Source organism: Pogoniulus pusillus, chromosome 38, assembly GCF_015220805.1.
Source record: "Pogoniulus pusillus isolate bPogPus1 chromosome 38, bPogPus1.pri, whole genome shotgun sequence".
NCBI classification, from domain to species: domain Eukaryota; kingdom Metazoa; phylum Chordata; class Aves; order Piciformes; family Lybiidae; genus Pogoniulus; species Pogoniulus pusillus.
In genome coordinates this window covers 8,975,207-9,106,404 of record NC_087301.1, presented here as the reverse complement: position 1 = coordinate 9,106,404, position 131,198 = coordinate 8,975,207, and the positions used below count along the sequence as shown (strand labels likewise).

Here is a 131,198-nt window from a genome sequence, read left to right as displayed (position 1 = left end):
GTGTCCTGGAAGGCGAACAGGCCTATTAGCTGTCCTGCCTTGCCCCACCCTTCTGCTGATGGGGGAAGCAAGGGCGGGAGGAAAACAAAGGCTTGGGGCGTTAAGTCCCCTCCCAAAGTGCTCAGCAGGGACCCGGAGGTGCTCAGGTACTTTGGTGTCTTGCCCAGAGGAGGGTGAGCAGGTCCCGGGGGTTGCCAGTTCGGCAGATGCCATCTGATTGGTGAATCTCTGTGGCCAGAGGAGCTTTGCAAGTAATAAAACTGAGCTAAGGTGCAAGCAGCTGTGCTGCCTCAGTGCCTCTGCCTCCTGCAGCTGCCTCTGCCTCAGTGCCTCTGCCTCCTGCAGCTGCCTCTGCCTCAGTGCCTCTGCCTCCTGCAGCTGCCTCTGCCTCCTGCAGCTGCCTCTGCCTCAGTGCCTCTGCCTCCTGCAGCTGCCTCTGCCTCAGTGCCTCTGCCCCTGCCTCCTGCAGCTGCCTCTGCCTCAGTGCCTCTGCCTGTGCCTCCTGCAGCTGCCTCTGCCTCAGTGCCTCTGCCCCTGCCTCCTGCAGCTGCCTCTGCCTCAGTGCCTCTGCCCCTGCCTCCTGGAGCTGCCTCTGCCTCAGTGCCTCTGCCCCTGCCTCCTGCAGCTGCCTCTGCCTCAGTGCCTCTGCCCCTGCCTCCTGGAGCTGCCTCTGCCTCAGTGCTTGCTGCTTCTGCCTCCTGGAGCTGCCTCTGCTTCAGTGTGTGCTGCTTCTGCCCTGCTGCTTCTGCCTCACTGCTCTGCCCCAGTGTGAGCTGCTTCTCTCTTGCTGCCTCTGCCCCACGGAGCTGCCTCTGCCTTATTACTCTTGGGCAACCTGTTCTGCTCTGCCTCAAGCTTCAGACCAGCTTAGCCCTGATGTTTTGGGCTTGAACTACCTGGAAACTTAAGTGCCTCAAGTTTCCCAGTAGAAGGCATTTAAGTGCCTCACATTAAGGCAAGAAGTGCCACTGCCATGGTGCTCCCTGCACATCTGCAGGAGATCCTGCCTGCACCTCTGCAAACCTCTGTGCCAAGAGGAACCAGGAGCAGGCCAGAGATCATCTGCCTCTTTCCCAGCACCCTGGTGTGAGAAAGGACATGATTCAAGAGAGATGCTGAGATACTGGAACGTGTCCAGAGAAGGGCAGCAAGGCTGGGGAGGGGCCTGGAGCACAGCCCTGTGAGGAGAGGCTGAGGGAGCTGGGGGGGTGCAGCCTGCAGCAGAGGAGGCTCAGGGCAGAGCTGATTGCTGCCTGCAGCTGCCTGCAGGGAGGCTGTAGCCAGGTGGGGTTGGGCTCTGCTGCCAGGCAGCCAGGGGCAGAAGAAGGGGACAGAGGCTGAAGCTGTGCCAGGGCAGGTCTAGGCTGGATGTTGTTAGGAAGTTGTTGTCAGAGAGAGTGATTGGCACTGGAATGGGCTGCCCAGGTAGGTGGTGGAGTGGCTGTGGCTGGAGGTGTTGCAGCCAAGCCTGGCTGGGGCACTTAGTGCCATGGTCTGGTTGGTTGGGCAGGGCTGGGGGCTAGGTTGGGCTGGAGGAGCTTGGAGCTCTCTGCCAACCTGCCTGGTTCTGTGGTTCTCTGCTTCTGTGGCTGGTGCTGAGGCAGGTGGGTGTGCAGGGGCAGAGGGCAGGATGTGCTGCACCCAGTGGGCTCCCGATGCTGGTCACGGCACTGTGAACAACCAAGGCAGCATCTGCAGCACCTGGGGTCGCTCAGGGGGCAGGAGAGGAAGACCTCTGCCTTCATCCCGGCCACCACCAAAGAGGGGGCAGGAGGACCCCAGAGGTCACACCAGCAGGCACACAAACGCTGAGCCTCTCCCAGCAAGTGTTTTGTGTGGGTGCCAGAGCTGTGCCAACTCACTTGGGGAGCTCAGTGCTCAGGAGGCACTCGGTGAGGGCAGGGTGAGGAGCAGCAGCTCAGGGAGCGGCAGCTGCTGGGCACCGACCCCCTCGCTGGTGGGCACCGACCCCCTCGTTGGTGGGCACAGGCCCCCTCACTGGTGGGCACAGACCCCCTCATTGGTGGGCACAGACCCCCTCGCTGGTGGGCACAGGCTCCCTCACTGGTGGGCACAGTTTCCCTCGTTGCCTGTGAGCCCACAAAATAAACCTCCACTTTTCTTTTTGCATGCTGCTGGGGGCAGCTCCTTGGTAGCTAAATTGGCTCATTAATAGCACTGGGAAGATCTGGAAGCTTCTCAAGGGCAGAGCAGGTCCAACACTGCTGCAAGGGAGCCAGGGACTACCCTGACATCCCTGCTCCACTGCAGTGGGCAGCACAGGCTTGCCCCAGGGCTCCAGCCCTGGCAAAGCCACTGTGTGGCTGAACTTCTGCCATGTCCTGATTCTCCTACATGAGTGAATTGTCCAGAAGCATCCTTGGGAAGATCTTCCCCACCCAATTAGAGCCCAAATGTAACTCATTTACACAGAGCTGTGGGCAGGGCCTGAGAGACAAAATAACTACTACATGTGTTGTAGCTCCTGCCTCCTTAAGTGTCCCAGATAGATCTGCCTGCTGCAGGCATCCCTCTGTGCTCCCAGCATCCCTGCCTGCTGCAGGCATCCCTCTGTGCTCCCAGCATCCCTGCCTGCTGCAGGCATCCCTCTGTGTGCTTCCAGCATCCCTGCCTGCTGCAGGCATCCCTCTGTGCTCCCAACATCTCTGTGTGCTGCAAGCACCCCTGCCTGCTGCTGCAAACAACTTCACAGGCTGCAACCACCCCTGTGTGTTGTGAGCGTCCCTGCCTGCTGCAAATGATCCCTGTGCACTGCATACCCTGCTGTGTGCTGCTGCAAACACCAGCATGTGCTGCACACTTCCATCCCTGCCTGAGAGAAACCTCCCTGTACACTGCAGCATCTCCCTGGGCGGCCACCTCTGTGCTCTGCAAAGACTGCTGCCTGCTGCAAATCTCCCCAGGGGCTGCAAACATCCCTGCATGCTGCTGCAAGCAACCTGGCCTGCTGCAAGCATCCCTAGGCATTGCCAGCACCCCAGAATGCTGCACCCTTTCGTGTGTGCTGCAACATCCTTGTGGGCTGCAAACATTGCTCAAGGCTGCACATTTCCCTGTGTGCTGCAAACACTCCTGCATGCTGCAGATGTCCCCATGGGCTGCAAGCACACCCATGTGCCACAAACACCCCCATGCCCTGCAGCCATCCCTGCGTGCTGCAGACATCCCCGTGGGCCACAAGCATCCCTGCCTGCTGTTGTGAACATCTCTGGGTGCTGCAAGGTTCCCTGCATGGGCTGCAGCACCCCCGTGGGACACGAAGATCTGCATGCACTGCAGAACATCCCCGAGTGTCATCAGCATCCCTGCATGCTGCAAACATCCTGGCATACACAGCAACATCCTCATGGGCTGCAAACGTCTCTCCAGGCTGCAGATGTCCCTGTCTGCTGCAACCATTTCTGCATGCTGCAAGCATTGCCATGTGTTGCAAGCATCCCTGTGGGCTGCAAACATCCCTGCATGCTGCAAACTTCCCTGCGGGCTGCAGCATCACTGCAACATCCTCAAGCACTGCAAATATCTCTGTGTGCTGCAAAGATCCCTGCATGCTGCAGAAATCCTCCTGAGGTGCAGCATTCCTGCATGCACCACAAATATCCCTGTGCACTGCAACATCCTCAAGCACTGCAAACATCCCTGCATGCTGCAAACCTTCCTGCACGCTGCAAACCACCACATGGGCTGCAGCATCCCTGTGGGACACAAATACTTCCATGCAATGCAAACGTCCCTGCATGCTGTGACCACTCCTGCATGCTGTGACCACCCCTGCATGCTGTGACCACCCCTGCATGCTGTGACCACTCCTGCATGCTGTGACCACCCCTGCATGCTGTGACCACTCCTGCATGCTGTGACCACCCCTGCATGCTGTGACCACTCCTGCATGCTGTGACCACCCCTGCATGCTGTGACCACCCCTGCATGCTGCACACGTTCCTGTCCACCACAACTATCCCCTTGCACAGCAGCACCTTCCTGGGCTGCAAATCTCCTTCAGGGCTGCAGAGCTCCCTGCGTGCTGCAATCATCCTCCTGGGCTGCAGCATCCCTGCATGCACCCCAGCCACGCCCATGCACAGCAGCACCTTCCTGGGCTGCAAATCTCAGTGGGGGCTGCAGAGCTCCCTGCGTGCTGCACTCCTCCCTGCATGCCTTGAGCTGGAGGCCCCACGCTCTGCTCTGAGCCACCTCCCAGAGCCACTGCCAGCAGCAGAGGTGGCCATGGGCTGGATCCACCCCCCAGCCTCCACCCAAGAGGGGCAGCCTTGCTCCTTGCCCCATGATGCCCTCCAAGGGGTATCCCAAACCCTTCCCCAGCCCAGCGATTCTGGACTGCCCCTTGGAGGGTCACCAGCAGGAGCTGGTGGCAGGAAAGATCCCAGCTGGTAGGTGCAGAGGGGAAGAAGCAGATGGGATCAGGGGGCAAGTCCCAGGCTAAGGCAGCAGAGCCCCGTGCAGCCCTGGCAGCTGAGTGACACCCAGGGGGAAGGGCTGCAGAACCTCCTGGTGCCGTGGTGTAAATATCCCTGAGGGCAGGAATGTGCCAGCAGGGAGGAGACCTTCCCCTGGGCGTCCCTCGCAGGAGCTGGAATCCTCCAAAGGCTTCTCTCCTGCACTGATTTCTTCCATCTTGGGTGCAGGCCCCCAGCAACATCACTGCTGCAGCTCACAGGATCCCTGAGCCCAAGCCTGGTGGGGCTGGAAGGGAGCTCTGGGGATGCCCCAGCCCAAGCCCTACTCCAGCAGGGCACCCCCAGCAGCTTGCCCAGCAGCACAGTGCCAGGGGGGTTGGAAGCTCTCCACACAAGGACACTCCACAGCCTCTCTGGGCAGCCTGCTCCAGGCTCCAGCACCCTCACCACAAACAACTTTCTCCTCCTCTCCACAGGCAGCCTCCTGCCTGCCACTCTCTGCCCCTTGCCCCTTGGCCTGCCCCTGCCCACCACTGCCAAGAGCCTGGCCCCAGGCTCCTGCCCCCCACAGCTCCTTCAGCTCTTGCTGCTGAGCACTCAGCAGATGCCCTCTGGGGCTGCTCTCCTGCAGCCTCTCAGCCCCAGGGCTCTCAGCCTTTGCTCCTCACACAGCTGCTCCAGGCCCCTCACAGAGGCATTTTTAGGGCACTTTGGGTCCATTTAGGGCACTTGGGGGTCATTTTTAGGGCACTTTGGGTCCATTTAGGGCACTTGGTGGTCATTTTTAGGGCACTTTGGGTCCATTTAGGGCACTTGGGGGTCATTTTTAGGACACTTTGGGTCCATTTAGGGCACTTTGGTGTCATTTTTAGGGCACTATGGGTCCATGTAGGGCATTTGGGGGTCATTTTTAGGGCACTTTGGGTCCATTTAGGGCACTTGGTGGTCATTTTTAGGGCACTTTGGGTCCATTTAGGGCACTTGGGGGTCATTTTTAGGGCACTTTGGGTCCATGTAGGGCATTTGGGGGTCATGTTTAGGGCACTTTGGGTCCATGTAGGGCATTTGGGGTCATTTTTAGGGCACTTTGGGTCCATTTGGGGGTTTTGGGGTGACCTTGGTGGCAGTTTTGGGGTATTCTGGGTTTATGTAGGGTGGGTTTGGGGTATGCTGGGGTGTGCTTGGAGCACTCTGGTGGTCTCTCAGGCTGTTCTGGGCTCCTTCAGGCTGTCTGGGATGGTTTCAGGTGCTTTGCTGGTGGCTTTAGGGCAGGGTTGGGGGTTTGGAGGTGTTTTGGGGGGGCTGTGGCACCATGGTGGGTTTTAGGGTGTCTGGGGCTGGTTTGGGGGGTTGGGGGTTAGTTAGGGCAGCTGGAGGGCTCCTGCTGGGGTATTTCAGGTTCACTGGGGCTGATCTGGGGGCTGAAGGTGTTTTGGTGCTGGCTTTGGGCTCTTGTGGGGTTGTTTAGAGGGGTTTGGGGTTTTTAGGGTGGGGGTTGTTTGTGTGGCAGTTTGGTGGAGTTCTTAGGGAGTTTGGGGCTCATTTGAGGTGGTTTGGGTTTAGTCAGGGTACTTGGGGGGCTATGCTAGGGCGTTTTGGGGCCATTTGGGGCATTTTGGGGTCATTTAGAGCATTTTGGGGTCATTTAGAGCATTTTGGGTTCATTTGGGACATTTTGGATTCATTTAGAGCATTTTGGGGTCTCTTAGAGCATTCTGGGTCCATTTAGGGCATTTTGGGTTCATTTAGGACATTTTGGGTTCATTTGGGGCATTTTGGGTTCATTTAGAGCATTTTGGGGTGATTAAGAGCATTTTGGGTCCGTTTAGGACATTTTGGGTTCATTTAGAGCATTTGGGGTTCGTTTAGAGCATTTTGGGTTCATTTAGGGCATTTTGGGTTCATTTGGGGAATTTTGGGTTCATTTGGGGAATTTTGGGGTCATTTAGAGCAATTTGGGATCCTTTAGAGCATTTTGGGTTCATTTGGGGCATTTTGGGGTCCTTTAGGACACTCTGGAATTGTGTTAAAGGTATTTTAGGGTTCTTAGGGCATTTTGGGATGCTTTGGGGCTGTTTTGGGTTCCTTTAGGGTGTGTTTAAGGCTTTTTAGTGCATTTTGGGACTGTTTAGGACATTTGGGTTATTTTTTAGTGTATTTTGGTTTTTTTCAGGGGCTGCTTCAAGCAGTTTTAGGGGGCCTGGGGGTGACCTTCAGGGCGTGGGGGGGGTTGGTGCCTGCCAGCAGCTTTGGGCTTTCAAGGGTGGTTTGGATGCTGTGGGTGTTGTGTTGGGGCTCCTGGGGGGGCTTAGGTCACTTGGAGTTTTGTAGTGCTTTGGGGGAGCTCTTGGGGCACTGAGGCTCCTGCGGGGGGCTTTGGGGGTCCTGCTGGGGGCTTTGGGGGGCTTTGGGGCTTGGGGGGCTTTGGGGGTCCTGCTGGGGGCTTTGGGGGGCTTTGGGGCATGGGGGACTTTGGGGGTCCTGCTGGGGGCTTTGGGGGGCTTTGGGGCATGGGGGACTTTGGGGGTCCTGCTGGGGGCTTTGGGGGGCTTTGGGGCTTGGGGAACTTTGGGGGTCCTGCTGGGGGCTTTGGGGGGCTTTGGGGCATGGGGGAGTTTGGGGGTCCTGCTGGGGGCTTTGGGGGGCTTTGGGGCTTGGGGAACTTTGGGGGTCCTGCTGGGGGCTTTGGGGGGCTTTGGGGCTTGGGGGACTTTGGGGGTCCTGCTGGGGGCTTTGGGGAGGCTTCAGGGCTCCTGCTGGGGGCTTTGGGGCTCCTGCTGGGGGCTTTGGGGGGGCTTTGGGGCTTGGGAGGCTTTGGGGCTTCTGCTGGGGGCTTTGGGGGGGCTTTGGGGCTTGGGAGGCTTTGGGGCTCCTGCTGGGGGCTTTGAGGGGGCTTTGGGGCTTGGGAGGCTTTGGGGCTCCTGCTGGGGGCTTTGGGGCTTGGGGGGACTTTGGGGCTTCTGCTGGGGGCTTTGGGGCTTTTGGGGGGGCTTTGGGGTGTTTGCTAGGGGCTTGGGGGGGGTTGGGGCCTTTGGGGGGGCTTTGGGGCTTTGCTGGGGGCTTTGGGGCTGGTGTTAGCATCCCCTGGGGTTGGGCTGCTCTGGGGCCACTCCTCTGCAGTTCAGGTTTTTTTTAAGGCATTTTGGAGTTTTCTTTAAGGCTTTTGGGGACTTTTCTGCTCTCTTAGGATGGTTTGGGGTTGGTTTTTTTTTTTTAGGCCACTTGGAGCTCTTTTGGGGCACTTTTGGTCGGGGACCAATTCTGGAGGGTGTTTGGGTTTCTTTGGGAGGCTGCTTGAGGGGCTGGGGGGGCTGAGGGCTTTGGGGGGCTCATTGGAGAGACCTTTGCAGTGCTTTGGGCTTATCTGAGGCCATGGGGGGGGGAGGTTAAGGTATCCCCTAGGGACTTTTTTAGGGTGCTGAAGTTATTTCATGGCCCCATGGAGCTTTGGTGCCTCCTGTAGGGTATCTGAGGGTGGGGTTGGGCTTCTGTGAAGGTCATTTGGGTGCTTTTGGGGCTGCTTTGGGTGATTTTGGGGTTTTTCATAGGCTGCTCTGGGCTTGGTAAGGGCATTTGGGGTTTTTTTTAATGGCTTTTTGGGGGGGTTTGAGGACATTTGGATTTATAAATTATTTTGGGGGGGGTTAAATTAATGTTGGGGGTTTTGGGGGGCATTTGGCTTCTCTTAGGAGGCTTTGGATTTGTTTTTAGTTCATTTGGAGGCGTTTTTGGGAGGTGTTTTGCTTTCTTTCAGGGCATTTGGAGTTTCTTGAGGGCATTTTTGGGGCTTCAAACTATTTGCAGGGTTTTTTTCAGGGCACTTTGGTTCCCAAATGACTTTTTGGGGCCTTTTAAAGGCTATTTTGGGTTTTTTTTTGGGGGGGAATTTTGCTTCTTTGATGATACTTTAGGAGGCTTTAGGCTGCTTTAGAGTTTTTTTGGGTCATTGGAGGGGTTTTTTGGATGATATTTTGGTTTCTTTCAGGGCATTTGGAGTTTCTTTAGGGCATTTTTGGGTTTTTAAGCTATTTTCAGGGCACTTTGGTTCCCAAATGACTTTTTGGGGCCTTTTAAAGGCTATTTTGGGGTTTTTTTTGGGGGGGAATTTTCCTCTTTTATGACACTTTGGGAAGCTTTAGATATTTTTTTTTGTTCATTTGGGGTTTTTTTTTTTAAGGTATTTTGGTTTCTTTCAGGGCATTTGGAGTTTCTTTAGGGCATTTTTGGGGTTTTAAACTATTTTCAGGGTTTTTTCAGGGCACTTTGGTTTCTAAATGACTTTTGGGAGTCTTTTAAAGGCTATTTTGAGGTCTTGGGGAGCATTTTTGCTTCTTTGATGATGCTTTAGACTGCTTTAGAGTTTTTTAGGTCACTTTGGGGTTTTTTGAAGGTATTTTGGTTTCTTTCAGGGCATTTCAAGCTCCTTTAGGGCATTTTGGGGCTCTTAGGGCATTTTGAGTTGCCTTTTTTAGGGCACTTTGGGGTTTTTTGAAGGTATTTTGGTTTCTTTCAGGGCATTTCAAGCTCCTTTAGGGCATTTTGGGGCTCTTAGGGCATTTTGAGTTGCTTTTTTTAGGGCACTTTGGGGTTTTTTGAAGGTATTTTGGTTTCTTTCAGGGCATTTCAAGCTCCTTTAGGACATTTTGGGGCTCTTAGGGCATTTTGAGGGCTCTTTTTAGGGCACTTTGGGGTTTTTTGAAGGTATTTTGGTTTCTTCCAGGGCATTCTGAGTTCCTCTAGGACGTTTTGAGGCTCTTAGGGCATTTTGAGGGCTCTTTTAAGGGCACTTTGGGGTTTCTCAGGGTCCTCTCACACCGAGCAGAGCTCTGCTTTCTCCCCACCCTGCCCAAGAATGTCTCTGCTGATATTAAACCCGACCCGGAGGCATTTGGCAGGAGCTGACTTCCTCGCCAAAAAATGACCTCAGCCTCCTGCTCTGGAGCTGCTCTGGGTTGGGTGTTGGGTTTGGGGTTTTTTTTTAAACCTTTTTAAAGCATTTTTCTGCCTCTCTGCCTGCTGGGAGAGGGGCAGCAATGAGGCCTCTCTCCCCTGGCCCCAGCATCACTCCTGGGCTGCATCCGTGGGGCTGAGTCGCTGCTCTGGGGAGGGCATTTGCAGGGCTGCAGCTAAAAAGTCCACTTCTTAACCTGAAAAATTCATTTTAACCTGGAAAAAAAAATCCGTTTTTAAGCCTGCAAATAACCTTTTTAGCCAGAAAATGTTCCTTTTAACCTGAAAAATTCCCCCTTTCACCTGAGAATTTCCTTTTTAACCTGCAAATTCCCTTTTTATCCTGAAAAAAATTCCCTCTCAACCTAAAAAAAAATCTTTTTAACCTGCAAATTCCCTTTTTAACCTGAAAAATTCCCTTTTTAGCTTACAAATTCCCTTTTTAACCTGAAAAAATCCCTTTTTAGCTTATAAATTCCCTTTTTAACCTCTGGATTCTCTTTTTAAGCTGCAGCTTCCCCTGTTGCCCTGAAGAATTCCCTTTTTAACCTGCAAACTCCTCTTTTCAACCTGAAAATTCCAGAGCTGCTCCCTCTGAACCCCATCTCTGTGGCTGACAAGAGGACCCCAGAGCCAAACCTGCTGCCCAAACCTACCTAGCACCATGCTCTGGGCACTCAAGGACCACAGAACTCCCAGCCCTGATGAAGTAGAAGGGGAGAAGGTCAGAGCAGAGCAGGACTGCTGCCCTGGGGCTGCTCTGGAGGGGACCTTGCAGGAGTTTCTGTGGGAGCCTCCTCTGCAGTTTTGCTTTTGTGAAGGTGGTGACCTTCCCATGCCTGCCCCCATGGCTTTGCCGGAGCTAAAGCAGCTCCCGAGGTAAAAACCCAACCCCTGCAGCAGCTCCCTGCTGGAAGTGAGGAGGAGAAAGGAGGGAGATGGGGATTTGGGAAGGGAAATGCTGGATTTGGAATTGCTCCAGCTTAGATGGGTATTTGCTGTCCCGGGGCCACCAGGTTGATAGGTGCAGCTCAGAAATGAGAGCTGCTACTGCCAGGAACAATCCCATTGGGTTGCTAGACCCCAAAAGGTGGATGTCAGCAAGGGGAGTCCCAAATGCCCTCAGTTTTGCCCATTCTAAGTGGGGCAGCACTGTCCTGGAGTGGCAGCTGCGTCCCACGCCTGCATCCTGCAGCCTCTCTCTTCACCTTGCATCCCACAGCTGTACCCTTCACCCCACAGCTCTATCCTGCAGCCCACATCTGCCTCCTGCCCCCCAAACTCTGCACCCTGCACCATTCACCCCAGTTTTTGCATCCAAATTCTTGCATCCCACACCTGCATCCCGAATCCTGCATCAGCAGTCTGGGTCCTGCATCCACATCCTGCACCTGCACCCTCAAACCCTGCACCCTGCATCTGTGTCCCCCCTCTTGCCCCATTGCCAGGACCCTGAGGGCACTGCCAAAGTGGCCTGGCCGGGCCCTTGCCGGGCCACACTGGGCTGAGACCCCTGTAGGTGCAGCCCCCTCACCCCCCCGAGCACAGCACAAAAGCTTCATTGCAATTCAAAGGAGCTGCGAGGCTGTCCCGGGCCTGTCCCAACTCCCCCCCCCGCCAGCTCCCTCCGGCTCCCGTCCGGGCGCTGCCGGAGCAGGTGGGAGCGGCAGAGAGCAGCTCCCAGCCGCTGCCGGCACGGAGCGGGAGGTTCCCCAGCCACTGGAGCTGCCTCCCCCTCCCTGGCACATCTGGCAGGCAGATGCGGCCACGCAGCCAGGCTCTGCCTCCCAGATGGGGAAGGAGCTGGAGATCCCGAGATGAGATCCCGAAGCCATCCTTTTTCCCTGGAAAGCTGCGTTTCCTGGCTGCCTGCACGCACTTCCCAGCCCTGGGGGCCGGCCCCTGCCTCCTCCTGCCTCTCCAGCCCAGAGCTGCGCCCCAAGCCCTGCTGCTGCAGCCCACATGCTGCATTTCCCACCCCACACCCCACGCCCCGCATGTGTTTATATCCTGAATCTTTCTTCTGCATCCCAAATTCTACTTCTGCCTTCCTCATCCTGCAGCTGCAGCTCACCACCTGCAGCCCAGACCCCGTTCCTGCATCACACACCCCGTACCTGGCACCCTTAAACCCCATTTCCCACTGCCTGTCCTGTATCCCATCTCTGCATCCCAAATCCTGCTTCTGCCCTTTCGCCCCTTGCCCTGTGTCCTACATCTTGCACCCAAGAGCCTTCTTCTGCAGCCTCTTTCCTCTGCCCTGCATCTGTGTCCAGGAACCTTCATCTGCATCCTGAACTTTCCATCTCACATCCTGTGTCTGCATCCTAAATCCTGCACCCTGTGTCCTAAAGCACCTGCAGCACAAATCCTGCCTCTGCAGCCCCTCTCCTGTGCCCAGCCTTGGGCATCCTGCATCTGCACCCTAAGTCCTGTGATCCCCATCTGCATCCTGCATCTGCATCCACATCCCGAGTCCTATGCCTCACCTCTGCATCCTGAGGTCCTGCATCCTCCATCTCATGTCTGCATCCTAAGTCCTACATCCCACACCTACATCCCACACCTTTCATCCCATCTGCATCCTGCCTCCCCATCCTAAATCATCCATTCTACTTCTGCATCCTGAATCCTCCATCCCACATCATCATCTTAAATCCTCCCTTCTGCATCTACATCCTAGATTGTGTGTCCCACATTTGCATCCTGCAGCTAGAGCCCAAATCCTGTATCCCACCTACCTCCTGAATCCTGCATCTCCATCCACAATCTTCCCACCTCTGCATCCAGAATCCTCCATCCTGCACCTGCAGCCCAAATCTCCCATCTGCATTCTCCCTCCCACAGGCTCCATCTCTATCCTGAACTCTCCATCCCAATTCTGCATCCTAAGTCCTGCATGCCACATCTCCATCCTTAATCATCCCAAATCTGCACCCTAAATCAGATATCCCATCTGCATCCTCCACCCTACCTACTACATCCTGAATCCTCTCATCTATACCCCAAATCCTAGGTCCCACATCTACATCCTCCATCCTGCACCTACATCCCAAATCCGACATCCCATCTGCACCCTCCATCCTGCATCTTCCTCCTAAATCCTGTCCTATATCTTCCTCCTAAACCCTGCATCCTCATCCCAAATCCTTCATCCCACCTCCGAATTCTCCATCCTCTACGAGGTTGTCTACATCCTGACTCCTACAGTCCACACCTGCATCCTGAAGCCTCCATCCTGCACCTACATCCCAACCGCATCCTGCATCTCCATCCTAACTCCTACACCCCTCCTCTGCATCCTAAATCCTCCGTCCTGCGTCTCCATCCCACTCTCCCATCCCACCTCTGCATCCTCCACCCCACACACTCCATCTCCATCTCGCCTCCTCAGCCCACAATCCTCTCCCCGCCCCGAGCAGCTCCCTCCGGAGGCGCGGCCGGAGCTGGCCGCGGGCTCGGGCAGGCTCCGCTGCCTCTCCGAGCGGCTCTTGGCCCCGGCGCGGCCCCTCCAGGGCTGCTGTCAGCCACCTGGCTCCTTCCCGCCGGCAGCTCCTGCCAAACCTTTGATCCCCCCAAACCAGTGCATAATCCTCCCATTGCTGTGGAGCGTTCCCATGGGATAACGCAGGCTGCTGCCGCGTGGCCTCTCCCGACACATCCCAGGGAAAACCCTCCCGGTGACCCCCCCCGCCCCGACACCCCAGCAGGGAACTGGGGAGCAAACCTTCTTCTCCCAGCATTTGCTCCCTGGGGTCGCTGCTGCCTTCCCCTGGGCAGCACTCACTCGTGCCGGGAGCTGTGCCCAGCCTCAGGCCCCGGATCGATTCCCAAGGGATTCCCAAAGCTTTTCCAGCTTCGGTTTTGTTTTGGGTTTTTTTTTTTTCCTTCCTTTTTTTCCCCCTCTTAGAAATATAAATTCCTGGGGGGAGTGAAGCAGAAAATGCTGTTTTCAGCCTCATTATCCCACCCACACCCCCCCAGCTGCAGTCCCTGATCTCGGGGACAATTCCAAGCCCTTAATCCCACTTGAAAAGCAAAACAAGGTCGGAGGCGGCGCCTCCCCGCGTCCCCCTGCCCGCTGCCAGGGTCCTGCTCCCCAGCGCCGGGACGAAAATGCAATTAAAACATCGACTCTAATTGCTGCGCAGGGAAGGGGGCGGGGGGGGGCCCAAACCCCAGGGAAAACGCCTTATAAACCAGGGGGAAAAGCAGGAGCCCAGGACGCTTCCGACGCTTCCCACCCCGGGAAGCAAACCCTGCTGCAGGTGTGGGAGGCAGCTGTGGTCTCGCAGGGTTTGCGCCCCTGGGCGAGGTTTGATTTTGGGGGGGGGAGGGAGGATGCTCTTTTTTTGGGGGGGAAGGGGTTAATCCTCAGCTTTCCTCTCTCGCTCCAGCGCTAACAGCCTCTGGCAGCTCCCTGCTCGTTAGTCCTTCCGAAAAGTAATTAGAGAGGCTGGAAAATGAGGGCAGCTGCCCTCAGACAGGGCAGGAAAAGGGGGGGGTCAGGGCGGCCCCTGCGCCTTGGGGAGGTGGAAGGGGGGGGCTGGGTTGGGGCTGCGCAGCTCCCAGCGCGGGGCCAGGGCTGGCCAAGCAGTGCTGTGCCCTCAGCGGGTTTCAGTGAAGGATTCCCTCCCCCTCGCCCCCCCCGGTTAAACCCACGGCCGCGCTGCACCCCCTGCTCCCTGGGTGCACCCCCGGGGCCAGCCCAGCAGCCTCCCGTGGCCGTGGCAGGACAGGACCCACCACAAGCTCCTTCTCCAGCGATTCTTCGACCCCAGGGCTTTATTGAACCTTTAAAATGCAAAACGCGGAGGAAGAGAAGAAAGAGGAGGAAGAGGAGGCAGGAAGGGGCAGGCGGGCGCGGGGGGCTCAGGTGGGGGGCAGCCAGACTTTCTGGGTGCTGACAACGTCGCTGAGCTTGGCCTTGATCTTCAGGAAATGCCTCTTGAACTCCAGGCCATCGCCCTGCGTGGGGAGGCGCCAGAGGGGAGCTTGGCATCAGCTGGCACCCGCCCAGCACCCACCTCTGCTTTGTGCCCACCTCACATGGTCCTCCACCACAAGCACTCATCTTGCATGGCCCTGAACCATGTAGTGCCCACTCTGCATGGTCCTGTATCACCTTCACCCCACCTTGCATGGTCTTGTACCACCTGTACCCATCCTGCATGGTCCTGCATGAGCTCAAACCTGCCTGGCATGGTCCTGCACATCTTTGCACCCACCCTGCCTGGTCTTGCATGGTCGTGCACCCACTTCCCATGGTCCTGCACCACCTCCCACTCACTTTGAAGTGCCTTCCATGAACTTTCATCCAACCTTGCACCTCACAACCACCTGCGTGGTCCTGCACCACCTCACACCCACCCCACATGGTCCTGCACCACCTCACATCCACCCCACATGGTCCTGCACCACCTCACACCCACCTGCGTGGTCCTGCACCACCTCACACCCACCCCACATGGTCCTGCACCACCTCACACCCACCCCACATGGTCCTGCACCACCTCACAACCACCTGCGTGGTCCTGCACCACCTCACACCCACCTGCGTGGTCCTGCACCACCTCACATCCACCCCACATGGTCCTGCACCACCTCACACCCACCTGCGTGGTCCTGCACCACCTCACATCCACCCCACATGGTCCTGCACCACCTCACACCCACCTGCGTGGTCCTGCACCACCTCACACCCACCCCACATGGTCCTGCACCACCTCACACCCACCTGCGTGGTCCTGCACCATCTCACATCCACCCCAGGTGGTCCTGCACCATCTCACATCCACCCCACGCGGTCCTGCACCACCTTGTACCCGACCTCCTTTGACCCTGGGTTACCCTGCACCCACCTCACGTGGCCACAAGAGCCTTCATGTCCCTTCGCACCCTCCCTGCACCCACCCCATGCCAACCCTGCTGCCTGCTCACCTTGGAGAGGCGAAAATCCACCAGAATCTTGCTCTCCATCTCCACCAGGTTCACCTTGAAGATGAGTTTGTTGCTCCTCTTGTCCGTGGTGGAGATCGTGACCTGCACAACGACAGCACATGGGGAGCTCCCTCGAGGTCTGGGCAGGTGCCACAGGGTGCCAGCCGTGGGTGCTCAGCCCCAGCCCTACCTGGTTGGTGCAGCTCTTCTTCCAGCCGTACCCCAGCTTCTCACAGACCTCCTGCAGGGCGCGGTAGGAGCCGTCGGCGTCCAGCTTGGTGAAGAACCGAGTCATGCGCTTGACCAGCCGCTGCCAGGGGCTCTGCGGGTCCGAAACACAGCGGCCAAGGTCACGGAGCCGCCCGGAGGCAGCCACAGGTCGGCAGCTGCCGGCTGGGAGGAGGCAGAACCTTGTAGAGCTGCGCCCCCAGGTGGCAGCGCTGCGAACTGCAGCCCCCGGGACCCGGCACCGCCAGCAGCACAGCCACGAGTGGGGAGCGCTGGAGGACATCCAGCCCAAGCCCTGCTCCAGCAGGGCACCCCCAGCAGCCTGCCCAGCAGCACAGTGCCAGGGGGGTTGGAAGCTCTCCACACAAGGACACTCCACAGCCTCTCTGGGCAGCCTGCTCCAGGCTCCAGCACCCTCACCACAAACAACTTTCTCCTCCTCTCCACAGGCAGCCTCCTGCCTGCCACTCTCTGCCCCTTGCCCCTTGGCCTGCCACTGCCCACCACTGCCAAGAGCCTGGCCCCAGGCTCCTGCCCCCCACAGCTCCTTCAGCTCTTGCTGCTGAGCACTCAGCAGATGCCCTCTGGGGCTGCTCTCCTGCAGCCTCTCAGCCCCAGGGCTCTCAGCCTTTGCTCCTCACACAGCTGCTCCAGGCCCCTCAGCAGCTTCCCAGCCCCCACTGCCCTCTCTGCACCACTGCCCTGCCTCTGCCCCTGGGCACCACACAGCTGGGCCCAGCACTGCACACGTGGCCTCAGCAGGGCACAGCACAGGGCAGCACAACCTCCCTTGCCCTGCTGCCCACACTCTGCTCCATGCCCCCCACCACACCTTTGGCCTCCTTGGCCCCCAGCCCACACTGCTGCCTCCTGCCCACTTGTGCCCCCCAGCACTGCCAGCTCCTGCTCCTTGCAGCTGCTTCCCAGCAGCTCCCCCTCAGCTGTGCTGCTGCAGGAGGTTGTTCCTGCCCAGGGCCAGGACCTGCCCTTGCCCTGCTTGGCCTCCCTCAGGTTGCTCTGCCCCAGCTCTGCAGCCTGCCCAGGGCTCCCTGGGTGCCAGCACAGCCTGAGGGCTCTCAGCCACTGCTGCCACTTCTGTGCCAGCAGCAAAGTGCCTGAGGCTCCTCTCTGTGCTTTCATCCAGCTCAGGGATGAAGATGCTGAACCAGACTGGACCCAGCCCTGAGCCCTGAGATGAAAACCACTGCAGAGCTGCCCCTGGTCCCACTGACCTGAGAGGATCCTGGGGTGCCCAGGAGCTGGCTGTTGACCAACATGTGCTCGGGGCATGCGGGCTGGGAGAAGCTGATGCCCTGCACCAGTTGGTCGATGCTGGTGGCTGCATTGTCCCACAGTGTCCCTCCGGTGCCAGGCTCCGGCTGTGACGTGGAATAGCTCATCCTGTCCTCACTGCAGGGCAAGGGAGGTGGGAATGAGGGATGCTGTGTAGAGCAGGGAGTGCCAGGGTGGCATGGAAATGAGGCTGGATGAGATAGCAATGACTCTGGGTGACATGGGAGTGGAGGGGGATGGTTGGGAAGTGAGTGGCCCTGGGCTTGGGCAGGGCGCCGTGGGCACGGGCAGGGCAAGCACAGGCTGGGGCATGGCTGCCACCAAAGCCCTGGGTGAGAGCACAGGGGAAAGAGCCTGCACGGAGCTGCAGAGAAAGACCTGCAGCATGCAGAGCTGCAGCCTGCAGAGAAAGGGCTACAGCCTACAAAGAGCTGAGCCTGCAGAGCTGCAGCTGCAGTGTGCAGAGGCAGACTTGCTGCACGCAAAGTGCTGCAGGCTGCAGTGTGCAAAGCCTGGTGGCATGCAAAGCCCTGCAGCCTTCACAGCCCAGCAGCCAAGCCTTGCCCTGCAGCAGGTGAAGCCCTGCAGTGTGCAAAGAGCAGGAGGTGTAAAGCCCAGCAGCATGTGAAGAGCTGCAGCATGCAACACACTGCAACATGTGAAATCTGCTGGTACAGAAAACCCTGCAGGGTGCCAAAGCTGGTGGCAGTGCCACGTCCTGCAAGGTGCAGAGCCCTGCACTGCAGACAGTCCTGTGGCATGCAGAGCCCTGCAAAACCCTGCAACATGCCAAGGACTGCAAGGGCAAAGCCCTGCAGGGTGCAAAGAGCTGCAAAGTACAGGAGCCCTGCAACACAAAGTCAAGTGGCACCTAAAGGCTTGCAACATACAGAGCCCTGCAGCATGCACAGAACTGCACTGCTCAAAGCTCTGCAGTGTGCAGACCCCCCCAGTGTGCAAACCCCTGCAGCATGCAAACGGCTGCAAAGCACAAACTCCATGCAGTGTGCAGAGCCCAGCAGCAGGGATAGTCCTGCACTGCACAAACCCTGCAGCATGCAAAGCTCTGCTAGGTGAAAAGTCTTGCACTGTGTCAAGCTCTGCAGGGTGCAAGGCAGGAGCTGCAGGGTGCAAGGCAGGAGCTGCAGGGTGCAAGGCAGGAGCTGCAGGGGTGCAAGGCAGGAGCTGCAGGGTGCAAGGCAGGAGCTGCAGGGTGCAAGGCAGGAGCTGCAGGGGTGCAAGGCAGGAGCTGCAGGGGTGCAAGGCAGGAGCTGCAGGGTGCAAGGCAGGAGCTGCAGGGGTGCAAGGCAGGAGCTGCAGGGTGCAAGGCAGGAGCTGCAGGGGTGCAAGGCAGGAGCTGCAGGGTGCAAGGCAGGAGCTGCAGGGTGCAAGGCAGGAGCTGCAGGGGTGCAAGGCAGGAGCTGCAGGGTGCAAGGCAGGAGCTGCAGGGGTGCAAGGCAGGAGCTGCAGCGTGCAAGGCAGGAGCTGCAGGGTGCAAGGCAGGAGCTGCAGCGTGCAAGGCAGGAGCTGCAGGGTGCAAGGCCTTGCAGCCCTGCAGAGGCCCCCAAGGTGCAAAGCCTTGTGGCATGCAAAGCTCAGCTCCGTGTAAGGTCCCGCAGTGTGCAGAGCTGCAGTGAAGCTCCTGCTGGCACCAGCCCCACAAGCCTCAGCAGCAGGAGCAGCCCCGAGGGCCCCACGCCCCCGAAGCTGGCACCTGCGGGGCAGGGCAGGAGGCACAGCCCTGGCTCACCCCAGAGTGCTCTTCACCGGCGAGAAGTCCGTCTCGGAGCGGATGTGCTTGGAGAGGCCACCTGGGGAGTCGCCGAGGCCCCCCGAGGACACTCGAGCTCGCTTGGCACCTGCCGGGGCACAAAGACAACCAATAGCCCCCCGGAGTGGGGGGGAGGGCGTCCCCCGGCAGCCCCTTACCCTTCTTGAGGGGTCTGCTGTACCACCGATCCTTCTTGATGTCCGGGATGGTGATCCTGGCCGCGGGGCTCTCCGTCAGGATCTTGTGCAGCAAGGCTGGGGGGGGCGGAGGGGAGAGGAACTTCGAAGGTCACAGGAGCAGAGAAAGCTCTCAGGGCTGGAAGGGCTCCTAGAGAGCATCCAGTGCCAGCCCCGTGCCATGGGCAGGGACAGCTCCACCTGCTCAGGGCCTCAGCCTAGACCTAAACACCTGCAGCTCATCCACTGAGCCCCCTGCAGCCCCCAGGGACACCCCCAGCCAGGGCAGGCTGCTCACAACCCCACACACCCTGCCCTGCAGTGCTGCCAGCCAGGGGGCAGCTCCCAGCTCTCTGGGCAGCCTGGCACAGGCTCTCCACACCCTCAGTGCCAAACACTTCTCCCTTCTCTCCACTCTCAAGCTCCCTCTTGCACTTCCAACCCCTCCCCCCTTGGCCTGGCCCAACAGCTCCTGCTCCACACTCTGTGCCCAGCTTGCTTCAAGCCCTGCAAGGCCACCAGAAGGGCTCCCTGGAGCCTTCCCTGCTGCAGGCTGCCCAAGGCCACCTCTGCCAGCCTGGGCTGCCAGCAGAGCCCTGCCAGCCCTGCTGTGGCCTCCTCTGGCCCTGCTGCAGCAGGTCCCTGTCTGTGCTGTGCTGAGGGCTCCAGAGCTGCCCCAGCACTGCAGGGGGGTCTCAGCAGGCACAGCAGAGGGGCAGAATCCCCTCCCTGCCCCTGCTGCCCACCCTGCTGGGGACCAGCCCAGGGCAGGCTGGGGCTGGGCTGGCAGCGCTCGGTGCTGGCTCCTGTCCAGCTCTGCACCCCCAGCACCCCCAAGTCCTTCTCCCCAGGGCTGCCCTCAGCAGTAGCTGTGGCTCTGGGCACTGCTGGGCACTGCTGGGCACTGCTGGGCACTGGGTGCTCACCCAGAGGGGCAGAGTCGATCTTCTTCCAGGGGTTCAGGTAGGTTTTCTTCTCCTTCCAGTCGCTGTACTCCTGGCAGCTGTCGCTGGGCTGGTCCCATGGCAGCTCTGCCAGGGGCAGGGGAACAGCCCTGGGTCAGTGCCCAGTGGGGGACGCAGCAGGGGTGGCACAGCAGGGTTGGCATCCCATGCACCTCCCTCCTGCAACTCAGACGCATGCATCACATACATCCCCCAGCACCCAGCACGGCTCCTCCCCACCTCGAACAGCTCCCTCCAGTAGCCCCCCTATGGATTCCATCCCTGCCCCCTCCATGCAGCCCACACACACCCTGTGTACCCCCCACCCCCCTCTGAGCTCCACGGGGGACTCCCTTCTCCATCCCCCACGCTCCCAACGCCCTCCACTGACATCCTTGAGAATCCCACACATCCCTCCCCTCAGGAATTCCACACATCCCCCTCCTGCACCTCACAGGAGCCCCTTCCCCACCCAGCACCTCACAGGAGCCCCTTCCCCACCCCACCCACCCCTCCATGCATCCCATGCTCCCTGCACTGGGCTCCACGTGCACTCCTTGTACATTCTCCCTCCCCTGCACCCCAAGCACCCTCCCCACTCCCTCTCTGCATTTCTTATACCCTTGGAGCATGCCACAGGTCTCACCCCTCACACCTCCCACGCATGCCCCCCCCGGCTCCTGCGTGCCCCCTCCCCACCTCATACATCACTCCAGCACCTCAAAAGGGCTCTTCTCCCCCTCATGCATCCTTCTGCACACTCCACACCTCCTCCTATGCATTCCATACACACATCCCTATGGATACCCTCTCCACATCCCATGAACTCTCTCTCTGTGCTCCAGGTGAGCTTCTCTATCCTCTAAACCCCAAACACCTCTCACACCCCTGTCAGCATTCCACATCTGTCCTCGAGTATCCATACCAAGCTCCCGCATCCCATACCTCCCTCACCCTGCATCCCACCCCTCCCACCCCTCCCACTCCTTATCATTCCCTACATTCACTCTCTGATCCCCCCCACACCCCTCTAGGCTCCAGAGGAGCCTCCTCACTGACCCCACATCCCTGCCAGCTCATCACTGACATCCTTGAGCACCCTATGCATCCCCACACCCCTCCTATGGGCTCCCTGTGCACTCCCTTCTACGTTCCCTAAGTACATCCCTATGGATCCCAGGTGCACCCCCTGTACATCCCTGCAGATCCCATATCCCATGCCTTAACTCCCCTCACAGCCCCCAGGCCCCCCTGAGCTGCCAGAAGCTCCTTCCCTGTGCCGCAGCCCTGGCACCCTGTGCCCACACACCTCCTGCCAGCATGGCTGTCAGCGCCACACCACAGCCCTGGCACCCTGTGCCCACACACCCCCTGCCAGCATGGCTGTCAGCACCATACCACAGCCCTGGCACCCTGTGCCCACACACCTCCTGCCAGCATGGCTGTCAGCACCACACTGCAGCCCTGGCACCCTGTGCCCACACACCTCCTGCCAGCATGGCTGTCAGCACCATACCACAGCCCTGGCACCCTGTGCCCACACACCTCCTGCCAGCATGGCTGTCAGCACCACACCGCAGCCCTGGCACCCTGTGCCCACACACCTCCTGCCAGCATGGCTGTCAGCACCACACTGCAGCCCTGGCACCCTGTGCCCACACACCTCCTGCCAGCATGGCTGTCAGCACCACGCCGCAGGCCCAGACGTCCACCGGCTCTGCCCTGAACTCGGCGCTGCGCAGCAGCTCCGGTGCCACGTAGGGCAGGGTGCCACACATCCTGGTCAGCCGCCGCTCGCGCCCGCCGTGCCGGAACACCGTGGCCAGCCCGAAGTCGGAGATCTTCAGTGTGTCTGTGCCACACACAGTCGCATGCCGCGGGCACAGGGCACCCCGGGCACAGGGCACCCCGGGGCACTGCACAGGGCAGCCCGGGCACAGGGCACCCCGGGGCACTGCACAGGACAGCCCGGGCACACAGCAGCCCGAGGCACTGCACAGGGCAGCCCAGGCACAGGGCACCCCGGGGCGCTGCACAGGGCAGCCCGGGCACACAGCAGCCCGAGGCACTGCACAGGGCAGCCCGAGCACAGGGCACCCCGGGGCGCTGCACAGGGCAGCCTGGGCACACAGCAGCCCAATCAAACAACACCCCAGGTAGATGACAACACCCCCCAGTGTGACACCCTCCCAGTTAGACCACACCCCCCAGTTAGACTCCCCCCCCGTTAGCCATGCCAATTAGCATTCCAGTTAAATAGCCCCAGTTAAACTCCACCCAGCCAGGCCACACCCAGCCAGGCCACACCCCGCCAGGCCACACCCCGCCAGACCCGTAACTACAAGCCCCAGTGCAGCAGCCCCGAAGGCCAGCAGCAGGCCGAGGGCTGTGCCGGTGCCCGCAGCTGCTCCTCACCTCGCCCATCCAGCAGCAGGTTCTCTGGCTTCAGGTCGCGGTGAGTGATGCCAATGCTGTGCAGGTAGACCTGGGGGGGAGAGCAGGGCAGGAGCTGCGCTGGGGGCGGATCACGGCACCGGGGAGGAGCAGGGTGCGGAGGGCAGGGAGCCCAACCCCTGATTCTGCCGGGACCGCGGCGCAGCCATGGCCCTCAGCACCACAGCTCTGAGGCTCTGAAACCCCTCCGGGGATGGGCATTCATCCATGGGCAGCCTGTGCCAGGCTTAGAGAACCCTTCCAGGGAAAAGATTTCTTCTCATGTCCAACCTAAACCTCCCCTGGGGCAGCCTGAGGCCATTTCCTCTCCTCCTGTCCCTTATTCCCCAGCTGGCTGCAGGCTCCTGGCAGAGAGCTGCAGAGAGCAATGAGGTCTCCTCTCAGCCTCCTCTGCTCCACGCTCAGCACCCCCAGCTCCCTCAGCTGCCCCTCCCCAGCCCTCTTCTCCAGACCCTTCCCCACCTTTGCTGCCCTTCTCTGGCCCTGCTCCAGCTCCTCAGTGTCCTCCTGGCACTCAGGGCCCACAGCTGAACCCAGCACTCAAGGGGTGGCCTCAGCAGTGCCCAGCCCAGGGGCACAATCCCTGCCCTGCTCCTGCTGCCCACACCACTGCTGAGCCAGGCCAGGCTGCTGCTGCCCTTCTTGCCCACCTGGGCACCCCCTGGCTCCCCTTCAGCTGCTGCCACCCAGCACCCCCAGGGCCTTTCCTGCTGGGCACTTTCCAGCCACTCTGCCCCAGCCTGGAGCCCTCCTGGGGCTGCTGTGCCCCAAGGGCAGGACCCAGCCCTGGGTCTTGTTGGATCTCATCCCATTGCCCTTGGCCCATCCCTGCAGCCTGGCCTGGTTCCTCTGCAGAGCCTCCAAGAGACCAACAGTGCCACCCAGGTTAGTGCCATCTACAAAGTGATTGAGAGAGCCTTGATACCCTCACCCAGATCACTGATGAAGACATGAGGGAGACCTGACCCCACCCTGAGCCCTGGGCACACTGCTGTGACCAGCCCCTCCCTGGCAGCCCTGCTCACCACGCCGGCGATCAGCTGCTGGAAGAAGCGCTGCGCCTCCGGCTCCGGCATGCCCACGTCTGGCTCTGCGCCCAGGGAACAAGAAGAGGAAGAGCAGCTCTGAGCCGTCTGTGGTCAGGGCGTGGTGGCAGTGCCCGCGGGCAGCGAGGTCGCACCGATGCGGTCGAAGAGCTCTCCCCCGCTGCAGTACTCGAGGAACAGGTACTGGGTGGCACCTTCCCGCCGGTGCCCGTAGAACTTGACCACATTCTCGTGGTTGAGCATCTTGTTGATGCAGATCTCCTTGCGGATGTTCTCTGGGCACTCCGCTGCCCGCTTCATGTCCACGATTTTGACGGCCACAGCCTCCTCGGTGCGGCGGTTGACTGCCAGCTGCACCCTGCGGTGGGCACGGGGGGTCAGCGGGCACATGGCAGGTGTGAAACTCTGCCAGGGGATAGGGGTGGCAGGCAGGCAGCGCATGGTGGGTGTGCGATGCGCAAGCAGCGGGCACACAGTGAGCAGGTGACAGTCAAAGTGCACACACAAGGGGCATGGCACACACGAGCAGTGGGCAAACAAGGGGTAAGCTGAGGGCACATAACAGCCAAGCACTAGGCAAACAGGGGCATGTGATAGCCAAGCTGTGGGCACGCAAGGGGCGTAGCACAGACAAGCAGCAGGCATGCAAGGGGCACAGAACAAGCAAGCAGAGGGCAAACAGTGGGCAGGTGATAGTCAAGCAGTAGGCACAGAAGGGGCATAGCACAGACAAGCAGTGGGTACAGAAGGGGCAAACAGCAGCCAAGCACTGGGCAAACAAAGGGCAAGCAGTGGGCAGACCAGAGGCATAGCACAGACAAGCAGTGGGTACAGAAGGGGCAAACAGCAGCCAAGCACTGGGCAAACAAAGGGCAAGCAGTGGGCAGACCAGGGGCATAGCACAGACAAGCAGTGTGGCAAACAGGGGGCATGTGACAGTCAAGCAGCAGGCATACATGGGGCATGGCACACACAAGCAGTAGGAAAAAAAGGGGCAAGCAGAAGCCACACAACAGCCAAGCAGTGGGCAAACAGCTCATGTTTAGTCAAGCAGTAGGCACACAAGGGGCATGGCACAGACAAGTAGCAGGCACATAAGGAGCACAGAATGACCAAGCAGTGGGCAAACAAGGGGCACGGACGGCACACAGAAGCCAAGCAGTAGGCAATCAGGGGCACACAACAACAAAGTAGTGGGCAAATAGGGGGCAAGCAGTAGGCATGTGATAGTCAAGCAGTGGGCACATGAAGGGCATGGTACAGCTAAGCAGTGGGCATATGCAAGGCAGGCAGAGACCAATCAGCAGGCAAGGAGTGTGCACAGAGCTAAGCAGCAGGTGAGCAGGGGGCATGCAGTGGGCATGAGGCACACAACAGACAAACAGCGGGCACACAAGGCAGCCAGTGGATCTATGATAGCCAAGTACGGGTGAACAATGGGCACATCAGGGGCACAAAATGGCTAAGCAGCAGGCAAGAAGTGGGCATAAATAGGGCATGCAGTGGCACACACACACAGGGCATACAACCACCAGGCAGTGGGTGATCAGTAGCTACTGATTGCAACCACGCAGCAGGCATGGAGTGGGCACACAATGGCCAAGCAGTAGGCGCTCAGAGGCCATGGAGTGGTCAAGCAGTGAGCACACAGTAGCCATGCAGTGGGCAGACAACGGGCATACACAGGACGTGCCAAGGAGCAGGCAAGCAGTGGGTACATAAAGGACATACAGTGGGCAAGCAATGGGCATACACAGGGTTTGCAGTGGCCAAACAGCAGGCAAGGACTTGGCCTGTGATGAACAAGCAGTGGGCAGACAGAGGGCACACGAGGGACACGCAAGGGCCAAGCAATAGGCAAGCAGCGGGCAAGCAGCAGGCACAGCAGGGGCACGCAATGAGCAAGCCGTACACACGCAAGGGGCATGGAACAGGCGAGCAGCAGCCTGGCAGCTGGCACACAAGAGATGCACACGGGGCACGCAGTGAGCACACAAATGGTATGCAATAGGTAGAGAGCAGCCAAGCAGCGGGCAGGGAGCGGGCACACAGCAGGCACACAAGCGGCAGGAAACAGTGGGGGGTGGGGCAGAGCCGAGCAGGGACCCTCCGATTCCGCTCCCCCCACCAGCCCCACACTCACTCCCCGTAGGCTCCTTCGCCCAGGGTCTGCACCAGGTCCCAGTCCTCCACGAAGGGCACTGCCATCCCCGGCGGCGCTGCCGGCCCCGGCGGCCGCCCCGCTCCCGCCACGCTGCTTTTTCCCGCCGGCGCCACCAGGGCCCGCCCCGGCCACACCCCCGCCCTGCGCGCGCAACGCTCCCGCCTCCTGCCCCGCCCCTCCCCGCTGACGTCATGCGTGACGCGGGGGGGGGCATCCCCGCAGCCCCCCGCAGCGCCTGGGCCCCTCCCCGCTCCCCTGGGGTCCCTCCCCGCTCCCCTGGGGTCCCGCCCCAAGGGCCTGGCTGCCCTCCACGGCCCCCCCCCCCTTGGGCGACCCTTCCTGCCGCCCCCCAGGCTCCCGGCTCCCCTCCCCCAAAAGTCCTTCCCGACCCTTCCGCGTCCCCCCGACGATGGATGCCCCCTCCTGGCACCTTGGATGCCCTCCCAGCTCCTGGGTCGCCCCCGCCCCAGACTCCTCGGTGCCCTCCTCCAACATCTGGGTCCCCCCCAGACTCGAGTCCCCATCCCTGACCTCCCGAGGCCCTCCCCCACATTCCTGTGTCCCGTCAGACTCCTGGGACCCCCCAGACCCCGAGGTCCTCCTAACATGAGCCTTTGCTCACCTCTCCACCCCCCACCCCCCACGCCACGGTCTCACCCCAACAACTCCCAGCACCATGTCCTGCACTCCTGCGTCTCCCTTCCACGCTGAGGGTCTCCCCCGGGTCCACCCTGGACTTCCTGGTGTCCCCCTAGCGCCTGGGGGTCCCCTCCCCAAGCTCCTGGGGTTCTCTGTGGGTGTCTCCTCGGTGGAAGTCCTCCCCCCACCAACTCTTGGGTGTGATCTGTCCCTCCTCCCCCCAGACCTTCTGGCTCCCCTCTGTGTGCCCCTTCCTACAGTGCTGGGGTGCCCCCCCAAGCTCCTGCCCCTCCCCAGTCCTAGGTCTAACTCCAAACTCTTTGGGCTGTGCTCCCCAACCTCCTGCGTGCTCCCAGAGGGGTCCATCCCCCTCCCCACACCCCTTGGCTGGCCCCAGGGGTGTCTGCTCCCCCAGACTCCAGGGTGTCCCCTTATGGGTGTTCCTCTCCCCAGCCTCCTGGATCCCCCTGCTCCAAAGCCCTGAGGGGGATCCTCCAAGTGTCCCCCTCCCCAAAATCCTGGAGGCTCTTCCTCCAAGCCCCTAGGTGTCCTCCTCATGGGTGCCCCCCTCCCCAGACCCCTGGCTGCCTCCTCCCCAAAGCCCTGGGTGTACCTATGGGCCTCCCCCTGCCCAGACCCGAGTGTCCCCTCCCCACTCTCCTAGGTCCTCTCCCACCTCCCGCACACCCCCAGACTCCTGCTTGCCCTCTGCCCTGCCAAGCATGACCAAGCCATGCTTGGGGTCCCCCCAAAAGCAGCAAAATGCCACAGCCTTGGGCAAGGCCCCCCCAGAGGGGCTCTTTTTCTGTAATTGCCATTGTTGTCACCCCCCTCGATCACAACCTCCCCCCCCTTGATTGTGATTTGGCGACGCTGTGCGAGTATAAAAATCACTCCCTGGTGGGCAGGGCCGGGCAGGGTCTGTCCCCTGCTGCCTGCACTTAGAAACGGTACAAAACAAACAAAATCCCAACATTCTCCCCCCAAAAAAGCCCCCCAGGCCCTCCCCCATTTCTGCTTCACAGGCAAAGGCAGGTCAGTGCGAGCGGCGCCGCCTCTACGTCCTCGACAGGCCGCGGTTGTCCAGGTCCTTCACCTGCGGGGAGCGCAGAGCAGGCAGTCAGGGGGCGCTGGAGGCTCGCCCCCCCGGCAGGAGGGTCGCGGGGGGCTCTGGGCCCTACCTTGTATATCCGCACCAGCCAGTGCTCTGTGGTGTAGGCCTCCTCCAGCACGTCCAGCTCGAAGTCCTTGTTGCCGATCTCGGCGTTCCGCACCCGGTCGTACCCCGGCGGCCGCTCTAGGCGGGGGCAGAGCACAGAAGGGAGTGGAGACAGAATCAGAGTGAAGCAGGCTGGAAAAGACCTCCGAGAGCGAGCCCAACCTAGCACCTAACACCTTCCGATCAACGAAACCCTGGCACCAAGTGCCTCCTGCAGCCTCCAGGGAAGGGGACTGCACCACCTCCCCAGGCAATCCATTCCAATGCCAATGCCTCTTGCTGTGAATAACTTCCTCCTAACATCCAGCCTGACCCTGCCCTGGCACAGCTTGAGGCTGTGTCTCCTTGTTCTGTCCATAGCTGCCTGGCAGCAGAGCCCAACCCCACCTGGCTACAGCCTCCCTGCAGGCAGCTGCAGACAGCAATGAGCTCTGCCCTGAGCCTCCTCTGCTGCAGGCTGCACCCCCCCAGCTCCCTCAGCCTCTCCTCACAGGGCTGTGCTCCAGGCCCCTCCCCAGCCTTGCTGCCCTTCTCTCAACACCTTCCAGCACCTCAGTATCTTTCTTAGACTGAGGGACCCAGAGCTGGACACAGCACTGCAGGGGTGGCCTGAGCAGTGCTGAGCACAGGGAAACAAAGGAGGAGACCTCAGACCAGCATCGCTGCAGCCCAGAGAAGGGCTCTGGGACTCACTGGCCTCGGTGTAGACCTGGCCGAAGCGGTAGTAGCACATCTTGTACATGAGGCAGTTGAGGAGCACGGGGGAGCCCTCGCGGTCCACGCGGAACTCCCCCGTGGGGGTGTAGTAGTCGTGCTCCTTGATGTGGCGTCCTGTGTCCGTGCTGCCCCCGATGCGAACCATCCACAGGAACTTGTTGATGTCTGCGAGGGGGAGAGCAAAGAGCTGTGGCCGGGAGGAGAGGAGCTGGGGGCGGGAGCAGGAGCGAGGAGAGGAGCTGGGGGGAAGGGGGGCGGGAGTGAGGAGAGGAGCTGGGGGAAGGGGGGCGGGAGTGAGGAATCAAGCTGGGGGGGGAGCCGGGAGTGAGGAGAGGAGCTGGGGGGGGTACCAGGAGCGAGGATTGGAGCTGGGGCGGGGAGTGGGGGCCAGGAGCAAAGAGAGGAGCTGGGGCCGGGAGCCAGAAGATGAGCTGGGGGTGGGCTGGGAGGGAGGAGAGGAAAGGAGCTGGGGGGGGGGAGGGGGGAAGTGAGGAGAGGAGCTGGGAGCAGGGGGCCAGGAGCGAGGTGCTGAGCCGGGGGCCAAAACAGACTGAGACCAGTTGTGGGGCCAAGAACAAGAAGGCAAAGAGCAAGAGGATGATACGGGGGCCAAGAGCAAGGGGTTAGGTTGGGTTGAGCTGAGGGCCAAAGAGCAAGAGGTTGACCTGGGGGGCATGGAGCAAGGAGCTGAGCTGGGGGATGAAGAACAGGGACTGAACCGAGTGGTCAAGGGCAATAGGTTGAGTTCAGTTGGAGGCCGGCAGCAAAAAGCTGAGTTGTGTTGGAAGGCAAAGAGCAAGAGGCTGAGTTGAGCACCAAGAGCAAGGATTTGATTTCAGGCAGCAAGAGAAAGAGGTTGGGCAAGGAATTGAGTTAGGGTCCCAACAATGAGGAATTGAGCTAAGACTCAAGCACAAGGAGTTGAGGGTTCAAGACTGAGGAGCTGAGCTGGGGAGGACCAGAAAAGGTCTGTGCAGCTTCCAGAGGTGCTCCGGCACCATGTCCACTTCACCACCTTAGCTGAAGGTGGATTTGCTCCTCCAAGAGCTGTTCTGGAGGTGCCAGCACCACCACCCCACCACGGACAGCTGTACCCACCTTGGAGCAAGCTCTTACCATCAGAGGAGTACCCAGTGAGGCCTCCAAAGATCACCAGCACATAGCTGACATCCAGCTCCCTCATGATCTCATAGGCTTTCTCCTCTGTTGATGCCATGGCCTGGAGAAGACAGCATCAGGCAGACCACTCGGTGCCCCGGCAGGGCCGGGCAGGGCGGTGGGCGAGGGAGGGACCTACCTGCCCGACGCGGGAGATGTGGGTGTTGTTCCAGGTGTTGTTGTCCACCAGGATGGTCCGGTTGGCCATGGCCGTTATCTGGTACCCATAGTCCCACCAGGACATCACCTTGGCATCCTGCACCCAGACACCAGACACTCCATCAGCCCCCCAGTGGGCAGTGCCGGGTGCCCCCCGCCCTGCCGACCCCGGGCACCTCGGGCGTGTTGTGCCGCAGCCAGTAGTAAGCTTCCCTGAAGTCATCAAAGATGATCCTGCTGCCGTCACCCCCGCGGGCAGACAGGACGATGGAGGGGGACGAGTAGGCCTCGCTGGTCACCCAGGTGGAATGGAAGGTGTAGGTGATCAGGAAGAAAGCCATGACCAGGATCATGCCACTGGCAACCTGGGGGAACAAACGAAGGTCAGCGCCGGAGGGCAGAGATGGCAGCCTGCAGCCCCCTCCCCAGCGGGGCAGGATGCCCCCTCCTTGCCCAGCTGCCCACCACCCACTTCGTTCTTGATGGGGTAGGTGGAGTCCTGCTGCTTCTTGCTCTTCTTGTCGGGCCGGCTGATGTCCAGGTTCTTCATGTAGGTGGAGAGCACCTGCGAGACGCCGATGCCCGACAGGATGCACATCACCGGGGCCAGCACCAGCATCAGCCGCACCTGCGGGCGGCAGCCAGCTCAGCGCAGACCCGCGCAGGACCCCAGGCAAGGGGCAAGCAGGTCCCAGCCCCAGCTTGGCTCCTCACATCCAACCTCCAGATAACCCCACGCCTGCGGGCCTTTGGTGGGTGCAGCCTGGGACCTGCCAGCATCCACAGAGTGCCAGGCTGGAACAGCCCCCAAGGGTCATCTGGTCCAACCCTTCTAGGCGATGGTGGAGCTGCGGTGAGCTGGCTCAGCACCCTGAGCCCAGGGGAGGGCAATCCACTGCTGCTCTCAGGAGATGACTCCAACTCCTCACTGCTCTCACAGGGAAAAGCTTCTGGATGCCCACTGGAATCTCCCCTGAGGAAGTTCTTGAAGAACACAAAGCTGGGCCAAGGGGCAGGAAGGATCTTGTGATTTAACACCCCTGGGCAATGCCAAGGGTCAGTTGATGCCTCCACACCAGACAGCAACACCCATTTAGGGCTTGGGGTGGTGCAGCAAGAGTGGAAAGGAGCTGAGCAGCAGCTGGTGGAGGATGGGTTATGGAGAGCTTGTTTGGAGCTATGGGAGACCAGGGAGGGACCCAGTGGAGGCCAGAAGGGAGTGAGGGACACCAAAGCCAAGGAGTTCTGCAGTGCCACACTGCCCCAGCCCATTGAGGAGCCAGCTGGAAGTCAGGGAGAGAAGCCTCATGGATGGTTCAACCACCTCAGTGCTGAAGAACAATCAGGAAGGAGTTCAGGAGGAGAACCTGCTGGTGGCCCTCACCATGACAGCAGAGAAGTACATGCTGGTGACCCCGTACATGATGATGAAGATGCGAGCGTCCGACAGGTTGCTGAAGCAGTAGTAGAGACCCACTGAGGAGAGCAGAGAGGAGCAGGTCAGGGGCACCTCAGCAGCCTTCTCCTCCAGCTCAAGCCAGCTGCTGGAGGCAGGTGCAGCTCTGGTGTGGGATTGGGGGGGGCTGGTGACCTCGGGTCTGAGCTCACCTGGGAACATGAAAACGAGAAGCTGGAGGTCAAAGTAGTAGGAGGACCAGGTGGTGGGCTGGTGCTCGGAGACGGAGGCGATGATGGGGATGTTGTTCTTGGCGTAGGAAGGATCCAGCAGGGAGTAGAAGCGTCCTGTCCACGGGGAGATCTTCCCTGGGAAGCAGCAGGGAAAGCACCCACGTCAGGGGCCACCAGAGAGCACCCAGAGGGGTCAGAGGGTCTCACATCTCCTGGCTGCCACCCAGCAACTCGTGGCTTCTGCAGCCCCAGCTCAGCAGCCCAGCAGGTGACCTTCCCTCAGGTTTGTAGACCTTTAAGATCAGGGACTCCAACCATGACCCCAGCAGTGCCAGGGCAGCACCAAACCAGGTCCCTCAGCACCACCTCTCCAGGGCTTTGAAACCTCTCCAGGGAGGGGGACTCCACCACTGCCTTAGGCAGCCTGAGCCAGGCCTGGACAACCCTTTGGGAGCAGAAATTGTTCCTCATGGCCAACCTGAACCTCCCCTGGGCAACTTGAGGCTACTTCCTCTTCTCCCAAGGAACAAGTAGCAGGACAAGGGCCCAACCCCTACCTGGCTCCAGCCTCCTTGCAGGGAGGTTCTCTCTCAACCTCCACTCCTCCAGGCTGAACACCTCCAGCTCCCTCAGCTGCTCTTCCCCAGCCCTCTTCTCGAGCTTTGCTACCCTTCTCTGGATGTGCTCCAGGCTCCTCAATGTTCTTCTGGCAGTGAGTGGCCCAAAACTGAACCCAGGAATTGAGGTGCAGCCACAAGGAGCTTGCTGCTCCCAGGAGGGAACAGATTCCAGTCCCCTCACCCCAAGCCCATCCCTTAGAGCTGCTGGATCAGTACTTTCTCGTTCACAGCACAGGCAAGACCCTGGCTGGACAATAAGGAGCTCCTTGAAGCAACACAAGGCAAAGTGAAAAATGCTCCTCCTCACCACCACCCTGGCCTACCTGTGAGCATCAGCACAGCCCCAATGCTGAGGAGGAGGAAGCCCACCAGGGAGATGACACTCCTGAAGAGGACCTCGAACTGCTGGGGGTTCAGCTTGCTCCGGAGGTAGTCAACGAAGGCATGGATCTGACACAGGCCAAAGACTCCCAGGGCAGCCATGTGCTCTGAGGAGAGGACAGGCTGCAAGCAGGGGAGAGCAAAGATGGAGGAGAGCAAGAGCTGCCTTGGGCCTGAGAGTGGTGAAGGTGATCAGCAGCTTTCAAACTCATCCAGCACCTCCAAAAGCCAGAACTGGCAAGAAACCAGAGCTACACCAAGAGCCACCACCCACTTACAATGGCAGCGGTGAAGGCAAGAAGAGAAGCCAGGTGCCAACTGGCTGCTGTGCTGCTATGCCCACACAGCAACCCCCCCAAGGCTGCAAATCCTTCTGGTGCCCACCTGGAAGCCAACGAAGGAGATCTGCATGGAGAGGATGGTGCCCAGGCAGTAGACAGTGCAGTAGGCTACGTAGATGCGGTGTGAGAAGCGTCCTGTGAGCATCAGCACCAGGACGTGCAGGGGGATGAGGTTGATCAGAAAGACATAACCCCCCCAGGAGGAGACCTGCCAGGAGAGAAGAGACAAGACCCATGAGTGCCAGGGCTGCACAGGGCACATGTAGCAGCTTTGGTTCTCCTGAGACCATGGGTAGGTGGGAGGAGATCCCTGGGGATCCTCCAGCCCAAGCGCCTCCAGCAGGGCACCCCCAGCAGCCTGCCCAGCAGCACAGTGCCAGGGGGGTTGGAAGCTCTCCACACAAGGACACTCCACAGCCTCTCTGGGCAGCCTGCTCCAGGCTCCAGCACCCTCACCACAAACAACTTTCTCCTCCTCTCCACAGGCAGCCTCCTGCCTGCCACTCTCTGCCCCTTGCCCCTTGGCCTGCCACTGCCCACCACTGCCAAGAGCCTGGCCCCAGGCTCCTGCCCCCCACAGCTCCTTCAGCTCTTGCTGCTGAGCACTCAGCAGATGCCCTCTGGGGCTGCTCTCCTGCAGCCTCTCAGCCCCAGGGCTCTCAGCCTTTGCTCCTCACACAGCTGCTCCAGGCCCCTCAGCAGCTTCCCAGCCCCCACTGCACTCTCTGCACCACTGCCCTGCCTCTGCCCCTGGGCACCACACAGCTGGGCCCAGCACTGCACACGTGGCCTCAGCAGGGCACAGCACAGGGCAGCACAACCTCCCTTGCCCTGCTGCCCACACTCTGCTCCATGCCCCCCACCACACCTTTGCCCTCCTTGGCCCCCAGCCCACACTGCTGCCTCCTGCCCACTTGTGCCCCCCAGCACTGCCAGCTCCTGCTCCTTGCAGCTGCTTCCCAGCAGCTCCCCCTCAGCTGTGCTGCTGCAGGAGGTTGTTCCTGCCCAGGGCCAGGACCTGCCCTTGCCCTGCTTGGCCTCCCTCAGGTTGCTCTGCCCCAGCTCTGCATCCTGCCCAGGGCTCACTGGGTGCCAGCAGAACACAAGGCCCCACTAAAGCAGACCCCTGCTCCCTGTCCACACCAAGCCCTTTGTGAGGTTCCACTCCCCAGGAGAGCAGGGCAGGGGAAGGTCTCAGCAGAGCTGTGCTGCTCACAGCCCAGCAGCAGCACTCACCATGTAGAAGTAGGCAAGGGCACACATGGCAGCCCAGTAGATGGAGCCAGTTTTGACAGCTTTGATCCACATGTAGTAGGTCAGGAGCATGCAGAATATGGCAATGCCTGGGTGGGAGGAGACAGAGAGCTCAAAGCCAGGCCCCAGGCCTCAGCTAAGATCACCTCTGTGCTGCACAAGAGCTGCCTCCAGCACGCCTGCAGGAAGGCTGCTGTGGCTGCACCAGAGGCTGGACCAAAGATTGAAGCCACTGTGGGATGGAAACCCCTCAGTGTTGTCCTGCTTAGCTGACAGCTCAGGTGGCTCCCTGCAGCCACACCTCTGCTGTGCACAACTTTCACAGCTCCCCAGGGGCTGCTGTGACCCAGGGGCAGGTCTTGGCCCTTGGCTTTGTTGCACTTCACCCAATGAGCCTTGGCCCTCACCTGCCCAGACCCCACTGCAGAGCTTCCCTACCCTCCAGCAGATGGGCACAGCCACCCAGCTTGGTGCCATCTGCAGACTCACTCAGGAAGCCTCAATGCCAGATCCTGGATAAAGACATTCAAGAGCACAGGGCCCAGCACTGAGCCCTGGGGACACCACTGGTGCCTGCCCCAGCTGGGTTTAGCCATTGCCCAGCACTCTGGGCCCAGCCAGCAGCCACCTCTTTATCCAGTGCAGAGGGCACTGAGCCAAGCCCTGTGCCAGGGGCTTCTGAAGGAGAATGCTGGAGGGCAGCCTCCTGCCCTTGCCAGTCCCAGGGTGGAGATAAAAGTGTGGGGGAGAGCTGCAGCAGCTCTGATACCAATCAGAGTCTGTGGAGGTGGCAAAGCCCTCTGTGATTTGGAAACAAGGACACTGAGGGCTGGGAACCTTCCTGCTCCCAGCCACAGAGCTGAGAGCAACCTCCAAGCAGTTGGGTTTGCAAGCAGAAGGCTCCTCTGGGTGAGGGTGGGTCCTCTGTAGCCCCTGCAGTGCCTCTGCCATCATTTCCCAGCACCCAACAGTCTTAAAATCATACTCATGGCATGGCTGAGGTTGGAAGGAACCTTAGAGCTCATCTGCTCCAACCCCCTGCCACGGGCAGGGACATCTGCTCAAGGTCTCATCCAGCCTGGCCTTGAACACCCCTGGGCAGAAGGCATCCACAGCCTCCCTGGGCAGCCTGTGCCAGGCTCTCAGCACCCTCATTCTGAGGAACTTCTTCCTCAGCTCCAGTCCAACTCTGCTCTGCCTCAGCTCCAAAGCATTCCCCCTTGGCCTGGCTCAGACACCCTCAGAAAAGTCTCTCTACAGCCTTCCTACAACTACTGAAGGCAGCTCTGAGGTCCCCTGGAGCCTCCTCTTCTCCAGGCTGTTTTGGGTAGGACCTTCCAAGGCCACAGAGTGAGCAGGGACATCTGCACCTACAGCAGGTTGCCCAACCTGGCCTGGAACACAGCATCTGCCACCTCTGTGGGCAACTTGTGCCAAGGCTTCCACCCCCCCGGTGTGAAGAGCAACCTGCCCCTGCCCAGCGGCCGGCAGAGGCTGCCCTGCCCCAGGCTCACCTTCGTTGTCGTAGGAGCCAGCGACGGAGCGTGAGATGTAGCCTGGCACCACGGCGATCATGGCAGCGGCCAGCAGCCCTGCCCCCGCGTCCTGCAGCACACAACAGGGTGGGCATGTGGGCAGCCCGCAGGGGAGGGAGCCCAGCCCTGCCCTGCCCCCGCGCCGCGGGCCTTGCCTTCAGCTCCTTGGTGAGGTGGTAGGTGACGATGGTGGTGAAGGAGGAGAAGAGCGGCGCCAGGAAGACGCAGACGTTGCGGATGTCGATGGTGACGTGGAAGAAGTGCAGCACATGGTAGATGGCTGCAGAGGTGATCATCAGCCCTGCAGAGCACACACACCTCTCACTGGGGGGCTCCTGGTCTGCTCCCAGCCTTCAGCCTGCCCTCCACACTCACAGAACAGGCTGGGTTGGAAGGGAGCTCCAAGCTCATCCAGTTCCAACCTCCAGCCATGGGCAGGGACACCTCCCACCCGCACAGGTCGCTCAAGGCCTCATCCAGCCTGGCCTTGGACTCCTCCAGTAAGGAGGCATCCACAGCCTCCCTGGGCAATCTGCTCCAGTGCCTCACCACCCATTAGCAGCCACAAGCCTTACTGGGAAGGAGCTGCAGCCCAGGACACTTCAAGGACATCTCCTCTCTCCCAGCTGGCACTCACAGCTCTGCTCTGCTCCCAGGTCCACCCCTCTCCTGGCTGTCCCTTCCACGAGGGACATTCTGGCTCAGCAGGAGCCCTCCGGCCTACCTGGATAGATGGTGCCACCGATGATCCTGCCCAGGGGGTACCAGGCTCGGTCATCAAACCAGTTGTGGAACTTGTAGAAGCCCTCCTCGGCCAGGAAGCGAGTGGTGCGGTAGTTGAAGTACCTGCGACAGCAACCAGCAGTAAGCATCTCCCCAGCTCACAGCAATCCCCTCCACAGCCCTTGGGGAACCAAAGCAGCTCCCGTGGAGTGCTGCAGAGGCTCATTTCTCCTCCTGGGGAGCTCAAAAGCAGGACTGCAAAGGTGAAGCTGTCCCTTGAGCCTGGAACGTGGGCACAAGCAGGACTAGGAGCACTCTCTCCTGTACCACATGTCCCAGCAAAGGGCAACTGCCAGGGGATTGCTCAGATCCAGGCTGCAGGACCAGTCCTGGGAGCTGGGAATTGGATTTGGGGTCTGGAAGAAGAAGAACTGCCTGCAACCCCCCCCGGTGCTGAGCAGGGGCAGCAGCCCGAGGCACTTACGGATCGAACTCGTGGATGACGCTTTCGAACCTCAGGACGGAGAAGAGCCTGGTGGAGAACGCTGGAGCAGGGGGAAAGGCAGAGTGAGCACAGCACCTGCACAGCTGGAGCTCAGCTGAGCTCTGCCAGCTGCTCTGAGGCACTGAAAACTGCTGCTGGTTTCTACTGCTCACTGGGAAGGTAAGAGAAGGGAGGTTTCAAAGGGAAGGGCAGAGAAGGGTTGAGAGCCTCCACCTAACCCAGCCAGGAGCTTCCCAAGGGAAAAGGGGAAAGAGCAGAGTGGCTCCCTCCTGAGGTGCCCCTCTGGGGGCACGAGCAGCTGTGCCCAGGGCTGCCCCAGCAGGATGTGGACTTACAGAGCACAGCTGCCATGGAGAGGATGAGGAGCTTGAGCAGTGTGTCCTGCTTCTCGTAGGAGAGGCGCAGAAAGCCCAGCTTGGTCATCTTCACAGCCGAGGGCAGCCTGAGCCCCTGGGAACCCCTGCAGGCCAACGGGGAGGATGCTCAGGGAGAGAGCCAGCTCCCAGCACCCCCACATCAGAGCCTAGGTGCCCCCTTCCTCTACAGCCCCACCCCCTGCCTCCCTTCCCTCCCACCCTCACCTGAGCAGTTGCCTCAGGTCTCAGCTGAGGTTTTTCTTTCACAGAGACCACAACGTCTGCAGGGCTGTAGGTGCCTCTGTTCCTCTGCAAGCCAAAACTCAAACAGCAGCTTCCAGCAAAACCTCCTAAGTGATGCAGAAAAACAGACCCCATGCCAATCCCAAGGACTGGCACTGCTCTCTCACACAGCAGGTGTGGATGGCTCCCTGCTCCCTAACTGCTGGAAATGCTTCTGCTGAGGCTGGTTTGCTAACGGGGGCCAGCAGCAAGTCAGCTCTGCTTGCACCTTGGCTCCTTAACTGCACCTCCCTGCATGCAGAGGCAGCCAAATCCCCGTGCTGGGCACCACGGAATGGGATAAAGTCTTCCTACTCCTGCAAACGCCCTGATTGCTGCACTGCTCCCCACAGGCCCAGACCCACAAGAGGTGGCTGAACCCTCAGCTCACACCTCTGAGCTGCAGCACGGGGGAGGGCAGAGCTGGCCAGGCTGATTTAGAGAGAACCTCCAGGCCAGGCCCGGAGAGAGCCTTTCTGTGACCCAAGCGAGTCTGATTCGCTGTGCGGCACCAGGCGGCGCAGCAACGACCCTGGGCTGCAACTCGCTCCTGGCTCCCCTGGGGACAGAACTGCCACCAGCATCCCCACTTGGGCAGCTCTGGCAGGCACCTCCTGGGGTGCTGGGGACACCCAATGACGCCACAGCTCCCCCCCAGTTCACAGGTGCTGGGGGTGAGGAAGAGCTGTGCTCGGGCTGTGGTCCATGGCCTCACTCTCACCACCAGCCCATCTGAGCTGCTCTGTGCCCCCCACAGGCCCTCCCTGTGCTGCCTCCCACTCCCACTGCTCCAGACTCTCATCCCTGCCCCTTAGCTCTGGGCACTCCCAAGCCCATGGCACCCCACAGGTCCACATCCCCCAGGCTCCACCAGCCCCTGAAAGCAGCAGTGCCTCACTCACAAGCCCTGGCAGCCCAGTGCAGCGGGCAGCCCAGCTCCAGGATCCTGCAGACCTGGGCACCCTACAGCTCCCTCACCCCTCCAGTGTGTGCACCCAGTAACCCACAGCTCCCTCACCCCTCCAGTGTGTGCACCCAGTAACCCACAGCTCCCTCACCCCGCCAGTGTGGGCACCCAGTAACCCACAGCTCCCTCACCCCTCCAGGGTGGGCACCCAGTAACCCACAGCTCCCTCACCCCTCCAGGGTGGGCACCCAGTAACCCACAGCTCCCTCACCCCTCCAGTGTGGGCACCCAGTAACCCACAGCTCCCTCACCCCTCCAGGGTGGGCACCCAATAACCCACAGCTCCCTCACCCCTCCAGGGTGGGCACCCAATAACCCACAGCTCCCTCACCCCTCCAGGGTGGGCACCCAATGACCCACAGCTCCCTCACCCCACAGGCCCGGGCACTCCATAACGCCAACAGGCAGCCACCCCCCTGGCCTTGGCACCTCCCAACCCCCCAGCTCCGGGCGCTCGGCAGCTCCCCGGACCCCCGCTCCGCAGGGCCACTCCGCAGTCGAACAGTCCCCTCCGGCCCTCGCAGGACGGCGGAGCCCAAAGCTCTCACCCCACAGGTCCCCACCCGCAGGCCTGGGCACCCATCACCCCCTCACCCCACAGGCCTGAGGGCGCCACAGGAACCCCCTTCTCAGACCGCGGCCCCGCTCGGCACCGACAGCGCCCACCCAGCCCAGTGCCCCCCGCGGGTCGCGGCCCTCACCCGGGCGCCGCTCCGGGCCCCGCCGCCGCGGCCATCCGCCCCGCCCGCCGCCGTGCTCCCACCCACCCGATCCCCATTGGCTCCCGCGGACGCCACTCCAGGTGCGGCGCCGCTCATTGGCTGCTGCGCCGAGAGCTCAGCCGATCGCTGGGCGGGACGCAGTGCGCACGGCGCCTCCTCATTGGCGGAGAGCGGGAGAGGCGGGGCCGGCCGCGAGCGAGCCATGACGTGTCCGGCCGGGCTTGGGGGCGCTCGGGTCACGTGAGCGGATGCGGAAGCAGGACCGGCCCCGCCACGTGGGTGGCGCCACGTGAGCACCGCCCCGGGCCGGCAGCGGCCTGGGCAGGATTGGGGCACCCCCGAGCCCCCCGCCCAGCGGGACACTGGCGGTGTTTTGTCGTCATAAAAGCACCGAGTGGCCCCCAGCGGCCCGGCTCACAGACAGGCGCAGGACAGCTGCGAACCGTGATCTCTCCGTTTAATGCTTCCGTGTGAAAATACTCGAGAAAAGTTGATAAACCGGCCCAAAAATCCAAGGGGCGTCCGTGTGGGGACGTCACCGGGGGCGTCACCGGTTACGCCATCGGCCCTAGGGTACATGCACGGAGGGAGGGGTAGGGGGGAGATGGCACGGGGCAGGCGTCATAGAAAAGAGTCCGCTAGAAAAGGGGCAGCCGGCTCTTGGGGATGGGCAGAGGGGTGACAAAAACACCGGGTTTCCCCCCAAAATCTCCACCGCGGGAGGGTGGAAAGAGACAGAAATGACGTCGACGCCCGGGCGGGTGTCGCCTCTCCCCGTGGCTGCGTAGGCACTCAGTGCCCCGGAGCAGCCGCCGTGTGCTTGGCAGGGGAGGGCTGGGGGGAGAGAAGGCGCTCGGCCGGAGGGGAGGAGGCGGAGGAAGAGCCGCCGAGGGCAGACTGCAGGTAAACGGTCTTGTGGAAGAGACGGTTGCTGAGGAAAACCACCAGGGAGAAGAGCCGGAGCTGGAAGTGGCTGGAAGGAAAGAGAGGGATCAGCTCCCGCTGCCGGGAAACACCCTTGTAGGGTAACAGGGTGGGGGGATGAGTATTAGGGGAAGAAGTGAGGGGCTGGGTGGATACTCACTAGGTCTTGCTGGGGGTCCTCGCTTCGTTGGCGCTGATGATGAAGAGAGGGAAAAGGATGGAAAAGAGACAACCGCTGGAGGGGGAATATAACAGAACAGCTGAAAAGAGCTGAAAATGCCATAAAACACCATAAAATGTAATGCAGGAACGTTAAGAAACATGAAAGTGCAGAAAAAAAACCCAGGAAATAAGATAACAGAACATGAGAACATAAAAGAAAAGAACAAAATAACAAAGAAGATTAAAATAATTCAGTTGCAAGATAAAGCAACAGAAAACCTCATAAAATAACAAATTACAAAGGTAGAATAGCATAAAATAAACTGAATTCACAATGAAACAAAAATCTGTGCAACCAGTAACACCAAGCAACTTAAAGCCCCAAAGGAAATTCAGATGAATTCAAAGAGTCACCATAAATCAAGAAATTAAAGGCACCAAAACTGTAAAATGCATTACAAAGTAAAAGAACAAAGCATGAAATTTATAAGGTACTAACATTAATTAAGAAAAATAGCAAAATAAACAAGCAGAAGTTAACCAAAGCCCAGCAGAAATTCACCAAATAACATAAAACCCCATAAAATAAATTGAAGCAATTACAGCAACACAAACCCCCATAAAACAAAATTAACCTCATAAAGTATCATTAACAAAAGCCCATAAAATAGCCTAACTATTTAAATCAGCATCAATAACCTATTTAAAACTAATTGAAATGATTAAATTCATTTCAAACAGCCAAATGTAACCAACTTACAACTGAAAAAAAAACAGACTGAAAATAAACCAAAGGAAAGTAACAAAATAGTCCTCTCAGATTGAGAGAAATTAAAATGACAAAACAACAACCTGAAGAATGTAAAAGAAATGAAAATAACAGAAGTCACACCATGAAAATCTCATTGAAATAACAGGAAACAAAACAGCACCATAAAAATAACAGTGGGATGACAGAAGATAACAAAATAGTAGAGCAAAAGAAGGGCACAGAGAGAGGCAAGGAGGGGCTCTGCCCAAGAGGGACAAAGGGAGAGCCAAGGAGGGGCACAAAATGCCACCAACCCAAACGAACCCAGAGAGAGCCAAGGAGGGGCACAAAACACCATTAATAAATAAACTAACCCAAACTATCCAAGAGAGAGCCAAAGAGAGAGCCAAGGAGAGGCATAAAGAGAGCCAAGGAGGGGCACAAAACACCATTAATAAATAAACCAACCCAAACTAACCCAAAGAGAGCCAAGGAGGGGCGCAGAGAGAGCCAAGGAGGGGCGCAGAGAGAGCCAAGGAGGGGCGCAGAGAGAGCCAAGGAGGGGCATGAAACACCATTGATAAATAAACCAAGCCAAACTAACCCAGAGAGAGCCAAGGAGGGGCACAGAGAGAGCCAAGGAGGGGCATGAAACACCATTGATAAATAAACCAAGCCAAACTAATCCAGAGAGAGCCAAGGAGGGGCACAGAGAGAACCAAAGACAGCCAAGGAGGGGCATGAAACACCATTGATAAATAAACCAAGCCAAACTAACCCAGAGAGAGCCAAGGAGGGGCACAGAGAGAGCCAAAGACAGCCAAGGAGGGGCACAGAGAGCGCCAAGGAGAGAGCCAAGGAGGGGCACAAAACACCATTAATGAATAAACCAAGCCAAACTAACCCAGAGAGAGCCAAGGAAGGGCTCTGCTGGGAAGGGGCACACAATACCATAAATAAACAAACCAACCCAAACCCAACGAAAATGAGCTCAGCTGAGCCCAACTGCAGCCCAGGGAAGGGCACTGAGCCCACCCTGGGTGCCGGCAGGATCAGGCCGAGCTCAGGCTCGCCGTGGCCTCACCTGATGATGTAGGAGGACTGCATGGCGGTGAGGAAGGCCAGCGGCAGGCCGAAGCCGAAGTAGTAGGGCCAGTTCCTCTCGATGTTGGAGAGCCGCTGGTGCATCTCGATTCCTGGGGGGGAAATCCGTTGGGAAGGAGCGCAGGGAGCGCAGCAGCCTGTCCCCAGTCCCTGCGCGGCGCCCCCGGCTCACCTTTGTTGAACCAGCGGTACTCAAAGCAGTAGAGGGAGTAGAGCAGCGACATGTGCAGCAGGCTGACCAGCTGCCCCACCAGGTCGATGGGGAAGAGGCTGACTATCATTCCCTGCGGAGACCAAGCAGGGAGAGGCGCTGGGATCGAGAAGGCGGCACCGCGGCCCGGGGCCGGCAGGGGTGGGAGCTCACCTGGATGAGGAAGAGCGCCTGCAGCAGCAGGTTGAAGAGCATGTCCGCGATGATCTTGCTGACGCTGGGGAAGGGATGAGGCTTCCTGCCCGACACCTCGAACGCCAGGTCCGCAATGTCCTGGGGCGAGATGGGAAGGGCTTGAGGGAAAGGGAACTCCCTCCAGAGAGGGAAATGGGCTCGAGGAAAATGCTAAAGAGACTCTTGAGGGAAAGGAAATGAGGAGAAATGAGGGCTTGAGTGGGCTGAAAATCTAAAGAGGAACAGGAGCTTGAGAAAAAAGAATTCCAAAGAGGAAAAGAGAAGTGGGGCTTGAGAGGGCAGAAAATCCGAGGAGAAAGAGCTCCAGAGAAAGGAAATTCCAAAGAAAAAAAGAAACTAAGGAGAAATAAGAGCTAGAGGGAGCTGAAATTCCAAAGAGCAAGAAGGAGTTCCAAAGAGGAAAAGGGGTTTGAGGAAATGACAAAGAAGGAAAAGGAAATCTGAGAGAAACAGAAGTTTGGTGAAATGAAGTGCCAAAGAGGAAAAGGGGCTTGAGGGAAATGAAATTCCAAAGACAGCAAAATCTCACAGAGAAAATGGGCCCTGAAGGAAATGAAATCCCAGAGAAACAGGGAATTGAGGGAAAGGAAATTCCAAAGAGGAAGGGGAAGAGAAAAATCCCCTTCCTACCTGAAACCAGATGGCGTTGACAACCTTGCTGAGCACAAAGAGGGGAAGGACCCAGAGGGCACTGAAGATGGAGGTGAGGATGAACTCCAGCCAGGACCAGACATCACCATGCAGGGAAGGGTCACCTAGGATGGTGGACAGGGAGAAATGCATCAGGAAGTGGTGGAGGAACCTCCTCATTTCACTTCCCAATGTGGCTTCTCCACACCATGGGGAGTTCTGATGAGGAGACACCTCAAACACCAACCTTTGGTCTTCCAAAGAACATTCCCACCCCAAGGGCTCTGCAGCACCCTGGGAGATGCCAGCAGGAGGTACTCACCGATGATCTGTGCCGTGACCGACTGGAGGACTGGGATAAACACTCGGTAGAACAGGAAGAGACTAAGCTGAGGGGAAAACAACAACGAGGGGCTGGGGAGATTTGGGTGCTTGGCTTCGGGTCTCCTGGAACCACCCAGCAGAAGGCAGTTCCAGGGTTAAACTTCCTGAGGTTCCTTCACAAACACTGAGGCAGGAATCTCTAAAGCCCAAACCTACACTCAAGCACTTCCTGCTGTGCTGCAATATCCAGAGGGGTTTGGATTCTCTCTAGAGCTTGAACCCTTCCCTGTGAGACCCAGAAACTCAGCACGGGCCTTGGACAGGTGACAGAATCCCAGCATGGTGGGGTGGGAAGGGACTTCTGGGGATCATCCAGCCCAAGCCCCTCCAGCAGGGCACCCCCAGCAGCTTGCCCAGCAGCATAGTGCCAGGGGGGTTGGAAGCTCTCCACACAAGGACACTCCACAGCCTCTCTGGGCAGCCTGCTCCAGGCCTCCAGCACCCTCACAACAAACAACTTTCTCCTCCTCTCCACAGGCAGCCTCCTGCCTGCCACTCTCTGCCCCTTGCCCTGCCACTGGGCACCACTGGCAAGAGGCTGGCCCCAGGCTCCTGCCCCCCACAGCTCCTTCAGCTCTTGCTGAGCACTCAGCAGATGCCCTCTGGGGCTGCTCTCCTGCAGCCTCTCAGCCCCAGGGCTCTCAGCCTTTGCTCCTCAGCAGCTGGGAAGCTGCTCCAGGCCCCTCAGCAGCTTCCCAGCCCCCACTGCACTCTCTGCACCACTTCCCTGGCTCTGCAACTGGGGAGCACACAGCTGGACCTAGGACTTCATATGTGGCCTCACCAGAGCAGAGTGGAGTAGAAGAACCTCCATTGACCTGCTGCTGCCCACACTCTTCTTCATATTCCCCAGGACACCACTGGAGCCTTCATGGCCACTAGGAAGCAGTGCTGGCTCATGATGAACTCATGACACCAGCACTGCCAGTTCCTCCTTGGAACTGCTTCCCAGCAGGGCCCCCTCAGCTCAGCTGCCCTCCCCAGGGGCAGGACCTGCACTTGCCCTGCTTGAACTTCATGAGGTTCCCTCACAAGAAGCCATCACAAAAGCAGTGAGTCTGCTCCCATACTGGGTTCCAGTAGAGCCCAGGGACTGGGAATTCAGTGCTTGCCACCCAGTCCTGCTGGCAGGAGTTGGCTTTCCTGGGTTGAGGGCAGAAGCAGAGCAGGCACTCACCCAGAAGACGCCTCCATTCCAGGCACAGCACTGAAAGATCCGGCTCACGATCCGCGGTTCGCTGCCGCAGGAGAGGGGGAGACACACGTTAGGGTCCTGGACAAACAGCCCCTAATGAGTGCCAACTGCCTCTGTTCCACACTTTGGGAATGTTGCAGCTCACCAGTGACCAAGCACAGAAATGCCAGAAGCAACACCTCCCAGGCTGGCAGTAGGTTCCAGTCAGTGCAAGCCTCCAGCTGGTTCTACACCAGGGAGACTCTGAACCTTTAACTGCTCATAGTTGCATGGAAACAGAGGAAAAGCAAATTTTCATCCCAACTTTTAGGTATTTATTGGAGGTCTTGGGCTGTATCCTCCTCAAACTCCCACCCCAATAAATTCAGGAGGTTTTCAGTACTTTTTGATCTTGGAAGAAGCTCTATCAGCTCAGGGGAGCTTTGGCTTTTCTCTTTTGGTAGCCTATCATGGACATGCAGCAGTGTGGGACTTTCCCAGTTTTCTGCTCCCAAAGGGAGATCCAAGGAAAAACACCAAAATACAAACATTTGGTCCCCCCCAAAGACAAACTGTTCCTCAAAGGAAGCTGCAGGCACCTCTGGGGAGGGGCAAGACACTCACTTCTCTTGCTTCTTCTCCTCCATGTGAAACCTCCGCTGGGCCAGTGCACTGTTCGCTCTCCTCCGCCTCTGCTCTTCCCTCTTCTGCTGGATCCGGGCGTCCAGCTTGGAGATGGTGCAGATGCCCCAGATGGAGTCCTTGATTCCCTGTGCAAACCAGGAGAAGCCATCATGTAGGGAGAGGAGGATGTGGTCAGCCCAGGCCACCAATACCCTCCCCTAGCAAGTCAGTGATGCCAGAACCCAGCTCGGAGCAGCTGCACTGCCTATTTCCCACGGCCCACTGCCCTAGATGAGCAGAGACCTTCCTGCACCTTGAGGAACATGGGGACATGCTGGCTGTAGAAGTGTGACTCCTAATCTCCATTATTTATATCCCTGGCAAGAACCAGAGAGCCTCTCTCAGCCTTCTTCCTGCCTGGCAGGAAGCCCTTGCTCCGTGCCCTGCCAGCGGCGTCACGGCCAACAACGTGGAATTCTACGAAGTATCTCAGCTGTGGCCCAGAAACGTCCTGACACCAACCACAGCCTTGGACGGAGGTGCCTGGAAGCCTCTTCCTTACTCCTCAGTTTAAAAGCCTCTAGTAAAAGTACTCCACAAACAGCTGTTTGCAGCTCTAGATGATATCCAACCACGACTGTCACAATTTCACTTCAAAATGGTGACCAGGGGACACCAAGCCAAGTGTCCAGGTGTGAGCCAGGATGGTGTCACCACCCTGGTGACCACATGGTGCTCCAGTGTGTGCAGCTCTAGACCAAACAGGAGCAATTATCACAGGGCCACAAGATGGTTTGGGTTGAGAGGGGCTTTAAAGATCAATTCCAAACCCCTGCCAAGGGCAGGGACACCTCCCTAGCAACCAGCCCAGGTTGCTCAAAGCCTCGTCCAACCTGGCCTTGAACACCTCCAGGGAAGTTGTGGATCACAGGATCACATTCTGTGATCCACAACCTCCCTGGACAACCTGTGCCTGTCTCTCCCCACCCTCACTCTAAACAATTTCTTCCTCATCTCCAGTCTCAATTTCCCCTCTCCCAGCTCAGAGTCATTGTCTCTCATCCTGTCACTCCCAGGCCTTGTCCAAAGTCCCTCCCCAGCTCTCCTGTAAGCCCCTTCAGGGACTGGAAGATTGCTCTAAGGTCTCCTTGCAGCATTCCCTTCTCCAGGCTGAGCAGCCCCAACTCTCCCAGCCTGTCCTCATGGAGAAATTTTGATGCCAAAGGGGTGCCTGAAATGGCAGAGCAATGCTGAGCCCTCTGTGACAGACACAACAATCAGCTCGGGGAGGGGTGAAACTGTCCCACAAAACACTCAGGGAGCAACACACCCCACACAGCCACATCAGATGTGACCAAGAACTGACCTACAACTACCTCGGCTTCACAAAACACCCTCGGGGCCCCTTGTCCTGCTTTATCTCCAGGACCCAAGCAGGAAGCTAAGGAGGAGCTAGGCCACGAGGACTCACCCTGACGAGGTCGTGAAGGAAGGTTTTCACGCTGTCTGCCATCTTGACTCCAGCATCACCTCTGCTTCCCAAACTATCAACTACAGGGAGAGGGGAAAAGCCGACCCCAAACCTCTCTCATCCTGGAGAGATGGGAAATGGATGGAGCCTGTGGAAAGAGAAAACACCAGGAGCAGAGCAGGCATTACAGCACCGCTCGGTTAGGAGCACAACCTCAATCGACACCCTGGAGATTCTCAGCAGACTTCCTGACCAACCTTTGCTTCCCACCAGGAAACAAGCAACCAGAGAAAAGCTCCATCCTGCTAACTCCTTTGCTTTTAAAGTGCCACAGAAGCAGACCAAATAAGAAATCAGCAGCTAATAAAGCTCAGGGAAGCTTTTTCCAGCAGCATTCCAACTGCTCCGAGGCTGGAGCTACCTGCTCTGGAGCTGGCTGCTGTCACAAGCCCTGACATGTCAGCATTGCTGCTGCTCTGCACCCACTGCACAGGGCACAAACAACTGAGAAGAACGGTTTAAAAACAACACACCCCAGGAATAAAAAGGGGGTTTAGTTTGGGTATTCCGAGAGAAAAGCTGTTGGGGCACGAACTGTGCTCCTGCAGAGGACTGACTGCCAGGTCGGCTGAAACACAAGGGAGCAGAAGTAGCCTCCAGCTTCATTAATATCGGCTTTAATCACCCTAAAATCCAGCCTTGGGAGGCAGAGCCTCGGCAGAAACAAAAGGCAGAAAGGAGCCTTCTCTTTGTTCCAGGCAGCTGCTTCTCACTACCCTTCAGGCTGGGAAACATCCCTGTGAAACACAGCACGACCTGGCTGCCATATGGTGCTGGCTTCTGCTGAGCCCTGCCTGGTTCCTGTCACCCCCAGGCATCCCCTCCCCAGGGCTGGGGGTCACTGGGCGAGGCAGGGATCGTCACAGCACCCCAGGATCCCTCTGCACCCAGAATCACCTCATGGTTGCCCCACATACAACCCCAGACCCTGAATTACCTCAAGGTTTACCCACAGATCCCACCACCGGACCCAAATTTACCTCAGGGTTGCCTCACAGATCCTTCCAGATGTAAAATTACCTCAGTTGTTGCTCTGTAGATACTCCCGGTTCCAAATCTGCCACAGAGTTGCTACTCGGTAGCCCAAAACTACCTCAAGGTTGCCCCCAGAGACCCCTCCAAGACCCAAATTTACCTCAGGGCTGCCACACGGAGTCCCCTGTGGCTCAGAATCACCTCAGCGCCGCTCCATAGACTCCTCCAAATCACCTCAGGCTTGCGACACGGATATGCCCAGCACCAGATTTACCTCAGGTACCCCCACAGACACTCCGGGAACCAAATCCGCCCCAGGGCTGCCCCCACAGCTCGCTCCGCACCCGAAACTCCCTCAGGGCTTCCTCCCGTACCCCAAATTACCTGAGAGCTGCCGCCCCGAGCACAGCGAGCCCGAGCCTGCCTGTGGGCTGTGGCACGGACACTGCCGGCCCAGATTCACCTCAGAGCTGCCCACGGCCCAGGGCTCCAGCACTGCCCGCACAGCTGCCGGCAGCGACCCCGGCGATCTCGCCAGGCAGAGGGGCGCACAGTTCCCTTGGGCCGATCCCACCCCGCCCCACGGCTCTGCCTGCCCTCCACCCCCGCTCGGTCGCTCACTCACCGGCGGCTGCGGGCCGGGGCGAGGGGCGCAGGCGGCGCAGGGGCCCAGCTCCCGCCGGCCCGGCCGCCACACGGCGCATGCGCAGCCCCGCCCCCGCCCCAGCGCGGCACCGCCCCCTGCCGGCCGCTGCGCATGCGCAGAGCTTCAGCCTGCCGGCGGCGGAGCCTGGCACCGCCAGAGGGCGCCAACAGCGGGACAGAGCGGCAACGGGGGCTGGGGGAGCCTGCGGACACTGCGGGGGCTGGGGACACTGCGGGGCATGGGGGCTGGGGGGAGCCTGGGGACACTGCGGGGGCTGGGGGAGCCTGGGGACACTGCGGGGGATGGGGACACTGCGGGGCATGGGGGCTGGGGGGAGCCTGGGGACACTGCGGGGGATGGGGGCTGGGGGAGCCTGGGGACACTGCGGGGCATGGGGGCTGGGGGGAGCCTGGGGACACTGCGGGGGCTGGGGGAGCCTGGGGACACTGCGGGGGCTGGGGGGAGCCTGGGACAGAGGGGACGGGGGACACTGGGGGTGATGGGGGCTATGGGGAGCCTGGGACAGAGGGGACTGGGGACACTGGGGGTGATGGGGACTATGGGGAGCCTTGAATAGAGGGGACTGGGGACACTGGGGGTGATGGGGGCCAGTGGGGAGCCTGGGATAGAGGGGACTGGGGACACTGGGGGTGATGGGGGGCAATGGGGAGCCTGGGGACACTGGGGGTGATGGGGGCTGGGGGGGAGCCTGGGACAGAGGGGACTGGGGACACTGGGGGTGATGGGGACTATGGGGAGCCTGGATTAGAGGGGACTGGGGACACTGGGGGTGATGGGGATACTGGGGTGTCAGCAGGGGGTAATGGAGGCACCGGGGACATAATGGGACACCAGGACTGGGGGCAATGAGTGGAACAGCAGCTAGTGGGGACATGACATACAGCAACGGGAGATAGTGGGGGGCAACAGGGGGCACTGGGGTGGTAATGGGGACCCGTAATGGGTTGGAAGTGACCTGAAGAGCTCATCCAGTCCAAGCCCTGCCAGGACAGCACCAGCCAATGCAGCTTAGGGCACACAGAACACATCCAGACAGGCCTGGAAAGGCTCCAGAGGAGACTCCACAGCCTCTCTGGGCAGCCTGTGCCAGGCTCTGGGAGCCTTCCAGGCAAGAAGTTGCCCTTGTGCTGAGCTGGAGCCTCCTGTGCTGCAGCTTCCATCCACTGCTGCTTGTCCTGTGCCAGGGAGCAGTGAGCAGAGCCTGTCCCCCCCTGCTGACCCCCAGCCCTCAGGGAGTCACAGACATTGATTCAATCCCCTCTCAGGCTTCTCTTCTCCAGACTAAGCAGCCCCAGGGCCCTCAGCCTCTCCTCCCCAGGCACTGCTCCAGTCCCCTCAGCATCCTCAGAGCCTCCCTTGGACCCTCTCCAGCAGTTCCTGTCCCTCTGCTGCTGGGGACCCCAGACTGAAGGCAGTGCTTGAGGTCTCAGCAGGCAGAGCAGAGGGGCAGGAGAACCTCCCTGGCTCTGCTGGGCACACTCTGCTTAACGGGGAGCAGAGGAGGCTCCCAGGGGACCTTCTTGTGGCCTGCCAGGATCTGAAGGGGGCTCCAAAAAAGCTGGGGAGGGACTTTTGAGGCTGTGAGAGAGTGGCAGGAGTGGGGGGGATGGAGTAAAGCTGGAGGTGGGGAGAGTGAGGCTGGAGGTGAGGAGGAAGTTGTTGAGCAGGAGAGTGGTGAGAGGCTGGAATGGGTTGCCCAGGGAGGTGGTTGAGGCCCCACGGCTGGAGGTGTTTGAGGCCAGGCTGGCTGAGGCTGTGTGCAGCCTGCTCTAGGGTAGGGTGTCCCTGGGCATGGCAGGGGTTGGCACTGCCTGCTCCTTGTGCTCCCTTCCAGCCCTGACTGGTTCTGTGACTTTATGACATGGAAGGGACACTGGAACTGGGCATCCTGAGGGGATACTGGAACTGGGCGAGCAGGGGGGAACTGGGAGGGTCCTCATCTCCCCCATACAGCCCCCAGCACACGGCAGTTGTCCACTTTATTCCTGCAGGGCAGCAACAGCAGCCTGGGACGGGCGCAGGAAGGGGACAGCAGGGGTGGGAAGGTGGCAGAAGAGGCTCTGGAGGGGTCTGGGAGCGGGCGGGAAGGGGTCTCGAGGCCGTCGGGGAGAAGGCAGAACGAGGTCCTGCTGCCACCTCCAGCTCCTCCGGCAGGGTCCCAGCCGCAGGGCAGGTCACCACGAGGCCGGCCCCGGTCACACCGCGGCCCCGGTCACACCTAGGCTAGCCCCGGTCACACCTAGGCTAGCTCCGGTCACACCTAGGCCAGCTCCGGTCACACCTAGGCTAGCCCCGGTCACACCTAGGCTAGCTCCGGTCACACCTAGGCCAGCTCCGGTCACACCGCAGCCCCGGTCACACCGCAGCCCCGGTCACACCTAGGCTAGCTCCGGTCACACCTAGGCTAGCCCCGGTCACACCTAGGCTAGCTCCGGTCACACCGCAGCCCCGGTCACACCGCAGCTCCGGTCACACCTAGGCTAGCTCCGGTCACACCTAGGCTAGCCCCGGTCACACCTAGGCTAGCTCCGGTCACACCTAGGCTAGCTCCGGTCACACCGCAGCCCCGGTCACACCTAGGCCAGCTCCGGTCACACCTAGGCTAGCTCCGGTCACACCTAGGCTAGCTCCGGTCACACCGCAGCCCCGGTCACACCTAGGCCAGCCCCGGTCACACCTAGGCCAGCTCCGGTCACACCGCAGCCCCGGTCACACCGCAGCCCCGGTCACACCTAGGCCAGCTCCGGTCACACCTAGGCTAGCTCCGGTCACACCTAGGCCAGCTCCGGTCACACCTAGGCTAGCTCCGGTCACACCGCAGCCCCGGTCACACCTAGGCTAGCTCCGGTCACACCTAGGCTAGCCCCGGTCACACTGCAGCTCCGGTCACACCTAGGCTAGCTCCGGTCACACCTAGGCCAGCTCCGGTCACACCTAGGCTAGCTCCGGTCACACCTAGGCCAGCTCCGGTCACACTGCAGCCCCGGTCACAGCTAGGCTAGCTCCGGTCACACCTAGGCTAGCCCCGGTCACACCGCAGCCCCAGTCACACCTAGGCCAGCCCCGGTCACACCTAGGCTAGCTCCGGTCACACCTAGGCTAGCTCCGGTCACACCTAGGCCAGCTCCGGTCACACCGCAGCTCCGGTCACACCGCAGCCCCAGTCACACCTAGGCCAGCTCCGGTCACACCTAGGCTAGCCCCGGTCACACCTAGGCTAGCTCCGGTCACACCGCAGCCCCGGTCACACCTAGGCTAGCTCCGGTCACACCTAGGCCAGCTCCGGTCACACCTAGGCCAGCCCCGGTCACACCTAGGCTAGCTCCGGTCACACCGCAGCCCCGGTCACACCTAGGCCAGCTCCGGTCACACCTAGGCCAGCTCCGGTCACACCTAGGCCAGCTCCGGTCACACCGCAGCCCCGGTCACACCTAGGCTAGCTCCGGTCACACCTAGGCCAGCCCCGGTCACACCTAGGCTAGCCCCGGTCACACCGCAGCTCCGGTCACACCGCAGCCCCGGTCACACCTAGGCTAGCTCCGGTCACACCGCAGCCCCGGTCACACCTAGGCCAGCTCCGGTCACACCTAGGCCAGCTCCGGTCACACCGCAGCCCCGGTCACACCCAGGCTAGCCCCGGTCACACCTAGGCTAGCTCCGGTCACACCTAGGCTAGCCCCGGTCACACCTAGGCTAGCTCCGGTCACACCTAGGCCAGCTCCGGTCACACCTAGGCTAGCCCCGGTCACACCTAGGCCAGCTCCGGTCACACCTAGGCTAGCCCCGGTCACACCGCAGCCCCGGTCACACCTAGGCCAGCCCTGGTCACACCTAGGCTAGCTCCGGTCACACCGCAGCTCCGGTCACACCTAGGCTAGCCCCGGTCACACCGCAGCTCCGGTCACACCTAGGCTAGCCCCGGTCACACCGCAGCTCCGGTCACACCTAGGCTAGCTCCGGTCACACCTAGGCTAGCTCCGGTCACACCGCAGCCCCGGTCACACCTAGGCTAGCTCTGGTCACACCTAGGCCAGCTCCGGTCACACCTAGGCCAGCTCCGGTCACACCGCAGCCCCGGTCACACCCAGGCTAGCCCCGGTCACACCTAGGCCAGCTCCGGTCACACCTAGGCTAGCCCCGGTCACACCTAGGCTAGCTCCGGTCACACCTAGGCCAGCTCCGGTCACACCTAGGCTAGCTCCGGTCACACCTAGGCCAGCTCCGGTCACACCTAGGCTAGCCCCGGTCACACCGCAGCCCCGGTCACACCCAGGCTAGCCCCGGTCACACCTAGGCTAGCTCCGGTCACACCTAGGCTAGCCCCGGTCACACCTAGGCTAGCTCCGGTCACACCTAGGCCAGCTCCGGTCACACCTAAGCTAGCTCCGGTCACACCTAGGCCAGCCCCGGTCACACCTAGGCCAGCCCTGGTCACACCTAGGCTAGCTCCGGTCACACCGCAGCTCCGGTCACACCTAGGCTAGCTCCGGTCACACCGCAGCTCCGGTCACACCTAGGCTAGCCCCGGTCACACCGCAGCTCCGGTCACACCTAGGCTAGCTCCGGTCACACCGCAGCTCCGGTCACACCTAGGCTAGCCCCGGTCACACCGCAGCTCCGGTCACACCCAGGCCAGCTCCGGTCACACCTAGGCTAGCTCCGGTCACACCGCAGCTCCGGTCACACCTAGGCTAGCTCCGGTCACACCGCAGCTCCGGTCACACCCAGGCCAGCTCCGGTCACACCTAGGCTAGCCCCGGTCACACCTAGGCCAGCTCCGGTCACTCCACAGCCTCGTTCACCCTGCACCCTCGGTCACACTCAGGCCAGCCCCGCTCACCCGCTCCCCCCGGTCCCCTGCGGCCGCCCCGGTGCCCGCACCCCGCTCACACCACGCCGCCCTCCTCCAGCGGGGTGCCGTCCAGCAGCCGCTGCCAGCCGAGGCGCCGCAGGTCCAGGCTGCGGTAGCGGCCCCGCAGCAGCAGCTCGGCCAGCGCCCGGCCGGCGGCGGGGGCGTGCTGCAGGCCGTGCCCGCTGAAGCCTGCCGCCACGAAGAGGTTCTCCAGGCGCGGGTGCGGGCCCAGCACCGCGTTCCGGTCGAAGCAGTTGTAGTCGTAGTAGCCGGCCCAGGCGGCGCGGGGCCGCAGCGCGGCGAAGGGCGGGACGCGGCGGGCGAGCAGCGGCCACAGCCGCGCCGGGAAGAACTCGTGGTCCACCGACAGGTCCCCCGCGTCCGGCTCCTCGTCCTGCCCGCGGCCAGCGGCGGGGAGGCACCGCGGCGACGGCACAGCGGGGGGAGACGGCAGGTCAGGGGGTTACAGGGTACAGAGGGGGGGTCGAGTAAGGCATTGGGGGGGCAAGGGATGCATTAGGGGGGTGAGATGATAGAAGGGGGGGGCAAGTAAGGCATTTGGGGGGGTCAAGGGATAAATTAGGGGAGTTAAATGATAGAGGGGGGGGCAAGTAAGGCATTGGGGGGGGCAAGGGATACATTAGGGGAGTTAAATGATAGAGGGGGGGGCAAGTAAGGCATTTGGGGGGGTCAAGGGATACATTAGGGGAGTCAAATGATAGAAGGGGGGGGCAAGTAAGGCATTTGGGGGGGCAAGGGATACATTAGGGAGGTTAAATGATAGAAGGGGGGGTCAAGTAAGGCATTTGGGGGGGTCAAGGGATACATTAGGGGGGTGAGATGATGCATTAGGGGAGTTAAATGATAGAGGGGGGGGTTAGATGATACATTGGGGGGGTCAAGGGATACATTAGGGGGGTTAGATGATACATTGGGAGAGTCAAATGAGACATTAGGGGGTTAAATGATACACGGGGGGGTAAAGTGATAAATCAGGAGGGGTGAGATGATACATGGGGGGGTTAAGCAAGACATTTAGGGGGGTCAAGTGATACATTAGGGGGGTCAGATGATACATTGGGGGGTCAGGTGATAAATTAGGGGGGTCAGATGATACATTGAGGGGGTCAAATGAGACTTTGGGGGGTTAAATGAGACATTAGGGGGGTCAAGTGAGACATTAGGGGGTTAAATGATACATGGGGGGGGTCAAGTGATAAATTAGGGGGGTTAGATGATACACTGGGGGTCAAGTGAGACATTAGGGGGTTAAAGGATACAGTGGGAGAGTCAAGTGAGACATTTGGGGGGGCAAAGGATAAATTAGGGGGGTGAGATGATACATGGGAGGGTTAAGCGAGACATTTGGGGGGGTCAAGTGATACATTAGGGGGGTTAGATGATACATTGGGAGAGTCGAATGAGACATTAGGGGGTTAAATGATACACAGGGGGGGTAAAGTGATAAATTAGGGGGGTTAGATGATACATGGGGAGGTCAAATGAGATTTAGGGGGGGGTCAAGTGATACATTAGGGGGGTTAGATGATACATTGGGGGGGTCAGGTGATAAATTAGGGGGGTTAGATGATACATTGGGGGGGTCAAATGAGACTTTGGTGAGTTAAATGAGACTTTGTGGGTCAAGTGATAAATTAGGGGGGTTAGATGATACATTGGGGGGGTCAAATGAGACTTTGGGGGGATCAAGTGATAAATTGGGGGGGTCAGATGATACATTTTGGGGGGTCAAGTGAGACTTTGGGGGGTCAAGTGATAAATTAGGGGGGTTAAATGATAAATTGAGGAGTCAAATGATAAATTAGGGGTTGAAATGATAATCTGGGGGTTAAAACAACACATTGGGGGGGTCAAATGATAATAAATTGGGTTAAATGTTAAAATGAGGGTGTTCAACAATACATTGCAGGGGGTCAAGTGATCAATTGGGGGATTAGATGACAAATTGGGGGGATCAAATGATAAATTAGAGAGCTAAATGATAAATTAAGGAGTAATAATAAAGGGGTAAATAAGGACTAATAATAAGGGGTAAATAATTAAGAAGTGCAATAAATTAAGAGAGTAATAATAAAGGGATAAATAAGGACTAATAATAAGGGGTAAATAATTAAGGGGTGTAATAATAAAGGGGTAAATAAGGACTAATAATAAGGGGTAAATAATTAAGGAGTCTAATAAATTAAGGAGTAATAATAAAGGGGTAAATAAGGACTAATAATAAAGGGGTAAATAATTAAGGAGTCTAATAAATTAAGGAGTAATAATAAAGGGGTAAATAAGGACTAATAATAAAGGGGTAAATAATTAAGGAGTGTAATAAATTAAGGAGTAATAATAAGGGGTAAATAAGGACTAATAATAAAGGGGTAAATAATTAAGGAGTGTAATAAATTAAGGAGTAATAATAAAGGGGTAAATAAGGACTAATAATAAAGGGGTAAATAATTAAGGAGTCTAATAAATTAAGGAGTAATAATAAAGGGGTAAATAAGGACTAATAATAAAGGGGTAAATAATTAAGGAGTGTAATAAATTAAGGAGTAATAATAAGGGGTAAATAATTAAGGGGCATAATAAATTAAGGAGAAATAATAAAGGGATAAATAAGGACTAATAATAAGGGGTAAATAATTAAGGGGTGTAATGAATTCAGGAGCTCAGTAATAAACTGGAAAGGTTTAATACTGAAAGGGATAAGCGATCAATTAGGAGGGAGATAATCAATTGAGGGGGGTAAATGATTAAGCCCCGGGGCTCACCTCGGGGGGGCTCATGCCACCAAGGTAGTTGCCAGCGATGCCATCGCGGCGGAAGTAGGCACCGGAGGTGTCGACGACAAAGGGGCAGGAGAGGCCAGGACCATCCGGGCAGTGGAAGGAGAACACGTACCTGGGGGGCCCGGGGGGGTCAGGGAGCACACCCCCCGGCTGTGCTACCTGGAGGGGCATAGGGGTGGGGGGCTGTGCCCACCGAAGAATGGCACTGAAGGGGTGGGTGTCAGCTTGGAGATGGGCGGGTGCTGGGATGTGGCCCCCCCCAGCATGACACCCCAAAAGCCAGCACCAAGAGATTCACCCCCCTTGAAGATGAGTGGTGGGTGCTGGGATGTGACCCCCCCACAGCATGACACCCCAAAAGCCAGCACCAAGAGATTCACCCCCCTTGAAGATGAGTGGTGGGTGCTGGGATGTGACCCCCCCCCAGCATGACACCCCAAAAGCCAGCACCAAGAGATTCACCCCCCTTTAAAATGAGTGATGGGTGCTGGGATGTGACCCCCCCACAGCATGACACCCCAAAAGCCAGCACCAAGAGATTCACCCCCCTTGAAGATGAGTGGTGGGTGCTGGGATGTGACCCACTCCCCCATGGCCCCCTCAAAATAAAGCACCCAGGGGTTTGCCCTGACGTTGGTGCTGGATGGGGGTGGGTGCTGGGGGCCCCCCACAGAGCACTGAGGGGTCTGTCCTTTGAAGGTGGAGGGATGGGAGGGATGTGACCCCCCCCACACTGTGACACGCAAAAGGCAGAGGAGGTTCACCCCCCCCCGCCGCTGTCTGGGATAGGATCAGAGTTGGTTGTGCTGGAAAAGCCTCAGAGACCCCCGAGACCAACCCCACCCAACCCCACCTTGGGCACAGGACCACAGCCCAGGGCCATGGCCACACAGCGCTGGAACACCGCCGGGGGTGGGCACTCCACCACCTCCCTGGGCAGCCTGTGCCAGTCCCTGACCACTCCGGCAGCAGCGAAACTGTTCCTTATCGCCAGCCTAGCCCTGCCCTGGCACAGCTCCAGGCTGTTTCCTCTCCTGTCCCTTGCTCCCTGGCAGCAGAGCCCAGCCCCAGCTGGCTGCAGGCTCCTGGCAGGGAGCTGCAGAGAGCAATGAGGTCTCCTCTCAGCCTCCTCTGCTCCACGCTCAGCACCCCCAGCTCCCTCAGCTGCCCCTCCCCAGCCCTCTTCTCCAGACCCTTCCCCACCTTTGCTGCCCTTCTCTGGCCCTGCTCCAGCTCCTCAGTGTCCTCCTGGCACTCAGGGCCCACAGCTGAACCCAGCACTCAAGGGGTGGCCTCAGCAGTGCCCAGCCCAGGGGCACAATCCCTGCCCTGCTCCTGCTGCCCACACCACTGCTGAGCCAGGCCAGGCTGCTGCTGCCCTTCCTGCCCACCTGGGCACCTCCTGGCTCACTTCCACCCACTGTCAGCCAAGGTCAACTCCAAAGTCATCCTGCCTGACCCCCTGCAGCCTGCAGGGACATCTCCACTTGGGCAGGCTGCCCAGGGCCACCTCCACTCTGAGCCTGAATACTCAGGGCTGGGGCACATCCCTGGGCAGCCTGAGTGTCTCACCACCCTCATTGTCCAACCTAACTCTGCCCTGCTCCAGTTTCAAACCACTGCCCTCGTCCTGTCCCCACAGGCCCTGCCGAAGTCCTTGCCCAGCTCTCCTGGAGCCCCTGCAGGGCTGGCAGCAGCTCTGAGCTCTGCCTGCAGCCTTCTCCTCTCCAGGCTGCACAGCCTCAGCTCCCCCAGCCTGTGCCCACAGCAGAGCTGCTCCAGCCTCTCATCACCTCTGTGGCCTCCTCTGGAGCCTCTGCAGCAGGTCCCTGTCCCTCTGGTGCTGAGGTGCCCATGGCTGGCCCCAGCCCTGCAGCTGAGCTCTGCCCAGAGCAGAGCAGAGCAGAGGGGCAGGAGCTCCTCTCTGCAGCTCTGCCCACGCTGCTGTGGGTGCAGCCCAGGCTGCCCTTGGCCTTCTCTGCTGCCACTGCCCACTGCTGGCTCCTGCCCAGCCTCTCCCCCCCAGCACCCCCAAGCCCTTCCCTGCAGGGCTGCTCTCACAAACTGTCCTTTCCCCCTGAGCACACCCACAGCTCTCTGCCCAGCCAGGACCCTGCCCTGCCAGCTCAGCACTGGGCACACAGGGCCTGTCCCTGTGCCTTTTGGACTTCCCTCAGGCAAGGTCCAACCTCCTGCACTGCTTTGCCCTCCAAGCTTGCCTGCCAAGGCACTTTGCTCACCATGCTCCCAGGCTGGCCAAGGGCTGCCCTCGTGAGCAGGTGGCAGCTCTGCTGACCCCTCCCCAGTTGGGACTCTTCCCTCCTGCTGGGTGGAGGCTGTTGGGGGCTCCCCCTCAAATCAAGCACCAAGGGGTTCACCCCTCCGGCCCTGAGGATGACTGATGGGAGCTAGGATGTGACTAACCACACACTATGGCACCCCAAAAATCAGCACTGGCAGGTCTCCCCAACTTGGTGGGGGGGTGGTGGATGCCAGGATGTGACCCCCCCAGACTGTGACCCCCCAAAACCCAGCCCTGAGAGGTTCCCCCACCTTGATGGGGGGATGGTGGCTACTGGATGCACCCCTCCAACCCTGACAGCCCAAACCCCAGCACCAAAGGGTTCACCCCCACCCAGGAAGACGTATGGTGGGTGCTGGGATGTGCCCCCCACGGTGTGACCCCCCAAAGGCCCCTGCTGACCTCTTCCTGGGCTGGATGGGGAGGGGAGGCTGCCGCAGCGCCTCTGGCACCCCAGACTGCTCCAGCAGCTTCCCGGCCCAGGCGCCCGCAGCGTTGATCACGATGGCACAAGACACTGGCTGGTACTCCAGGCTGTCTGGCATGTGGATCTGGGGACACACACACAGGGGACACCGGGGGGGTCAGGGACACTCGTGGGGACCCCCCAGGGGTGGGGTGGGGCCAGGCAGGCACTCACATGGACGTAGTTGATGCGTGCGAACTGTGGGGATGCTCCTCCCGGTGTCAAGCCCTTAGCTGTGGTGACAAAACCTTTGGGGGGGTGAGCTGTGGGGTCCGGGGGGGGGTGAGGGCCACCCTGGGGTACCTGCCCCCTCCTCACCTCGCACCTCCCCGGAGCAGCTGTGGACCCCCAGGGATATGGCTTTGCGGCGGAAGGCGTTGAGCAGGGTCCAGGGGTCAAACCAGCCTTCATCCTCCAGACCTGGGGCAACCACAGAGTGACCCCCAAAGCACCCCCACCGGGGGGGGCTGGGCCCTCCCTCCAAGACATAAAGCTGGGATAAAGCAGTCATCCACTGGGGCTGGGATAGGAAGGGACGAGAAGAAGATGAAAATGGGAATGAGGATGCAGATGGGGATGAGGAGGATGGAGATGGAGATGAGAATGAAGAAGATGATGAGGAAGAGAACAGGGATGGGCATGAGGGTGAAAATAAGAATGAGGATGGGGAGGAGATGGGAAAGAAGATGAAGATGGGGATGAGGAGAAGGATGGGGATGTGGATAAGGGATGAGGAGCAAGAGGATGGGGGTGGGGGTGGGTGCTGAGTGGGGTCCCCAGACAAGCCCCATACCATAGGAGGCCACAGCCACACCCTCTGTGTCTATCCAGGGGAACTTCTCCTTCAGCTGGGCTGGGGACAGCAGAGCCACTTGAGCCCCTTCCTCCCTGGGGGAAACAGCACACGGGGAGGGGGGGGTGAGGTTAAGACTCCCCCCTCAAAAACCCACACCGAGTGGGGGGTTCTGTGTCCCCCACCTCTGGAGCTGGACGACAGCCTCCAGCTTGGCAGCAGCTTCTGTGGGGGCGAGGAAGAGGTACCCCGAGGGCTGGAACTGGATGTCGATGGGGGGCTCGTTGGGCACCCCGAGGTACTCCTGAGAGGGGAGGGGGCACTCTGGTGAGCGAGGCTGGACGCCCCCCAGCCCCCCCCCCCCCCCCCCCAGAGGGCGCCCACTGACGTTGATGTCGCGCAGGAAGGCGGCGGAGAAGCGAGACATGCGAATGTTCTCGGGCAGCGAGAACTGCTGCCGGATGCCCCCCACCGACAGCACCGTGGAGGCCTGCGAGTACTGCGGGAGAGGAGAGCCCCGCGTCAAGGGGAGCCCGGGCAGAAGGGGCACAGACCCTGCCCCGCGTCAAGGGGAGCCCGGGCAGAAGGGGCACAGACCCTGCCCCGCGTCAAGGGGAGCCCGGGCAGGAGGGGCACAGACCCTGCCCCGCGTCAAGGGGAGCCCGGGCAGGAGGGGCACAGACCCTGCCCCGCGGCAAAGGGAGCCCGGGGGCAGGAGAGGTCCCCATGGCCGGAGCCCAGACCCTGCCCAGCGTCAAGCGGGGCCCGGGACAGGAGGGGTCCCAGGAGCAGGAGGGGTCCCGGGGGCAGGAGGGGTCCCGGGGGCAAGAGGGGTCCCGGGGGCAGGAGGGGTCCCGGGGGCAGGAGGGGTCCCGGGGGCAGGAGGGGGTCCCGGGGGCAGGAGGGGGTCCCGGGGGCAGGAGGGGGTCCCGGGGGCAGGAGGGGTCCCGGGGGCAGGAGGGGGTCCCGGGGGCAGGAGGGGGTCCCGGGGGCAGGAGGGGGTCCCGGGGGCAGAGCCCAGACCCTGCCCAGCGCCAAGCGGGGCCCGGGGCAGGAGGGGTGCGGGGCCGGGGGTGTCTCACCGTGGGGTCCCGCTCCACCACCAGCACCTTCATGCCGTGCTGCTGCCCCTCCAGCGCCTTCAGCCAGTAGGCCACCGACCAGCCCACCACGCCGCCCCCCACCACCACCACGTCGGCTTCCTCGGGCGGCCGGGGCCCGGAGGGGATGCCCGGGGGGGTCCAGTTCCCCCAGCCCCCCGGCCGCAGCGCCGGCAGCTGATCCTTCAGGGTCTGACCCATGCGCCTCAGGCCCTGCTCCAGCTCTGCTGGCGTATTGGGGGGGCTGCCAGGCCTGGGGGTGGGGGGAGCAGAGCCGGCAGCCCCCCACCCAGGATCCCTCAGGGCCTCCCCAGTCACCACGGGGACCCCCCCAGCAGCCTCTGCAGCCCCTGGATTTCCCCCGGTTCTTGGAGTGCCTCCCCAGTGCCTCGCCGGGACCCCTGCCCAGCATTGCCCAAGCCCTCTGCAATCCCCCAGCGCTCTCTGGGACACCCCCAAATCCCCTGGGACCCTCACCAGGCCCTCCTGAGTCCCCCCAGTCCGCCTTGGGGATCCCCCCAAGATCTCCCTCTAGCCGCTGGGACGTGACCCTCCCCCAGTTCCTTCTGGGCCACTCCACGGCCCCCACTCACATTTCCCCTGGACCCTCCCCAGTATTCTCAAGGACCCTCAGGCCTCCTGCTGCCCCCCAGGACACCTCTGTCCCCTCTCCCCCCATTCCCCCCAGAGAACTGCCCCACTTCCCAGGGACCCACTCCAGCCCCTCCAGAACCCTCCCTGACCTCCCCCCAGCCATATACCCCCCCCCATTCCCAGCCACCCCCCCCAAGCCCTCCCATGCCCCATTTCCCACGGTGACCCCCAACGTTCCCTGGGACTCCCCAGACCCCCACAGAAATCCTCATTCTCCCCCCAAGACCCCCACTGACTTTCCTCAGTGCTCCCCAGAGCCCCCAGTGATTCCCCCCGACCCCCCCAGACAGCACACACACACACGGCCCATTCCCCTTGGGATCTCCCACTGCCCCTTGTGACCCCCCCCAAATCCCCGCAGACACCCCCATGGCACCCCAGGAACACCCAGTGACCCCCCTCAAAGACCCCACTAATTCCCTCCAGAAACCCCCAGTTCCCCCCCCGAGCCCCCACAGACCTTCCTCCAACTCCCCTCTAGACCCCCCCACTTCGCACACTGCCCCCCCAGACTCCCCATCAGTTCTCCCCAGTACCCTCCAACACCCCTTGTGACCCCCAAATCCCCACAGAACGTCCCCAGCACCCCAAAAGCGCCTCCCGCCCCCCCGCGACCCCCCACATCCCCCACCTCCCGGCCGCATCAAGGAGCCCCCTCCGCCGCTCACCGCGGAAGATGTCAGAGCGGAGCGGGACTGCGGCGCGCAGGGCCCGGACAGGAGCACTCCTAGGGACCGGGGACCCCCAGGGGGAGCCCCCCGGGAGAACCCCGGTCCTGGCGCCGCTGCGGAGGCAGCGAACGGACCCCGAGCGCAGCATGCGGCGGCTGGACAGGCCCTGCGCCCCGGACACGCCCCCTGCGCCCCGGACACGCCCCCTGCGCCCCGGACACGCCCCCTGCGCCCAGGACACGCCTCCCACTGGCTGGACACGCCCCCTGCGCTCAGGACACGCCCCTGCACCCGGGACACGCCTCCCACTGGCTGGACACGCCCCCTGCGCTCAGGACACGCCCCTGCACCCAGGACACGCCTCCCACTGGCTGGACACGCCCCTTGCGCTCAGGACACGCCTCCCACTGGCTGGACACGCCCCCTACGGGCTGGACACGCCCCCTGCGGACTCCCAACGCATCCTTTGATCTGGCCCCGCCCCCTACCACATGGCCACGCCCACCAGGCATCAGCCACCCACAGAGCTCCTGCGTGGGAGGGGCTGGAAGGGACCTGCAGAGATCACCCAGGCCAAGCCCCTGCCAGGGCAGGGCACCCAGGGCAGGGCACCCAGAACACATCCAGAGGGCTCTGGAAAGGCTCCAGGGCAGGAGACTCCACAACCTCTCTGGGCAGCCTGCTCCAGGCTCCAGCACCCTCACAGGGACAAACTTTGCCCTCCTCTTCCTCTGGCCCAGCTTGCCCCCAGTGCCCCTTGTGCCACCCCTGGGCAGAGCCTGGCTGCGTCCTGCCCACACTGCCCTGCACATCTCTGGCACAGCACTGAGGGCAGCACTCAGGCTGCTCTGCTGCCAGCTGCCAGCCCCAGCTCCCTCAGCCTGGCACCACAGGAGGTGCTCACTGCCTGCAGCAGCCTGGGGGCTCTGGGCTGGGCTCTCTGCAGCACTTCCCTGAGCAGCTTCTGCAGCTGAGGGGCCCAGAGCTGGGCACAGGCTTGCAGCTGTGGCCTCAGCAGGCAGAGCAGAGGGCAGGAGAACCTCTCTGCCCTACTCACCACAGCCCTTCTGAGCCAGCCCAGGCTGCCCTTGGCCTTCTTGCCCACCAGGGCACACTGCTGTCTCAGGGGCATCCTTCTGCCCACCAGCACCCCCAGGGCCCTTTCCCCTGTGCTCTCTGCCCCAGCTCAGTGCCCAACCTGCACTGCTCCATGGGGTTGCTCTCCCCCAGCTGCCAGGCCCTGCCCCTGCCCGTGTTGGGCTCCAGTCCATTGCTCCCCAGCCTGCTCTCCAGCCTGGCCAGGTCTGGCTGAATGGCAGCACAGCCTGAGGGCTGGCACCACTGCTGCCAGCCTGGTGTGCCCAGCACACTGCCTGGCACTGCCCTCTGTGCCCTCTGGTGCCAGTGCTGACCCCGGAGGGACTCCCCCGGCCCCAGGGCTCCGCCCTCCGCCGCGGCCCTGCCCCGCCCACAGCCCTGCCCCGCCCACAGCATTGCCCCGCCCATAGCCCTGCCCCGCCCATAGCCCTGCCCCGCCCACAGCCTTGCCCCTTCCTCTGCCGCTGTTCGCGGCCGCCCGCCCCGCCCATTTCCGCCGCCTCCGCCAATGGGCGGCGACTTCCGGCGGAAGCGCCGGGGGCAGTGCGACGTGTGCGCGGAGCCGGCGCCGCCGCCGCCATGCTCGACTTCTTCACCATCTTCAGCAAGGGCGGCCTCGTCCTCTGGTGCTTCCAGGGCGTCCGCGGGCCTGCCGCCGCCGCCACCGCGCCCGTCAACGCCCTCATCCGCTCCGTCCTGCTCCAGGTCCGGGCGCGGCGGCTGGGACCGACGGCCTGCGGGAGGGGGAGCGCCGCAGACCGGCGGCTTGGGAACGGGGATGGGGGCAGCCGGAATCAGCGGTCCGGGAAGTGGCGGCGGTGGGGAACGTCTGGCTGGGGAGGGGGCGGACGGAACCCTCTGACCGGGGAGGGCCGAACGGAGAGGACCATCTGGTGGGGGGGATCCAGGCAGGACCATCCGCCTGAGGGGGGGGGCGGCTGGGAACGTGTGCCCGGGAACGGGAGCAGCTGGGAACATCTGCCCGGGAACGGGAGCAGCTGGGAACATCTGCCCGGGAACGGGAGCAGCTGGGAACGTGTGCCCGGGAACGGGGGCAGCTGGGAACATCTGCCCGGGAACGGGAGCAGCTGGGAACATCTGCCCGGGAACGGGAGCAGCTGGGAACCTGTGCCCGGGAACGGGGGCAGCTGGGAACATCTGCCCGGGAACGGGGGCAGCTGGGAACATCTGCCTGGGAACGGGGGCAGCTGGGAACAGCTGTTCGGGAGGAGGCAGCCGGCAGCACCATCTGCATAGGTCGGGGGGCGGCTGAGAAGCTCTGCCTGCTGGGGGAGACAGGCAGGGAGGAGCGCTTGGGACCACCCTGGTGGGGTGGGCAGTGGCTGGAACCATCTGTCCTGGGAGGTGAGTGGCTGGGACAGGCTGTCAGGGACCGGAGGCACTTGGAGCCGTCCAGCTGAGAAGGCAGCAGTGGGCACCATCTGCCCGAGGAAGAGAGGGTGCTGGGCACCACCTGCCTGGGGGACCAGAGGTGTGGGGGGCAGAGCATGGAGGGGATCATCTGCCTGGGGGGACAACTGACCCATTTTGGAGAGGAAGGATGGGACCCCCTGCCCCGTGGGGAGGGCCTGAGTGCCTGTGGGCGGTGCTGGACCAGGTTCTGTGGAGAGGGGAGTGGATGGGCAGGGGGGTGCTGCTGCTGGCACCCCTCTTCTGATGGCTGCTCTCCCCTAGGAGCGAGGCGGCAACAACTCCTTCACCCATGAGGCCCTCACGCTTAAGTACAAGCTGGACAACCAGTTTGAGCTGGTGTTTGTGGTGAGTGAGCTGCTCCAGCCCCACAGGCACGGAGTGGGGGGGACTGCCCCCCAGAAAGGGGCTCCTCACGCGTGGTGGGTGGGAAGGAACCTGCCTGGTACCTGCCCGAGGGGCTGCGGCCGCAGACGTGGCGCCTGGGCAGAGGCACAGCAGAGCCTCCCTGACCTCCAGAGGCTTTTCGTGGCACCTCCCTGTGCCAGCAGCTGCCAGCATCAGCATGGGGCTGGCTCTGCCCTCACCAGAGAGCTGGGGAGTGGCCCGAGGGGGGTGGCAGGACAGTGCAGAGCTGGGCTGGGGGTGCCTCGGGGAGCTGAGTGCTGACCTGGGGGCAGCCAGGCTGGGGGATGTGGTGGGTGGGTGTGGGAGGCTCTTGGTGGTGGCAGTGGCTTTGATCACCTGTGACATGAGTAAATCCCATTGGCATCATGGAGTAGATTGGAAAAGCTCTTGGAAGCTCATCCAGTCCAACCCTTCCCTAGCCCTGCCAAGGCTGCTGCTAAGCCATGGCCCTCAGCAGCACAGCTCTGACTGCTGAACCCCTCCAGGGGTGGGCATTCAGCCTCCATGGGCAGCCTGGGACAGGCTTTGAGAACCCTTCCAGGGAAGAAGTTTCTTCTCATGTCCAACCTAAACCTGCCCTGATGCACCTTGGGGCCATTTCCTCTCGTCCTGTCCCTTGTTCCCTGGCAGCAGAGCCCAGCCCCAGCTGGCTGCAGGCTCCTGGCAGGGAGCTGCAGAGAGCAATGAGGTCTCCTCTCAGCCTCCTCTGCTCCACGCTCAGCACCCCCAGCTCCCTCAGCTGCCCCTCCCCAGCCCTCTTCTCCAGACCCTTCCCCACCTTTGCTGCCCTTCTCTGGCCCTGCTCCAGCTCCTCAGTGTCCTCCTGGCACTCAGGGCCCACAGCTGAACCCAGCACTCAAGGGGTGGCCTCAGCAGTGCCCAGCCCAGGGGCACAATCCCTGCCCTGCTCCTGCTGCCCACACCACTGCTGAGCCAGGCCAGGCTGCTGCTGCCCTTCTTGCCCACCTGGGCACCCCCTGGCTCCCCTTTAGCTGCTGCCACCCAGCACCCCCAGGGCCTTTCCTGCTGGCCACTTTCCAGCCACTCTGCCCCAGCCTGGAGCCCTCCTGGGGCTGCTGTGCCCCAAGGGCAGGACCCAGCCCTGGCCTTGCTGAACCTCATCCCATTGCCCTTGGCCCACCCATGCAGCCTGGCCTGGTCCCTCTGCAGAGCCTCCAACCCTGCAGCAGAGCACAGCCACCCAGCTTGGTGCCATCTGCACACTGCCTGGGGGAGCCTCAGTGCCCTCAGCCAGAGCATTGCTGAAGACATTAAGGAGGCCTGGCCCAGCACTGAGCCCTGGGGACACTCCCTGTGAGCAGCCCCAGGGGAGCTGGCTCCATTCCCCAGCACTCTTGGGGCCTGCCCAGCAGCTTTTTCCCTCCCAGCAAGGCCTCCACTTCTGTGTCCTTAGGGACCATTTTGCTGCTCTCCCTGTCAGCCTCCCCATCCCTTATCTGAATCCACACAAGCCGAGATAAGGGCAGAGCTGTCCTGCTCCTGCCTGCCTTGGTTGCCATGAAACAGACACCTGCCTTGTTTGCTACTGCAGGGGCTGGGGCAGGTTTGGGTCCTTTGGAAGAGCATTTTAAAGGGGAGTGGGGATGGAAACAGCCTGAGGGCTGCTGAAGGTTAGAGAGGTTGTCCTGTGCCCTTCGAGGGGAGAGGATGCTTTCCCCCCGGCTCCCCGGGCTGGGGGGGTGAAGCTTTCCCCCTGGCTCCCCGGGCTGGGGAGGTGAAGCTTTCCCCCTGGCTCCCCGGGCTGGGGGAGGTGAAGCTTTCCCCCTGGCTCCCCGGGCTGGGGGGGTGAAGCTTTCCCCCTGGCTCCCCGGGCTGGGGGGTGAAGCTTTCCCCCTGGCTCCCTGGGCTGGGGGAGGTGAAGCTTTCCCCCTGGCTCCCCGGGCTGGGGGAGGTGAAGCTTTCCCCCTGGCTCCCCGGGCTGGGGGAGGTGAAGCTTTCCCCCTGGCTCCCCGGGCTGGGGGGGTGAAGCTTTCCCCCTGGCTCCCCGGGCTGGGGGGGTGAAGCTTTCCCCCTGGCTCCCCGGGCTGGGGGGGTGAAGCTTTCCCCCTGGCTCCCCGGGCTGGGGGGGTGAAGCTTTCCCCCTGGCTCCCCGGGCTGGGGGGGTGAAGCTTTCCCCCTGGCTCCCCGGGCTGGGGGGGTGAAGCTTTCCCCCTGGCTCCCCGGGCTGGGGGGTTGAAGCTTTCCCCCAGCTTCCATGGGCTGGGGGGGTGAAGCTTTCCCCCAGCTCCCATGGGCTGGGCTGCAGAGCGCCCCCTGCCGTGCCTCGCAGGTAGGCTTCCAGAAGATCCTGACCCTGACCTACGTGGACAAGTTGATAGACGACGTCCACAAGGAGTTCCGGGACAAGTACCGCAACGAGTTCCAGCAGAGGGGCGCCCTGGGGCTGCTCAATGGCACCTTCGACTTCAGAGAGGACTTCCTGCGCCTCCTCCGGTACCTGCCCTGCCCCTGCCACCTGCGCCGGGGAGGGGCCGAGGGCGGAGCGGGGCCGGAGGCTGAGGGTGCCCTGTCTGCAGGGAGGCAGAGGAGAGCAGCAGGGTTCGGGCTCCCACGGTGATGAAGACGTTTGAGCAGTCTCTCAAGTCCCAGAAGACTGTCAAGTGTATGATAGAGACCCGAGGGGAGAAACCAAAGGAGAAAGGCAAGAACAAGAAGAACAAAGGTCCCAAGAAGGAGGGTGAGTGGGGGTGGGGAGGACCTCGGGGAGAGACAAGAACTGTCCCAGAGCTCCGTGTCCTGGCCTGTGCTTTCCCAGGCCTTCTCCCAGCACTCAAACCCTGCTCTGACCTCCCCTGGGGCCTCTCTGCCAGGGCCCGAAGCTGTGGCAGCCCCTGGGAAAGCGTCGGCAGGTGAGAAGCAGCCCTCTGCAGCTGGGGACAGGGAGGAGCTGACCAAGGATGAAATCCTGCAGAAGAACCGGGAGGAGTTCTTCAGGAGACACAAGAAGGCTGGGGAGAAGTCCAGGTGGGTCAGGAGGGCGCGGCCATGCCTCCTGCGCTGCCCAGCAGCTCCTCCTGCTGTCCCTCAGCCGCAGCTCAGTTGGGCAACTCCTGGAGGCACTCAGACCTGGACTCTATTTCCCTTCCCCTTATGTCCTTGCTTGCTGGGAAGACTGGGAAAAGGGTCCTGGAAGGGTACAAGAGAGTGATTCCTTCCCTGGGAGACTGAGAAACCCAGCACGGGCCTTGGAGAGGTCCAGGGCTGCTTCTGACAGAACCCAGCGTGGTGGAGTGGGAAGGGACCTCAGGGGATCATCCAGCCCAAGCCCTGCTCCAGCAGGGCACCCACAGGACACCAACATCTGGCTTGAGGGAAAGGCTTCAAGCTGAGAGCAGTGAACCCTGCAGCCAGACTGAGCTCTGTTTGGCCTCAGTTTCTGCCTCCTTGGGGCATCTGTGCTGGGCACTTCTGCTGCCCCCCAAGGGGAGCACAGCTGTGGGCTCCCCGCACTGAGCAGAGCCTGCTCCTGCTCTCTGCTGCAGCAAATCTCCCAAGGCCGAGGCGCAGAAGGAGAAGGGGAAGAAGCCACGGGTGTGGGACCTGGGCCCCTCCAACGCCAAGGTGCTGGATTACAGCAACTCTGCCACCAACGGCAGCGCCGAGCCCGCGCCGCCCGACGAGTTCGACCGCGACACGGTCAGTGGCTGCGGCTGCCCTGGCCCCGTCCTCTGGCACCAGCTGGGCACTGCCTGGGCTGGCTCAGAAGGTGCCAGGCAGTGGCCGAGGCAGGATCCTTTCTCCAGCTGACTTGCAGGATGTGACTTTTGCCCTCTGGCAGGCTCTGGGGGATCGAAATCGGGAGCCTGGCCGCCTGTACGACCTTGAGTACGAGAGCGATGACGAAGCTGAAGAGGAGAAGGTCACTCAGAACCCTTCCAAACCCAGGTGTGAGCCTGCTGCAGCCTCATGGGCTTGGTGTCTCTCAGGGCTCATCTTTCACTCTAACCAGTAACTGGGAAAGCCTGGGGCCATGGTGGGCTCCGACTGCATCTGGCTTCTCCTCTGCTTCTCCACAGCGCCAAGAAGGGCGGTGCCCTGGGGGGCATGTTTGGCATGCTGAGAGGCCTGGTGGGCTCCAAGAGCTTGACTAGAGAGGACATGGACCCCGTTCTGGAGAAGATGAAGGATCACCTGATTGGTATGCCTGCATCTGCTGGCAGCAGGGTGGCTTCAGCTGATGCCTTGAGCAGGGCCTGGTGTGGGGTAGCAGCCATGGTTTGGGCCACTCTTGCCCCGAGGAACCATGGTGGGTTCCTGTGCCCACTGGGAGAGCCCAGCCCGACGGGGCCAATGGTCTGCTCTGCTGGGGTCCCGCACGGTGCCTCCCTCCTGCCCTTGCTGCTGCTCAGCAGCTCTAACTCCTCCCTCTCCTGCCTCCTGAAGCCAAAAACGTGGCAGCCGAGATCGCGGTGCAGCTGTGCGAGTCGGTGGCCAAGAAGCTGGAAGGGAAGGTGATGGGAACCTTCACCAGTGAGTGCCCTCCTGCCCCTCCGCCTGCCGCCGGCGCTGCCAGCGCGCTGCCCCGGTGCCCACAGCTCTTCCCTCTCCTCCTCCTCCCCAGCCGTGACCTCGACGGTGAAGCAGGCCCTGCAGGAGGCCCTGGTGCAGATCCTGCAGCCGCAGCGCCGCGTGGACGTCCTGCGCGATGTGCTGGAGGCGCAGCGGCACCGCCGCCCCTACGTGGTCACCTTCTGCGGCGTCAACGGCGTCGGCAAGTCCACCAACCTGGCCAAGGTAGGGCGCGGAGCCGCCGCCGCCAGGCGCCGAGCCCGGGCAGGGGCTGCCGAGGCTGAGCCGCTGCCCCCCGCAGATCTCCTTCTGGCTGATCGAGAACGGCTTCAGTGTGCTGATCGCCGCCTGCGACACCTTCCGCGCCGGGGCGGTGGAGCAGCTGCGCACCCACACGCGGCGCCTCAACGCCCTGCACCCGCCGGAGCGCCACGGCGGCAGGAGCATGGTGCAGCTCTACGAGAAGGGCTACGGCAAGGACGCCGCCGGCATCGCCATGGAGGCCATCTCCTACGGTAGGGGGGCGGGCGGGAGGCGGCGGCAAGGCCGTGCTGGCCGGGGGCAGCCGCTCGGAGCAGCCACCTGCTTGACGCTGCCTCCCTGCCGCTCAGCTCGCAACCAGGGCTTCGACGTGGTGCTGGTGGACACGGCCGGGCGCATGCAGGACAACGCCCCCCTGATGACGGCGCTGGCCAAGCTCATCGCTGTCAACGCTCCCGACCTGGTCCTCTTCGTTGGGGAGGCGCTGGTGGGGAACGAGGCTGTGGATCAGCTGGTGAGCAGCCAGCGCCGGGGGCCTGAGTGCTTGGGTGTGGGGAGGAAACACACTTCTGTTTGGCTGGGGGCAGGTGCCCTCTGCTGTGCCTGCTGAGACCCCCCTGCAGTGCTGGGGCAGCTCTGGAGCCCTCAGCACAGCACAGACAGGGACCTGCTGCAGCAGGGCCAGAGGAGGCCACAGCAGGGCTGGCAGGGCTGTGCTGGCAGCCCAGGCTGGCAGAGGTGGCCTTGGGCAGCCTGCAGCAGAGAAGGCTCCAGGGAGCCCTTCTGGTGGCCTTGCAGGGCTTGAAGCAAGCTGGGCACAGAGTGTGGAGCAGGAGCTGTTGGGCCAGGCCAAGGGGGGAGGGGTTGGAAGTGCAAGAGGGAGCTTGAGAGTGGAGAGAAGGGAGAAGTGTTTGGCACTGAGGGTGTGGAGAGCCTGTGCCAGGCTGCCCAGAGAGCTGGGAGCTGCCCCTGGCTGGCAGCACTGCAGGGCAGGGTGTGTGGGGCTGTGAGCAGCCTGCTGTGAGGCCAGGCTGGGAGAGCTGGGATTGGTCAGCTTGGAGGAGAGGCGGCTCCAGGGAGCCCTTCTGGTGGCCTTCCTGGATTTGAAGGAGGCTACAGGAGAGCTGGAGAGGAACTGCAGACAAAGGCTTGGAGTGGCAGGACAGGAGTGATGGCTTCAGGGAGCAAGAAGCTGGACTTGGATTGGACATTAGGAAGAAACTTCACCATGAGGGTGCTGAGGCACTGAACAGTTTGCCCCGGGTGGCTGTGGAGACTCCACGACTGGAAGTGTTTAAAACTAGGCTGGATGGAGCCTTGAGGAACTCACTCTAGGGGGAGGTGTCGCTGCCCATGGCAGGGGATTGCAACTGGACGAGCTTTAAGGTCCCTTCTACGCCAACCCCGCCCATGGTTCGATCATCTGGGCAGTGGCAGCACCACAGACGTGGCTGTGGCTCCGTTTGCTCCCTCAGGTTAAGTTCAACAAGGCTCTGGCTGACCACTCCATGGCGCAGACCCCGCGGCTCATCGATGGCATCGTCCTCACCAAGTTCGACACCATCGACGACAAGGTAAGGAGGGCACCAGGGGGAGCCCTGCGGGCTGGGGGCTGCCGGACGCGGGGCACTGCTGTGCTGTCCCAGCTGCGCTCCTCTGGGCTCAAACAAGAGCAGCTGCGGCGCGCAGGAGCGGGGCCGTGGGCGGCTGCGGAGCTGTCCGCGGCGCTCAGGGCTGCGCTGCCCCCCGCAGGTGGGCGCTGCCATCTCCATGACCTACATCACGAGCAAGCCGATCGTCTTCGTGGGCACCGGGCAGACCTACTGCGACCTGCGCAGCCTCAACGCCAAGGCTGTGGTGGCAGCGCTCATGAAGGCCTAGGGCAAGCCCCAGCCCCTGGCTGCGTCCCGGCAGACCCTGCTTTACCCCAGCCCCGCCTCGTCCTTCCCAGGTAGTGCAGGGCAGGGTGAGGGAACAGCAGCACGGAGGAGGCCTCTTCTGGGTAGAACCCTCTGCCCTGCCTTCCCTCACCCCGGCTGAGCTGATGCCGGCTCCCTCGGGGGGCTGAAGCCAGAGCTTTGTATTGTTCCTGCTGCACAGGGTGGGATGGGCAGAGCAGGGACCTGCTGGGCGTTGGGGGCGGCTCGAAGGCGTTTCTGAGCTGCTTGGAAGGTCTCAGAGCAGGGCAGGGTGGGGATGGCTGTCAGGGGTGAGCAGGATTGGTGCTGCTTGGCGGCAGCCTTGGCTCTGCCTGTTCAAACTGCTGCTGCTGGCAGCTCCACCCTCGCCGAGAAACCAAAGCTGGGAGCTGCTCAGTTGCCTTAAGGTCCCTGTTGGTCAGCGCTGGGACTCTTGGAGCAGCCTTTGGGCAGGAGCTGGGGAGCTGCAACTGTGTGCTCTGAAGCAAGGCAGCACCCTCCTGCCTGCTGGCCTCAGTGCAGCCTACTGCTCCAGAAGGAGACAACCCCCCAGTTCATACTGGAAGATAGTGGTGGCTGCTTGCTGCTTTCTTGCACCCTTTCTCCCCTCTCCATCAACTTTCTTGAGTGCCTCTTGAGCCCAGCCAGAAGTGCTCCACGGGACAACACCAAGCTCTGCTGCCCTGGCTTGTAGCTGTGTGCCGCGGGTGTGCTGCAGTGCAATAACCCCAACCCCGCCCTGCTGTCTGCTCCAGACCTAATTTATACCCAAATACACCTCAGAATTTGTGCTCTGTGTGCTGCTGCTGCTCCCTGGAATGGGGGTGGGAAGGGGCCCCTGGAGAGCAGCCAGTGCAGGGCACCCCCAGCAGCTTGCCCAGCAGCACAGTGCCAGGGGGGTTGGAAGCTCTCCACACAAGGACACTCCACAGCCTCTCTGGGCAGCCTGCTCCAGGCTCCAGCACCCTCACAACAAACAACTTTCTCCTCCTCTCCACAGGCAGCCTCCTGCCTGCCACTCTCTGCCCCTTGCCCTGCCACTGCCCACCACTGCCAAGAGCCTGGCCCCAGGCTCCTGCCCCCCACAGCTCCTTCAGCTCTTGCTGCTGAGCACTCAGCAGATGCCCTCTGGGGCTGCTCTCCTGCAGCCTCTCAGCCCCAGGGCTCTCAGCCTTTGCTCCTCACACAGCTGCTCCAGGCCCCTCAGCAGCTTCCCAGCCCCCACTGCCCTCTCTGCACCACTGCCCTGCCTCTGCCCCTGGGCACCACACAGCTGGGCCCAGCACTGCACACGTGGCCTCAGCAGGGCACAGCACAGGGCAGCACAACCTCCCTTGCCCTGCTGCCCACACTCTGCTCCATGCCCCCCACCACACCTTTGGCCTTTTGGCCACCTTGGTGGCTCCTGGGAACTTGTCCCGCAGCAGTGCCAGGTCCCTCCCGCTGGAGCTGCTGCCCTGGGGTGGGGGTGGGGCGTGCCAGGCGGGCGGCAGCAGAGGTGAGAAGGTTTAATGCCAGGTTCCCGTACAAAAGCTGTAAAAGGCAGGGCTAGAAAAGGGAGAGCTTCAGTAAAAAACGAGCTCTGGAGTTCATCCCAAGTACAAACGATCCAAGCACGAGGAATGGGAGCAGAGGAGGCTCCCAGAGGGACCCCCCCCTGCATCTCCTGAAGAAGAAGATTGCTACATTACACCAAGTGTCCATCCCAGGAGCTCCTGGCTCTGGCTTCTGGCACCCCTGCTCCGTGTGGCTCTGGGCTTCCACATTGGCCTGGAACCTGCTCCGGGTTAGGTCCATCCCAGGGAGTCCCCCGCGGTCCTCGGCTGAGGCCACGCTCAAGTGGTGCCTCCTGTGGGCAAGCAGAGGCTGCTGGGAGGCAGTGCAGGGCCGTGGCTGTGCCTGCTCTGGCAGCTCGGGAGGCTCTCACCTGCCGTCTGCAGCTCGGCCTGGGCGCTGGCAGAGCCGTTCAGCTGCTGGCCCTCCCTGGGCACACCTAGGGAGAGGAGAGAGCTGCTGGGGTGCTGGAAAGGCCACCCCAGGTGACACAGGGACAGCATGGGTGAAGAGCAGGAACCTGCAGTGACTCATCTCCCACAGTGCCCTCCCAGCTGGCTGACCCCCAGGACAGGTGAAGCTCTGCTCAGCAAACTGCATTCTCTGCTCCACTGCTGTGGTTTATGAGGGAGGTCCTGGGTCTGCTGAAACGCAGCAGGGCACTGATGAGGCCACACCCTGAGTGCTGGGTTCAGTCCTGGGGCGCTCACTGCAAGACACTGAGGAGCCACAAGGTTCTTCCTAACCGAAATGCTTGCATGAACGCTGCTCAGGCTCCGCAGGCTGTGGTGGCTCAGTCATGAGCCAGGCCTGTATGACAGGAGGTGCCCAGGTGGGCAAGAAGGGCAGCAGCAGCCTGGCCTGGCTCAGCAGTGGTGTGGGCAGCAGGAGCAGGGCAGGGATTGTGCCCCTGGGCTGGGCACTGCTGAGGCCACTCCTTGAGTGCTGGGTTCAGCTGTGGGCCCTGAGTGCCAGGAGGACACTGAGGAGCTGGAGCAGGGCCAGAGAAGGGCAGCAAAGGTGGGGAAGAGTCTGGAGAAGAGGGCTGGGGAGGGGCAGCTGAGGGAGCTGGGGGTGCTGAGCGTGGAGCAGAGGAGGCTGAGAGGAGACCTCATTGCTCTCTGCAGCTCCCTGCCAGGAGCCTGCAGCCAGCTGGGGCTGGGCTCTGCTGCCAGGGACAAGCCTGCCCAGGGCAGTGCTGGAGTCCTCATCCCTGGAGGGGTTCCAAAGCAGTGCAAGTGGGGTGCTGAGGGCCATGGCTTGGTGGTGCCCTGGCAGTGCTGGCTAAGAGTCAGACCCCATGAGCTGAATGCACTGAAGGCCCTGGCAGGAGGCTGAGTGGTGTGGAGCTGGTGGTGCCCAGCCCTGGGTACCTGCCTGCCCGCGCAGGGCTATCTCCCGTGCCAGCCGCTGCAGGTACTCGGGCAGGTCTGCGTAGGCGTCGCCGTAGGAGATGACCTTGATGCCCTTGTCCAGCATGTCCTCACGCAGCTTCCTGAACTCCTCCACGTCTCCCCTCCGCACCAGCATGAAGTGCTCCAGGTCTGACTTGTGCTTGACAGCCTCTAGAAACAGGGCCTGAAACGTGGTGTCATCAACAGTCCAACCACAGCCCAAGAACAGGAATGATTTACTCTCATAGAGCTTCTGAATCTCCCGCTTGAAGAGAGGGAAAGAGCTGCTTAGAGACGGCCGCGGGCAGCCCTGCTCACACACAGCTGCCTCTGCGCCGCCCACGGACACAGGAGCCGCCGAGAGCGCCCAGTGGGGGCTGGGAAGCTGCTGAGGGGCCTGGAGCAAAGGCTGAGAGCCCTGGGGCTGTGCCACACCCCTGTGCCTGGCTACCTGAGAGCCCTGCAGGGCACTGAGACATGCCCGAACCCCAGCACGGTGAAGTGGAAGTGACCTCTGGGGATGCCCCAGCCCAAGCCCTGCTCCAGCAGGGCACCCCCAGCAGCTTGCCCAGCAGCACAGTGCCAGGGGGGTTGGAAGCTCTCCACACAAGGACACTCCACAGCCTCTCTGGGCAGCCTGCTCCAGGCTCCAGCACCCTCACAACAAACAACTTTCTCCTCCTCTCCACAGGCAGCCTCCTGCCTGCCACTCTCTGCCCCTTGCCCCTTGGCCTGCCACTGCCCACCACTGCCAACAGCCTGGCCTCAGGCTCCTGCCCCCCACAGCTCCTTCAGCTCTTGCTGCTGAGCACTCAGCAGGTGCCCTCTGGGGCTGCTCTCCTGCAGCCTCTCAGCCCCAGGGCTCTCAGCCTTTGCTCCTCACACAGCTGCTCCAGGCCCCTCAGCAGCTTCCCAGCCCCCACTGCCCTCTCTGCACCACTGCCCTGCCTCTGCCTCTGGGCACCACACAGCTGGGCCCAGCACTGCACACGTGGCCTCAGCAGGGCACAGCACAGGGCAGCACAACCTCCCTTGCCCTGCTGCCCACGCTCTGCTCCGTGCCCCCCACCACACCTTTGCCCTCCTTGGCCCCCAGCCCACACTGCTGCCTCCTGCCCACTTGTGCCCCCCAGCACTGCCAGCTCCTGCTCCTTGCAGCTGCTTCCCAGCAGCTCCCCCTCAGCTGTGCTGCTGCAGGAGGTTGTTCCTGCCCAGGGCCAGGACCTGCCCTTGCCCTGCTTGACCTCCCTCAGGTTCCTCTGCCCCAGCTCTGCAGCCTGGGCAGTTCTGGCTGGTGAGAGCAGACCCTGCCCCACGTGTGGTGCCCAGAGGCATGCCAGGGGCCAGGGCAGGGCCCAGCTCTCACCATCACCTCGGTGTTGCGCAGGACGTTCTGGTAGCCGGCAGGGTGCAGGACGATGCCGCTGGGGTTGGTGTAGACGCCGTGGATGTGCAGCACACTCAGCTGCCTCTTCTCCTGTGCCCACTCCAGCACCTGCACGACACAGACCCCTCCAGCAGTGTCACCAAGTGCACGGTGCCAGGTGCCAAACGCCACCAGGAAGCCACTCAGGCTGCTTGTCAGGACTGCAGAGCTGCATTCCTTGGCCCCTCGAGGCTGTGGGGAGCTCTGAGGGACCTCAGCATGTGACCTCCCCTTGGGAAAGCCACTTCTGGAGCTCTCAGCTTCCTCCTCGCAGACCTGAGCTCGTTTGAGCTTGCAGGAATTAGAGCCTTGATTTGTAACCCTGTAAGCACCTCCAGCCGTGGAGATTAAGAGGTCAGGCAGGAAGCACCAAGGCAGACATGGCTCAGGAGGGAGGAGCAGGAGCCCAGAAGCAAACAGGACCAGATCCTCCCCACCAGAGCTGGGCAGGGGGAAAGGGTTCCCAGCCTGGTTCTGTGCTGAGTGGGGCAGAAGGAGGCAGCTGTGTGAAGGGAGCAGCAATCCCAGGGCATGGCTGAAGGAGCATGGGAGTCACCCAGCAGGTGCCACTGGAAGTCTCAGAAGGGACAGAGTCAAGAGGGAAGCTTTGAAGGCTGCAGCCTGGAAACCCCACGATGGAAATCACTCCCAGCCCCCTGTGAAAATGCAAAGGGCAGGTCTGGGTCTGACAGGGAGCCTCCTGCATGGGATGGAAACATCTGGGGTGGGAGTGAGGCTTGAGGAGCTTCAGCAGAGCCAGGCCAGGAGCTGCAAGGACAGGGATCAAAGGAACACCAGGCTGGAGGGCTCCTCCTGAGCCGTGGTGGCAGCCAGAGAGCTCAGGGCTGCAGGAGCAAACCTTCAGCTGCACTTCCCTGCTGGCTGCCATCAACCTTACAGCCCCTGCTGGGACTCACCACTGAGAGCCAGGGAATGGCTTTGGGTGGAAGAGATGTTTAAGGTCAGCTCCAACCACAAACCCAGCCCTGCCAGGGCACATCCTCAGGGCAATGAAACCCCTCCAGGGGTGGGGACTCCACCACTGCTCTGGGCAGCCCGGGACAGGCCTGGACTACCCTCAAGGGAAGAAATTGTTCCTCATGGCCAAACAGAACCTCCCCCCTGGGGCAAACCGAAGCCATTTCCTCTTGTTCCTTGGCAGCAGAGCCCAGCCCCAGCTGGCTGCAGGCTCCTGGCAGGGAGCTGCAGAGAGCAATGAGGTCTCCTCTCAGCCTCCTCTGCTCCACACTCAGCACCCCCAGCTCCCTCAGCTGCCCCTCCCCAGCCCTCTTCTCCAGACCCTTCCCCACCTTTGCTGCCCTTCTCTGGCCCTGCTCCAGCTCCTCAGTGTCCTTCTGGCACTCAGGGCCCACAGCTGAACCCAGCACTCAAGGGGTGGCCTCAGCAGTGCCCAGCCCAGGGGCACAATCCCTGCCCTGCTCCTGCTGCCCACACCACTGCTGAGCCAGGCCAGGCTGCTGCTGCCCTTCCTGCCCACCTGGGCACCCCCTGGCTCCCCTTCAGCTGCTGCCACCCAGCACCTCCAGGCCCTTTCCTGCTGGGCACTTTCCAGCCACTCTGCCCAGCCTGGAGCCCTCCTGGGGCTGCTGTGCCCCAAGGGCAGGACCCATCCCTGGGCCTTACTGAACCTCATCCCATGGCCTTGGCCAATGTGAGCAGCTCAGTTCCCTTACTCAGAATGCCTCCCACAGCCACCAGGGTCCTGCCTGGTCCCACAGATTCACCACTTTTACCTTCTTCTCATCAGTCAGGTCCAGTGACTCCAGGTGCTTCCCCTGGTGTGCGGCGTAGAGCTCCAGCAGGTTGTCAAAGTTGGTGGTTAGGACCAGAGCTCCTTTCTCCATCAGGTGAAGCACAGACTGCAGCAGCTGCTTGCCAGCATCCTCCATCTTGGACTCCAGGTCATCAAAGACCTCATACAGACAGTCCTTGAAGAAGGTGGAGCGGACGCTGCTGGTGCGCTGAGGGGAGCAGACAGCTTCAGCCTGGCTCGGGGCTGGGTGGAGAACCCCCCACACCTCCCTCCAGCTCCTCCACAGCTCCTCTCCCCCAAAAGCAGAGTGAAACGCCCCAAAGCTGGGGTCCATGGCAGAGCTCACAGCTCAGGGGTTGGAAAGGACCTCTGGAGGTCTTTGAGTCCAACTCTCTGCCAGAGCAGGGCCATAGAAGCCAGCACAGGGCACACAGAACACATCCAGGCAGGGCTGGAAAGGCTCCAGAGGAGACTCCACAGCCTCTCTGGGCAGCCTCTGCCAGGCTCTGGGACCCTTCCAGGCAAGAAGTTCTTCCTCATGCTGAGGTGGAGCTTCCTGTGCTGTAGCTTCCATCCCTTGCCCCTGTCCTATGCCAGGCACAAGTGAGCAGAGCCTGTCCCTGTCCCTGTCCCTTCCTTCCTCACCCCCAGCCCTCAGCTATTGTCAGACACTGCTCAGATCCCTCTCAGCCTCCTCCTCTGCAGACTCAGCCCCAGGGCTCGCAGCCTCTGCTCCTCAGGCAGTGCTTCAGGCCCTGCAGCATCCTTGCAGCCCTCCCCTGGGCTCTCTCCAGCAGATCCTGTCCCTCCTGAACTGGGGAGCCCAGAGCTGGATGCAATATTCCAGGGCAGAGTAGAGCGGGAGGAGAACCTGCCTGGATCTGCTGGGCACACTCTGCTTGATGCCCCCCAGGGCCCCATTGGCCTTCTTGGCTGCCAGGGCACATCTGTGCCATGCAGAACTTGCTGCCCACCAGCACTGCCAGGTCCTTCTCCATGCTCTCCAGCAGACCACAGGCTCACAGATGTGAGGGGTTGGAAGGGACCCAAAGAGCTCACTGAGTCCAAGCCCCCTGCCAGAGCAGCAGCACCCAGTCTAGCTCAGGTCACACAGGAACCTCCCAACCTCTACTGCTGCAGTTTTTCTTCCCTCCCAGGTGCAGGACTCTGCACTGATCCCTGTTGAACCTCATCAGGTTCCTCTCTGCCCAGCCCCCAGCATGCCCAAGTCCTGCTGAATGGCCACAGAGCCTGCAGGTGACAGGAGCTAGGCCTCAGCAGGCTGGCACAGCACTTGCAGGAGATGGAGGCCCAGCAGAGAGCCAGGCCCAGGCTCAGGGCACGGTGCCTGAGGTGTCCCTGCAGCACTCACTGGGGACAGCTTCTGGATGAGGTCGTGGGCAAGGTGAACCAGGTTCTTGTCCTCGTGGAGACTCTTCTGGAAGCGTTTGCTCTCCTCATCCTCCAGCAGGTCAAAGTCGATGGCAGCATCCAGGAGGGCCTGGATGAGACCCTTCCAGGACTTGAGAGCTGGCACCTGGGGAGCAACTGCTGCACTGATTCCTGTCCCGATCACCAGCACCAGTTCCTGAGGCTTCTTGGTTTTGAGGCTTGGCAACAGCTTCCTGCAGGAGGAGAAGGGGGCACAGATGGTGCCACCATAGGTCTGGGGCATGGGAGATGCAAAGTGAGGACAAGGAGGGCACCCTCTGCCCACTGGGGGCCTCAGGCTCCATGGATCAGCAGCCCAACTGCCTGTGCCTAGAACCTCTCTGGTGGTGGAGGCAGCTTCTGGGGATCAGCTCCACCCTGGAACACTCCTGAGCAAAGCTCCTCCAGTGACAGCTGGCACAAGGGAGGAGCTTTGCTCCCCCTCCTTACCAGGCAGGCAGCAGAAAGGCTGGGGCTGGTGGGCAGCAGGGGACACCAGCACTGGCTGGCACAAGCACACTCCTATGGCCTGAGCCAGCACACAGCAGCCCCAGCACTGCTCCTGGCTCAAAGGAGGTGCCAGAGCCAGCAGCCCCAGTTACCCCAGCACAAAAGAAAGGAAGAGAAGGCTCCTCCTGCCCCGGAGAAGACCTTTCCCACCTTCAGCCCCCTCTGAAAGCCCTCAGAACAGTTCTCCTGCAGAAAACTCATCCCTGTTACACCTCCAATGCAGGCTGAGTGCCTGAGGCCAATCTTTTGGAAGCCTAGATGATACCAGAGCCTCCTGAAGGGGCTGCATGGCTCCCTTCTCCTTCCTCCTCCTCATTTCCCTACCCTCAGAGCCCCACAGTGCCTTTAACTTGGGGGTTATGACTCAGGGAGCAGCTGAGCTCACCATGCCCTGCCTGGTGCCAAGCTGCTCCTCTGAAGCAGACAGCAGAGCATGGGAGCAGCAGCCCAGGGGCAGCTCCTGGGCAGGGACTGGGCTTTTCTGTGCCAACAGCGGGAGAAGGAAACCAGCCCCACACAGCTGGAGCTTTGCCCTCCCTCAGCACCACAGAGGAGTGAACTCTTCCCCTGAGGAGGTGATGAGTGGCTTTGGTTTGGCCCTGCAAGCCTCACCACCCACAAAGGACAAATCAGTGTTCAGCCTAAGGAGCTCACTAAAGGCACACTGGGAGGACAGACACAAGAGCCGAGGCTGGGAGCCCCAGTGCCAGCCCCTGGGGACACCTCAGGCAGGGACGCTCTGTCCCCACCCTGACACCGAAGCTGCTTCTGCCCAGAGATCCTGAGCAAGGGAAAAGTTATCTCTCAGCCTCTGCACTCCTCATTGCAGACACAACCCAACCTTCAGCCCTGGGCTCCCACCCAGCAGCTCCTCCGCAGCCCTCCAGCGGTCAGAAACGAAGCAGAGCCCTGAGTGCTGAGCCTGCACTGCCACAGCCGCCGCGGCAGGGAGCAGGCAGCCTGGGCGTGGGCATGGGGGCTGCAGAGGGCACTTCTGCAGCCTTGCAGCACACCAAAACCACCTTGATCAGGGCAGCAGGGGGGAGCCCCACCCAGCTCAGGTGAAGGAGCACAGAACCACATCCCAGTGCCCCACAAGCTGGGCTGGGCACTGACCAGTGAGACAGCACAGAGAGAGCTCAGCTCTGCGCCTCCAGAGAGTGGCTGCTGGGCAGGGTGCCCAGGCACCAGAGCGGCTGCTGGGGCAGGGTGCCCAGGCACCAGAGTGGCTGCTGGGGCAGGGTGCCCAGGCACCAGAGTGGCTGCTGCAGCAGGGTGCCCAGACACCAGAACGGCTGCTGGAGCAGGGTGCCCAGGCACCAGAGTGGCTGCTGGGGCAGGGTGCCCAGGCACCAGAGTGGCTGCTGGGCAGGGTGCCAGCCTTCTGCCCTCCCAGGAACAACGCAAGGTGCTGGAAGGAGAAACAAGCAGCTCCCCGAGGACAGGGGGGGTTACCTGGGCTTCTTGGCAGGGGGCAGCCCATCTTCCAGCAAGGTGTCTCTGGGCAGGCTCACCGTAGAAGCCATGCAGTGCCTGCAGGGCACAAGCAGCACAAGCAAAGTCACTGCACAGGTGCAGCAGGAGCAGAGCTGTGCCCAGCCCTTCCCAGGGTGGGGGTCTTATCTTTATGAGATCACCTCTGGGCTGGGAACTGCACTTTTGGGGCTCTGGACTTTGTCCCAGGCTCTCAGCAGCTTTCTTGGAAGCTGGACGAAAGCACAGGGCCACGTGGGGCAGGGCTGTGGGGGGCTGAGCTGCGTGGGGCAGGGCTGGGCTGAGCAGGGCAGAGTAGGCAAGGCTGGGCTGGGCTGAGTGGGGCAGGGCAGGCAGGGCTGGGCTGCACTGCGTGGGGCAGGGCTGGGCTGAGTGGGGCAGGGCAGGCAGGGCTGGGCTGCACTGCGTGGGGCAGGGCTGGGCTGAGTGGGGCAGGGCAGGCAGGGCTGGGCTGCACTGCGTGGGGCAGGGCTGGGCTGAGTGGAGCTGGGCAGGGCTGTGTGAGGCAGGGCTGGGCTGAGTGGGGCAGGGCAGGCAGGGCTGGGCTGCACTGCGTGGGGCAGGGCTGGGCTGAGTGGGGCAGGGCAGGCAGGGCTGGGCTGCACTGCGTGGGGCAGGGCTGGGCTGAGTGGAGCTGGGCAGGGCTGTGTGAGGCAGGGCTGGGCTGAGTGGGGCAGGGCAGGCAGGGCTGGGCTGCACTGCGTAGGGCAGGGCGGGCAGAACTCCTCTGGGCTGCGTGGGGCAGGGCTCGGCTGCAGCCGCCGCCGGTTGCTGGCCATGGGAAGCCAGCGCTGCATTGCACTGCCCGGCGCCGGGAGCAGCAGGCAGCTGCACAGCCCAGGCGGCGAGATGCGAGCCCAGAGCCCGTGCGAAGGAAGTTTTCCGTCAGAGCGCCCCCTGAGCAGCACAGAGAGCACCGCGAGCACCGCAGCGCGCAGAGCACCGCAGCGCACACAGCACCGCAGCACAGACAGCACCGCGAGCACCGCAGCGCGCACAGCACCGCAGCGCACACAGCACCGCAGCGCACAGAGCACCGCAGCGCACACAGCACCGCAGCGCACAGAGCACCGCAGCGCACGGAGCACCGCAGCGCACACAGCATCGCAGCGCACGGAGCACCGCAGCGCACAGAGCACCGCAGCGCACAGAGCACCGCAGCGCACAGAGCACCGCAGCGCACGGAGCACCGCAGCGCACGGAGCACCGCAGCGCACGGAGCACCGCAGCACGCACAGCACCGCAGCCCTGCCCGTGCAGGGTCCCCCCGAACGCAAAGGGGGCACAGCGCAGAGCTGCTCCCCGCTGCTCGCTGCCAGCTGCGCGGCGCAGTCCAGCAGCACCTCTGGGACGCTGCCCTCTGCCGAAGGAAAGCTGAGATGGTCCAAAACCCTGGGGCCGGAACACGTGTGGCAGGCTGAGGGCACACACAGCATGGGGGGTGGGAGGCGACCTCTGGGGACCATTCGGTCCAAGCCCTGCTCACGCAGGGCACCCACAGCAGCTTGCCCGGGAGTGTCACAGCCAGAGGGGGTTGGAAGCTCTCCTGAGGAGACTCCACAGCCTCTCTGGGCAGCCTGCTCCAGGCACCTTCACAGCAGCTTCACCAGCCCCTTCCCTGGCCCTGCTCCAGCTCCTCAGTGTCCTCCTGGCACTCAGGGCCCACAGCTGAACCCAGCACTCAAGGGGTGGCCTCAGCAGTGCCCAGCCCAGGGGCACAATCCCTGCCCTGCTCCTGCTGCCCACACCACTGCTGAGCCAGGCCAGGCTGCTGCTGCCCTTCCTGCCCACCTGGGCACCCCCTGGCTCCCCTTCAGCTGCTGCCACCCAGCACCCCCAGGGCCCTTCCTGCTGGGCACTTTCCAGCCATTCTGCCCAGCCTGAGGAACCCTTTGGGTCCATCCAGGCAGCTCTTCCCCAGAGCAGCCCTCACCAGCCCAAGCCTCCAGCACAGAGGATGCTGTGGGACAGTGGGCTCCAGGTGGGCAACCACAGCCTGCCCTCACCCACTCACTGCTCAGCTTGCCTTGAAGGAGGTCAGGTTGGCCCAGCAGGACCCATGCTGCCTGGCACTGCTGCCCTGCCTGTGCTGGGTGTGCCACATGGTGACACTCCACAGGATCTGCTCCAGGACCTTCCCCCGCAGACAGGCTGCAGCCACGCTGCCCCCAGAGGCAAAGCCTTCCCACGGAGGTAAAACCTTCCCCGAGCCCTCACCAATTCTCCTCTCAGCCTCCTCTCTGCTGCCCACAGCTCCACTGTGAGGCCTTCTCCTGCTCTGCTGCAGCTCAGCACCGCTGCCAGCGCCCTCCACACTCCTGTCACTTGGGACAGCAGGAGCCAAGTCCTTCACTTAGCTTTTAAGGACCTCTGAAGCTCTAAACCTCCTTTTGAACTCAGCAAGTTCCACTCATCACAATCAGGTTCCAAGGACTGGCTGGCTGCTCCCACGAACTCCACCCTGCAGTGCTGCCTGATGCAGGCAGACACAGAGCCTGTGTGCAGCTTCCTCCCATGCCTCTGGTGACCGAGGGCAGGAGATTCAGCCGAGAAATCTGAACCTGCTGACCTGGGGGGAGCAACTCTGCTCTGCAGGGGGGCACAGCTCAGCTTCACCTCACAGCCTGGCACTGCCACTGCAGGCACAAAGCCTCTCTCCAGTCCTCCTCCTCCACACATTGGGAATCACAGAATGGTTTAGATTGGAAGGGACCTCAAATCGTAGCCAGCTCCAAACTCCTGCCATAGGCAGGGACACCTCCAACTGGAAATGGTCGCTCAAGGCCTCATCCAGCCTGGTCCTGAACACCTCCAGGGTGTGCTTCTGTGCTCCACAACCTCCCTGGGCAACCTCTGCCAGTCTCTCACCACCCTCACTTCTTCCTCACATCCACTTTCAATCTCCCCTCTGCCACTCCAAACCCATTCCTCCTCCTCCTCTCATTCCCAGACCTTCTCAATAGTCCCTCCCCAGCCCTCCTGCAGCCCCCTGCAGCTCCTGCAAGGCCACTCCAAGCTCTCCTGGAAGCTCCTCTGCAGGCTGCACAGCCCCAACTCTCTCAGCCTGTGCTCAGAGCAGAGCTGCTGCAACCCTCTCAGCATCTTGGTGGCCTCCTCTGCACTGGCTCAAACATTTCCATGTCCTGCTTGTGCTGGGGGCTCCAGAACTGCCCCCAGGACTGCAGGTGGGGTCTGAGGAGAGCAGAGCCCAGGGGCAGAATCCCCTCCCTTGCCCTATGCCCACACTGCTCTGGCTGCAGCACAGCACAGGGTTGCTCTCTCGGCTGCACTCACACTGCAGGCTCCTGCTGAGCTTTTCACCAACGCAGACCCCCAGGGCTTTTGCCTCAGCTCTTTGGACCACGGAGATGTGAGCACCAAACCGCAGGTTCCTGGCTCAGCTGCCCCCCCCTCCCGTCACAGCACAGCCCACCCCTGCTCCCTGCACAGGTTTTTTGTGTTCTCCTTCCTCTGCACCCCAAGGAATCAGTTCAGCGACCCTGGAGCCTCTGGGTAGCAGATTAGGACCTTTAAACACCACCAACAACCCAACCACAATTCCCCACATAAAACACAGCCAAAACATCTGCAGAGCCACCTGAGAAACAAAGACTAAGGTAGGCTGAGGCCAAACACCTCCCCACAAGCCCCCGAGGCTCACACACAGCCACAGCTCCACAGCCCAGCCAGCAGCAGACCCCAGCCTGCACAACTGCCCTGGGCACTGAGGAGATGCTTCCAGCACCACGGCAGGTGAGGAGGTCACGGGGGGGGACCTTTGCCTCCACTTAACACACAAGTTGTGAGCTGGAGGTGTGGCTCTGGAAAGAGAACTGCCACTGGAATTGGCTGGAGGATCACATCCAATGGCTCCAGGTGGAGACAGGGCACAAGGGGTGACCCTCAGGGGTCTGCACTGGGGCAGTGCTGGGACCCTCAGCAGGGCTGCAGGTGGCACCAAGCTGAGTGGTGCAGTTGGTAAGGCTGAAGGGTGGGACCCATCCAGAGGCACCTGGGCAGGCTGCAGAGCTGTGCTGAGGAGAACCTCAGGAGGCTCAAGAAGGCCAAGGGCAGGATCCTGCTCCTGGGCCAGGGCAACTCTGGGCACCAATCCAGGCTGGGGGGGAAGAGGCTGAGAGCAGCCCTGCAGGGAAGGGCTTGGGAGTGCTGGGGGGGAGAGGCTGGGCAGGAGCCAGCAGTGGGCACTGGCAGCAGAGAAGGCCAAGGGCAGCCTGGGCTGCACCCACAGCAGCGTGGGCAGAGCTGCAGAGAGGAGCTCCTGCCCCTCTGCTCTGCTCTGCTCTGGGCAGAGCTCAGCTGCAGGGCTAGGGCCAGCCATGGGCACCTCAGCACCAGAGGGACATGGACCTGCTGCAGAGGCTCCAGAGGAGGCCACAGAGGTGATGAGAGGTTGGAGCAGCTCTGCTGTGGGCACAGGCTGGGGGAGCTGAGGCTGTGCAGCCTGGAGAGGAGAAGGCTGCAGGCAGAGCTCAGAGCTGCTGCCAGCCCTGCAGGGGCTCCAAGCAGGCTGCAGAGGGACTGTGGCCAAAGGGCTGCAGGGACAGCACCAGGGGCAATGGTTTGGGAGCAGAGCAGAGCAGACTGAGGTTGGATGTGAGGAACAAGCTCTGCAGCAGGAGGCTGCTGGAAGCCTGCAACAGGTTGCCCAGGGAGGTGGTTGAGGCCCCAGGCCTGGAGATGTCCCAGGTGAGGCTGGGCAGGGCTGTGGGCAGCCTGCTCTGGTGGAGCTGTCCCTGCTGGCTGCAGGGGGGGCTGGGGGAGCTGTGGAGGTCCCTTCCAGCCCATTCCATGACTCTAAATAAAGCTATAGCTGCAAGCTGGACCTGAATGCTTCAAGCTGAAGAAGTCCAAACTGTTTCCAGCTCGCTGCTGGCTGAGGGACTCCTCTGGAGCAGCCTCCTTTAACTGTATAAAGAAGCAACTCCAAATTCACTGCTCATTATTTTTAGCTCCCTGAATGCTGAGAGCTGCTAGGAGGGAGGGCTTAACTCAGATCTCCTGTAGGAATTCAGAGGGTTTGAGATGCTGGCATAAGGCAAACCTTATGTTGAACTTCAAAGCAGTTTGTTACAGTCAGCCTTGATGCCTTGAAAGGTCTTCTCCAACCTAAATGCCTCTAAACCTCTCCACATTTCAGCCAGGAGACTCTGAGAGGCCACTAATGAGCCACCCCTGGCTGCTGGCCGAGCTCTGTTCCTCCACATGGCAGCTGCAATCGGAGCAGCTCCCCACGGATCATCCAAACTGTCCTAGAAAAGGACAAGCTGCAGAGACAAGGAGGAGGCCTCCCTGCTCCTGCTGCTCCTGTCCCTGCCACACGAGATGCAGCTCCGTGGCTGCCAGCTCAAATTCATCAGAGGCTTTCATTTCATGCAGCAACTCTCCACATGGTTCTGGCTCCCACTGGTGCCATGAGAACCGAGGGGAAGTGACCCAGCTGGGAGGTTTGTGTCCCACCACAGCCAGGCAGGAGCAGCTGTGGGCTCGCTTTGCTCTGCCTGATGCGAGCCCCCAAGGCAAGGCTGTGGGGCAGCCCTGCAGCAGGTGGCCCAGGGGCAGGGCTGGCTTGCCCAGGTGTTCCTGGAGAGCAAGGAGGGCTGGCAGTGCTGCTGGCAGAGCTACTGGCATGGGGCTGTGACCACCTCCAGAGGTGCCCAGCACCTCCAGGCCTTACCTTTCCTCTCCGCTGTGTCCCCTCCTCGCCCCCTCTGATGCCAAACCTGAGGGAGAAGCCGAAAGAGGATGGATCAGAAGAAGAGGATGGAGCAGCAAAAGAGATGGAGCAGCAAGCAAGGAGGAGGCTGAGGCTGGCAGAATCACTCGGGTTGGAAAAGAGCTTCAAGATGCAGGCCAAGGCTCAAGCAGCCTGCCCCAGCGCCATGCCACACCATTCTCAACCACCCCCCGGGCCGGGGACTGCACCACCGCCCTGGGCAGCCTGGGCCAGGCCTGCACAACCCTTCCAGGGAAGTTATTTTCCCTCGCACCCAGCACAGCCCTGCCCCGGGGCAGCTCCAGGCCATTTCCTCTCGCCCTAAGCCTTGCTCCTCGGAAGGAAGCCGCAGCTGGCCGCAGGCTCCTGCAGGGCGCCGCAGGGCAGTGAGGTCTCCTCTCAGCCTGCTCCGCTCAGGCGCAGCGCCCCCAGCTCCCTCACTGCCCCCCCCAGCTCCCTCACTGCCCCCCCAGCTCCCTCACTGCCCCCCCAGCTCCCTCACTGCCCCCCAGCTCCCTCACTGCCCCCCAGCTCCCTCACTGCCCCCCCAGCTCCCTCACTGCCCCCCCCAGCTCCCTCACTGCCCCCCCAGCTCCCTCACTGCCCCCCCCAGCTCCCTCACTGCCCCCCCAGCTCCCTCACTGCCCCCCCCCGCTCCCTCACTGCCCCCCCGCTCCCTCACTGCCCCCCCAGCTCCCTCACTGCCCCCCCAGCTCCCTCACTGCCCCCCAGCTCCCTCACTGCCCCCCAGCTCCCTCACTGCGCCCCCCAGCTCCCTCACTGCCCCCCGCTCCCTCACTGCCCCCCCAGCTCCCTCACTGCCCCCCAGCTCCCTCACTGCCCCCCCAGCTCCCTCACTGCCCCCCAGCTCCCTCACTGCCCCCCCCAGCTCCCTCACTGCCCCCCCAGCTCCCCCACTGCCCCCCCCAGCTCCCTCACTGCCCCCCCAGCTCCCTCACTGCCCCCCCCAGCTCCCTCACTGCCCCCCAGCTCCCTCACTGCCCCCCCAGCTCTCCCACTGCCCCCCCAGCTCCCTCACTGCCCCCCAGCTCCCTCACTGCCCCCCCAGCTCCCTCACTGCCCCCCCAGCTCCCTCACTGCCCCCCAGCTCCCTCACTGCCCCCCCCAGCTCCCTCACTGCCCCCCCCAGCTCCCCCACTGCCCCCCCCAGCTCCCTCACTGCCCCCCCCAGCTCCCTCACTGCGCCCCCAGCTCCCTCACTGCCCCCCCAGCTCCCCCACTGCCCCCCCAGCTCCCCCACTGCCCCCCCCAGCTCCCTCACTGCCCCCAGCTCCCCCACTGCCCCCCCAGCTCCCCCACTGCCCCCCCTGCTCCCCCACTGCCCCCCCAGCTCCCTCACTGCCCCCAGCTCCCTCACTGCCCCCCCAGCTCCCTCACTGCGCCCCCAGCTCCCTCACTGCCCCCCCCAGCTCCTTCACTGCCCCCCCAGCTCCCTCACTGCCCCCCCAGCTCCCTCACTGCCCCCCCCAGCTCCCTCACTGCCCCCAGCTCCCTCACTGCCCCCCCAGCTCCCTCACTGCCCCCAGCTCCCTCACTGCCCCCCAGCCAGCTCCCTCACTGCCCCCCCCAGCTCCCTCACTGCCCCCCCCGCTCCCTCACTGCCCCCCCCAGCTCCCTCACTGCCCCTCCCAGCTCCCTCACTGCCCCCCCCCAGCTCCCTCACTGCCCCCCCAGCTCCCTCACTGCCCCCCCCAGCTCCCTCACTGCCCCTCCCAGCTCCCTCACTGCCCCCCCCAGCTCCCTCACTGCCCCTCCCAGCTCCCCTCACTGCCCCCCCCAGCTCCCTCACTGCCCCCCAGGCTCCCTCACTGCCCCCCCAGCTCCCTCACTGCCCCCAGCTCCCTCACTGCCCCCCAGCCAGCTCCCTCACTGCCCCCCCCAGCTCCCTCACTTCCCCCCCAGCTCCCTCACTGCCCCCCCCAGCTCCCTCACTGCCCCCCCCGCTCCCTCACTGCCCCCCCCAGCTCCCTCACTGCCCCCCAGCTCCCTCACTGCCCCCCCCAGCTCCCTCACTGCCCCCCGCTCCCTCACTGCCCCCCCAGCTCCCTCACTGCCCCCCCCAGCTCCCTCACTGCCCCCCAGCTCCCTCACTGCCCCCCAGCTCCCTCACTGCGCCCCCCAGCTCCCTCACTGCCCCCCGCTCCCTCACTGCCCCCCCAGCTCCCTCACTGCCCCCCCAGCTCCCTCACTGCCCCCCAGCTCCCTCACTGCCCCCCCAGCTCCCTCACTGCCCCCCAGCTCCCTCACTGCCCCCCCCAGCTCCCTCACTGCCCCCCCAGCTCCCCCACTGCCCCCCCAGCTCCCTCACTGCCCCCCCCAGCTCCCTCACTGCCCCCCAGCTCCCTCACTGCCCCCCCAGCTCTCCCACTGCCCCCCCAGCTCCCTCACTGCCCCCAGCTCCCTCACTGCCCCCCCAGCTCCCTCACTGCCCCCCCTAGCTCCCTCACTGCCCCCAGCTCCCTCACTGCCCCCCCAGCTCCCTCACTGCGCCCCCAGCTCCCTCACTGCCCCCCCAGCTCCTTCACTGCCCCCCCAGCTCCCTCACTGCCCCCCAGCTCCCTCACTGCCCCCCCCAGCTCCCTCACTGCCCCCCAGCTCCCTCACTGCCCCCCCAGCTCCCTCACTGCCCCCCCCAGCTCCCTCACTGCCCCTCCAGCTCCCTCACTGCCCCCCCAGCTCCCTCACTGCCCCCCAGCCAGCTCCCTCACTGCCCCCCCAGCTCCCTCACTGCCCCCCCGCTCCCTCACTGCCCCTCCCAGCTCCCTCACTGCCCCCCCAGCTCCCTCACTGCCCCCCCAGCTCCCTCACTGCCCCCCCCCAGCTCCCTCACTGCCCCCCCAGCTCCCTCACTGCCCCCCAGCCAGCTCCCTCACTGCCCCCCCAGCTCCCTCACTGCCCCCCCCAGCTCCCTCACTGCCCCTCCCAGCTCCCTCACTGCCCCCCCAGCTCCCTCACTGCGCCCCCAGCTCCCTCACTGCCCCCCCCAGCTCCCCCACTGCCCCCCCAGCTCCACCCACTGCCCCCCCCAGCTCCCTCACTGCCCCCCAGCTCCCTCACTGCCCCCCCAGCTCCCTCACTGCCCCCCCAGCTCCCTCACTGCCCCCCCCCAGCTCCCTCACTGCCCCCCCAGCTCCCCCACTGCCCCCCCAGCTCCCTCACTGCCCCCAGCTCCCTCACTGCCCCCCCAGCTCCCTCACTGCCCCCCCAGCTCCCTCACTGCCCCCCAGCTCCCTCACTGCCCCCCAGCTCCCTCACTGCCCCCAGCTCCCTCTCTGCCCCTCCCCAGCTCCCTCACTGCGCCCCCAGCTCCCTCACTGCCCCCCCAGCTCCTTCACTGCCCCCCCCCAGCTCCCTCACTGCCCCCCAGCTCCCTCACTGCCCCCCCCAGCTCCCTCACTGCCCCCCAGCTCCCTCACTGCCCCCCCCAGCTCCCTCACTGCCCCCCCCAGCTCCCTCACTGCCCCCCCCAGCTCCCTCACTGCCCCCCAGCTCCCTCACTGCCCCCCCAGTTCCCTCACTGCCCCCCCAGCCAGCTCCCTCACTGCCCCCCCCAGCTCCCTCACTGCCCCCCCCAGCTCCCTCACTGCCCCTCCCAGCTCCCTCACTGCCCCTCCAGCTCCCTCACTGCCCCCCAGCTCCCTCACTGCCCCCCCCAGCTCCTCACTGCCCCCAGCTCCCTCACTGCCCCCCAGCTCCCTCACTGCCCCCCCAGCTCCCTCACTGCCCCCCAGCTCCCTCACTGCCCCCCCCCAGCTCCCTCACTGCCCCCCCAGCTCCCCTCACTGCCCCCCCAGCTCCCTCACTGCCCCCCAGCTCCCTCACTGCCCCCCAGCCAGCTCCCTCACTGCCCCCCCAGCTCCCTCACTGCCCCTCCCAGCTCCCTCACTGCCCCCCCAGCTCCCTCACTGCCCCCAGCTCCCTCACTGCCCCCCCAGCTCCCTCACTGCGCCCCCAGCTCCCTCACTGCCCCCCCAGCTCCCTCACTGCCCCCCAGCTCCCTCACTGCCCCCCAGCTCCCTCACTGCCCCCCCCAGCTCCCTCACTGCCCCCCCAGCTCCCTCACTGCCCCCCAGCTCCCTCACTGCCCCCCAGCTCCCTCACTGCCCCCCCAGCTCCCTCACTGCCCCCCCAGCTCCCTCACTGCGCCCCAGCTCCCTCACTGCCCCCCCAGCTCCCTCACCGGCCCCCAGCTCCCTCACCGCCCCCCAGCTCCCTCACTGCCCCCCCCAGCTCCCTCACTGCCCCCCCAGCTCCCTCACTGCCCCCCAGCTCCCTCACTGCCCCCCCAGCTCCCTCACTGCCCCCCAGCCAGCTCCCTCACTGCCCCCCAGCCAGCTCCCTCACTGCCCCCCCAGCTCCCTCACTGCCCCCCCCAGCTCCCTCACTGCCCCTCCCAGCTCCCTCACTGCCCCCCCAGCTCCCTCACTGCCCCCCCCAGCTCCCTCACTGCCCCCAGCTCCCTCACTGCCCCCCCAGCTCCCTCACTGCGCCCCCAGCTCCCTCACTGCCCCCCCAGCTCCCTCACTGCCCCCCCCAGCTCCCTCACTGCCCCCCAGCTCCCTCACTGCCCCCCAGCTCCCTCACTGCCCCCCCAGCTCCCTCACTGCGCCCCCAGCTCCCTCACTGCCCCCCAGCTCCCTCACTGCCCCCCCAGCTCCCTCACTGCCCCCCCCAGCTCCCTCACTGCCCCCCAGCTCCCTCACTGCCCCCCAGCTCCCTCACTGCGCCCCCAGCTCCCTCACTGCCCCCCAGCTCCCTCACTGCCCCCCAGCTCCCTCACTGCCCCCCCAGCTCCCTCACTGCCCCCAGCTCCCTCACTGCCCCCCAGCCAGCTCCCTCACTGCCCCCCCAGCTCCCTCACTGCCCCCCCCAGCTCCCTCACTGCCCCTCCCAGCTCCCTCACTGCCCCCCCAGCTCCCTCACTGCCCCCCCCAGCTCCCTCACTGCCCCCAGCTCCCTCACTGCCCCCCCAGCTCCCTCACTGCGCCCCCAGCTCCCTCACTGCGCCCCCAGCTCCCTCACTGCCCCCAGCTCCCTCACTGCCCCCCCCAGCTCCCTCACTGCCCCCCAGCTCCCTCACTGCCCCCCCAGCTCCCTCACTGCCCCCCCCAGCTCCCTCACTGCCCCCCCCCAGCTCCCTCACTGCCCCCCAGCTCCCTCACTGCCCCCCAGCCAGCTCCCTCACTGCCCCCCCAGCTCCCTCACTGCCCCCCCAGCTCCCTCACTGCCCCCCAGCTCCCTCACTGCCCCCCCAGCTCCCTCACTGACCCCCCCAGCTCCCTCACTGCCCCCCCAGCTCCCTCACTGACCCCCCCAGCTCCCTCACTGACCCCCCAGACCCTTTCTCGCCAGGAACACGGCGGGGGGGAGTCACGGAGGGGCCTCGCTGGGATAATCCTGGCCCCCAGCGCCCTCCCCCGGCCCCTTCGCCTGCCTCGGGCCCAGCTCCGTTCCCTCCTCCGGTCGGGCTCCCCCGCGGCCTCCGCACCCCGGGCAGCGCCACAGGCCCTGCGCGGGCAGAGGGCTCCGAGCGCCGCCGCTGCCCCCAGGCCTGCCCCCCCCCCCGCCCCCCCCGCGCCCCTCACCCGGCGCCGCGCGCCCGGCCCCGCGAGGAGACGCCCGCGATCGCCCCCGCCCCCCGCCTCGCGCCTAGCCCCGCCCCCCGCCCCGCGCCTAGCCCCGCCCCCCATCGTCCGGCCCCGCCCCTGCCGCCCCGCCCCTCTGCCCGCCCCCTCGACCGGCGGCGGGAGGGCAGGCGCATGCGCGAGGTTTCGCCTGTCCTCTCGCGATGCTGTGCGGCTATAAAGGGCGGTGGGGGCCGGGGCCCGCACGCCGCGGCCGGGGGCTGTGCGCTGGGGCTGTGCGTTGGGACTGTGCCGGGGCGCACCGGCAGCGGCTCCGGCAGCGGCTCCGGCAGCGGCTCCTGAGTCAGATCTCGGTGTTCGCGGCCTGAGGAGGCTGCCGCAGGCCGGTGGGCTCTGGGGCTGTGTGGATGAGGCTGCCCTGCCCCGGGGCCTTCCCCGGTCCGGGTCTATGTCTCTGAAGCAGTGTCTGCAGCCTTCTGAGGTAACGAGCGGCGCTTGGCCCCCGCTGGCCGCCTCGCTGCTGCCCAGGACGGCGTTCGGCAGCGTTCGGCAGCGTTCGGCGCCGTCGCTGAGGAGCAGCTCCTCGGCTGCCGCCGGTGGCCGCGCTGGGAGCCAAACCAAACCTCCTGTCCAGGCTTCGCCTCTGGCTCTGCTTTGCGGTCGCTCTGCCCTCAGTGGGTTTCTCAGCGCTCTCCGCAGGCACTGGAGTACGCCGCAGGCTTCCCTGTGGTGCCGCCGGAGCCCAGGGCTGCTTCTGCTGCCTCAGGGTTTCAGCGCGGGTGGGTCCCGGCGCGGCGTGGATCGCTCTGCGCTTGCTGAATCGCTCTGCTGCCTTTGATAACCGCCGCACGGTGCCCTCAGGAGCGAGGTCTGTGAGGTGATGGCCTCCGGGGCACGGCCCCGCAGCCCAGGGGTTGGCCGCTGGTGCTGAGTCACAGGCAAGGGCTGTGCTCTCCTCCGGGACACCTTGGGTGCGGAGTTGGTGTTCGGGGTGGGGGCAGCAGCGCAGCTTCCAGTCTTGGGGGCTGAATGGGACGAGCGATGCCTGACCCACAGCTGCCAGCTGCTTGGGAGTGCCTCAGGTTCGGCATCGCTCGGTCCTGGGCTTTTTCCTTGGTGGTTTGGCCATCGAGGGGCTGGCTGCTGGCTCCGGCCTGGTGCTGGGGGAGAGGAAGGCAGCTGGGCTGTGGCAGGGCTGCGGGAGGAGCCTCTCTGGGCAGGAGCTGCCCTCCTGTGCTGCACGGTGGGCTGGGGGTAAGGGATGCCCACCCAGCAGCCTGCACGGCCTCTGCTGCCTTCCAGAGCTCGGAGGTGCACTGGGAGGGGAAATCCTTGAGGATGAGGAGGTATTTTTATGGCCGGCGAGGCTGCCCCTCTTTCACCTGGCTTTGGGGCTTGCGCCTGCAGCATGCAGACCTGGGCCCTGTCTGCTTGCCAGGGGCCAGCAGAGGTGGGGTAGGCTCTAGTCCCCTAGAGACTCCAGGAGGCTCCAGTGTCTAAGGGTGCCAGGGAAGGGTCTGCACAGCTCCAGGTGGTGCTGACAGAACTGCTCTGGGCTCAGCTTTAGGGCATTGCTGTTCAAAAGCAGATCAAACCAAAAAACCCAAAAGGCTGAACCCAGAAAGGGATTAATTTGTGATCAGTGCCAGCAGCCAGACTCTGGCTTGCTGCAGGAGGGGCTCTGGGGTATGGCTGCCTGCCCCCTGAGATCCCAGTGAACTGTGGCTATAATGCTCATGGAGCACTGTCAGTGGAAGGGGGCACTGCCCACAGCCAGATGCCAGCGTCTGGGACCAGGCAGTGTCCAGCAGAGGCTCCTCCAAGACCTGCTGGACACAGTGGTGGTGCTGGGATGTGGTCTCCCAAGAGCCTGGTGGGTGCTGAGTGACATCTGCTGACCTTCAGCCCTTCTTCCCAGGACACCCCCAGCTGCCCAGGCTCACGGGACGTCAGGGGTAGGAAGTGACCCAAGGAGATCCAGTCCAGGTCCCCTGCCAGGGCAGGACCACGCAACCTAGCTCAGGGCACACAGAACACACCCAGACAGGCCTGGAAAGGCTCCACAGAAGGAGACTCCACAGCCTCTCTGGGCAGCCTGTGCCAGGCTCTGGGAGCCTTCCAGGCAAGAAGTTGCCCTTGTGCTGAGCTGGAGCCTCCTGTGCTGCAGCTTCCATCCACTGCTGCTTGTCCTGTGCCAGGGAGCAGTGAGCAGAGCCTGTCCCCCCCAGCCATTTAGAAACACTGATTCAATCCCCTCTCAGTCTTCTCCAGACCAAAGTGTCCCCCAGGCACTGCTCCAGCCCTGCAGTCACCTGGGATACAAATGACAGGCATGCCATGGGTGTGGGTGTGCCCAGCCCCTGGCACACAGCTGGGTCGGGATGGCATCGATGAAGGGGCAGCCCTGGGGGGCTCCTGGGGTCAGATGGGGCAGGGGGACGTTTTTGGTAGAGTTGAGGGCCTTGGGGCGTGGAGGTGCTGGGAGTTGTCCCAGAGGAGCTGCAGGCAGAGAGGGCAGAACTGGGAATGTTGGCACCGGTGCCCTGGGAAGCTCCTTGCAAAGGGCTGGGAGTGCTCCCGCTGCTGGCACGGGGGGGTCGGCCCCTCCAGCTGGGCTGGCCCCCGTTGTCTTCGGTCTGCCCCGACCCGCCAATGCCACCTCGCCCCCTGGCAGACCCCCTCCGGGCTCCAGGAGGTGTGGACAGGCAGCCCGGCTGGAGGTGGGCACTGCCTCCGGCTTCGGGAAGCTGCACAGCCAGGCCTGGGGGAGGGGAGCAGGCTGCAGGGTGGGATGGGGGAGGAGGAGCAGCCCCGGAGCTGGGATGGGGGTGCCCAGCACAGACCACCCTCTCCACGAACGTGTCGAGCTGGGTGAGTGCTGTCTGCCCGCCGGGGAGGAGGTGAGGGCACACCTCGGGGGTCCTGCCAGCTCTTCCCGGGTGGGCACCTCGTAGTTGGTGTCATGGCTGGAGGGGCAGCAAGCTGGGGTGGTGTGCACGGGGGGGTGTGACTGCCACCACTGCTCCAGAGCGGGCATGGGGCTGCCTGTGCCCACCCTGCCTGTGCCCACCCTGCAGCTGCCCCTGTGTGACTGCCACCACTGCTCCAGAGCGGGCATGGGGCTGCCTGTGCCCACCCTGTCTGTGCCCACTCCTGTGCGAACTCTGGTGCCAGTTTCTTTGGGGGACCAAGGCAGGGCAGGAGGCTCTGCAGGGGCTGTGGGTCGGGGGGGGGCAGGAGGCTCTGCAGGGGCTGTGGGTCGGGGGGGGGCAGGAGGCTCTGCAGGGGCTGTGGGTCGGGGGGGGGGGCAGGAGGCTCTGCAGGGGCTGTGGGTCGGGGGGGGGCAGGAGGCTCTGCAGGGGCTGTGGGTCGGGGGGGGGGGCAGGAGGCTCTGCAGGGGCTGTGGGTCGGGGGGGGGGGCAGGAGGCTCTGCAGGGGCTGTGGGTCGGGGTGGGGCAGGAGGCTCTGCAGGGGCTGTGGGTCGGGGGGGGCAGGAGGCTCTGCAGGGGCTGTGGGTCGGGGGGGGGCAGGAGGCTCTGCAGGGGCTGTGGGTCGGGGGGGGCAGGAGGCTCTGCAGGGGCTGTGGGTCGGGGGGGGGGGCAGGAGGCTCTGCAGGGGCTGTGCTTCGGGGGGGGCTTTGCCGTTGTTCGGGGCGAGGGCTCCGTGGCAGAGGCAGGGCCGTGCCGGGCACCGCGGCTGGGCTCCATGCCCTGGCAGCACCCAGCCTTGGCGTGGTGGCGGCTGTGGGACGCCTCCTGCATCGCCTCCGTGCCCTGCCGGGCTGCCAACTCAGCCCTGCTGGCGTCGCGCCGGTGGGCACAGAGCTCCTTGAGCTCCCTCCAGGATGCCCCAAGTCTCGCCTGGCTCCTGCTTGCCTCCAGCAGCCGTCCAGGAGGAGCCGCCTGGCGCTGGGGTCTCCTGGGCGGCTGGAGGGGCCGAGGATGAGGAGGGGATGAAGGCGGCACCGCGGCCGAGCGACGCTGGGCTGGTGGCAGCGGCCGGCGGATGTGGCACGGAGGCCCCGGGGGCAGCTTCCCTCTGCGGCAGCCAGGGCGGGGCCGGGGACGCTTGGGCTGCCCTGCCCCCGGGAGGCTGCTGGGTGCCCCCGGGAGGCTGCTGGGTGCCCCCGGGGAGGCTGCTGGGTGCCCCCGGGGAGCGGCTGGGTGCCCCCGGGGAGCTGCTGGGTGCCCCCGGGGAGCGGCTGGGTGCCCCCGGGAGGCTGCTGGGTGCCCCCGGGGAGGCTGCTGGGTGCCCCCGGGGAGCGGCTGGGTGCCCCCGGGAGGCTGCTGGGTGCCCCCGGTCGTGCCCTGCTCCCGGCATCGCTCCCTCAGGTCTGGCTCGGGCGGGGGAGCTGCGGGGATGGCTCAGCCTGGCCGCCCGTGCCGGGCTCCAGCGCCGGGGCTCAGCCTCTGCTTCCCCACCCAGGCCGTCCCAGGGCCTCCTCCTGCCCGCCCCCCGCGGCCGATGCCTCCTGCAGCCCTGCCCCGGGGCACAGCTCCTGCACCGCAGGTAGGCAGCTCCCAGCTCCCCGCCCCAGCCCTGCCTCGGGTCCTGCTGGTGCTCAGCTGTGCCTTGCTTGGGCAGTTTGGTTTCTGTGGGGCTGCCTTGGCTCCAGCAAGGCTTGGGACACCCTCCCAGAGCATCCTCCTGGGGAGGCTCAGGAGCTGTGGGCTGGCTGTGGGAGCAGTGAGGTGCTGAGACCTGGCTGGAGGGCACAGCCCAGAGGGGTGTGGGCAGTGGGGCAGGGTCTAGGTGGCGGCCTGGGGCTTGTGGTGGTCCCCAGGGGACAGGGCTGGGTCCAGTCTGGTTCAACATCTTCATCTCTGAGCTGGATGAAGGCACAGAGAGGAGCCTCAGGCACTTTGCTGCTGGCACAGAAGGGGCAGCAGTGGCTGAGAGCCCTCAGGCTGTGCTGGCACCCAGGGAGCCCTGGGCAGGATGCAGAGCTGGGGCAGAGCAACCTGAGGGAGGCCAAGCAGGGCAAGGGCAGGTCCTGGCCCTGGGCAGGAACAACCTCCTGCAGCAGCACAGCTGAGGGGGAGCTGCTGGGAAGCAGCTGCAAGGAGCAGGAGCTGGCAGTGCTGGGGGGCACAAGTGGGCAGGAGGCAGCAGTGTGGGCTGGGGGCCAAGGAGGCCAAAGGTGTGTTGGGGGGCATGGAGCAGAGTGTGGGCAGCAGGGCAAGGGAGGTTGTGCTGCCCTGTGCTGTGCCCTGCTGAGGCCACGTGTGCAGTGCTGGGCCCAGCTGTGTGGTGCCCAGTCCAGGAGAGACAAGGAGTGGGCACAGCTCCAGTCCCTCTTTGTCAGCAGCTAACTGATCCCTGCTGATCCCTGCTCCCTTCCACAGGGTCCTCTCCCTGCTGCCAGGAATGAAGGTCTCTGCTGCCCCTTGGCTCTTGGCCTTGCTCTCTGCAGGTAGGTACCTCCAGTGCTGCTGACAGGCAACTTAAGCTCTGCTTGTGGCCAGAACCCTTGGTCCTGAGCCACCTCTGGGTGCTTCCTGCTATCAATTTCTGCCCTCTGCTGCCAGGAGAAGCCTCAGGACAGCGATCAGCAGCTGAGCAGTGCCCTGTCCACGATGGCTGGTGAGTGTGGGAGGGGACAGTCGGGGGTGGGGGTTGGGGGCCAAGGTGAGATCCCAACATCTGGAGGTGTCCTCCTGAGCTGGGGGCTGGGTACTGAGGGGCCAAGGTGAGATCCCAACATCTGGAGGTGTCCTGAGCCACCGAAGTGCCTGGAGAAGCCCAGAGGAGTTCTGAGCCCTCCTCCAACCCTCACCACGGTGTCTCCAACTCCCTAGGCTGGTTTAGGAGGCTCCTGCACAAGCCCAAGCCCAGCTCGAGGGAGAGCAGCCTCAACAGCAGCCACTCTGCTTCATCCTCACCTCCTTCCTCTTCCTCCGCCAAGAGCTCCAGCTCCTCTTGCAGCATGAGCCTGGCCAGGTCCACCCACCTGTCCCCTGCGCTGGACATCAGCGCCTCGGGCAGCGCCCGCTGGGCCAAGAGCTACGACGTCTGCATCTGCCACAGCCAGGGGGACCTGGAGCTGGGGGCCGAGCTGGTGACCTACCTGGAGGCTCAGCCCGAGAGCTTCCGCTGCTTCCTGCAGCTGCGGGACGCGGCGCCGGGGGGCGCTGTGGTGACAGAGCTGTGCGACGCCGTCCAGAACAGCCACTGCTGGGTCATGCTCATCACCCCTGGCTTCCTGCAGGACCCCTGGTGCAGGTACCAGATGCACCAGGCCCTGGCTGAGGCTCCCCTGGCCAACGGCCGAACCATCCCCGTGCTGAAGGATGTGGACCGCAAGGACTACCCCCGGGAGCTGCGGAACCTCTACTACATCTACATGGCCCTGAAGGAGAGCAGCTTCAGGCAGATCAGGGACACTGTTGTGCGCTGTGAGTAGGCTGGGGGCAGCTGGCACCCGCTGGGGGGGTGGCTGTGGGTTCCTGAAGCGACTGAAGTAGTGGAGCCTGCAGATGAGTTGGTTGCTAATGAGGCTCATCTGCAGGCAGAGTGCCATGGAGGGGGTGGGAAAGGAGCTCTGGAGAGCATCCAGCCCAAGCCCTGCTCCAGCAGGGCACCCCCAGCAGCTTGCCCAGCAGCACAGTGCCAGGGGGGCAGAAGCTCTCCACACAAGGACACTCCACAGCCTCTCTGGGCAGCCTGCTCCAGGCTCCAGCACCCTCACAACAAACAACTTTCTCCTCCTCTCCACAGGCAGCCTCCTGCCTGCCACTCTCTGCCCCTTGCCCCTTGGCCTGCCACTGCCCACCACTGCCAAGAGCCTGGCCCCAGGCTCCTGCCCCCCACAGCTCCTTCAGCTCTTGCTGCTGAGCACTCAGCAGATGCCCTCTGGGGCTGCTCTCCTGCAGCCTCTCAGCCCCAGGGCTCTCAGCCTTTGCTCCTCACACAGCTGCTCCAGGCCCCTCAGCAGCTTCCCAGCCCCCACTGCCCTCTCTGCACCACTGCCCTGCCTCTGCCCCTGGGCACCACACAGCTGGGCCCAGCACTGCACACGTGGCCTCAGCAGGGCACAGCACAGGGCAGCACAACCTCCCTTGCCCTGCTGCCCACACTCTGCTCCATGTTGCTCATGACACCATTTGGGCCTCCTTGGCCCCAGCCCACACTGCTGGCTCATGGTGAATTTGTTCTCCACTGCAGACCTCCAGGAGCTGTGCCGGAGCTCCAGCAGCAGCATGGAGTAGTGCTGGGGGCAGCACCATCTCCACAGGTGCTTTGGTGCTGTCACCACCAGTTCAGGATGTGGCCACATCTCAATGGACCATGAGGAAGATGATGAGTTGCTGGGACCAGCTGAAGACAAGAAGATTGCTGCAGCCACGTGGGGACAGTGGTGTGGTGCTGGTGGTGCCACCACCATCCCGGTGGCCAGAGCTGCCTTGGTGAAGGTGGGGACAGCCTTCGGCAGGTCCTTGCTGCTCGTCGGCCAAACACTAAGCTCTGATGCTCTTCAGAGGGGTGAGGACAAATCTTGCGGGGGCTGCAGCCCCCCGGTAAGCTGACATAGTGCCTGCTACGTGGGCTGGAAGAGGAGGGTCGTGGACGTGGGGCTATGAACATGCACAAGTTCTGGAGTCTGGCTCCTTTTCTGTCCTGTTGTGTTGTGAGCAGGTCAGGAGAGGCGCTCTGGGGTGACAGCACTGTGATAGTGGGGCTGATCCCCGACTGCTGCGCGGGCTCCACGCGGGGCAGCGGCAGCTTTTAGGCGGGGATGGGGGCGATGCCCCCCACACTGCTGCGTCCCGAGGGGGTCTGCGCTGCAGGGGGCGGCCTGAGGCGGCGGCGTTAGGACCCGGGGTGGCGGCGGCGGCGGCGGCAGGGAGGCGCCTCCGAGCCGCCAGGGGGCGCAGCGCAGCTGAGCTCCGCCCGGGGCCGCTGTGCTCCTCTATGCTCCGCTGTGCTCCTCTGTGCTCGGCTGAGCTCCGCCCGGGGCCGCTGTGCTCCTCTGTGCTCTTCTGTGCTCCTCTGTGCTCGGCTGAGCTCCGCCCGGGGCCGCTGTGCTCCTCTGTGCTCCGCTGTGCTCCTCTGTGCTCCGCTGTGCTCCTCTGTGCTCGGCTGAGCTCCGCCCGGGGCCGCTGTGCTCCTCTGTGCTCTTCTGTGCTCCGCCCGGGGCCGCTGTGCTCCTCTATGCTCCGCTGTGCTCCTCTGTGCTCGGCTGAGCTCCGCCCGGGGCCGCTGTGCTCCTCTGTGCTCTTCTGTGCTCCTCTGTGCTCGGCTGAGCTCCGCCCGGGGCCGCTGTGCTCCTCTGTGCTCCGCTGTGCTCCTCTGTGCTCCGCTGTGCTCCTCTGTGCTCGGCTGAGCTCCGCCCGGGGCCGCTGTGCTCCTCTGTGCTCTTCTGTGCTCCGCCCGGGGCCGCTGTGCTCCTCTGTGCTCTTCTGTGCTCCGCCCGGGGCCGCTGTGCTCCTCTATGCTCCGCTGTGCTCCTCTGTGCTCGGCTGAGCTCCGCCCGGGGCCGCTGTGCTCCTCTGTGCTCTTCTGTGCTCCGCCCGGGGCCGCTGTGCTCCTCTGTGCTCTTCTGTGCTCTTCTGTGCTCCGCCCGGGGCCGCTGTGCTCCTCTGTGCTCTTCTGTGCTCTTCTGTGCTCCGCCCGGGGCCGCTGTGCTCCTCTGTGCTCTTCTGTGCTCTTCTGTGCTCCGCCCGGGGCCGCTGTGCTCCTCTGTGCTCCGCCCGGGGCCGCTGTGCTCTATGCTCCGCCCGGGGCCGCTGTTCTCCGCTGGGCTGGGCCGGGCCGGGCGCAGGCGCAGCGCGGGGCAGGCATGGCGGAGGCGCCGCAGCTGAAGAGGAAGAGGGAGGAGGAGAGGGAGGAGGAGAGGGAAGGGGCCGCGGGCGCCGTGTCCCCGTTCCCGCTGGCGGAGCTGCGGCTGCGGAAGGTGCTGCGGGAGTCGGCGCGGGACAAGGCTGTGTTCCTGCACGGGGAGGTACCGCAGAGGGCTGCGGGACGAGGCCTGCCCTGGCCGCGCTGCCCGCTGAGGCCTTCCCGCGCCTTGCGGCAGCAAACCGCAGCCCGGTGCGGGCGGGAGAGGCCTTCTGGGCACCCCCGTCCCGCCCTGGGCACCTGCTCCTGTCTCCTCCCTAGTCCCAGCCCCTCGGTGTCCAGCAGGGCTTGGCCCCAGCCTGGCTGCTGCCGCCCCGGCGCGGCCGAGGGCAGGGGGCAGGCGCTGGCTGCTCTCGGTGCCAGGCGCTGGCTGCTCTCGGTGCCAGGCGCTGGCTGCTCTCGGTGCCAGGCGCTGGCTGCTCTCGGTGCCAGGCGCTGGCTGCTCTCGGTGCCAGGCGCTGGCTGCTCTCGGTGCCAGGCGCTGCGAACCTCCTCTGAGCCGCAGGTTGTTGGCTCCGTGAGTGCAGGCATTGCCCGCGGCCCTGAGAGCAGTTCTTTGGTGTCTGGGGGCAGGAGCAGCATTGAACTGCAAGGGCTCTGCTGCCAGGCTCCCAGCAGCACCAGGAGTGGACCCAGGCTGAAGCTGTGCCAGGGCAGGTCTAGGCTGGATGTTGTTAGGAAGTCGTTGTCAGAGAGAGTGATTGGCATTGGAATGGGCTGCCCAGGGAGGTGGTGGAGTGGCTGTGGCTGGAGGTGTTGCAGCCAAGCCTGGCTGGGCACTGAGTGCCATGGTCTGGTTGGTTGGGCAGGGCTGGGGCATGGGGAGGCTGTGAGGAGCTTGGAGCTCTCTGCCAGCCCGGGTGGGGCTGTGGTTCTCTGAGGATGCTGCCCTGGGGCTGTCAGCAGGCCAAACACATCAGCCAGGCGCTGTGAGGAGGAGATGTGTGGCAGGAGAGGCTGCCCCTGGTGCAGGAACCCCACAGCCACCTCAGCCTGGCTCTCCTAGGGAGCTGCATCCAGGCACAGGGAAGCTTGAAGCTGCTGCTCAGGGCCCTGGGTTGCTGGTCGCTGGGTTACAGACTGGGCAGAGGGCTCTGCCCTGGGGGTGAGGCTGGGCTGGGCTGGCAGCTCAGGTGGTTCCCTTTGCTCTCCACGTGCTGTGCAGTGAGGTTTGCCTGGGTCCTGGGTGCTTAGGAGTGATCTGGGGCTGTGCTCCACACCCTGCACCCCACAGGACGCACTCAGGCTGTGTCTGCAGCTGGGCTGTGGCTCCTGGGAGCAGGGCAGCAGCTCACCTGCCCCAGGGCAGCCTGAATTTGCTTCCTGGCCATGATGCAAACCTCTGGGCCTGCCTCTGCCCTCTTCCTGCCCCTCCTAAGCCCCAGTCACTGCCCCACATTGCCTCATGAGTGATGAAATCGCTGATGTGGGTCAGTGGGAACAGAGCTGTGGGCACTGGGAGCAGCTGGGGAGGAGCAGAAGGGCTAAGACACTGCCCACATCCTGTGCCACCCCCGGACCCACCTCTGCTCCTTGATGGGGAGCAGATTCCTGCAGTGCTTCAGGGAAACCCCATTTTTGGGCAGGTGCTGGACCAGGAGGTGGTTTGAGGTGCTGCAGGATGTCCTCTGTGGTCCCTGGCTGGGATCTTCCAGGTCCTGGCCTCAAAGTGTCCACCCAGCACTGGACCTGTGTTTCCTGAGAGCTTTGTCCTCTGCTCCAGGTGACCAATGCCTCTGGAGAGGGCACAGATGCTGTGATCATCCTGGAGAAGACTCCTTTCCAGGAGGAGAAGGTGCTGGAGCTGCTGAAGAAGCACACGAAGCTGGAGCTGCAGATGCACAACGACATTTACAGCACCTACCACCTCTATCCTCCCCCAGAGCTCAGTGGTCAGTGCTCCTGGCACCCCGGGGGGAAGGGGGGGCTTGGGAGGGTCTCTGTGGCTCAGCTGTGGACCAATGCTGGTGGCTGGGCTGGCTCTGGAGGGAGGGCACAGCAAGGCAGGCAGGGGCTGCTGCTGGACCTGCCTGCACCAGTGTGGCTGTGGCTTGGCTGAGGTGAGGAGCTCAGGGGATTGTTGCTGCTCTGCAGCTGACTTCTGCTGAAGGGGAGCCAGGGGGTGCCCAGGTGGGCAGGAAGGGCAGCAGCAGCCTGGCCTGACTCAGCAGTGGTGTGGGCAGCAGGAGCAGGGCAGGGATTGTGCCCCTGGGCTGGGCACTGCTGAGGCCACCCCTTGAGTGCTGGGTTCAGCTGTGGACCCTGAGTGCCAGGAGGACACTGAGGAGCTGGAGCAGGGCCAGAGAAGGGCAGCAAAGGTGGGGAAGGGTCTGGAGAAGAGGGCTGGGGAGGGGCAGCTGAGGGAGCTGGGGGTGCTGAGCGTGGAGCAGAGGAGGCTGAGAGGAGACCTCATTGCTCTCTGCAGCTCCCTGCCAGGAGCCTGCAGCCAGCTGGGGCTGGGCTCTGCTGCCAGGGACAAGAGGAAATGGCCTCAGGCTGCCCCAGGAGAGGTTCAGGTTGGCCATGAGGAACAATTTCCTCCCTTTGAGGGTTGCTCAGCCCCAGGCTGCCCAGGGCAGTGCTGCAGTCCCCACCTCTGGAGGGGTTTGGAAGCCCTGGAGGTGTGGTGCTGAGCCGTGGCTGGGTGCTGCCCTGGCACTGCTTCCACCCATTCCAGGCTCTCACCTCCTGTGCCCTGATGTCAGTGGGGCACAGGCAGCTGGCACGGTGGTGCTGGTAGCCCTGGGCTTATGGAACCTGAGTGGCTGAGTGTGAGGTGAGCAGGCTGGAGGGCTGCAGTGGGAGCTGTCCTGCTGCCAGCTGTGCTCTCCTCGCAGGGCAGAGGTGCCCTGGCCTGGCTCTGCCTGCTGGCTGTGCACTGCTTGGCTCCAGCCTGCTGCTTCCATGAGCGCAGTGAGCATCAGGTTCAACGGAACAGGTCAAAGGTCACAACTGCTCAGCCTCAGGCAGGGCTGTGTAGGCCAGAGGGAAAGTTTGGGCATGGTTGCCCCTCCCTGGCCAGGCTGGAGCTGTGTGGGGCAGGAGGCAGTGCTGCTGCTCCTCTGGCTTCGGGAGCCTGAGATGTGCACAGCTCCTCCCGTGCTGCCGAGGCCCCGGGCAGAGCTTTCAGCGTGCCAGAGCCGCAGGTTCCTGTCGGGAAGGTGCCAAGGTGCCAGGGTTGTGCTGTGGGGAGAGGCCGAGTCCTGCGCTGCGTTCGGGGCCGGCAGCTGCCCGCGGGGCGCCAGCAGGTGGCACCCCAGGACTGGCATCCCCTGGGCCCGCCGGGGCTGCCAGTTCCAGCAGCTCTCTGCTGCAGCCTCTGCCGCTCCAGCTCCACTCTGACAGCAGAACTGCTCCGGCTTGAGGTGGCAGCAGGCATGGAGCCTCCCCTGGGCTCAGAAGGCTGTGCCAGGATCTCTGAGCTGCACAGCCGTGGGGTGGGTGCAGGGTCCAGAGCGTAAGGAGTTGGGTGGAGCATCACATCCAGTGGCTCCAGATGGAGACAGGGCACAAGGGGTGACCCTCAGGGGTCTGCACTGGGGCAGTGCTGTGCAGGATCAGTGGCACAGGGACTGAGGCACCCTCAGCAGGGCTGCAGATGGCACCAAGCTGAGTGGTGCAGTTGGTAAGGCTGAAGGGTGGGACCCATCCAGAGGCACCTGGGCAGGCTGCAGAGCTGTGCTGAGGAGAATCTCAGGAGGCTCAAGAAGGCCAAGGGCAGGATCCTGCTCCTGGGTCAGGGCAACCCTGGGCACCAATCCAGGCTGGGGGGGAAGAGGCTGAGAGCAGCCCTGCAGGGAAGGGCTTGGAGGTGCTGGGGGGGAGAGGCTGGGCAGGAGCCAGCAGTGGGCAGTGGCAGCAGAGAAGGCCAAGGGCAGCCTGGGCTGCACCCACAGCAGCGTGGGCAGAGCTGCAGAGAGGAGCTCCTGCCCCTCTGCTCTGCTCTGGGCAGAGCTCAGCTGCAGGGCTGGGGCCAGCCATGGGCACCTCAGCACCAGAGGGACATGGACCTGCTGCAGAGGCTCCAGAGGAGGCCACAGAGGTGATGAGAGGCTGGAGCAGCTCTGCTGTGGGCACAGGCTGGGGGAGCTGAGGCTGTGCAGCCTGGAGAGAAGGCTGCAGGCAGAGCTCAGAGCTGCTGCCAGCCCTGCAGGGGCTCCAGGAGAGCTGGGGAGGGACTTTGGACAAGGGCTGGGAGCACCAGGGTGAGAGGCACAATGGCTTTGAGCTGCAGCAGGGCAGAGTTAGGTTGGACATCAGAAGGAAGTTCAGCAGGAGGAGGCTGCTGAGACACTGGAACAGGCTGCTCTGGGTTGTGCTCGAGGTCCCATCCCTGGAGATACTGAAGGTGAGGCTGGACAAGGCCCTGTGCAGCCTGCTCTGGTGGAGCTGTCCCTGCTGCCTGCAGAGGATTGCAGAAGACCTCTGAGGGTCCCTTCCCACTCACTGCAGCCTGTGGAGCTGTGAGGCACAGATCTGCACCGGTGCTCTGCAGGTCCTCACTTCCCTGGGGGCTGCAGCCAAATCAGCTGCATCTGCCTGGGGCTCTGCTGCCTCTGGAGCTGCTTCTGCCAGGACCTCTCTCACAGTCGTGGCTGAGCCCTTCTGCCCCAGGCAGCCACAGTGCAGGCAGGGGTGAGCAGGAGGAGGAGACTCCAGGAGCAGGCAGGGGTGAGCAGAAGGAGGAGGCTCCAGGAGCAGGCAGGGGTGAGCAGAAGGAGGCTCCAGGAGCAGGCAGGGGTGAGCAGAAGGAGGAGGCTCCAGGAGCAGGCAGGGGTGGGCAGAAGGAGGCTCCAGGAGCAGGCAGGGGTGGGCAGAAGGAGGAGGCTCCAGGAGCAGGCAGGGGTGAGCAGAAGGAGGAGGCTCCAGGAGCAGGCAGGGGTGAGCAGAAGGAGGAGGCTCCAGGCACAGGCAGGGGTGAGCAGGAGGAGGAGGCTCCAGGAGCAGGCAGGGGTGAGCAGGAGGAGGCTCCAGGAGCAGGCAGGGGTGAGCAGGAGGAGGAGGCTCCAGGCACAGGCAGGGGTGAGCAGAAGGAGGCTCCAGGAGCAGGCAGGGGTGAGCAGGAGGAGGAGGCTCCAGGAGCAGACAGGGGTGAGCAGGAGGAGGAGGCTCCAGGAGCAGACAGGGGTGAGCAGAAGGAGGAGGCTCCAGGAGCAGACAGGGGTGAGCAGAAGGAGGAGGCTCCAGGAGCAGACAGGGGTGAGCAGAAGGAGGAGGCTCCAGGAGCAGGCAGGGGTGAGCAGAAGGAGGAGGCTCCAGGAGCAGGCAGGGGTGAGCAGGAGGAGGAGGCTCCAGGAGCAGGCAGGGGTGAGCAGGAGGAGGAGGCTCCAGGAGCAGGCAGGGGTGAGCAGGAGGAGGAGGCTCCAGGCGCAAGCAGGGGTGAGCAGGAGGAGGAGGCTCCAGGAGCAGACAGGGGTGAGCAGAAGGAGGAGGCTCCAGGAGCAGACAGGGGTGAGCAGAAGGAGGAGGCTCCAGGAGCAGGCAGGGGTGAGCAGAAGGAGGAGGCTCCAGGAGCAGGCAGGGGTGAGCAGGAGGAGGAGGCTCCAGGAGCAGGCAGGGGTGAGCAGGAGGAGCAGGCTCCAGGAGCAGGCAGGGGTGAGCAGGAGGAGCAGGCTCCAGGAGCAGGCAGGGGTGAGCAGGAGGAGGAGGCTCCAGGAGCAGACAGGGGTGAGCAGGAGGAGGAGGCTCCAGGAGCAGACAGGGGTGAGCAGGAGGAGGAGGCTCCAGGAGCAGGCAGGGGTGAGCAGGAGGAGGAGGCTCCAGGAGCAGGCAGGGGTGAGCAGGAGGAGGAGGCTCCAGGAGCAGACAGGGGTGAGCAGGAGGAGGAGGCTCCAGGAGCAGGCAGGGGTGAGCAGAAGGAGGAGGCTCCAGGAGCAGGCAGGGGTGAGCACAAGTGAGTCCTGAGGCTCTCTCTCAGAGCCACCTTTGTGCTCTGGTGTCCCCTGGGGGCTGTTCGTTGCTGCCTTCCCTGCCAGCTGCCGAAGTTGTTCCTTGCCCCTGGTTGCAGCCAGCTGAGTGCTGCTGCCTCAGGGCTGCGGCTCCCAGCCCCTGCCTGATGAAAGCTGCTTTTGTCCTGCGGCTCAAAGGGCTTGGGGGACTTCGTGTGGTGAAGGCAGAGCGAAGGAGGCCAAAGGGAGCTCATTACCTGAGCAGAGCACTCCAGCCTGGCCTCGGGGGAGGAATCTCCCTCTGCTGCTGCTCCAGGAGGAGCTTCGCAGGGCCTGGGAGCTCTCTGGTGTGGAGAAGCCAGCAGGCAGGAGGCCTCATGTGGTGTTGCTCAGCTGGCATCTGGGAGAGTGTTGCTGGCCACTGGGAGAGAGAAGCTGAGGTTAAAGTGGTAAACTGCCCCTGGCAGAGCAGCTCAGTGGTCAGAGTTCACCTGGAGGGCAACCCAAAGCCACCTGAGGAGGAGGAGGGTGAGGAGGAGCAGCTGTGGCAGCCTGCCCGGGGATCGCAGCTGCTCTGCTCCAGCCTCTGCAGCTTCCTTCAGCCAGCTGCTGGGTGCTGCCTGGGCCCGAGGCAGCTTGTGGCTGGGGCAGTCCCAGCTCTGGGCTTCTCCTGCCTCTCTGGCAGCAGGAGGATTGCTTCCTGCTGCCAGAGGCTCGGGTGGCACAAGCCAGGTGGCTCCCTGCTGGGGAGGGCTGCCTGTGGCCAGCAAACAGCAGCTTCCTGCTGCGGGCTCTTGTGCTGCCCGGCGCCTGCAGGGCTCTCCTCGCCCCTCGGAGCAGAGGCTTTTTGCTCGCTGGGTGCAGCTCATCCCTCTGCTGCAGGCTGAGCACAGTGGGAGATGCTCCAGCAGGGTGGAGAAATGGAGACGTGTGGAAGGAAGGGATGCAGTCATGGAGGAGGTGATGCACATCCCTGCCCTGCCCAGCCCTAGCAGCCTCTGCCTGCAGGCAGCAGGGAGCTGGAGCTGCACTGGGAGCAGTTTGCTGTGGGGCTCACCCAGGGAGGAAACCTCTCTGTGTGCAGCCTGGAGCGAGCTGCAGTGGGGTGGGGGACCAGGGGGAGGTGTCTGCTGCTTTGCCCTGGCTTTGGGGTCGGTGACCTGCAGATATCCTCTGGGCTGGCACAGGCAGAGCCTGCTGAGCCCTCCTGGGGTGGGCAGCAGGGCCCTGGCAGCAGGCTTGGCATGTGCTGGCCTGGAGGCTGTGAGCTGCTGCAAGCTTCAGCCCTTCCTGCTGGGCTTGGCTTTGGGTCCCTGAGCAGAGCTGTGCTTGGAGCTGCTCTACAGGAGGAGTCCTTGAGTGCTGTGCTGCTGTCACCAGTGAGCCCATGAGGGCGGCAGGGGGAGGGGGGGCTGTGTCCTGGGGCTGCTGGCAGGAGGCCCCTGGGGCTGAGGAGGCAGCACAGGGCTGTGTGCAGCCCTGCACGGGGAGAGGAAACTTCCAGAGTGCAGACTGTGCCTTGCTGCCGTTTCCTGGGCTTGGCTCCTTCCTGCAGCTGGAGTGATTAAGCAGGGAGCAAGCCAAGGCTGAGCGGGGCAGGAGGAGCCTCCCCCGCCCGAGGCGCTGCAGCCTGAGCCTGCCCCGTGCCCTGCTCCGGCTCCTCGGCCTGGCTGAGCCTCTGCCAGGCAGCCCTGCAGGGCCCGCAGCTGGGCTGGGGGCAGCTCAGCACCCACCCTGGGCTCTGCTCACCCGCTGGACCTTGGTGCTGAGCTGCAGCCAGGCAGGGGCAGGGCAGCAGCAGAGCCTGCAGGGCACAAGGTCTCTGCCTGCCTCCCAGCCGGGGCAGCAGCTGTGCTGTGGGCAGGAGCTGCTCTCGTCCCCTCCTGCAGCCCCTTCCCTGCAGGCTCCCCCTGAGCTGTGGCTTTGTGTCCTGCCTGGATTCTCACTCTCATTTTCAGCAGGAGAGGACTGAAATTGGTCTGTCCTGGGCCAGTCTGAGCTTCCTTCCCTCCTGGGTGTTCTGCATCCCCTGGGGTGAGCTGCCTCAGTGCCCTCCTCCTCCTCAGCCAGGCTGCTCCAGTCAGGCCTCCTGCTCCATAGCCCCCAGCGAGCTGCTGGCCACTGCTGCCTTCCAGGGCAGGCCACAGGCCCTTGGTGGCCTCCCTGGGCTGGTGTCCAGGGGCATGCCAGCTGCTGTGCCTCAGACACCAAACCCACTGTGCCTCCAGTGGGCTCTGCAGCCTGGGGGTGGGCTCCAGCTGCCTCACAGCCCCCCCGAGGCTTTCATCCAGCTGCCAGGAGCTCTTCCAGTGGAGTCAGCCCGGGGAAGAGTCTGTGGTGAGCCACAAGCATGGCTCCAGCCTGAGCCAGGGCTTTGCATCCTGAGCTCCTAATGAGAGTCAGGCCCTGGGAGCTGCTCAAACAGCTCCTCTGGCCCTGCTGAGCTCTGCTGATGAGCCTGGCTGGGGCCCTGGGGGCCCTCGGAGACCTGGAGGAGCTCAACCTCTGTCCCCTCCAGGCAGTGCACGCAGAGGGCTCTGCTCTCAGCCTGCAGGGCACCCAAGAGTGGCTCTTGCTGCCAGCAGCAGCCACCTCCTGCACTGGGAGGCTGGGGAGGGTCCCTGCTGGGGCTCTGCAGCACAGAAGCAGGCTGTGGGGGCTGGGCCCTGAGCACTTCTGCTCTCGGGGAGGAGTGGAGGAGCTGCAGCCTGTTCTGCTTTGCCCTTGTGTCCCCCTGCCAGCAGTGCTGGTGGGGCCCTGGCCAGTGAGCCCCTTGGGCACCTGGGGGGTGGGAAGCAGCCCAGGCTGCCCCTGGGGCTGCTGCCTTTGCCTTGCCACAGTCCAGCTCGGCAGCATTTCCCTCTGCATCTCAGCTGGGCCTGGCCTGCAGTGAAGAGGCAGAGCAGGTCCTGGCTGATCAGCACCAACCTTGGCAAAAACCCAGCCCCAAAACCGAGAGGGGGAAAAGCCCAACCCAGGCTGAGTGCTGCCTTCGGGAACAGAGAGCTCTTTGTGCTGGGTGTGTGGCCAGGCTCTGGATCCTGCAGCACAGACTGGGCTGGCTCGGGAGGGGCCTTAGATCATCTGCTTCAGCCTTGCCGTGGCCAGAGGCACCTCCTGCTAGAGCAGGTTGCTCAGGGCTCCTTCCAGCCTGGCTTTGAGCACTGCCTCTTGGAGCCTCCACAGCTCCTCTGGACAGCCTGTTCCAGGGCCTCAGCACCCCCCTGGGAAGAGTCTCAGCTCCAGCTTCTTCCACCTCTCATCCTGCCACTCCCTGCCTTTGTGCAGAGTCCCTCTCCAGCTCTCCTGGGGGCTCCCTTCAAGCCCTGCAAGGCCACCAGAAGGGCTCCCTGGAGCCTTCCCTGCTGCAGGCTGCCCAAGGCCACCTCTGCCAGCCTGGGCTGCCAGCACAGCCCTGCCAGCCCTGTCAGCCCTGTTGTGGCCTCCTCTGGCCCTGCTGCAGCAGGTCCCTGCCTGTGCTGTGCTGAGGGCTCCAGAGCTGCCCCAGCACTGCAGGGGGGTCTCAGCAGGCACAGCAGAGGGGCAGAATCCCCTCCCTGCCCCTGCTGCCCACCCTGCTGGGGACCAGCCCAGGGCAGGCTGGGGCTGGGCTGGCAGCGCTCGGTGCTGGCTCCTGTCCAGCTCTGCACCCCCAGCACCCCCAAGTCCTTCTCCCCAGGGCTGCTCTTAGCCCTTCAGCCCCAGCCTGGGCTGCCACTGGAGGTTGTCCTGAGCAGCTGCAGGACCTTGGTGACTCCCATGAGGTTGACTTGGGCCCAGCTCTCCATCCTGTCCAGGTCTCTCTGCATGGATCCCTTTGCCAAGCCTGGAGCTTCTCCTCCCTGCACTCTCAGCAGGGGTCAGGCCCTGCTGCTGCCCTTGGACTTGTGTCCAGCTCCAAACCACATCTTGGCCAGAGGGATCTTGGAGTGCTTAGCAGGGTCAGGCTGCTGAGGTCTGTGGGAGCTTGTTCAGTGGCACAGGTGGCTCAGTGAGCTGCTCTGGGGGCAGACAGAAGCTGTTTGCTGAGCACCTGAGCGCTCTGAGCCCAGGAGTTGTTTGGGTTGGCAGAGACCTTTAAGGTCAGCAGGTCCAAATGCTCTTCCCTCAGCTCATCCCCTGCTCTGTGACCATCGGCCCTGGGTCGTTGTTCCACATCCACCCCTGTGCCCTTGGCCGCTGACTCCTGCCCTCAGGGCTCCAAGCCAAGCACCCTGAGGGCTGGGAGCTCTGGCAGAAGCTTCTCAGCCCCCCCAGGCCTGCATTCCTGGCTGGGGGAAGCTGCTGGGTGCTCAGAAACATGCCAGAGGCTTCAGGCTGAAGGCTCTGCCCCAGGGTTTGTCCCTTTGGTGGGTGACTCCTCCCTGCTGCTGCTGCAGTGAGTGTGGGAGCAGAGCCTCAGGCAGCAGCCCCTGTCTGTGTGCTCAGAGGAGCAGCAGTGTTTGTCTGCAGCCCCCCAGCCTGCTCCTCTCCCTGCCGTGGCATCTCCTGGCAGGCACAGTGGGGGCAGGGGGCTGCTGTGGGTTGTGCTGTGGTGGTCACCAGTGTCTGTCTGCAGAGATCAAGGCCACGGTGGTGTTCCCTGCCACCCCGAAGCACCTGCACAAGTACCTGCGGCAGGAGGCGTTCCTGGTGCGTGAGAGCTGGCAGGACTACAGCCACATCACTCTGCCCTTCGTGCAGCAGCAGGCACTCAGCCTCCAGGTATGGCCCTCCCGCAGCCAGGGGCTCCTCTGCAGGCCAGGCTGCATGGCTCTGTCCCTGCCTGCCTGCTGGCTGTGCCCTCAGCTCCACAGTCCTGCACCACATCACCTGCCTGAGGGACCAGGCCAGGCTGCAGGGGTGGGCCAAGGGCAATGGGATGAGGTTCAGCAAGGCGCAGGGCTGGGTCCTGCCCTTGGGGCACAACAGCCCCAGGAGGGCTCCAGGCTGGGGCAGAGTGGCTGGAAAGTGCCCAGCAGGAAGGGCCCTGGGGGTGCTGGGTGGCAGCAGCTGAAGGGGAGCCAGGGGGTGCCCAGGTGGGCAAGAAGGGCAGCAGCAGCCTGGCCTGGCTCAGCAGTGGTGTGGGCAGCAGGAGCAGGGCAGGGATTGTGCCCCTGGGCTGGGCACTGCTGAGGCCACCCCTTGAGTGCTGGGTTCAGCTGTGGGCCCTGAGTGCCAGGAGGACACTGAGGAGCTGGAGCAGGGCCAGAGAAGGGCAGCAAAGGTGGGGAAGGGTCTGGAGAAGAGGGCTGGGGAGGGGCAGCTGAGGGAGCTGGGGGTGCTGAGCCTGGAGCAGAGGAGGCTGAGAGGAGACCTCATTGCTCTCTGCAGCTCCCTGCCAGGAGCCTGCAGCCAGCTGGGGTTGGGCTCTGCTGCCAAGGAAGAAGGGACAGGACGAGAGGAAATGTCCCCAGGCTGCCCCAGGGCAGGTTCTGTTTGGCCATGAAGAACAATTTCTGCCCTTTGAGGGTTGCAAAGTCCTGTCCCAGGCTGCCCAGGGCAGTGCTGCAGTCCCCATCCCTGGAGGGGTTTGCAGGCCCTGAGATGTGGTGCTGAGTGCCGTGGCTGGGGGGTGCCCTGGCACTGCTGGTGGTGCCCTGGCACAGCTGGGTAAGGGTTGCACTGAAAGATCTCTTCCAAGCAAGACAGTTCCATGACTCACTCCTGCCCCGTTCCTGCTGCTGCCTGCTCTGCTGGACATGTCCCCTCCCTTGGGGCCATCCCGTTCAGTGCTGCTGCTGAAGCCCTCAGCGTGCCCTGGCTGCAGGCAGCAGCACCAAGGCACTTTTGGGTCTGTTCTCCACCATTTCTGCTCAAGGTCTCACCCAGCCTGGCCTTAAGCAGCTCCAGGGAGGCTGTGGAGCACAGAATGGGATCTTTGATCTGTGCTGTGCTCCACAACCTCCCTGGGCAACCTGTGCCAGTCACAAACCACCCTCTCAACAATTTCTCCCTCTCCCAGCCCGGAGCCACTGCCCCTCCTCCTGGCACTCCCAGCCTTTGTGCAGTCCCTCCCCAGCTCTCCTGCAGCCCCTGCAGGCTGCTCTGAGCTCCCAGCAGCCTTCCCAGGCTGAGCAGCCCCAGCTCTGCCAGCCTGCCCCCGTTCCTCACACCTTTTGCCTGCTTCCTTCGGCAGCAGCAGAGCAGTTGAGAGGCCTCCTGGTCGTGCTGTGTTCTGCTCCCTTCCAGCTGAAGGTGATTCCTGCCATCAGGAGTGGCTCCTGAGACAGCACAGTCACTGCTTCACCTCTGTGCTGTGACCAAGCCTTCATCCACCCAGCTCTGGTGAGCAGAAAGGGGAAATGTGAGGGGTGAGAAAGGTCTTGCAGGGCCACAGAGGCTCCTGTGTTTGCTGCTGGGGGCTGCAGAGCCTGGGGGCCCTCAGGAGAACAGCTCTGAGTGCTGCCAGCCCTGGGCATGTGGTGGGCTTGTGTTGGAAGCAGCAGCTGATGACCTGCCCAGCACATGAGGCTGCCAGACTCAGCTCAGCTGAGCAGGGAGCTGCTTTAGGGCACCCAGAGCTTGCTGTTTGTGAGAGGACAGCCAGAAAAGAACCCCCAAAGAGCAAATTCATTCCCTGCTCAGCTTCCTGCCCTGCTTTGTCTTCAGAGCTCTCAGCTTCACAGGTTGCACTGGGTGGGGAGGGACCCCCAGAGGTCATCTTGTGCAGCCCCCTGTGGGCAGAGGGACAGCTCCAGCTGGAGCAGGCTGCACAGGCCTGGCTGAGGCTCACTGTGAATGTCTGCAGGGATGGGACCTCAAGCACGGCCCAGGGCAGCCTGTGCCACTCTCAGCACCCTCCTGGGGCAGAACTTCCTTCTGGTGTCCAACCTAACTCTGCCCTGCTGCAGCTCGAAGTCATTGTCCCTCGTCCTGTCCCCACAGGTCATTCTGAACAGTCCCTCCCCAGCCTGCCTCTGCAGGAGGAGCTGGTGGGAGGTAACCAGAGCAGGGATCAGAGGCAGTCTGGGCTCTGGAGCTTGAGCTGTGGAGGCAGAGGAGCCAGGAGCTGCTTTCCACGCAGCCAGGGGCTGTGCACTGCCCGGGCAAGCAGACCTGGCTCTGCTGCCAGCAGCTGGGGCCACATCCAGCCTCGGGCTGGCAGGAGCTCTGCTCCTGGCTTTGGGAAGGCAGGAGCTCCCCAGCCCAGTTCCCAGCCCTGGCTGCAGAGCTCAGTGCAGCCTGGGAGGTAAGACGTTGGGGTGTGGGTGTGGGGTGGTTGGGTGCCTGTAGCAGCTCTGTCTGCAGCCCCCTGAGGCAGCCAGGGCTGGTTTAGGGCTGCTGGAATGGTCTCCAAATCCTCTTAGGGGGTGAGTGCAGCTCTGCTGGGCTGAGCCAGCTCTGCCCACTGCCCTCAGCTCTGGCTGCTTCCTCATGCCCGAGTGGGAGAGCCCTGCCTGGGGCAGGCAGTGGGCTCGGGGCCCCTGCATGCTGCTGCTGTGCTCACTGTAGCCTGGAGGCTCTTGGTGGAGCCTTCTGTGGGTGCTTGAGCAAGGACCTGCCAGGCCATGAGGAGATCTGGGCAAAAGCAAGGGCATGGGGTGGGGCTTTTTAGGTTCTGGTTGGAATCAGAGAATGGTTTTAGGTGGAGAAGGCCTTGAAGATCTCTGAGTCCAGCCCTGCCCAGGCTGGGCTCAGCCATGGCCCTCAGCACAGTTCTGCTGCTGAAACCCCTCCAGGGTGGGCATTCAGCCACCCCTGGGCAGCCTGGGCCAGGCTTTGAGAGCCTTTTCAGTAGGTTTAGGTTTGACATGAGAAGGAACTTCCTCCCCTGGGGCAATCTGAGGCCATTTCCTCTTGTCCTGCTCCTTCTTCCTTGGCAGCAGAGCCCAGCCCCAGCTGGCTGCAGGCTCCTGGCAGGGAGCTGCAGAGAGCAATGAGGTCTCCTCTCAGCCTCCTCTGCTCCAGGCTCAGCACCCCCAGCTCCCTCAGCTGCCCCTCCCCAGCCCTCTTCTCCAGACCCTTCCCCACCTTTGCTGCCCTTCTCTGGCCCTGCTCCAGCTCCTCAGTGTCCTTCTGCCCTCCTGCACCTCCAATCCTGGGGTCAGTGCTGGGCCCCTGGGTGCCAGAAGAGCCCCAGGCTGAGAGCAGTGCAGTGAGCAGGGCAGGGGCTCCCGTGCTGGGGGGCTCCCTGCTGTCCCTGAGCTGTGCTTCTCTTGCAGTGGGTGTACAACATCCTGGAGAAGAAGGCTGAGGCTGAGAGAATTGTCCACGAGAACCCAGACCCCTGCAGCGGCTTCGTGCTGCTCCCGGACTTCAAATGGGACCAGAGCCAGGTTGGTTGGTTGGTTTGCTGCTCCCTGGCCTTGAGGGAAGGCTGCTGCCTGGAGGCAGTGGCTTGGCTTGGAAGGGGCCTCACAGCTCCCCCAGCCCCCCCCTGCAGCCAGCAGGGACAGCTCCACCAGAGCAGGCTGCCCACAGCCCTGCCCAGCCTCACCTGGGACATCTCCAGGCCTGGGGCCTCAACCACCTCCCTGGGCAACCTGTTGCAGGCTTCCAGCAGCCTCCTGCTGCAGAGCTTGTTCCTCACATCCAACCTCAATCTGCTCTGCTCTGCTCCCAAACCATTGCCCCTGGTGCTGTCCCTGCAGCCCTTTGGCCACAGTCCCTCTGCAGCCTGCTTGGAGCCCCTGCAGGGCTGGCAGCAGCTCTGAGCTCTGCCTGCAGCCTTCTCCTCTCCAGGCTGCACAGCCTCAGCTCCCCCAGCCTGTGCCCACAGCAGAGCTGCTCCAGCCTCTCATCACCTCTGTGGCCTCCTCTGGAGCCTCTGCAGCAGGTCCATGTCCCTCTGGTGCTGAGGTGCCCATGGCTGGCCCCAGCCCTGCAGCTGAGCTCTGCCCAGAGCAGAGCAGAGCAGAGGGGCAGGAGCTCCTCTCTGCAGCTCTGCCCACGCTGCTGTGGGTGCAGCCCAGGCTGCCCTTGGCCTTCTCTGCTGCCACTGCCCACTGCTGGCTCCTGCCCAGCCTCTCCCCCCCAGCACCCCCAAGCCCTTCCCTGCAGGGCTGCTCTCAGCTTCTTCCCCCCCAGCCTGGATTGGTGCCCAGAGTTGCCCTGGCCCAGGAGCAGGATCCTGCCCTTGGCCTTCTTGAGCCTCCTGAGGTTCTCCTCAGCACAGCTCTGCAGCCTGCCCAGGTGCCTCTGGTTGGGTCCCACCCTTCAGCCTTACCAACTGCACCACTCAGCTTGGTGCCATCTGCAGCCCTGCTCAGGGTGCCCTGTGCCACTCAGCCCCGAGGGAACATTCCCCTCCCACTGCTGCTGCCCTCCATGGCAGTGTGGGGAGGGAGCTGTGTCCTTCCCCTGCATACCTCTAGGAGCTGATGCTCCTGGGGAGGTCTTTCTGGGGTTCAGAGCCTGGGCTGGGGGCTGGGTTCAGAGCCTCTCTTAGCTTCCTCAGCCCAGAGGCTGCTGGGAAGGGCTTGTCCCCAGATCCAGCTGCTCAGCTTGCTTGGCCTTGGGGCTTTTAGCCCCTTGCAAGGCTCAGCTTTAGGCCCAGCCCAGGCACCTGTTGCCCTTGGGTCACTGCACTCAGCTCCTGCAGCACAACCTGCAGCAGACTGTCCCCAGCTTGTGAGCAGCTGCTGGGAGCAGTGAGCACAGCTCAGGCTGTGCAACCCTGCACTGAATGGCTCAGGACTGCCTGCTCCCTGCCCAGCTTTGCTTCTGGGGCTGCTGAGCTCCACACTTGGACCCCTTCAGCTCCCAGCCTGCAGTGCTCTGTGCTGCTGCTGCTGCCCAGCCTGCAGTGCTCTGTGCTGCTGCTGCTGCCCAGCCTGCAGTGCTCTGAGCTGCTGCTGCTGCTGCTGCTGCCCAGCCTGCAGTGCTCTGAGCTGCTGCTGCTGCTGCCCAGCCTGCAGTGCTCTGAGCTGCTGCTGCTGCCCAGCCTGCAGTGCTCTGTGCTGCTGCTGCTGCTGCCCAGCCTGCAGTGCTCTGTGCTGCTGCTGCTGCCCAGCCTGCAGTGCTCTGAGCTGCTGCTGCTGCTGCCCAGCCTGCAGTGCTCTGTGCTGCTGCTGCTGCTGCCCAGCCTGCAGTGCTCTGTGCTGCTGCTGCTGCCCAGCCTGCAGTGCTCTGTGCTGCTGCTGCTGCCCAGCCTGCAGTGCTCTGTGCTGCTGCTGCTGCTGCCCAGCCTGCAGTGCTCTGTGCTGCTGCTGCCCAGCCTGCAGTGCTCTGTGCTGCTGCTGCCCAGCCTGCAGTGCTCTGTGCTGCTGCTGCTGCTGCCCAGCCTGCAGTGCTCTGTGCTGCTGCTGCTGCTGCCCAGCCTGCAGTGCTCTGAGCTGCTGCTGCTGCCCAGCCTGCAGTGCTCTGTGCTGCTGCTGCTGCTGCCCAGCCTGCAGTGCTCTGAGCTGCTGCTGCTGCTGCCCAGCCTGCAGTGCTCTGAGCTGCTGCTGCTGCTGCCCAGCCTGCAGTGCTCTGTGCTGCTGCTGCTGCCCAGCCTGCAGTGCTCTGAGCTGCTGCTGCTGCCCAGCCTGCAGTGCTCTGTGCTGCTGCTGCTGCCCAGCCTGCAGTGCTCTGAGCTGCTGCTGCTGCTGCCCAGCCTGCAGTGCTCTGAGCTGGTTTCTTGCTCTCTGCTGTGTTGTGCTGTGGTTTCTTTCCTCCCCTGCCCCCAGCCAGCTCCCAGCCCGCAGCAGCCCCGAGGCGTTGCCTGCAGCTCTGCCCAGGCTGACATCACCCAGGGCCTTCCCAGCCACAGGCTTGTTTGTCTCCAGCAGCAACTGCAGATGTTGGCCTCGGGAGCTGAGCTGCTGCCTTCTCCTCCCTGATCCCAAGGAGCAAGCTCATGCTCCAGCTTTGTCCAGACCTCTGCACCAGCTCCTATGGGAATCAGCCCAGACCCTCAGGCACCACACTGCTGCCTGCCTCCAAACTGCAGCCTCCTGGCTCCTGGTAGCCTCAAAGCACAAAGTTCTGCTTCCAAAGAGCCATTTGGGTTCCTCCCAGCCCTGACATCTGGGTCTCAGATACCCTGGATAGGAGAAGGCATTGGGTTGGAAGGGACCCTTGAAGGCCATCTTGTCCCACTCCCAAGGTGACCTCAGGAGGGTCAAATTGTCCAGCTCCCAGGTGACCCTAGGAGGTCATCTTGTGGTGTCTGTCTCAGGAAGGTCCTCCCTGAGCTGCAGGAGCTGGGACTTGGATTTCCTCTCTTGCTTTCCAAACCAACGATCCACAAGCTCAGGCCTTGGCAGACACTGGCTGGAGGAGAGCTCTGGGAGGTGCTGAGAGACCTCTGTGACTGTGCTGGGGGTGTCCAGGGACCAGTCAGCCCCTGCAAGCCATCCCTGGTGGAGCTGGTGTGACTGGGAGGTGGTTGGGTGCTTGCCCAGTGGAGCTGAGTGGGACTCAGCAGCATTGCCTCTGGGTCCTGGTCCAAGCGTGGGGATCAGCCCTTGCCTTGCTCAGCAGGAGGGGCACAGCCTGGCATGGTGTCTGCCCAGGGGGGCTGGCAGGGGCCTCAGTGTCCCCCCTGCCCAGAGCTCTTCCAGCAGCCTCAGTCTGCATGGGCTCAGGGAGCTGTGAAGGTGCCAAGGCAGCAGCTGGGCCACCTTTGTGGCACTGAAGTGCTGGTCCTTGGCCTGCCTTTCACAGGCTGCTTTGGCTTGGTAGGGACCCCCCGAGGGCATCGTGTGGGACCCCTTGCAGGCAGCAGGGACACCTCCAGATAGAGCAGGCTGCCAGGGCCACATCCACTCTGCTCTTAAACATCCCCAGGGGTGCCTCACCCACAGCCCTGGGCAGCCTTTGGAGCTGAGATCTTTGTGTTGGGCTGAAGCTGTCCTGAGCTGTCTGCTCCTGCACAAACCCAGATCTGTCCTTAAGGCACTGAGCCTGGGAGAGACCTTTATGAGCAGCACTGCCCTGGGCAGCCTGGGCCAGGCCTGGACAACCTTCAAGGGGAAGAAACTGTTCCTCATGGCCAACCTGAACCTCCCCTGGGGCAGCCTGAGGCCATTTCCCCCTGCCCTGTCCCTTCTTCCCTGGCAGCAGAGCCCAGCCCCAGCTGGCTGCAGGCTCCTGGCAGGGAGCTGCAGAGAGCAATGAGGTCTCCTCTCAGCCTCCTCTGCTCCACGCTCAGCACCCCCAGCTCCCTCAGCTGCCCCTCCCCAGCCCTCTTCTGCAGACCCTTCCCCACCTTTGCTGCCCTTCCTTGGCCCTGCTCCAGCTCCTCAGTGCCCTTCTGGCACTCAGCACTGGACACGTTCAGGTCTCTCCAGCAGTGGTGCTTTGTGCTGAGCACATCTCAGGCTGGCTTCAGCCCAGCCCAGCCTGGGTTAAGTTGCTTCTTCCAGCGCTGCCTGGGGAGCTGCAGCTGGTGTCTGCTGTCCCTCCTGCCCCTCTGCCTGCCCTCTGCTCACCTTTGCCCCTCTGCTGTCCCTGCAGCTGGATGACCTCCACCTGATCGCGCTGGTGCAGCGCAGGGACCTGCGATCGCTGCGGGACCTGAGGGCTGAGCACCTGCCCCTGCTGAGGAACATCCTGACCGAGGGCCAGGTGAGCTCCCAGCCCTGCTCTGCCACCTGCCTGGGCACCAGCAGCAGGCTGGCTCCAGCTAGGGGCAGCTGGGATGTGGAGAAGCTGTTCTGGACATCCCCTGCCAGAGCAGGACCTGCAGTGCTGCCAGCCAGGGGCAGCTCCCAGCTCTCTGGGCAGCCTGGCACAGGCTCTCCACACCCTCAGTGCCAAACACTTCTCCCTTCTCTCCACTCTCAAGCTCCCTCTTGCACTTCCAACCCCTCCCCCCTTGGCCTGGCCCAACAGCTCCTGCTCCACACTCTGTGCCCAGCTTGCTTCAAGCCCTGCAAGGCCACCAGAAGGGCTCCCTGGAGCCTTCCCTGCTGCAGGCTGCCCAAGGCCACCTCTGCCAGCCTGGGCTGCCAGCAGAGCCCTGCCAGCCCTGCTGTGGCCTCCTCTGGCCCTGCTGCAGCAGGTCCCTGTCTGTGCTGTGCTGAGGGCTCCAGAGCTGCCCCAGCACTGCAGGGGGGTCTCAGCAGGCACAGCAGAGGGGCAGAATCCCCTCCCTGCCCCTGCTGCCCACCCTGCTGGGGACCAGCCCAGGGCAGGCTGGGGCTGGGCTGGCAGCGCTCGGTGCTGGCTCCTGTCCAGCTCTGCACCCCCAGCACCCCCAAGTCCTTCTCCCCAGGGCTGCTCTCAGCCCTTCAGCCCCAGCCTGGGCTGCCACTGGAGGTTGTCCTGAGCAGCTGCAGGACCTTGGTGACTCCCATGAGGTTGACTTGGGCCCAGCTCTCCATCCTGTCCAGGTCTCTCTGCATGGATCCCTTTGCCAAGCCTGGAGCTTCTCCTCCCTGCACTCTCAGCAGGGGTCAGGCCCTGCTGCTGCCCTTGGACTTGTGTCCAGCTCCAAACCACATCTTGGCCAGAGGGATCTTGGAGTGCTTAGCAGGGTCAGGCTGCTGAGGTCTGTGGGAGCTTGGCCTTGTTGACCCTCAGCAGGTTCACTTGGACCCAGCTCTTGAGGTCCTTCTGGGTGGATCCTGTCCCTGGCAGTGTCACCTGCAGGGCTCAGCCTGGTGTCACTGCAGGCCTCCTGAGGGTCACTTGGTCCCACTCCCTCCTCCTGTTGCTGAGCTCCTTTCCAGCCCCTCCAGGCCTCTGTGCCCTGCTGGGTTTTTTCCAGCCCCGTGCTGCAGATGGATGCTGATAGCTGCTGTGCCCTGCAGTGCCCTGGAGATGTGGAAAGTTCTGTGTGCTGGGGCAGGGCAGATGCAGGAGGAGATTGGGCAGGGGCTGAGCTGGGCTGAGTGAGCTGCTGCAGCTTTAATTACAGCAGCTGGTAACAGGAGCCCAGGGGGGCAGGGGGAGGGAAACAGGATCCCAGCAGAGAGCACCTCCTGGCATGGGGGGAGATGTGGGGCACTGAGGGCATTGCTGTAGCCATGGGAAGCTGAGACCATGGAATTGTGCTTGGAAAAGACCTCAAAGGTCATTTCAGTCCAAACAAGGCTGGAGTAGGCCATGGCACCACAGCTCTGCCTCTGAAACACCTCCTGGGATGGGCATTCACCCACCTCCATGGGCAGCCTGGGCCAGGCCTGGACAACCCTTTCAGCCAAAAAGCTTCTTCTCATGTCCAACCTGAACCTGCCCTGGGGCAGCCTGGGGACATTTCCTCCTGTCCTGTCCCTTCCCTGGCAGCAGAGTCCAGCCCCAGCTGGCTGCAGGCTCCTGGCAGGGAGCTGCAGAGAGCAATGAGGTCTCCTCTCAGCCTCCTCTGCTCCAGGCTCAGCACCCCCAGCTCCCTCAGCTGCCCCTCCCCAGCCCTCTTCTCCAGACCCTTCGCCACCTTTGCTGCCCTTCTCTGGCCCTGCTCCAGCTCCTCAGTGTCCTCCTGGCACTCAGGGCCCACAGCTGAACCCAGCACTCAAGGGGTGGCCTCAGCAGTGCCCAGCCCAGGGGCACAATCCCTGCCCTGCTCCTGCTGCCCACACCACTGCTGAGCCAGGCCAGGCTGCTGCTGCCCTTCTTGCCCACCTGGGCACCCCCTGGCTCCCCTTCAGCTGCTGTCACCCAGCACCCCCAGGGCCTTTCCTGCTGGGCACTTTCCAGCCACTCTGCCCCAGCCTGGAGCCCTCCTGGGGCTGCTGTGCCCCAAGGGCTGGACCTAGCCCTGGGCCTTGCTGGACCTCATCCCATTGCCCTTGGCCCATCCCTGCAGCCTGGCCTGGTCCCTCTGCAGAGCCTCCAACCCTGCAGCAGAGCACAGCCACCCAGCTTGGTGCCATCTGCACACTGCCTGGGGGAGCCTCAGTGCCCTCACCCAGAGCATTGCTGAAGACATTAGGGAGGCCTGGCCCAGCACTGAGCCCTGGGGGCAGCAAGGCCAGGGCAGAGCTTTGTCTGTCCCTCAGTGGGAGGAAGAGGAGGCAGCAACCTCTTCTCCTGCCCTTGTGCCCAGCCCAGGCTCTCCCTGCAGTCAGGTCCTGCAATTGGTCAGGGTTGGAAGGCACCACAGGGACCCTCTAAAGGCCCCAGAGGGATAGAATCATAGAATCAGGCAGGTTGGAAGAGACCTCCAAGCTCATCCAGTCCAACCTAGCACCCAGCCCTATCCAATCAACCAGACCATGGCACTAAGTGCCTCAGCCAGGCTTTGCTTGAAGACCCCCAGAGACAGTGCCTCCACTACCTCCCTGGGCAGCCCATTCCAGTGCCAGTCACTCTCTCTGGGAAGAACTCCTTCCTAACATCCATCCTAGACTTACCCTGGCACAACTTGAGACTGTGTCCCCTTGTTCTATTGCTGGTTGCCTGGCAGAAGAGGCCACCCCCACCTGGCTACAATGCCCCTTCAGGTAGTTGTAGACAGTAATAAGGTCACCCCTGAGCCTCCTCTTCTCCAGGCTAAACAGGCCCAGCTCCCTCAGCCTCTCCTCATAGGATTTGTGCTCCAGGCCCCTCACCAGCTTTGTTGTCCTTCTCTGGACATGTTCCAGCACCTCAACATCTCTCTTGAATTGAGGGGCCCAGAACTGGACACAGTACTCAAGGGGTGGCCTGAGCAGTGCTGAGCACAGGGGCACAAGAACCTCCCTTGTCCTACTGGCCACACTGCTCCTGAGCCAGCCCAGGATGCCATTGGCTCTCTTGGCCACCTGGGCACACTGCTGGCTCATCTTCAGCTACTCTCTATCAGTACCCCCAGGTCCCTTTCCTCCTGGCTGCTTTCCAGCCACTCAGTCCCCAGCCTGTAGCTGCTTGGGGTTGTTGTGGCCAAAGAGCAGAACCTGCCCGTGGCCTTGTTCAGTCTCATCCCCTTGGCCTCTGCCCACCCATGCAGCCTGGCCAGGTCCCTCTGCAGGGCTCCACAGCTGCTCCTAGCTTGGTGGCATCTGCAAACTCACTGATGCTGGACTCAATGCCCTCGTCCAGGTCATCAATAAAGATATTGAACAGGACTGTGCCCAGCACTGATCCTTGGGGAACACCACCAGTGACAGCTGCCAACTGCATGTGGCACCATTCAGCACCACTCTCTGAGCTCTGCCATCCAGCCAGCTCTTGGCTCACCCTGTTGCCCTGAGCAGGCACTCCTGTCCCTGCCCTGCCTCCCCACGGCTCCCCTCTGCCCTCTCTGTGCTCTGCCAGCCCTGACCTGTGCCTCTGTGCCCTCAGGAGGCCATCTGCAGGCGGTTCGGGGTCCCTGCCTGCCAGCTGCGAGTCTTCCTGCACTACCAACCCTCCTACTACCACCTGCACGTCCACTTCACGGCGCTGGGCTGCGAGGCCGCGGGCAGCGCGGTGGAGAGAGCTCATCTGCTGCCCGATGTCATCGACAACCTCCTGATGGAGCCCTGCTACTACCAGCGCCGAGCCCTGACCTGCCCCCTGCGGGCCGATGAGCCTCTCCTCAAGAAGTTCCAGGAGGCTGGAAGGCTCTGAGCTGGGGGGGGAGGTTCCTGTGGCTGTTTTAGTGGGGGTTGGGGGTGGGTTTTTTACCTCGGTTTTGTACGGCCTGTTGCCATGGCAACCACTTAACTTGAGTCCAAGCCTCCCCTGGCTTGCTGGCTCGTGGCACCCCCACGCCGAGGGGGGAGAGAGGCTGGCACAGGTTTGGCCAGCCTCAAGCATCCCATTCTGTGCTCCACAGCCTCCCTGCAGAGGTGTTCAAGGCCAGGCTGGGTGAGGCCCTGAGCAGCTCGGGCTGGGGGAGTTGGCACTGCCTGATCTCTGAGCTCCCTTCCCCCCAAGCCCTGCTCTGGTTCTGTCCTCTTCAAGGCCCCTTCCAGCCTGGCCCCTCCCGTGCCCCCCAGAGCTCCTTCCCAGCCATGCTGGTGCCAGGAGACTCTCTGCATGCCCATCTCCAGCAGCCACCACCACAGGCTGGAGGAGACCTCTTGGCCTCAAAAGCTTCACTGCTTTGCCCTGGGCTTACCCCTGCAGCTTTCCCGGGGTAGGGGAAGGTTCTCTGAGGGTTTTCTATCCCAAATAAATGACTTCAGGAGGTTTTTTCCCTCCCTCCTGACCACTCAGCCCTGCTGCCTCGGCTCCCAGCCCAGAGCCATCACCTCTGCCCTGCTCATTAGCCACGCATCCGGCTTCACTGAGCCCTCCCTGCTGCAGGCACTGCCAACCCCCCCTGCAGTCCTCGGAGCTGCTGCTGCTGCCAAGTGGTGGCAGGGGAGGGCTGTGGATGCCTTCCTGGGTGCTGGCTGAGAGCCTCCTTGACTCTCCAGCTCCCTGGAGCCTTCCTCTCGGCGAGGCACCGACTTCTTCCTCCCAGCAGGGCCTGCGCAGAGCTGCCTGCGGCTGGGGCAGCCTGGAGCCACCTCTGGACCTCTGAAAACTTGATGAGGCCTCGGTGCCAGGAAGGGTTTCTGGTTTCTGCCCAGCCCGGGCTGGCACTGCAGCCTTGCTGCTCCCCCAGGGCTGCCAGCTGCGGGCTCGGAGGGGGAGTCTGGGGCTGGGGGGGGCTGAAGGCAGCTGTGCTCTGGTGTCTGCTGGGGTGGGCAGGAGCCAGCTGGGGCCCCAGCACCTGCAGAGGTGTTCAGCTGCTCCCTGCAGCAGCCTTCCCTTAGCCCTGCCCAAGCCTGGGGAGGAGGTTGGTGGCAGCAGCCTGGGGGCTCTGCCCTGGCGCCACACCTCCAGGAGCTGTAGGATGTGCCCGCAGTGGTTGGCTGTGCCCTGGCTCTCTGCCTCCCTAGAGGTGAAGCTGCTGAGGGGCAAGGGTTGGATTTAGAGCTCAGAGGGTTGTGATCAGTGGGGCAGGGTCGAGGTGGAGGCTTGGAGCTTGTAGCGTTGCCCAGGAGTCAGGGCTGGATCCCGTCTGGCTCAGCATCTTCATCCCTGGCCTGGATGAAGGCACAGAGAGGAGCCTCAGGCACTTTGCTGCTGGCACAGAAGTGGCAGCAGTGGCTGAGAGCCCTCAGGCTGTGCTGGCACCCAGGGAGCCCTGGGCAGGCTGCAGAGCTGGGGCAGAGCAACCTGATGGTTGGACTGGGTGAGCTCCAGAGGTCCCTTCCCGGCGCCCACCCTGCTGGGCCCTGGATCCAGGCTCTGCTCTCTGCCTCTGCAGACTCAGCCCCACGACCTCCACAGGCGCTCGGAGGGCTGCAGCCTTCGTCCCTGTGTCCTCGGGGCAGGCAGGGACAGCTCCCTCCTGGGCTCCATGTGTCCTCCCTGCTCCCAGAGGAGCTGGGTGCTGGCAGGCAGCAGCTTTGCCAGTCTGAGGAGAAAGGAGTCCTCCAGACAGATGGTTTGTGGCAGAGGCTCTGCTTGGTCGTCTGGCACAGCCTCCAGGTTCTATTTTCAAGACGGTTTGGGTTTTTTTTTTAAAGCCTGGGGAAGAGGGAAGCTGCCTGCAGCCAGGAGGGGCCTGGCTCTTAACCAGCTGCAGCCCTGGGCCAGAAACCCAAACCTGGGGAGAACAAAATCCTCTGGAGTCATCAAATCCACAGGACGCAGCAGAGTGGAGTGGGAAGGGAGCTCTGGGGATGCCCCAGCCCAAGCCCTGCTCCAGCAGGGCACCCCCAGCAGCTTGCCCAGCAGCACAGTGCCAGGGGGGTTGGAAGCTCTCCACACAAGGACACTCCACAGCCTCTCTGGGCAGCCTGCTCCAGGCTCCAGCACCCTCACAACAAACAACTTTCTCCTCCTCTCCACAGGCAGCCTCCTGCCTGCCACTCTCTGCCCCTTGCCCCTTGGCCTGCCCCTGTCCACCACTGCCAAGAGCCTGGCCCCAGGCTCCTGCCCCCCACAGCTCCTTCAGCTCTTGCTGCTGAGCACTCAGCAGATGCCCTCTGGGGCTGCTCTCCTGCAGCCTCTCAGCCCCAGGGCTCTCAGCCTTTGCTCCTCACACAGCTGCTCCAGGCCCCTCAGCAGCTTCCCAGCCCCCACTGCCCTCTCTGCACCACTGCCCTGCCTCTGCCCCTGGGCACCACACAGCTGGGCCCAGCACTGCACACGTGGCCTCAGCAGGGCACAGCACAGGGCAGCACAACCTCCCTTGCCCTGCTGCCCACACTCTGCTCCATGCCCCCCACCACACCTTTGGCCTCCTTGGCCCCCAGCCCACACTGCTGCCTCCTGGCACCTTGGTGTGCCCCCCAGCACTGCCAGCTCCTGCTCCTTGCAGCTGCTTCCCAGCAGCTCCCCCTCAGCTGTGCTGCTGCAGGAGGTTGTTCCTGCCCAGGGCCAGGACCTGCCCTTGCCCTGCTTGGCCTCCCTCAGGCTCCTGTCCCCAGCTCTCAGGGCACTGTGGTCACCAGGACAACGCAGCCTCTTGTGGCTCTCCATCCCTCACTCCTGTCCCCGTGGAGCAGATGCTGCTGCCTGGCCCGGGACAGGTCCTGCTCTGCTAACTGCTGCTGGCTCTGCTGTCTGCTCCTCACCCTTCTGAGCAGCGTTTCGGCCGCGGGGGCACTCCGGGCTGGTGCCAGCTGTGCCCGGAACCCCCTGGGGCATGACCCCAAGCTCCCTGCCCAGCGCTGCAGCTGCGCGATCCTGACCGCATCGTCGCTGTCCGCTCCCAGGAGCTGCGGCCCCGAGCTGGGTCCGAACTCGCTGCTCACAGCCGGGAGAGGCTCCTGTGCCCCTCTGCTCCGCCTGCCCACGCTGCTGGTGCCCACCAGGCGCAATGAATCCAATCAGCTCTTGGCTAATTAAACCCCAGGCAGGCGTCGTCCCTCCCGACCCGCCCAGAGGTGCCAGGCTCCGCGCAGGCAGCAGGCAGCAGGCAGCAGACTGCGGTGGGCGTTCGGAACACCTCTGCTGGAGCTGCGGTGGGCACTGGGAACCCCCTGCGGGTCCCTGGGCGGTATCTCACCCTGGGTGGGAGCAGGGAATGCCTTCTGCATGCCCCACGGCTGCTCAGCCGGCTGGAGGTTCCGACGGGGTGGGCACAGCTGAGGTGCGGGGTGATGCCCTCCAGAGCACAGCACAGAGACCCCTTGGAGTGCAGCTGCAGGCAGGGCAGCTGGCATGGGGCACAGGGCGCTGCAGCAGCTCCCTGCTGGGTTGGCACCTCCACAAGGGCTTCGCTCTGCTCCCCTGCTGAGGCTGCCCCAGGCCGTGAGCAGCTGATGGGGGATGGAGTCCATCTCCCCAGCAGGAGCAGCCTGGCAGCTCAGAAGCTCTTGGGCAGTTGTGCAGCTTGTGGATGTTCTGTCCTAGGACATGACAGAAAGAGACCTTTGGGGTGCCCTGCGGTGCCAGGGGCCCACCAGAGCTGCTCATTGTTCCCAGATGCAAGAACCCCAAAGACCCCAGGCCCTGAGCAGCCATGGGCCAGACCCCAGCTGGCTCCAGCTCACTGCCCCGGGAGTGTCTGCAGGCTGCTGGTGATGAAAGGCTCCCCGGGGAGCAGGCAGCCTGGCACTGTGCCCTCCCCTGCACCCTGGGGGTGAGCAGCGTGTGGGCAGCAGGGCAAGGGAGGTTGTGCTGCCCTGTGCTGTGCCCTGCTGAGGCCACGTGTGCAGTGCTGGGCCCAGCTGTGTGGTGCCCAGGGGCAGAGGCAGGGCAGTGGTGCAGAGAGTGCAGTGGGGGCTGGAAGCTGCTGAGGGGCCTGGAGCAGCTGTGTGAGGAGCAAAGGCTGAGAGCCCTGGGGCTGAGAGGCTGCAGGAGAGCAGCCCCAGAGGGCATCTGCTGAGTGCTCAGCAGCAAGAGCTGAAGGAGCTGTGGGGGGCAGGAGCCTGGGGCCAGGCTCTTGGCAGTGGTGGGCAGTGGCAGGGCAAGGGCAAGGGGCAGAGAGTGGCAGGCAGGAGGCTGCCTGTGGAGAGGAGGAGAAAGTTGTTTGTTGTGAGGTGCTGGAGCCTGGAGCAGGCTGCCCAGAGAGGCTGTGGAGTGTCCTTGTGTGGAGAGCTTCCAACCCCCCTGGCACTGTGCTGCTGGGCAAGCTGCTGGGGGTGCCCTGCTGGAGGGGCTTGGGCTGGGGCATCACCAGAGCTCCCTTCCCACCCCCCCACTGGGGTCTGGAGTTTCTGCGACCTCACCATGGAGGAATCCTCACCCCCTGGGCTCAAGCTGACCTCCGGGGGGTCCCCTCCCGGCCGCGGCAGGCTCCGGCAGCTGCTCCGCAGCGCTCTCGGCGGTGCCTCGCGGCTGGGGACCCCCAGGCCCTCCGCGGCCGCACGGACAGGACCCAGCTCGGCTGCAGCCCCCCGGCATGGCCTGAGGCGGACCGCGGGGGGGACTTGCGCCGGGCCGGGGGGGCTGGTCCCACCCTGGCTCCGCTCGGGGGGGTGGGGGCTGTGATTTTGGGCTGCTGCTGGCTATGGGCTCAGCCCAGCCCGGGTGTGGGGGGGTCTGGGGATGCTTTTCCCCTCCTCCTTCGCCCGCCCCTCCCGCGCTGTGCGCACGCGTGGCCGCCCCCCCCCCCCCCCCCGCCCCGTTCCCCCTCCCGTTTCTTCTCCCGTTCCCCCTCCCGTTCCTTCTCCCGTTCCCCGCCGCTCCCGGGCTGGATCCGCATCCCACATCCCATACCCCGCACCGCTGCCCCCCAGCCCCGGAGTCCCGCAGCCTCCCGCCGCCGGGGACCCCCCCGCGCCCGCCCCATGGTGAGTCTGCAGCGCCGGGGGGGCTGTGTCTGTGTCCCCCCCGTGTCTGTGTCCTGTGCTCCCCCCCCCTGCAGAGCGGGCTGAGGGCTGGGGGCTGAGCAGAAAGGCTGTGGGGGGGCGAGCAGACAGCTTGGGGGGGACTTCTGGGGTGTGTGGGTCGTGGATGGAGTGGGGCCGGGGGGGGGGCAGAACAGGCAGGGTTTGCGTGGAGTGGGGTCGCAAAGGTGCGATAAAAGGGGGGGACCCCCTGAAATTGGGGTTAGAGGGGGACCCCCCCCCCCGTGTTAACCAAGCTCGGAGCCTCTCTGCGTGCGCCCCGCGGCGCCGCTGCCCTGGCGGTGCGGAGCAGCGAGCAGGCAGCTGGGGGGAGGGGGTTTGCTAATTGCTATTTCCCTAATCAGGGTCATTAATGAGGATTCCCTCTCCCGGCAACCCCCCCCCCGGCTCCTGCCGTTCCCCCGGCGCCATCCCCGGCGGAGCGAAGCCTCCCCACCCGCGGGGGGAGAACCCACGCCCGGGCACAGCTCCTGCCCGCGGCCACCCCTCGGGAAGCAGACTCCACCCTGGGACCCCCCCCGAGCTCCGCGGGGGTCCGTGGGTGGGTGAGGGCGGTGTGAGGAGGGGGCAGCGCTGCCGGCGGTGCGGCAGGGGGAGGCTGCGTCCCGCCCGCGCCTGGGGCGCTCGGAGCCCTGCGCCCGTTGCAGCGCTGCCCGCGCCCGGCCCTGCGCTCCGGCTCCGCCGTGCCCAACGGGCGACCCTGGGCTGGATGTCAGCCACCACCTGTGGCGTCTGGGCACCCCATGCCACCCCACCCCGTGCCATCCCAGCGTGTGTGCCCGGAGCGCTCCTCTCCATGGGCCAGGCTCATTCCCAGGACAGAGGCTTCGTGTGCCAGGGTGGCAGGAAGGGGACTCCCTGGAGAGCTTTGTGGTTCAGGGAGGCGAGGGACAAAGGAGCACCTAAGGGACAGCTTCCTTGGGGGCTTCTGTGCTCCTCAGCTCGCCTGCTGGCCGTGGGATGTCTCTGCCCCCGTGGGCTGGTAGAGCAGTGCCCATGTGGCCCTGGTGCCAGGCTGCTGGGTGGCTCTGGTCCTTGGGCTGAAGCCTGGTGGTGGAGCTGTGAGGAGGACTTGGCCGAGCTGGCCTGGCCTGGCTGCTGGGGACTGCCCTCCCCAGCTCCTCTTGGAGCTGGAGGGGCTGCTGGTGGGGCAGAGGGATCAGCCCAGCGCCAGCTGCTGCCCCCACCGAGGCGTCCCAGGCAGGGGCACAGGGGATGGGCACAGAGCCCTGGCTGGAGCCGATGGGTTTGGGTGTGCAGAGAGAAGCTTCTCCTTGGCTTAGTGAGGAGGCTGCAGCAGGTGGAGGCTCCACACTGGTGCCTGCTCCTCCTCTGGAGCTTCGGGTGCAGGCAGCCTGCGTTTGGGCTCTGCCAGGCTGGATCCCTGCTGGATCCCAGCTCTGCACAGCACTCTGCCAGCTCCCAGCCTGGGCAGTGCCAGGGTCACCAGCACAGCTGGACTCATCCCCAGAGGTGCCACCTGTAGCTTCAGCACTGGCACTCCTGTGCTCTTCTGCCTCCTCTCCTAATGATGTGCCCAGCCTCTGAGGGGCTCCCGACGGCATTCCAAGCTGCGGGATGGGCTCCTGGTGCCCTGCTGGACCTCCCCCGACCCTCTGCTTCGTTGTCTCCATCCTCAGGGCCTTGACTGCTGCTGCAGCTCCGGGCAGTGGTTTAACAACAGCAGCAGCTGCAGCAAGGCTCTGAGTCCAGGAGGAAGAGGGCTGAGGGCTCTGGAGGTGGCAGCACAGGAGGAGGAACTGATCTTAAGGGATGTGCACGGTGGAGAGGAGAAGGCTCCCGGGAGACCTCTTTGTGGCCTTGGAGGGGGCCAGTGAGAGATGTGGGGACAGAGCAGGGCCTGTGGGGACAGAGCAGAGGTGATGGTTTGGAGCTGGAAGAGGGAGACTGAGGGTGGAGAGAAGGGAGAAGTCCCTGGGGGTGAGGCTGCCCAGAGGTGGAGCTGCCCCTGCCTGGAGCCACTGCAGGGCTGGGGCTATGTGCAGCCTGCCCTGGTTGGGCATGTCCCTGCCCTAGGAGCTGCAGATGACCTTTACAGATCCCTTCCACCCCAAAGCAGTTCCTGAGCCCTCTCACCTGTCAGGTGGTGTCTCCCAGAGCTGGGACCATGATGGTCACCAGAGCATCCTCCTGGGCCCTGGTGCCCCTGAGGGGTGGCAGCAGCCTTGAAGCCCACTTTAAGCCCCTCAGTGCCCTGCTCCCAGTCTGGCTCTCAGCTCCTGCCACCCTCACACCAGCAACGGATGTGGGGCTGCAGGATGTGGCAGTGCCAAGCCCAGCCCAGGGGTCCTCCACACACCTGGGTCTTGGGGGGAGGATTCAGTGATCCTGGGGCTGAATCCCACCAAGTCCAGGCAATTCTTTTGCCAGATCTGAGAGCCTCACCATTGCCTTTGTGCGGTGCTGGTCCTGCTGCTGCAGCCTCCACTCTCTTGGAGCTGGTTTGGCCTGGAGGCTCTCAACAGCTTTGCCCATGGTGCTTTTTTCCTTTGGTTTCATCCCCCCCCTTTAGGGTGTGGCTGTGTAAGGAGGGATCTGAGCCTTCTCCTTCACCCTCATCCCCATGGGCACCCATCCTGACCTGGGGCTGGGGACCTTTGTAAGAGAGGATCAGCACTGTTGAGGTTGGAAGAGACCTTTGAGAGCTCGGAGAGGTTGTGGAGTCTCCTTCTCTGGAGACTTTCAGCACCCATCTGGATGTGCTCCTGCATGACCTGCCCTGGGGCCCCCTGCCTGTGCCCGAGGTCTGGACG

The 131,198-nt window shown here is 63.0% G+C and overlaps 9 protein-coding genes across 18 annotated transcripts in view; 4 read left to right on the top strand and 5 right to left on the bottom strand.

The window, feature by feature from the left end:
• Positions 1-14,156: 14,156 nt before the first annotated feature.
• CHEK1 (checkpoint kinase 1) lies at positions 14,157-25,530 on the bottom strand. 2 transcript variants are annotated; one of them, XM_064173244.1, is made up of 12 exons: positions 25,385-25,530; positions 23,376-23,599; positions 23,221-23,285; positions 22,157-22,226; positions 21,405-21,593; positions 19,724-19,828; positions 18,780-18,875; positions 18,601-18,709; positions 16,790-16,967; positions 15,520-15,651; positions 15,330-15,431; positions 14,157-14,357 (listed from the first exon to the last, which is right to left on the bottom strand). In XM_064173244.1, exons 1-12 carry the CDS (start codon positions 25,447-25,449, stop codon positions 14,262-14,264), a joined length of 1,431 nt encoding a protein of 476 aa, XP_064029314.1. In that variant the 5' UTR covers positions 25,450-25,530; the 3' UTR covers positions 14,157-14,261. The 2 variants fall into 2 exon arrangements, with proteins under 2 accessions (XP_064029314.1, XP_064029315.1); XM_064173245.1 differs by having other exon boundaries at positions 18,601-18,661.
• A 1,286-nt stretch (positions 25,531-26,816) lies between these two features.
• On the bottom strand, positions 26,817-38,649 carry STT3A (STT3 oligosaccharyltransferase complex catalytic subunit A). The gene is made up of 19 exons (XM_064173108.1): positions 38,592-38,649; positions 36,867-36,991; positions 36,621-36,745; positions 36,265-36,325; positions 35,782-35,903; positions 35,213-35,358; positions 35,037-35,127; positions 33,505-33,611; positions 32,312-32,476; positions 31,870-32,050; positions 30,906-31,061; positions 30,682-30,773; positions 29,770-29,925; positions 29,474-29,662; positions 29,278-29,394; positions 29,097-29,199; positions 27,957-28,145; positions 27,226-27,341; positions 26,817-27,140 (listed from the first exon to the last, which is right to left on the bottom strand). Exons 3-19 carry the CDS (start codon positions 36,706-36,708, stop codon positions 27,102-27,104), a joined length of 2,118 nt encoding a protein of 705 aa, XP_064029178.1. The 5' UTR covers positions 36,709-36,745; positions 36,867-36,991; positions 38,592-38,649; the 3' UTR covers positions 26,817-27,101.
• A 653-nt stretch (positions 38,650-39,302) lies between these two features.
• On the bottom strand, positions 39,303-47,991 carry EI24 (EI24 autophagy associated transmembrane protein). Of its 2 annotated transcripts, XM_064173119.1 has the most exons (11): positions 47,903-47,991; positions 46,243-46,390; positions 44,772-44,917; positions 44,151-44,211; positions 42,912-42,978; positions 42,590-42,714; positions 41,918-42,037; positions 41,726-41,837; positions 41,534-41,645; positions 39,697-39,771; positions 39,303-39,585 (listed from the first exon to the last, which is right to left on the bottom strand). In XM_064173119.1, the coding sequence occupies exons 2-11, from the start codon at positions 46,282-46,284 to the stop codon at positions 39,405-39,407; spliced, it is 1,041 nt and encodes a 346-aa protein (XP_064029189.1). In that variant the 5' UTR covers positions 46,285-46,390; positions 47,903-47,991; the 3' UTR covers positions 39,303-39,404. The 2 variants fall into 2 exon arrangements, with proteins under 2 accessions (XP_064029189.1, XP_064029190.1); XM_064173120.1 differs by lacking the exons at positions 46,243-46,390; positions 47,903-47,991 and having other exon boundaries at positions 42,912-43,003; positions 44,772-44,864.
• A 4,693-nt stretch (positions 47,992-52,684) lies between these two features.
• On the bottom strand, positions 52,685-61,783 carry FOXRED1 (FAD dependent oxidoreductase domain containing 1). Of its 2 annotated transcripts, XM_064173268.1 has the most exons (10): positions 61,581-61,783; positions 60,241-60,482; positions 59,547-59,657; positions 59,344-59,462; positions 59,159-59,253; positions 58,684-58,785; positions 58,540-58,613; positions 58,302-58,450; positions 55,580-55,709; positions 52,687-53,190 (listed from the first exon to the last, which is right to left on the bottom strand). In XM_064173268.1, the coding sequence occupies exons 1-10, from the start codon at positions 61,729-61,731 to the stop codon at positions 52,831-52,833; spliced, it is 1,533 nt and encodes a 510-aa protein (XP_064029338.1). In that variant the 5' UTR covers positions 61,732-61,783; the 3' UTR covers positions 52,687-52,830. The 2 variants fall into 2 exon arrangements, with proteins under 2 accessions (XP_064029339.1, XP_064029338.1); XM_064173269.1 differs by lacking the exon at positions 59,547-59,657 and having other exon boundaries at positions 52,685-53,190.
• Positions 61,784-63,197: 1,414 nt separating this feature from the next.
• Positions 63,198-72,020, top strand: SRPRA (SRP receptor subunit alpha). Its single transcript, XM_064173387.1, has 14 exons — positions 63,198-63,386; positions 64,377-64,460; positions 66,811-66,974; positions 67,058-67,218; positions 67,352-67,505; positions 68,024-68,177; positions 68,320-68,426; positions 68,558-68,679; positions 68,925-69,011; positions 69,103-69,275; positions 69,352-69,565; positions 69,662-69,825; positions 70,787-70,885; positions 71,064-72,020. The coding sequence occupies exons 1-14, from the start codon at positions 63,261-63,263 to the stop codon at positions 71,190-71,192; spliced, it is 1,938 nt and encodes a 645-aa protein (XP_064029457.1). The 5' UTR covers positions 63,198-63,260; the 3' UTR covers positions 71,193-72,020.
• Positions 72,021-72,722: 702 nt separating this feature from the next.
• On the bottom strand, positions 72,723-92,195 carry FAM118B (family with sequence similarity 118 member B). Of its 5 annotated transcripts, XM_064173390.1 has the most exons (9): positions 92,154-92,195; positions 86,509-86,554; positions 80,775-80,852; positions 78,751-79,003; positions 77,359-77,586; positions 75,545-75,673; positions 74,158-74,443; positions 73,158-73,223; positions 72,723-73,079 (listed from the first exon to the last, which is right to left on the bottom strand). In XM_064173390.1, exons 3-9 carry the CDS (start codon positions 80,843-80,845, stop codon positions 73,066-73,068), a joined length of 1,047 nt encoding a protein of 348 aa, XP_064029460.1. In that variant the 5' UTR covers positions 80,846-80,852; positions 86,509-86,554; positions 92,154-92,195; the 3' UTR covers positions 72,723-73,065. The 5 variants fall into 5 exon arrangements, with proteins under 5 accessions (XP_064029460.1, XP_064029458.1, XP_064029461.1 ...); XM_064173388.1 differs by having other exon boundaries at positions 72,723-73,223; XM_064173391.1 differs by having other exon boundaries at positions 72,723-73,223; positions 74,158-74,362.
• Positions 92,196-92,469: 274 nt separating this feature from the next.
• TIRAP (TIR domain containing adaptor protein) lies at positions 92,470-99,751 on the top strand. 3 transcript variants are annotated; one of them, XM_064173249.1, is made up of 6 exons: positions 92,470-92,634; positions 96,579-96,662; positions 97,499-97,566; positions 97,682-97,736; positions 97,952-98,548; positions 99,318-99,751. In XM_064173249.1, exons 4-6 carry the CDS (start codon positions 97,730-97,732, stop codon positions 99,359-99,361), a joined length of 648 nt encoding a protein of 215 aa, XP_064029319.1. In that variant the 5' UTR covers positions 92,470-92,634; positions 96,579-96,662; positions 97,499-97,566; positions 97,682-97,729; the 3' UTR covers positions 99,362-99,751. The 3 variants fall into 3 exon arrangements, with proteins under 3 accessions (XP_064029319.1, XP_064029317.1, XP_064029318.1); XM_064173247.1 differs by lacking the exon at positions 97,682-97,736; XM_064173248.1 differs by lacking the exons at positions 96,579-96,662; positions 97,682-97,736.
• Positions 99,752-100,917: 1,166 nt separating this feature from the next.
• DCPS (decapping enzyme, scavenger) lies at positions 100,918-123,846 on the top strand. The gene is made up of 6 exons (XM_064173174.1): positions 100,918-101,094; positions 102,715-102,883; positions 111,438-111,583; positions 115,024-115,137; positions 119,240-119,350; positions 122,990-123,846. Exons 1-6 carry the CDS (start codon positions 100,933-100,935, stop codon positions 123,254-123,256), a joined length of 969 nt encoding a protein of 322 aa, XP_064029244.1. The 5' UTR covers positions 100,918-100,932; the 3' UTR covers positions 123,257-123,846.
• A 4,370-nt stretch (positions 123,847-128,216) lies between these two features.
• The window catches only part of ST3GAL4 (ST3 beta-galactoside alpha-2,3-sialyltransferase 4), a 30,487-nt gene continuing 27,505 nt past the window's right edge, over positions 128,217-131,198 (top strand). Inside the window, exon 1 of the mRNA XM_064173171.1 lies at positions 128,217-128,367. The gene's annotated coding sequence lies outside the window, so the exon portion shown is untranslated. The remainder of the gene's footprint in view (positions 128,368-131,198) is intronic.

Bases quoted from the DNA above. Each gene is read 5' to 3' on its own strand.
- SRPRA (XM_064173387.1), top strand. From the start codon at position 63,261: ATGCTCGACTTCTTCACCATCTTCAGCAAGGGCGGCCTCGTCCTCTGG. The intron at 64,461-66,810 runs GTGAGTGAGCTG...CGTGCCTCGCAG, and splicing joins AGTTTGAGCTGGTGTTTGTG to GTAGGCTTCCAGAAGATCCT. The intron at 68,427-68,557 runs GTGTGAGCCTGC...GCTTCTCCACAG, and splicing joins CAGAACCCTTCCAAACCCAG to CGCCAAGAAGGGCGGTGCCC.
- TIRAP (XM_064173248.1), top strand. From the start codon at position 97,521: ATGAAGGTCTCTGCTGCCCCTTGGCTCTTGGCCTTGCTCTCTGCAG. The intron at 97,567-97,951 runs GTAGGTACCTCC...CCAACTCCCTAG, and splicing joins CTTGGCCTTGCTCTCTGCAG to GCTGGTTTAGGAGGCTCCTG. The intron at 98,549-99,317 runs GTGAGTAGGCTG...TCTCCACTGCAG, and splicing joins CAGGGACACTGTTGTGCGCT to ACCTCCAGGAGCTGTGCCGG.
- EI24 (XM_064173119.1), bottom strand. From the start codon at position 46,284: ATGGCAGACAGCGTGAAAACCTTCCTTCACGACCTCGTCAGG. The intron at 42,715-42,911 runs GTGAGTACCTCC...CCACCATCCTAG, and splicing joins GGTCACGGCACAGATCATCG to GTGACCCTTCCCTGCATGGT. The intron at 41,646-41,725 runs GTGAGCCGGGGG...TTTCCCCCCCAG, and splicing joins GTACCGCTGGTTCAACAAAG to GAATCGAGATGCACCAGCGG.
- CHEK1 (XM_064173244.1), bottom strand. From the start codon at position 25,449: ATGGCAGTGCCCTTCGTGGAGGACTGGGACCTGGTGCAGACCCTGGGC. The intron at 16,968-18,600 runs GTGAGCCAGGGC...CTTGCCCTGCAG, and splicing joins CCGGTGAAGAGCACTCTGGG to TGAGGACAGGATGAGCTATT. The intron at 15,652-16,789 runs GTCAGTGGGACC...TCGGACCCGCAG, and splicing joins GCACCCCAGGATCCTCTCAG to AGCCCCTGGCAGCGGCTGGT.
- FOXRED1 (XM_064173268.1), bottom strand. From the start codon at position 61,731: ATGCTGCGCTCGGGGTCCGTTCGCTGCCTCCGCAGCGGCGCCAGGACC. The intron at 58,614-58,683 runs GTGAGGAGGGGG...ACCCCCCCAAAG, and splicing joins CTGCTCCGGGGAGGTGCGAG to GTTTTGTCACCACAGCTAAG. The intron at 55,710-58,301 runs GTCAGCAGGGGC...CGGGCCCCCCAG, and splicing joins CCCATCCAGCCCAGGAAGAG to GTACGTGTTCTCCTTCCACT.
- STT3A (XM_064173108.1), bottom strand. From the start codon at position 36,708: ATGACCAAGCTGGGCTTTCTGCGCCTCTCCTACGAGAAGCAGGACACA. The intron at 35,359-35,781 runs GTAGGCCGGAGG...TGTGCTCTGCAG, and splicing joins CGGTGGCACCATCTATCCAG to GGCTGATGATCACCTCTGCA. The intron at 31,062-31,869 runs GTAGGCCAGGGT...GCTGCTTCCCAG, and splicing joins GGCTGTGCTGATGCTCACAG to GGAAGATCTCCCCGTGGACA.
- FAM118B (XM_064173388.1), bottom strand. From the start codon at position 80,845: ATGGCTTCTACGGTGAGCCTGCCCAGAGACACCTTGCTGGAAGATGGG. The intron at 79,004-80,774 runs GTAACCCCCCCT...CTCCTCCTGCAG, and splicing joins CCCCCTGCCAAGAAGCCCAG to GAAGCTGTTGCCAAGCCTCA. The intron at 75,674-77,358 runs GTAAAAGTGGTG...TGTGTCGTGCAG, and splicing joins ACCTGACTGATGAGAAGAAG to GTGCTGGAGTGGGCACAGGA.
- DCPS (XM_064173174.1), top strand. From the start codon at position 100,933: ATGGCGGAGGCGCCGCAGCTGAAGAGGAAGAGGGAGGAGGAGAGGGAG. The intron at 102,884-111,437 runs GTCAGTGCTCCT...GTCTGTCTGCAG, and splicing joins TCCTCCCCCAGAGCTCAGTG to AGATCAAGGCCACGGTGGTG. The intron at 111,584-115,023 runs GTATGGCCCTCC...CTTCTCTTGCAG, and splicing joins AGCAGGCACTCAGCCTCCAG to TGGGTGTACAACATCCTGGA.